Source organism: Anguilla anguilla, chromosome 3, assembly GCF_013347855.1.
Source record: "Anguilla anguilla isolate fAngAng1 chromosome 3, fAngAng1.pri, whole genome shotgun sequence".
NCBI lineage: Eukaryota > Metazoa > Chordata > Actinopteri > Anguilliformes > Anguillidae > Anguilla > Anguilla anguilla.
This window is the reverse complement of record NC_049203.1, coordinates 34342501-34486679: the sequence shown is the minus strand read 5'-3', so window position 1 is coordinate 34486679 and position 144179 is coordinate 34342501. Positions and strand designations below refer to the sequence as shown.

At 40.3% G+C, this 144179-nt stretch overlaps 4 protein-coding genes and 1 long non-coding RNA gene across 9 annotated transcripts; 4 read left to right on the top strand and 1 right to left on the bottom strand.

Moving 5' to 3' along the window:
* Positions 1 to 58110: 58110 nt before the first annotated feature.
* LOC118224004 lies at positions 58111 to 65117 on the top strand. The gene is made up of 2 exons (XR_004764544.1): positions 58111 to 58304; positions 62835 to 65117. It is a non-coding gene; the product is annotated as an uncharacterized LOC118224004 (long non-coding RNA).
* A 12428-nt stretch (positions 65118 to 77545) lies between these two features.
* On the top strand, positions 77546 to 88731 carry zc3h15 (zinc finger CCCH-type containing 15). The gene is made up of 10 exons (XM_035410687.1): positions 77546 to 77738; positions 78636 to 78737; positions 79056 to 79161; positions 80786 to 80938; positions 81175 to 81266; positions 83933 to 84118; positions 84721 to 84867; positions 85597 to 85707; positions 86158 to 86290; positions 87526 to 88731. The coding sequence occupies exons 1-10, from the start codon at positions 77661 to 77663 to the stop codon at positions 87714 to 87716; spliced, it is 1299 nt and encodes a 432-aa protein (XP_035266578.1). The 5' UTR covers positions 77546 to 77660; the 3' UTR covers positions 87717 to 88731.
* Positions 88732 to 94688: 5957 nt separating this feature from the next.
* LOC118222898 (integrin alpha-V-like) lies at positions 94689 to 127577 on the top strand. The gene is made up of 30 exons (XM_035408822.1): positions 94689 to 95269; positions 95705 to 95832; positions 99793 to 99884; positions 100122 to 100236; positions 100812 to 100873; positions 101105 to 101150; positions 103110 to 103235; positions 103503 to 103547; positions 104710 to 104753; positions 104839 to 104895; positions 108551 to 108603; positions 109152 to 109357; positions 109806 to 109997; positions 110545 to 110590; positions 111504 to 111611; positions 113174 to 113229; positions 114560 to 114714; positions 115765 to 115902; positions 116699 to 116766; positions 116853 to 117000; positions 117095 to 117199; positions 118203 to 118282; positions 118917 to 118997; positions 119760 to 119865; positions 120664 to 120822; positions 120960 to 121082; positions 123115 to 123228; positions 123326 to 123433; positions 123558 to 123680; positions 124875 to 127577. The coding sequence occupies exons 1-30, from the start codon at positions 95106 to 95108 to the stop codon at positions 124965 to 124967; spliced, it is 3141 nt and encodes a 1046-aa protein (XP_035264713.1). The 5' UTR covers positions 94689 to 95105; the 3' UTR covers positions 124968 to 127577.
* A 149-nt stretch (positions 127578 to 127726) lies between these two features.
* On the bottom strand, positions 127727 to 130230 carry phospho2 (phosphatase, orphan 2). 4 transcript variants are annotated; one of them, XM_035408826.1, is made up of 2 exons: positions 130124 to 130230; positions 127727 to 129920 (listed from the first exon to the last, which is right to left on the bottom strand). In XM_035408826.1, exon 2 carries the CDS (start codon positions 129890 to 129892, stop codon positions 129167 to 129169), a length of 726 nt encoding a protein of 241 aa, XP_035264717.1. In that variant the 5' UTR covers positions 129893 to 129920; positions 130124 to 130230; the 3' UTR covers positions 127727 to 129166. The 4 variants fall into 4 exon arrangements, with proteins under 4 accessions (XP_035264717.1, XP_035264715.1, XP_035264714.1 ...); XM_035408824.1 differs by having other exon boundaries at positions 130100 to 130194; XM_035408823.1 differs by having other exon boundaries at positions 130034 to 130126.
* A 2105-nt stretch (positions 130231 to 132335) lies between these two features.
* Positions 132336 to 142984, top strand: LOC118222521 (coiled-coil domain-containing protein 173-like). 2 transcript variants are annotated; one of them, XM_035408170.1, is made up of 9 exons: positions 132336 to 132588; positions 132773 to 132981; positions 138049 to 138222; positions 138610 to 138815; positions 139024 to 139180; positions 139411 to 139550; positions 140238 to 140430; positions 140768 to 140932; positions 142624 to 142984. In XM_035408170.1, exons 1-9 carry the CDS (start codon positions 132528 to 132530, stop codon positions 142975 to 142977), a joined length of 1659 nt encoding a protein of 552 aa, XP_035264061.1. In that variant the 5' UTR covers positions 132336 to 132527; the 3' UTR covers positions 142978 to 142984. The 2 variants fall into 2 exon arrangements, with proteins under 2 accessions (XP_035264061.1, XP_035264062.1); XM_035408171.1 differs by having other exon boundaries at positions 132347 to 132452; positions 142624 to 142977.
* Positions 142985 to 144179: the final 1195 nt, after the last annotated feature.

Below are 144179 nucleotides of genomic sequence, written 5' to 3'. Positions count from 1 at the left end.
TTAACAGTGTCAGAGTTACAATACTACAACCAATTTAAGTCAATAAACTGGAAATTATCTCCATTTGCATATATATTGAATAGTCATTCATTTCCCAGCAATCCCACATGTCTTCTTCCACAATTGCAGGATACAAGAAATCAAGTCCAAGAAAACTCCCCCTCTTTGTTTCAAACACCTGGAACCTACATTCCTCATAATCACAATTTCTGTTTAGAGTATGCAACCCTTTTGCAGGTTTTTGGACATTTCATCCTACCTATAGACCCTTTCACAGCCTACATCATCAGAAACATGCATGCACATTTTGGCAAAGGAAGTACAGTTTTGTTATTATGGAAACTGGTGTGAGAGGGAGGGAGTTGGTTTTTCACCTACTTTCAAGTAGTTAAACACAGAAAATGTCAGACTATTGCATTTACGGCTGTATATGTTACTAGACTTAAATCTCTACTGGGGCACAGGTCCCAGCACTCACATCCCTAAAAATTAAGTTTAAATCTATACGAAGTATAACAACAGTGCAGCATCTTTTTTGGGATGCCATTACTTCTAGAGGGAACTGTAGGTCTATATCAGCAGTACAAAAACAATACTATCTATCCTTATGTTTCAAAGATGTGTTTTGTTTGAAAAAACATCTAGATGCAATCAACATTGCAATGGTAACTAAAAATGGACCTTCGGTCATTCCATCCAGGTCTATAAGCGTTAAATTGCCCCCCATCAGCAATCACAAACCTAATTTATGTTTCCTGGTCATTTCTTTATGTATGATAGTCTGTGGTAAAATGTGATCATTTTAAAGTCTCAATGTGATGTTGCTGTACTTTCCATCTGGTAATGCTGCCTAACATTGATACCACTCATGCGACAGCTAGCTTAAAATGTTCTATTACAGATGCTAAAAAGTAATTACAGACGCTGAAATAAAGTTAAATAAATGAAGCATCGTAAAGAACACTTGTTTTACATTGAATATCATAGTTACATCAACCCTAAGCTAGCTGAACAGTTTTGTGTACATACAGTTGAGGCCAAAAGTTTACATACACCTAAGATAAAGATATTCAAACTCAGTTTTTCACAACTCCGCACATACATTTCTTTTGGCAAGTCAATTAGGGAATCTACTTTATTCACATCAGAGGTAATTTTAAAACAATTGATTAGCGACAGATTTATTTCAGCTTTAATTCACTATATCAGAATTCCAGTGGGTCAAACGTTTACATACACCAAGTTGACTGTCTCTTTAAAGACAGGAATATTCCAGAAATTGATGTAATTAATTTTTAGAAGCTTCTGATTGGTCAATTGTCATAATTAGGCGTTAATTGGGAGTTCACTGGCACCTGAGGCTGTATTTAAGGACCAACCTTTAGAGCCACTGCCTTTTTGCCCTTGATATTATGGGAAAATTCTCCACAAGTCCGGTTCCTACTTAGGAGCAATTTCCAAACTACTGAAGGTACCACAATCAGCTGTACAAACAATTGTATTCAAATATAAAATCTTTGGAGCACAGTGACTCTGTATCATTCAGGAAGGAGGCACACATTTACTTCCAGGGCTGAATAAACTTTGGTACGAAAGGTTCAACTGAACCAAGACAACAACAAAGGAACTGGTGAAGGAGTTGGAGGTATCAGGTACCAAAGTATCTATATCCACTATTAAGAGAATCCTACATCACCATGGCCTGAAAGGCTGTCGAGCAAGGAAGAAGCCCCTACTCCAAGACTGGCATAAAAAATCCAGAATGAAGTTTGCAGGTGATCATGAGGACGAAGACCTAGCCCTTTGGAGGAATGTTCTCTGGTCAGATATTTGGCCATAATGATCAGTGCTATGTATGGAGGAAAAAGGGTGAGACTTTTAATCCGAAGAACACCATCCCAACTGTGAAGCATGGGGGTGGCAGCATCATGTTGTGCGGGTGTTTTTCTGGAAAAGGGACTGGTGCACTTCAGAAAATAGATGGCATCATGATTAAGAAGGATTATCTAGAAATACTGAAGTAACACATCAAGACATTAGCTAGAAAGTTAAAACTTGCAACTGGGTCTTCCAGCAGGACAATGATCCTAAGCATACCTCCAAAGTTGTAACAAAATGGCTTAAAGAGAACAAAGTGAAAGTATTGGAGTGGCCATCACAAAGCCCTGACCTGAATCCCATAGAAAATGTGTGGAATGAACTGAAAAAGTTTGATTCAAGTTAAGCAATTAAAAGGCAATGCCACCAAATACGAACAAAGTGTATGTAAACTTTTAACACACTGAAAATCTGATTTAATAAATAAAAACTGAAATAAATCTCTTAGCTATTATTTTGAAATTATTTTGAAATAAAGTAGATACCATAATTGACTAAACACAGATAATGTATGGTAACATGAAATGCATGGAATTGTGGAAAGAAATGAGTTTGAACATATTCGCCTATTCCGTGGGTGCTTCTGGGCCCGAGCACCAACGGGAAAATGCACTTGATAGGCCTACTGTATATGCGCCAGCGTACAGTCGGGGTCAAATTTACATTGATTTGATAGCAAACTCTGCCCAGCATACGCTGCGCGACTGTGCATAGCCCACGTTGCAAAACAAGTTGATCCACCCACTCAAGAGTCATAGCTTTAATGTGATTGGCTAACATTAGACGCACTGTCCAATTGAAAGCGATGTCAGATTAACCGCTAATGTGTAGAGCAACTTGAGCAAGGCTGGCTGGCAAATCTTTGGCTAGCCTTCACCTAGCCCAACAAAATGGACAAATTAGTGATTAAAAAACCAAAAACATCAAGCAATATTACGATTTCCACTTCCAGTTCCACCAGTGCCTCCAGCAGTGCCCAGTCAACTAGTAACAACAGTAATGAAGATAACGACGAAGCGCAGCAGCGAAGATGGACAAAAGTGCTATGGTGCTGAACTGCGTGCGTTTGACTACTTTTTCCAAATCCGTATAGCAACAAGTCATGTAGGCTACGGTTATATCAGAAGGTTTATCTTGGGGTGGGGATGGGGCATTCAACTGTTTTGAGAACCCACCGACAGAAACATAAATCGGCGCCTATGAGTTTGAATGTCTTTAGCTTAGGTGTATGTAAACTTTTGACCTCAACTGTATGTGCAATAGGGATGCAACAATCGATCAATCAGCTGTGGATCGGAACCGGCCAGTTTTCGCATCATAGCAAGCAATCAGTGACCGGCAGGTTTAATTTTATTTTGGCTGATCTGTATTCCAGTTTTATGATGTAAGAAATGTGCACAAGCTGCATTGGAATTCTGCTTCTATATCTTTCCCAAAATGTCAGCTGTCTGGAAAGAGCAAAAAGTGTGTGAAGCAGACATTAAAGGTATGTTTTTTTCAACCTGGTTTTTATGTTCGTAATATTTTTCATAAATTCTATCAGTTATGATAGTATTTTACGTAACTGCCTCATTGCCGAGTTTTGGTTGTTTAGCCTTTTTTTTCTTTTTTTCTCTATGCCAGTTTCTTCACCACGGCATCTGTGGGGCATATCAAGATCAAGAAGGTTTTTATATTAATTCAACCTTTCTTTATGCGAAACCAGCTTATTGTTATCAGTATTGTTATTGTTATCCAAATTGCCAAACATGGATTGGTTGACTGTATTCAGTGAACACACCAATATGTTCCAGAAAGCACTTTAAGGCCTATTTAAATTATGTTCAGACACTGATTGGCTACTTTACCAGGTACACATACTATTTAGGTGTGCCTACAATGCAATACCACAAATAAGTAGCATTAGTTCATTATAAACCTGTTTTAGCTCTACAACTGCATGCAGAAGTTAGGTGATTATGGTGTGTAACATAACTTATAGGCTAGTCTGTACAAGCCATGTCAGGCGTATTAGCCTTATTCATGTATACCTGTTTCAAGCAATAGGGCAGCCCAATCTTGCTGTTTTTGGCACATGTATGAAGGCAAGTTGTTTTAATCGATATTTCTTATAAAACAAAAATGGTAGGATTTTCATATTAGGCCTTTGAAATATGCTGCCTATTGTTTTAAGGGCATTGTGTCACTATTAATAATATTTGTATAAAACATAAATGGTAGTCTGGAAGCAAGTTGGAAGCATTGTCCTATGGTCAAGAGAGTTGCGATTAGAGGAAAGGAATAGCTAGACTTTGGCTCTGGCTATGAAGTCTCTGGGAAATACAGGCCTGCACCCTGCTCTAACCTCGACATGAGTCATTTTAACTTTTAATGATAATTAACACAGTCATTTTAAAATGCAAACTTTAATTGGCTGCTTAACCAGAACATGTTTATCATGTACCCAATCAACAATGTTTTACATGTTTGCTTCTTGTTCCAACATGTCTGACATCACTATATCACTCTTCTTTTCCTCTGCAGGCATGCCCCAGGCAACTAGGAAAAAATTCAAGAGCAGCTAAATAAATCATTCTGTACCAAATTGAAGTCCGTGCATTTCTAAAATATAAATGAAATGCGCAAGTGTCCATATCCTCAGCGCTCCCCCACTTCCTCATAGTGAGGCAGATGCGAAAGTTTGTGCGGAGAATTCGTTCTCCACCACAAGCCTGCACTTTATCCTGATATTAATTGTTTCATTTCGAATGTTCTGGAATACAGAGCCAAAACAAAACAAAAAATTACAGACTGCACTGTATATTTGTATTTGAAAAATGATTTGGTTAGATTTGAGTAAGGAAATGCCCAATATTAACTTACTTTGGCAATTATTAATTAAAACTTGGCAAGGCTATGTCACACTGCTAGCTAGACATCTGACAATGAAATTTAAGATTGACAAAAAGCTCTCGGTTTAGATTTAGTTCTTGGATTTGTAATGTTTTGATCTGGGCTGTTAGATTTTACCACATGTTCTCTCTGTCTCTCACAATTCATCCTCTGTGAATTCTGGCTTGAAATAGTAAGGAACCATGTCTCTATCAGTTATATTCAGTTCTTGAATGTTGCCAAAGGGAAATTGAATATCTTGACTTGCCATGTTCAATCAGAGATAAGTATGAACTTTACTGTAGCTAGATAGCTGAGCTTTGTTCTTTTGCTAGAATATCTGGTGATATCCTTATAGTATTATGCTGTGGGCTGACCAGCAAGGTTAACTACGGTCCTCTTGCAGTAATGAACTCTGGTGGGTGGAGGAGGGAAATGAGGTATTTGAATTCACCCACCAATTTCTTGCTGTAAGCCAAATATGGGTGACCATGATTTGCTGGGAACTGGTAGCTGTGCATTCTTTGTGGTCTAATACATTTTGAGTTATAGTGCCTCTTGTTTTTCCAGGAAGTGCTGAGATCCAGAGGCAAATGTCTTGGACACTACATTGCTGGTTTGATGATACAGCATTGTGAACAAATCCTTTTGAAAATATCCTCAGTTTTTAGTTGGGGAATGTGACTTTTTTACTGACTTTCTTGTCAGAAAAGCCTTTGCAAGATTTTTTTTTTTTTTTTTGAGAGAAGGTCACACAAAGTTCCGGCTTCTGTGCTGCATTAATTTGCATTTGAGGCATAATTCTAAGCATTTTTTTAATTCTAATTTTTTTTAAAACTCAAAAATAGTTATCTCCCAATGCAAAAATAACGTAAAAGGCTGATTTCACTCACTCCTCTTTTTGAAGTTTTTGAAGTTGATCACATGCTGATTCAACGACACTCACTGGAACATGCCAAGGGATTCATTTTCACGTGGCACACGTGTAAGTGTAAGAATATTAGTGTAAGAATTATCACTAAAAAAAGGAGCCAGAGAGCCACAAATGAGATCAACTGAATAACTAATAAATGGATCTCTTCGATATTTCTTGGAATAACTTACTAGAAATTACATGAAAATTAAAGTCCATCTGTGTTAACCCAAAGAGGGACCACCTTGTATCCTCTTTCTTCATATGCCTAACATTTTTGTAGTGTCTTCATCTTGCAGTAATGACTGCCTTGGTAAATTTACACATTGAATGGCGTATAAATTAACTGCCCCTAATTAGCAACAGGTTTTGGGTAGCCTTAAAATAATGCATTCAGATTGCAAGTGGCAATTAGTGATCATCTTTGTGAATCAGCCAAGCCCTGTATGAGCCTCATTTGCATAAAAATCTCTCGTTTTGGTGTTGAAATTTATGTAGAAAACACAATTTAAATATGCATGACCCAGACGGCCCATTGTGTTGCTATTTCCTTGGTAGTGCAGTTATGTGCATTTTCCACCCACTGCGAATGCTTTTTGAATCATGCCATTGTTTTCTAGTACTAACAACACTCTACACAAAAGCATCACAATCCTTTGAATCTGTGTGAATTCCCCAAGTTTTAATAAACTAAAGCACAGTCCAGTGTTACACAAATATACAAAACTGTACTTCTGGTATATAGGATATGCAGTATATACCCAGAATTAAGACACAGGTTTTCGCCACCCAAGCCAATCTATAAAAATGTGGCATTGAGTCATATTGAGTTCAGCTGGTCTCTTTTTATTTGGGAAGTTAGGTGTATTGTGAAAATAACCCACCTAAATCAAATTCTGACATGCCTATACAAGCTGTATTCCACACAATAAGCAAACAACTAACAAATCTTACAATCCTGCTGTAAACTCCATGATACGGTTTTAAGCCAGGCCCAGAGAACACGTCAGGTACCTCATGTCATGATTGGATTACAACCCTGTAATGCATATCGCAGTGAGAAAATGTGCAGTGAAATTACACAAGTACTGACTGCACTTGAGGTATCCCAGGACAGCAGTTTCCTCTTTAAAGAGCTCACAAGGCCCTGTTCCAATACAGTTCACTTGGTAATATGGGACATTCAGAGATAAGAGATGAAGGTCCCTGCACATAATGTATCGATGCAACCTGTATCATAGTTCATTCGGTTTTTACTGGGTTTCATGTCACGTCGGTGCAGTGGGCCCCATCATTCAGCCCTGCCTGCGATGCATCCTTCTCCCTGCAGGGCATTTCTCTGATAGGATGAAGAATTGCTTTTTCAGCCCCTCAGCGCTCATAGTACCAACTGATCGTCCAACCAGAAGGACCTAGTGAGGGAAAAAAAAAAAAACTGGGAAAGAGACAGTGGAAAAATAAAGCACTGGCATGCAACTAATACATTATTATTATTATAATTGTTCTTGGTGAACAATTGGTTCAACAAAATACTTGAAACATTCATTTTGCTCTGTGGTGTAGTGTTTTAACAGGTTGTTGAGGTTAAATGCAAACATAGCTCTTTTAATGCTATAAACAGCATGCAATGTCTAAAGATGACTTTGAGAGTGGGAAATGTGCAGCTTCAGCAGCCTAGATTATTCTATAGTAAGCTATTTGAACACAAGATGATAACTGCACCACTGAGAGCTTTTTCTCAAACAAATTAGTATTTTCTTTCCAAAGAATAGACTCAGATCTATAAATACTGCAATACATCTTGTGTAATACTCTCTAAATAGCCTTACAAACACAACACTTTGCACTACATGCCATTTAATGGGTGTACAGGGATGAACAATAGCACTCTAATCTTATTACAGGACCATTTTGATCTCAGTGAATTCACCACTTAACACAATACTACACAGTTCTGAGTAACGAGCCGATGCTTCAACAGGGAAAGGCATTACTCAGGCTATCAAACAGTGTTGGCAGGTCCGAGACATATTTTTAGTCCAGTGACTTCTCAGAACCTGCCCATTACAAAATGAGCTTCTGAATGACTAGTTTTATTGGTAATTATATCTTTTCTTGTGCCACACCTAATTTCTGGCCAACATCCTACAGGTTGTAGGTTCAAAGCCTGGGTTGGGCACTGGGATTTCACCATTGCAAATGTCACTTATCCTTCATTGCTTCAACAGATACTCAGTGGTGTGCATGGTTAACATGCAATTAAGGTAGCTGGGTAACTTACCCGAACTGAGTGCTTCTGCTAATGTAATGTGCTGAAAATGACATCACACACACACACACACACACACACACATATACCCAGTCATATACTGTCACATACCCAGTAAACTGCAGGCCCTTCCCAAACACGTATTCCCAAACTGAACAAGTTTGCTGAGGGACTATCCACCAGCTCTCCATGCACATTGTTCCTGCAGCATGTGGGCTGGATGTTCCTGGCAAACGCGGAGGGGGAGAATCATTTACAGTGACAGAAGCCTGGATTGCAGCGGCTCTGCTGGCATTATGCTGAATGTCTCAGCAGAATTAACCCGCCGCCAAAAACAATCTACCTCGCTACACTGACATCTAAATCCCCCACAACTGCTGCCGGAATGAGCCAATCATTTATATGTCTTCTAAGCTTCCCAGTACTGTAATAAATTCTTCCCCAGTGGCCAACAGCTGTGTAGATTCCAAAAGGCATACACAGTGTTATCAATTAGTGTGCATCGCAGACAACAAGTCAGTGCCTTGTGCTAAAGCCAGAACAAAACGGAAAAAAACATGATCGTTAAACCAACAGCAGGCTTTTCACAGTCTTCTCAATAGTTTGGAATGAAAGGGCAATCAATACTAGTGCAAGGACAAAGGTGGAAACAATGGCTTCCCTGTGGCAGCTGTAGATTTCAAGTTCTTATTCACAGAGCTTGTGGTACAAAATGCAAAGTCAGATATACCCCCAGCGAGGTTCTTATTTCTCAATGAGCCAGGGCCAGGGCCTTTGTTCTCCGAGAGGACACCATATCGATCTAAGGCCATGTCAAAATAAACTTGCTTGCAATGTGTCAAAATAAGCACACGCTTTCCAAAGTCAACACTTTCTGCAGCTCAAGTAAAACTTTGGGATTTATTTCAGGAACAGTGGAGAGCGTCTGCGGAGTAAATCAATCGTACCCCGGGCAGGTTATTAAATGGAGAAAAAGAAACCTCTTCTGCTGTTTCGAAAAGCGATCATTATTTCCGCTGTGAAGAAACAATCATTTTATTTTTTCCTGGGTCTCACGCTGACACTGGTCATTTCCAGCAATATGGTATAAACACTTCTGTTTTGCACTCCTCCTCCCACCTGCCAGAAAAAGGAATTTTCATTTTGCAAAACATCTGCAAGCTCCACAGCACATTTTCCTTAGAATATTTTTTACTGTTCTGCCAAATTTCTAATTTCTTGATGACCCCCTTGTTTGTTATATCTGTGTATTTGAATGCTATTTGATGTGTATTATGGTGTTGAAAAATGTATCATTGTTGCATCGCACAAATCTAATTGGATGTATTTCCATTATTAAGCAAATCATGAGGATGTCTTTAATCTGCAGATTGTGACAAAGCCCAGCCACCAAAGTCCTGCCTCTCTTGCATGGACTGTATCTGTACCCAACACAATAATAAATGTCAAAATATCATCATGTTAGACATGCATGCTTGATGGATAAGAGTGATATGAATTTTTAATGATTTGTTCTGGATGATTTCCTAGATTTTCTTTTGCTGAATGTGCGCTCCGAGCCCTCTTGTTAATCCCTCAGAACCTTTTGTAAAAGCTCTATTGTAACACGATTCTATTGTAAGCCCCAACAGCAACTGCCATTTTAATGAAAAATTCAGTTGAATTACAAATGGCAAAAGCATGTAATTTTAAAGGGGCATGTCAACCTTTTTTAGTAGGCTAACTCAAAAGGACCGAGACCCAAGCAAGATGATACGTTACTTTCCTTTATTTCAATTACTCACAAAATAAAAGTATCTGCAAGGCACAGACCATCAACCAGGCTGGTCGCCAGCAACGTAATAGCAAATTCTTTTTCTTCCGCGAACATCACAATCCCACACTTTTATATGTTATATCCCACCCCCCCAATTACGTTTTACACGCATAAAAGGATAGAAATGTCTACATGTCACTCTGTAAGTCGCTTCCCCTCCTCGCCCTCCGAAGGTAAATCTTTGAACACCCCACACCAATATTTATGCATGCTACACACAATCAGTTTCCCTATTATCATTACCTTTGATGCTATTTACAAACCCCCGGGGTCTACCCAAGTGGTTCTATTCACAAATATTTACATTGACATGTTAACAATACCATTATAGAATAAATGTGAATCAAGGTATGCTAGCTAGCGTTTATTAAGATGCCATGTTGGTCTTCTTTCCGGTGCTGCTACTCCGGTGCTGGGCGTGATCTAACACCGGCATTGCAGGTAAGTCTCTCAAAAACCAATTGATGTATATTCAAGTCACTTGCCATTGTGTGTATGTGTGTGTATAGCCAGACCATTTCCAAAGGCCTTGTGATGCCTGCATTTGTGGAAACACACCTTATGAAATTAAGGTGTGTTTCCACTTGCTCAGTGTACTGTCTGTCAATCCAGATAGTGGATTCACTCAGATTTGAAAAGTTTTCTATATATCCGCTGCAGCCCACCCTGATACCCTAAATACCTCTTTACAACTCAGACTCCGACGGTTACTCACTAACATTTACAGAGCTTAATTTGTGCGTGGTTTCATCTAAAACTAGCAGTGTTTTTCACCACTGTATTGACATACCTTTGGGCTATCGTTGGCTTTATCTTGTTGCTGTGAGGGTATACAAATTTTTGTGGTGAAAGAATATTCCCCTGAACTCCCAGATCGACACTATAGAGGGTATGCACGTGAAGTCACTGCGGGTACACCCACTGAGTGGCAGAAAGATTACTGAGTGGCAGCATTAGCGTTCAGCTTGAATGCCGCGAAAACACAAAAGACACATCTAAAATGGGAAAGAGCTCTTGTGCAATTGACTGTACAAATAGATTCAACAAGAAATCGGAGATATCTTTTTACAGACTGCCGAAAGCTAAAGAAAAGAGAAGCAAATGGATCGCTGCAATTTGCAGAAACAACTGGAATCCAGACACTGAAACGTGGATTTGCGGTTGTCATTTTGTGTCAGGTAGGTTGGATTTTTGGGTAAAATCATACGTAATTAAGTTATGTACTGTATTGACTACTCACGGGGGTTAAATTGGGATTTGGGAGGTGGGTGGACCCTGAGATCCGGTCGGAGGTGGGTGAAAAAAGGTACAAACAAATGAATGTCTCAGCTCAAAATAGTTTTATCTTTAATGTATTGTGCACATACAAGCATGCAAATGATCTGACTAATCAGTTGGAAAGGGACACACAGCTTCTTCGCATTGTGTTAAGGAGATTAAATGATAGCCTAAATGCGATTTAGAAAAATCAGTTTTAATCACTAAGCAGTGGTGGAATGTTCCCCTGATTTTCCTTGAGTATCAATACAATTAATCCACAAAATAGGCTACTCAATACTATCATATATAGCCAGCTCTCCCCAAATAGGCAGTTTTGGTGAGTAGCCTAGGCCTTACAGCCTACATTTATTTTCATTTGCAATATGAAATTTTTAATTAACATTATTTGCGGATACATGCACTTCTTTCTCCACACTCATATTCATGGCAAATATCTGCAATGTGTAGATTGTGAACAAAATTGAAGTGCAGGTTTTGTTTTTGCTGGTTATTCTGAAAGCTAACACGGTAGATAACAGACTGGGGTATCTGGTTTGTTAAGTGTAGATTTCTTGGTGATTAAAACGGATTTTTAACGGATAAATTGAATTTATGATTTAATCCCCCTAACATGGTATGAAGACGCTGTGTGTTAGGCTACTTGCCATTTGATTAGTCCGATCGTGGCACGCTTGATAATAAAGGAAAATTACTAATGAAAACAGGTTGAGATCAATAATAGCTAGCGTTCGTGGGGGCTGTTTATTCATCTCTCTTTAAAATGTTGCATAGATGAAATTACATGTTAATTAAATTACCTACCGCGTCCGCCTCCGAACAATCAACGATATTTTTCTTTCTGTGCCTGTCTATATAAACGACTGTTCCTCCTGAGTTTTTTTCTTCGGATTTTTGATTGGTTGAGCGAGTAACTGGCTAGAGGGAACACATAGATTGGAGCATACGAAAAATGGACTGGATTGTCGTTGTTATTTGTAAAACTGCCGGTCAAAATTATTTACTTATTTACCAAAGGTGGGTGGACATCATCCACCCTCGACCACCCCCAATTTAACCCCTGACTATTCATCAATTAAATATTAAGCATCTTTCATTTATATTCTGTGTAACTATAAAGTTTTTGTCAGCATTTATTAAAAAACATCCATGATGATGAGCCTTGTGTTCTACAAACAAAGAGGGGATGGTTAGATAGTGTTAGCTAGCCAAGCATATAAGTTAAGGTATGATTTTACCCAAAAATCCAACATACCTGACACAAAATGACAACCGCCTGGATTCCAGTTGTTTCTGCGAATTGCAGCGATCCATTTGCTTCTCTCTTTTTTTTAGCTTTCGGCAGTCTGTAAAAAGATTTCTTGTTGAATGTCCATGGACCACTGGTCCTTTCGTAAGTTTTAAGGATCACTGTCGAGTCCAACTGCCTTTAATTTAAGCAGATAATCATTTGTTTTATTCCCGGTTTTGCAGTTTCCCCTACTGAAGGCAGCCATATCGCAGCATGTTTTGCCACTCAGTCCGACTGAGGGGGCGTATTCCGGTGGGAAAGTGACGTCAATGCATACCCTCTATTGCCAGTGTGTCATGCTTGAGGGGTGCTTGCAGAGTGCAGGGAGGGGGTGCTTGTTAAATGGATGACCAACATGACAAGGGTGGCACTTAGAAACTTAGTATTTGGCATAGTTGTCGTGTATCATCGACTAGTAATTCTAGAACACAGAGTTTGTTGTTTCCACGCAGTTCGATTGCTGGAGCACTGAATGTCTGAATGTCCTGGCCACTAGGGGGCTTGCGCAAAGACGTTAATAATATCTTAGCATTCTCTGACTTTATATTTGTCTATTCTAATAAATCAAGAGGTTTTCATGTCAGGAGCGCAATTCTGATTGCATTTCTTATTGCATTTCTGCCTTTCAACCAAACACTGCTCAGGAGAGCTACTTGCATGAAATATAAAAAGGCTTACTTGAATATACACAGTGCCATGAAAAATTATTTGCTTCCTGATTTCCTATATTACTGCATAGTTTTCTCACTAAATGGTTTCAGATTTTTAGGCAAAATGTAATATTAGACAGAGGGAAACAGAGACAGAGTAAACAAAAAACACATTAAAAAAATTATTATTCAATTAATTTAATGTGTGATGGTGTGAGAATGCTTTGCAGCCTCAGGACCTGGACGACTTGCCATTATTGTTGGAACCATGAATTATCCTCTGTACCAGAAAATTCTTAAGCAGAATGATACAGTAGTTCATCCAAAACAAGATAACCATCCAAAACACAAAAGTCCACATCTGAATGGCTGAAAAGATACAAAATCTAAGTTTTGGAATGAGTCCTGACTTGTCAAAGTCCTGACTTGTACCCAATAGAGATGATGTCGCAGGACCTGCTTCATGCTAGAAAACCTTCCAATTTGTCTGAATTAAAGCAGTTCTGCTCAAATTCCTCCATAGCGATGTGAAAGACTGATGCCAAATTATAGAAAGCATTTGGTTGCACTTATTGTTGTAAAGGGGGTGCAACCATTTATTTAGCTTAAGGGGGTAATTACTTTTGGGTGTTTGAGAAAAAAATAAATTTTCATTAAATAAATTAAAATGTGTTTTGTGTTTAGATAAGTTCCCTTTGTCTAATATTACATTTTGTCTTAAGATCTGAAACCATTCAGTGTGCTAAATATCCAATAATAGAGTAAATCAGGAAGGGGCAAATACTTTTTTCACAACACTGTATAAACATACATGTTGTTTTGGGGATTGTTGCAATTATTATAGGTGCTTGACATTTTTATTATTCAGTATATGAAGTCTCTAAGGATCTCCTTCATCCATTTTCCCCTCTAACCATGGCAATCATGGACTTAATAAAGTTCAGAGTATAAACTCAGTCCATAACCTTCTCCACTGTTGCCTCCATTCAATCACATGCCTTTCACTGATAAAATGAACACAAGCCTTTGCACGGTTTCACTTAAAATGAAGCGATGAGCACTGAAATGAAAAACAAAACAAAATACACAGTTGGGTCAGTTTAATGCATGCTGTCACAATATATATACAAACATTAAGCAAACTGGTATCATAGAGTTTATTATTCTAAATATATTTTTCTTTCCTTGATGAGACAATGAGAAAATGTGTGTGTGTGTGTGTGTGTGTGTGTGTGTGTGCATGTGCATGCATGTGTGTGTATTGTTTTACCAGATTATATTGTCGTTTTTGTGTTTTTTATGTGAGAGATATGATGTCAAGTTATTGCTTTTGAAAGTCAAAAATCAAACCACTTTTTAATAGTAGTTAGAATAGAATGTAAAATATTGGTATCAAAACACCAAATGCTACAAATGTCTTATTTAGTATCCAAAAAATAAAAAGCAATTCCAAATTATCCTGGAATTTGGTTGTCTAAAAGCTGTCAAAAATGTACTTACATTTAACTTAAATTAACTTAAATACTTATCCAAGCGCATCAGATAGATCATTTTTCTGAGATTCAAGGGAAAGGAGCATATATTGTGCTGAAATATTTATCAGCCAAACCAACCCAAATCACCCACCCCAAATGATAGCCCCTTAATGAGAGATCCATTACAGGGATCGGAATTTTTTAGCACATTTTTAAGCCCAGTACTCATGTTGACCAGCTGCCGAACGTTTGCTGTACATCACCACACGTTCAGCGCTTCAGCTAGCGTCTGAAATCTGCTCTCCACAGAGGGACCAGGTGGGAGTGCAGCAATAGGCCGCTCTGTGTTCCCGGCAACTCATGAATATCACAAAGCACACCAGGCCTTCTGAATGATCACAGATAACGAGTCAATCCATTTTCTCCCCTCGAGCCGTGAAAAATAAAACGCCACCTATTCTTTTTTCTCCTCACGATTCTAGAATCATGGCAGAGGCAAGGTAAAGAAGCCGTAATCCTCTGAGTCGCTTGCCCTTTGTGATATATGCTGTTCAGCAAAGTTCGATCTGTGTACCGCATTTTAAAAAATATATCAAAAAACGCAGCAGGCATTGCCTCAGAGGTTCAGTTCAGGGACAGGTGGCTTTGCCTCATCTCTCAAGCAGAGCAGTTTCTTTTAGTTTTGAGTTATTTTTGCTCGTGTTTATTTAGTTCTCTCCTTTAATTTAGTTCTCTCCAATAACTTTTTTTTTTAATTGAGCAGGCCTTCTCTCAGGGTTTGCAGTAGTTCAGCCCAAAGTTGTCTGAGGGCTCTGAGGCGGTTGTTCACGCCACAGCTCCCTTGGACTTTGGCTAAAGGCAGGGATGTGAATAAAGTGTCGAAAGCTTAGCCGTCTGTGCAATCCCAAATGCCAAGCGTGCCTTCAAGCGCTAGAGCTAGGGCAGCGAGGAGGGGAAAAAATCTTAATTGGTTTGTGTAAGGCACTTTTCCCAATCTCTGCCACATAGCCTTTTAACTTGCATAAAGCTACGGCAGCCAATTCATTATTCCTATAAAGGACTAGGGCAGATTGATGAATGGCAATCTCTGACCCCTACTGCCCGTATCACTTTCCCGAGATAAAGCAAATTATGTCATAAATTATTAACAGAAACCCAATACACCAGACTAATGATCTCCACGTCTCTCTGCGGTGGATGGCCAGTGTTCACAAAAGGGAGTTGGGGAGAGGAAATATTTTTGATGCAAAGATGTGTACAAGTTTTCTGTAGGACTCGTGAAATTTGAGCGATTGAGTCATAAACAGCATGCTTTGACCAGCATTCTGTGTACTAATGCCACAAGACCTTCACCACCTTTAGGCTCACAACAATGAATGTCATTTTTCACTCCTTTCTACCTTTCGAACGCCAAGCCTAAATAAAAATAATACTATTTGTATCTGACCATTACCCTTTAAAAATCTTGAACCTTTCCATGCAAAATTAAAGTATCTGTCCATTGTTCTTACAATTCAAATTGCAAAGATGTGTACAAATAATTGTGGTTATGCATAATGACTTCTGTTGTCATAGATCTTTTTTTTTGGAGAGAGCTATAAAATAAAGCAAAATAATATAGTACAATATAATATTCAAATAATATAAAGTACTTGCTAATGGCATAAACTAGGTTGGAAGAATAGCATAAGAATATGTTCCAGCACATTTGAGCAGATATTCAATATTCATTTCAAATGTATCTTCATCTTCAAACCCATTAAAGCCTGCAACTATCATTAAGATTGTCCATTAAACAAGAAATGAGTTGATATTTTTTTTTACAATTAGATTAAATTATTCAACATATTTGTAATTTTTTCACCATTACATATTAGGGAATTAGCCTTCTAACAATGAGACACATCAATGCAGAGACCCCTACTTTTAAATAATTATACCATCCCTGAGCTATCTACATAGCACAGTTAGTGGTCATGGTTACTTGAAAATTTGGGTAATAATAAGGCTCAACAAACTCAAGTTACACATTTAGACAATTACTTTTGCATTTCACTGAAAAATAAAATTGTCCGATCGCAATCTCTTGCACAACTTCATTATTTGCTGGTATATTTTATATATATGACTATAGTTCCATAATTCCACCTAAACAAAGTAGAGAAGAAATGTAAATTATCAAATTCCTCTACAATACTTTCTACAATATTCATATTTGAATGATCAGATTGAATGACATGCTTAGATCCCTTTCCTTTTTCCCTAATCTACCAGAAGTTTTTCCTCTTACATATTTTCTGTACTATACTGGGAGCAAACTCTTGGTTTTGCTCGCTCGGCATACCCATAGTTTTCTTATTTACATCACAGTCCAATGTCTGAAAGCATATCTCTCTCTCTCTCTCTCTCTCTCTCTCTCTCTCTCTCTCTCCGTCTTTCTCTCTTGGTCAGCCTTTTCAGGAAACAAATGGCAAAGTCGCTCAAAATAAAGGGTCCAAAACAAAAGTACTAAAGGCACATTTTTCTCCTCCAAATATAAGTATGTGGGGATTCATAATTCATGAGGGGGGAGAGATGGAGGAAACATATGGTGCGCTCTGCATGTGGTGAAATATTAAAAAGCTGTGTCAGCTACCCGTCGGGTGAGGAGATCTGCCGGACAAAGATGGCTCACCGCAGCAACAGTACTCCACAGATGCACGCCCTCTACACCCTGAACCAAAGACGAGAGACAAAAAAGAATGTACAGCGCTTCTGCTGCTGCACATGCGTGGGAGATTAATGATTCAGAGCGGGGTCCGGCAGCGTGGGGCACCTGGCCAAGTTGGCGGGGACAGCGGAAGACTGAGGAGGCAAATGAATGTGCTTGTATACTGGTATCAAATTCACGCTTCAAATCTGTGAATGAGTGGTCTGGCATGTTTAAAATGTCACAGCAATGCTAGAGGCTGTGCTTCCCTCACTCTTCCCTTCAGCTAACACTGCTTTATGAACTGGGCCCCGAGAAAGAACACACCTTGGCAAACACTTCACCTGCTGTTTTTCAGACTCTGAAAGACAAGATATTATTGTGCTTAAAGATTGCAGCCAAGGGTTCGGGGAGTGATGAAGGCATCACTGCTGTAATTGTGTGATTGCAAAGGCTAGTCAGAAATTTATTTTTTCCATTGATTTATTCTAGCTCTGTTTTAAATCAGTCCTGATATTTTACATATTTCACATGAATGAAGCAAGACTGTATGTAACACGTTTTCTTCATAAGTGATGGGTGTCTGTTTTACTGTGTTCTTAGAAACTCACAACCTTCATGTCAGTTCATAATGCAAAAGTTGCCAGATAACTAGATGGCATAAGCTAAGAAAACAGTTTTGAAAAACAGAAAGGGCTTGTTTTTCATGATACTGGGCAAAGTGGAGTCCACCATTTTTAGCGCTGGGAAAAATCTACAGCACAGGTAGGCAAAATGAGAGGAGGAATGCAGCAAGGAGCAGAGCTAGTGTCTCCCATCTCACCTGTCAAAGCAGCCTTCATTCAGACAACCGCAAGTGGGCTTTTCATTTCTCCCATGATTGTTCACAAACAATATCAATATTACCTTTTGCTACTTTGACTTTTAAAGCACTTGCCATAGCTTGGTGGACAGCAAGTCACAATTGTTGCTGGCTTTATTGGGCCTAATAAACTCGGCACGTGATGACCTTGTCTGATATCGGTCTCCCGGCCTAGTCGCCGTGGCGGCCACCATTAAATGGCAGGGATGGTGCAGATCCAGGCTATGATGGATAGGCCTGCTAGTAATGGGTGATTAAGAGAGACAGGAAAGCGGCGTGACTGTGCGCTCCATCACAACCGCCTCGTCCGTTTCAGCGGAGCACTCTGAATGCCCCCATCTCCGACAGGCCCTCTCGGGAATTCAGCGGAGCCCGGTGGAGGCAGGCAGTGTTCAACGATCAGAGCACAAGAGATTACTCTTGCTGACGCACTGAGGAAAGACGGATGAGGTCATCAGACGACTCTGGTTTATTACAGCTCACCTTTTTCTTGAGTCAGGGAGGGCGTCGCACCCATTAATAAGCTGTGGGACAGAGCAGATCTCTCTCCAGGGATTCACTGCACATAGGCAGCAGTGACTTCTTATCTGCAATCGTTCGTCTTGTATTGTTCATGTCGCACAAGTGGTTGTGCACTGTAAAGTTTTGTGAGAAACTTACAGGTTACTACTTTTCACACAATTATGTGTCTATGGGTATATATTGAATACTGGTGTTTTGCCCTTTGAGCCTTTAAGTCTGTCAGGTTTGTAAAAAAATAAAATAGAATGATTGACTCATTTAGAGATAATACAACTATTTCTATCAAAATTAAGTTGGTAATGTGTTGCTTTTAAAACTCAACTTAATTTCATATGCTTTATTTTCACATTATCATATTCTTATTTTTGCCAATTTGGATCAATTTTCATCACTACATGAAAAGTTGTTTCTATGGCAGAAACAGGCTCCTAAAGCTTATTAAAGCTTGATGTTTTTTTGCAGAAGAGGAATTGTACATGCACTGGCACTATGCTGGGTAGGGCCATTGAGCAAGGTAGTGTGAGGACAAGAACGACCAGAAATCTGAATCAGCAAATGGTTATTTTATTAAATGACTTTTATAAAGTATTATTAGAATTATTTATCACAATGGCCAAAAAAAACAACACTATGTGAAAAGTGAAAGATAAGCAATGTGGAAAACAAACAACATGCACATCTCAGATTTGCAAGCAGAAATGAGATATTACTTGCTGGCTGAGAAAGCACAAGACTTATTGCAGCAGTATCCATTGAGCAGGTTGTGCCTTTATAAGAGGCCTAATGAAGGCAATCAGCAACAGCTGGGCTTATTACCAATCAGGTTCAGCTGCGCATATCTGTTAGTGGGGCTGCCACTGTCAATAATTCTGAAGGTCCTCCAAGATTTGGGAGACAGCAGAAATAGCTGGCAGCAAGCCAAAGAGGAGGGGCAGTCCTATATGCTCCTTTCCCATCCTTCCTGGCATCAGAGAATGATTTTACAAAACTCTCATGTGTAGAAAAATAAGTCCCGGGCAACAAGATTGCTGTGGCAAGCCTTCCCCCCTAGATAGACAGGGTCTGTCACAGCATCACCAATTCAGCATATCCAAAATAGAGTGAGGGGATGCTCAGAAGGTGACTAATGCATTTTCTCCATGGTTTGCAGATGCAGTAATCTCATGGAATGCATTCGTTTCACATCAATGGACTACAGAAAATGTCTGCATGACCAAGGTTTGCAGTTATGCATTATGGAAAGTGCCACCATTTGTTTAGTTTTTGTTTTGTTTGGGCTTCTGCTATTGCCTATTCAGATTTTATTTTTAGATCGTACACATTGTATCATGACTACATTAAAATTATTACTTGGCGTACAACTGCACCTGACAATTTAGAAACAGCAGGCAACTTCAATTAAAAACTACCAGCTAGTATTCATTTTTCTCCCTATTTTGTTTTGGTTATTTATTTATTGCTGTCTGCCATTTCAAGTCTAGCTAGAAACATATTCATTAAACGTTTGCCATAAAATGTTACAGGCTGAATACAGTGAGCCAGTGTTGCTTAATAGAAGGATTAACTTGGAATCTTGTGCATTAACATTGCCATCAATTATTAAATTGTCCGTTGTGAACAGAACTTTAGCCTGCCTGTCAAAACATTAGCCTGCCTGTCAAAGTCACAATGATTTCCTTGCTCAGCCAGTCAGGCATTGAGGAAGTGGTTTTCCATATTATGCGGACCTTCCCCTGTGCAATTAGGCTGAGATTAAAACATGTTTGATTTTTGAGAGATGTGAAGCAAAGGTAGCTTAACTCACCACTCAAAAGCTTGTCCATTTTATTACTAAGCCAAAAAGCCAAGAAATAAAATGGAGTTGGCAGCTGAACCATCATCACAGAAAGAAAGGGCTTTGGGAACCACAAGTCACTTGTCCGTGGCAGGTATGCAATAGTCCTGTAAATGACTTCTATTGCCACTGGTTATAGAACAAAACATCACAAAGCAATTTACAGTATAGTATGTTAGAGACTGGATGACCTAAGTGTGCTGACCATGAGTAACTGAATAGTTTACCAACTGTTAAGGCCGTTTGGCAATCTAAACGAAACTAACCACAACTTTGCTGGTCAGAAACACAGATCTGAATTTAAAATGTATTGCATTACCTAAAATATCAGTTTTCCAGTGTATGCAACCATTTGCTTTCCTCTGTAAACATACCTGAACCCACCACTAGTTTAATAATTTTTTGTGTTAAAACATATTTAATTTCAAAGTCATCAATTCTCCTTCTTGTGTCATTGTCTTTAAATTACATTTCAAAAACATTCAAAATAATAAATGACATGCTGCCTAACCTATTCTGGATTTTTTTTAAAGTTACATTTGCATTCCTAAACCATTCATAGGACACATATTATGCATTTTCTACAACAGCATAACTTGTGTAAAAGTAATACATCTATTAATACCTATAGCCCTCATGCTTACCTTATCTTTCTGTGTAGTTAAGGCCAGATATTTGTACAATAAAATGTTTTTCCTCATTGCTAATGAGAGCCATTTTCCATTTTCTGTTGCTATGGTTAAGCAGAATCAGCACAAATCCTTGTCACCATCACCATCAATTGTCATCTTTGAAAATGTCACCTCAGGGTATGGTGGTCAGCCAGCAGACTTGTCCCATTTTGAAGTAGATATTACATCAAGACCTAAACGGTTTAATTTATCTTTCCTAACTACCTTTTAATGGCCCATTAGGAGTCCTGTTAATGTATTTAATATTTACGTCTTAGAATGTGGTTCTAGATACAATGCACAGATCCATTGGGGGCCTTTTTCAGAGTGTGCAACGTATTACAAACGGAACCCCATAGACCTGTCCATGATATCACCAAGTGTAAAAACAGGGACTACAATTTTGAAACGTCACTTTTTTAAACATTTACAGAACAATTTGCGCAAAACTTTGTATTGCTTTTCTAAGAGCAATGTTTTGCATTAATGGACGTTTTAAAAATTATATTAAATGTACATATAAATTCTAAATATTGAATATAAATGTGAATGTTAAACGTAAATGGAAATGTTAAATATAAATGTAAATTCTTCTAGCAAGTGAATGCTGTTAGCTACGGATAAGCTTTTGTTTTATAATATGTAGCTAAATATTTGGAGTCAAAAGTAACATTAGCTACTTGTATGATACTTGGGCATATGTACATATATCTGTATGCATAATTAGACGATGGCTTTATATTTTGTATTCCTTTCAGCATGGCTAAAGCTAGTCTAGCTCTATGACAGGATGGGCTACCTTGAAATTTTTGCTTGGTGAACTAAATAGCCACAAAATATAAAGCAATCATCTGATACGTACAACTATCATACAAGTAAAGCTAATGTCACTTTTGACTCCAAATACTTACATATTATGAGACAGAAGCTGAAAAACAGGATTCACTCGCTAGCGAACATGCTAATGAAAAGCACTGCAGTTATCATGCTAGTTAATCTGTTGATAAAGTATGAAAACACATTTTTATGACAGCTAGGTTATTTGGCATAACATTGAAATGTTAATGCTTGTATATCATTTCTCACTTGATGATTATCTTAAAATAATCATGCAATCTATGTAGGCCTACCAAAGGGCTACTGCTCCACAGGCAATAGACACTGTCATACAGGCTATGAGAAATTTTGTGAACTTAATTTTTCTGCCAAACCACCATGAGACAATAATAACAGGGACACAGATAGATGGGATTTTAAAATTAGTTTTATTTTATACCTGGTTTTAGCTCTTAACCCAGCAGCAAACACTCCTTCAAAGGCTGCAGCTGTTTGCAAAGGGTAGCCATTTTGAGGCAGCCAAATCTGTTGTGTTGGTGTGTCTGAGGGTGTGTTGAGACCACCCTCCTTCATGCAAAAAATGTAGTTTACATATAGGGGGCGTGGCCAATTAGCATATATTACAAATATTGTGTTTCTACATTTAACATTTATGTTTACATTTAACATTTACATTTATGTTTAATGTTTACTATTACAGTTAAAATTTATATTTTTATGTTTATCATTTACATTTATATTTAACATTTATATTTACATTTAACATATAATCTTTTAAATCATGCATTAACGCAAAGCATTGCTCTTGGAAAAGCAATTACAATGACTTGTGCAAATTTATCTTTAAATGTTTATAAAAGGGATGTTTGAAAAATTGTTATGCATTTTTTACACTTGGCGATGCTAGATGTAGAAAAATCGAGCAGGGTTTCAGACTGTGCTTTTTACGAATGGCACCCCATTCAGATCCCTTCTACACAACCTTCTTCTCTTCTAGGTTGGTTTTAAAATCCCCACTAACATCAGTGAATAACATGCCATGAATTTGTGCAGACATCAGATTTATTTTATTGAATTTAAAAGGCTTTTAGCTTGCTTAGAGGGCATTGGATGAGAAGTCAATTGAAAGAACATCTGAACCCATCTCTTTATAATCTATATCTGATCTAAAGGCTTCTTGCTGATAATCGAGTTGATTAGCAAAGACTGGCAAGCAGGACAGGTCCAAAGAATGAAAAGTATTCCAGGACAGAAATAATAATGTAGACAATAATGTATGTCTATGATATTTTCCAGTTTAAAAATAACTTTTTTTCCAAAAATAGATTATCTCTGATGGAGAGAATTTTAAATTAAAGAGGTCATTCAATGTGTGAGATGTGTGGAAAACTGGTAAAAATTTATATACAAAATGTAGAAGAAATATGAAAGTCTTGCAGATTGGTACTTGCAGATTCTTGCTCATGATATCAGGGTTTCAGCACAGAGGAGAAGGTGAGATATATGCTGCCGAGGTAAAAATTTTCATGGCTGTGTCATTTGTATAATATCGGCCAGTTTTAGAAAGACAACAATGGGTTAATGGAATTTATGGAAATGTGGAACTGACAACCAGGAGCTCAAAGCAGTCGGTGAAAGTTTTTCTTTTGGTACTGAGGCATGACTGATCCAAGGAGCGACTGCGGCGGGTGAGCAGTAGTTCCTGAGGAAATTCCATCAGTGCTTCACAAGAAAGCCTGCCACATTAGAGGGGCCTGCCTTAACCACTCGGTCATGCAAGTAAAAAAAAGAAGCACTGGACACAGTCCCAGGCTCTACAGGAGAGTGGCAAATGTTTCTGGTACAGAGCATGTCATCTTGGGAGAGTGTGACTTGAGAGAGTCACACCACCCTGGTGCATTATTAAATCCCTCATGGAAAGGTGGCTTCTCTGTATACTTGGCCTCTGATGCTCCCAGAAAGCATGGGGAAAAACTATGTATTGCTATAGAATTTATTGGAGAAAAAGAGCTGTGTGCATGTGGGTGTGTGTGGGTACGTATGTATATGTGTGTGTCTGTGTCAGCATGTTATAGTGTGGTGCATGGAAATTAGAGTTACATAAGGGGAATGGCCATATGACAGTGCCTGGGGGGTGTTAGGGGAGCGTGCTGTTGACATTGGCCCTGCCTGCAATGGTACTAGGGCTGAGGCCAGGCCGTCTGGACTCAGCGCAGGGATAACAAGTGGACTCAGTGGGAGAGTGGGTTCACAGGAAGTGACACACTGTACAAACAGTGCCGTGAAAAATAATTTGCCCCTTCCTGATTTCCTCTGTTACTGCATAATTGTCACACTGAATGGTTTCAGATCCTTAGACAAAATGTAATATTAATATTAATATCTGGGAAACTGCGTAAATGCAAAACACATTTTTAATTAATACATTTGTCAATTAATAAATTTATCAAGCACCCATATCACCCATGTTAAAAATCAACCAATTAACCAATTTTAATTGATAATTAGATTCAGCTGATTGAACACAGTCATGCTTGATTGCAGCCAGTCCTGTTGAATCTAAACCTCATCTTTCAAAGGAAATTCCAGAAGAAATTACAAAAAAGTTGTTGATATATAGTCTAGAAAAAGTTACAAAGCCATTTGAAAGAGCAATAAATGTAATTCATGGGAGAGTAGCAAAGTGGAAACCACTGCTAGCCAAGAGAAACATCAATGCTTGTTTTACATCTGATCCCAAGCCATTTGGGATGATGTTCTATGGACAGATGAGTCAAAAGTGCAACTTTTTGGACGACCTGGGTCCCATTATGTCTGGTGTAAACCAATTTACAATAAGAATGCCATACCAACAGTCAAACATGGCGGTGGTAGCATTGTGATTTGGTGATGCTTTGCTGCCTCAGGACTTGGACGACTTGCATTTATTGAAGGAAAAATGAATTCTGCTCAGTACCAGAAAATTATTAAGAAGCATGTTCAGTTATCTATCCGTGAGCTGAAGCTGGAGCATTATTTGGTTAGGCGGCAAGACAATCATCCAAAACACAAAAGCAAGTGCACATCTAAATGGCTGAAAAGAAACAAAATTAAAGTTGTCAAAAGTCCTGATTTGAACCCAATAGAGGCAGGAACTGAAACGGGGTAGTTCATGCTTAAAAACATACCAATTTGTGTGATTATGCTAAGAAGAGTGGGCTAAAATTCCTCCACAGCAATGTAAACGACTTGATATCAAATTATAGCATTTGGTTGCAGTTATTGCTGCTAAAGGTGGTGCAACAAGGAATTTTGTTTGATCGTGGCATTGTGTGCTTGTGGAAACTTTGTGGTGACTACATAACTGTGATGGTATGGTTCAATATGAGTGAGGTTTAGATTCAACAGGGCTGGCTGCAATCAAGCCTGGCTGTGTTCAAGGAGCTGAATGTAATTATCAATTAAATTTGGTTAATTGGTTCATTGAGTAATTAGGGGGCAATTCGTTTTGCACATGGGTGATATGAGTGTATGAGAACTTCTTTCATTAAAAAATGAAATAATAATTTTTAAAAATGTGTTTTGTGTTTACTCAGGTTTCCTTTGTCTAATATTATATTTTGTCTAAAGATTTGAAACCATTCAGTGTGCCACATATGCAATAATATAGGAAATCAGAAAGGGGGAAAATAATGACACTCATTGGGAGGACGTGAGCAGGGGATGTGACCTTCAGTCCAAAACCCACTGGGAGGTGCAAGACATCCGTTTTCTATCTGTAATCTTTGAGGATGTCATACTTCTTTGTTACAATTTTATTTGCATGTGTGTGGTTGCAGCTAGTTGACAACTTCCTGGTGGTCAGAAGTGTCAGTGGTGCTGAGGATGTGTGGTTTTGGATTCTGAAATGAGGACACCTGACAGGTTACAGCAGAGCAGTTTTCAAGGACAATGGCCCCAAAGTTAGCAAACTCAAATTTTGTCACTCTTGATTTTCTTATCCTCTTGAGACCCATAAGAAAAAAAACTTTTTTGATATAATACAAGTGCTTGGATGACAAAAACATGTTTCAGTGACAATATTTTCAAAAATATTATTTATTTTATTTTTATTGATTGTCCCTTGTAGTGTAGGTTGTAGCACAATTAAATATATGATTCTTGAGAGTAAGACAAGAAACTCGGGGGGTCTTAGGAGGCTAAAGAATTTAGCAAAAAAAATCTTTTTCATTCTTTTCTCCTGGGGGGAGAGTCCTGAATTTCAATAGTGACCCCATTAGTTAGAAAATCTCTCAATATTCAAATCATGATGAATTGATTGTCAATTGATATTCGGTGGCCGGCTGGCTATTTCAGAGGTGTTATGTGATAATTAACCATCCCCCCCTTAGTACCACAGTTCAATATGCGGATGTCAATATGCATCTAAACAGTCGCTACAGTTTGCGGCACACAGCAGCACCAGTATTTTCCAGTTGAAAGCTGAAGTCGGAGCCTCACTGCAGATAAGACTCGCCTCAGCTCCGCGGCTTGACATGCGGCTTCCACATAACAGGCTTTGCCTCTGCAGTGCTCCAAACCGCTTTGGAGACGGAGCTGTCAAGGGACATCACCACCAACTCCCCAAATTGATCAGCCACTGGAAGATTACTGCCTGACGACAGCAGTTTTTTTTTCTTTTTCTTTTCTTGCTCCTTCGTGAATGTGAAAATCAGACCTAAAACATGCCTGAACATCACCAAATGTATCACATCATTTTTACAGGACAGAAAACATATATAAATGTGAAGGGCAATGAGGTTGAAATGTTAACTCCTTATTTCAAGTTTTGTGAATTATAATTTCTCTAATGAAGGAACCTCAAAATGAACTCTTTAAATGAAATAATCTTCCCCAGCTTCTCAGTGGCACATACAGTTAAGGCTCTCAGGTGGAGTGCAGTTATGAACCCTAGAGATCTGAGCCAGCGCCAGCTGTGGCCAGGAGACCCGCTGGGTGATTAATAATTGGCCAATCTGGCAGATCGGAGAGTAGAAAAAAGCGGCTCTGCTACTGCACATATTTTAAGGGATGTTATTGCTAGTTCTTGCCCTCCCAAACTAATGTTGCAGCAATAGGACAGGCCTGCATCTACAGTTAGACCAAACTAGACATGAAAATGGGGGAACATATTAGTATTATCAGTAGTATTATTATTGTCGTTGTTGTTGTAGTTGTTGTTGTTTTCTAAATATCTAAAAATTTCTAAAAATCATTTTTACTGCAACAGCACTTCATTTGTGAGATTATATTTATTCACTGGGTCACATGGTTGAGATGAGCCAAAGTTCTCGCCAAACCCTTCAGGCTCATGTTTCAGATCCAGCTGGCTTTCCTTCTGATAGTACTAGAAATTAATAATGGATATATTTGCAGCTGGTGTTTTCATTTATGGGTGAATTTCTTTAAGATGTCACTATGGCGAAGTGGTCCAATATAATTTACCCCTTATTAGCCTTTTGACAGACAAGCAGGCCAACAATCAAATTGCTCATGTGCATCGAAATTGTTTCTAACAACAACTGATTCTGTCAAGCTTTCATTTCAAAGCATGGAGAGCATAAATATAGAATTTTTTGGATATACTGTGAAATGGCATCAGTGACACTTAGCTAACTAAACCTTAGCCAGACCTTAGTTAGCCATCTACTTGCAAGGCTGAGAGAAATCAATGATGCTTGTCTTGTTTAATGCCACCACCCTTTTTAAACATTTATTAGAATGGTGTGGCAGGTCAACAAATCAGTGAGTGGGATGAGAAAGGCACTAGCCTCAGTTAGACATCCGACCACAGATAAGGGAAATAACATTAATGATATTAACATAATTAATGTAATTTGGCAATGATTTTTCTAAGTCTCCTGGTAAACATTTGCTTTTTTAATCTTAACATGATGAAGTATAGTAAAATACAGATATAGAGTGCAATACGACCTATGGGTTTCCAATGGAAAGTTGGTCTTGGAGGGGAAAGCTTGCCCTCCTGTTTACTTATACATATTCATGCTTCTATACATGTAGTTAACCTTGTTTTTAAGTGTGCAACATGATGTATGTATGTATGTATATATGTATGTATATGTGTGAACGATGAAGAATTACTTCCTTCATATTTGCATTGAAGTGCACTAAAGAAATCATAAATGAAAAAATATACACTCATAAAATCTATGCCGAATGGTGAACATACAAAATTGATCACAAAAACACTCAAATGATTTTTAGATCAACAAGATATGTATAACCTCTTAAACAGCAAGAACAATGGCACAAACAACATAAAAAAATCTGTTAGTCTGGATTTTTACATTCAGATTTAGCCTAAGTTTATGCAGTTCCTCCTCCTGTGTTGCACTATAAGCATTAGTGGTGTGTACTAGAGTACAGATTAATAGATAATTTTGGTGTGGTTTTTAAGGACGTTTCAAAATGCAAGGTTTAAAGGGTGAATGTCAGTGTACTTTTTTTATTCAATGAGCCCCTAATGGGTTAATTTTCTGAAAATTCAAAATCTCTCGGGCATTACATAGTCCTGAAGTCAAGGTTTACAATAAGAAATGTGTAATTCACAGTGCCATAGATTATACTGCCATCTGATGGAGACCAAATGCATTTTCAGTTATTTAAGAAGTTTATCTCTAGTGTTTCTTGCACAATTTGTTGGTTGAAAATAACTCTTTACACTTGGCCTAATGCTGTTAAAACCATAATTCTACAGTGTTCTGGGGCCATGGTTGAAATGGATTTCATATTTCTGAAGGAATGACTGTGCTGTGGGCAGACTATCGGGTGCTCATCAGCTTTATATGAGCTGCGGCACTGCTCCCAATTGACTGTAGCCTTGATCAAACTGTGATTCATTGCATGCCTCATTCACCACAGCCTGTGATGAATTTCAGAACAGATGCACATCCTGATCATTCTCATATTGATTCTTTTCATCAGGCGCAGTGTTGAGGAATCAGGACTAAATAGGATGCATGCCCTTACGTATATGGGTTAAACTAATGCTGTGTATTGGATGTCTACAGCTCCTCATCCTCCACTCTGTCTATCCATAAGCGATAAAAAAGGCGTCCATTTGCATGTACCATACATCATAATACATCCATGTTGCAATTAAAAGGGGAAAACATTTCTGTCAGCACTACCGATGGTTTACTTGACTGAGAATGTTCCAGATATAGAACATTTATTTGAAAAATGGGGTTGAGTGGCAGTGTATGCGTGCACGTTACACCAAAGTATCACAGAATTCATGTTGCCTATAATAGAACCTACTTTCAAAATTCAATAAATATCACAAGCAGAATGTGAAATATACTAGAGTTCATGAGTCTACTTTCTTGATTTCAATCACTTTAATTGGAAAACATATTACACATGGGGTGAAAAATATTGTTTTCACTATCCTCATGGTTTGTAATGCTTTAAACTTTTCCAATTAGCAGTTAATGCCTTGTACAGAAGTGACGCAAATTATTTGAAACCCAGCAACCACATGCGTCTTAGTTCTGCTGGCAATTCTCTAAGGCAACATTGACATAATGTGACTGACCTCTTATTTTTGTTGCATGGCAACCTATAATGTAAAGGAAAAAAATGTTTCAGTTACTGGAAATTTCACAATTCAAGCTAATTATATGGTAGTCAAATATATATACAGCATGCTCCTTGAAAAGAAGTGTTAAAAAACCTCTTTCTTGCAATGTTGCTTGATTTTGGCTGAGCCGTGTGTGGAAAATGCATGTCCAATTTAAGTCTATTTATGGTTGTGTGGAATCATAGAAAATGGGTGGGGCAGATGAATGTTACATCTGAATATGTCAGAGAAATGTTTCACGACTGCCTGTTGTTATTCATATGTGTCCACAAGAACTCTGTGGTTACTTTGGTTCCGATTTCATAAAGATGTAATTAGTGGCTGATTAGTTAATGATGATTAATGATTAGTTAATGATGAATGTCACTATAAAGCTCACCAGGAGAGGGTTACTTTCCTTATAAGCTCAAAAAGATGTATTGTCTTGTGGATTCACCTGAAACAATAATAATATATAAAAGGGACGAAATCAGCATTCCTCGGATCCTCCCCTGATCACTCATTAAATATGCGTGGGCCAGGGGGTGAATGAGGGTGTTAGCGGTTAAAATTCTGGCTTCATAAATTGTTGTTAAATAAACATTTTACTTATTCCTCACTTCCCTGACAATAGCTCATTAACTATGCCATCCATACTTCCACAGATTATAAAAATCATCCCACATGTTTTTAGTGTCTCAATAATAATTTAATCCATAATTAAAATAGACCCACTTCAGACTACTTTTTTGTTTCATCTGTGTATCAAGAGCCCCTACTTTGTATCATATTCCTATATACAGAATATATCCATCCTGTTCCTTTAATCCTTTTCAAGCACTTACCCCGTTATTTTAAATACTGTTGGTAATTGCTCAGTTGAGAGTAATACAAGTGGATGATGAGTTAAATTATTGCTGCTGATTTGTTGCTTTTCTCTGAGTATTCATATTCCACTTGTGCGCAGAAAACAGAGAACCTTTTTTCCTTCACATGCTGGGTGATCTGAACTGGTAGACGAGCAGATTGACACACCTGCAGAACAGTTTACGTTGGATGCATAATTGATTTTGTGTTAGATAAATTACTAAATGTTTTCTGCTGCTTCAATTTTCCCACTGCAGGGATTTCAGTGATCCCTGCCCTTCTGAGAAGGCTGTGAATCTATGAAATTGACTTCTTTGTTCAATTGAAGTCGACTGGATTCTGTTGGAATCAAATTCTAAATGACAACAAACAAAAATGAGATGACAGGTCCTTGAGCGATATTTTGTGGAACATGAGCAGGTTAGATAGCAATTTGACTCTAAAGCCCTTCTGCTCTCCAGGCCCTGAACTACGGAGTGTATATATGTGTTTGTGCTATTACCAGGCAGTTTAATCTATGCAAGTACAGCACAGTATATGCGTGACAATCAAGTTCCAATTCTAACATCTGTTCAGACCGCCACAAGAGACAAGTTTCCTGTTCTCGAAATGAGAAAAAATGCCTAAGGAAAGCAAGAGGGATAAACAGATCTACAAAATGTCCTTCGCTTTGGATGAAAAGCCTCCTAATGGTTACTCTTAAAATTCAATTGTGTGCTATAGAGTTTAATGATGTGGTTTCTGATATTACAATGCAGCCAAAGGCTAAGTGTAATCACATCAAATTTTAATGTTTATTTCATTTCAAAATATTATAAGGCAACCCAGTACTTCCTATTGTGTATCTATCAGCAGATAAAAAAAACAAATATTTTAATGTAATGGTGATCACTCAACCTCTGGCCTCTGTAAACTGCTTTCTTTTAGGTAAGACATAGGAACAGTTTCGAAATACAAGTCCTCTTTTCTTGTTTGATCTCTCTTTAGCAAATACAATAGGGAGTGTGTAAACACTGAGCATCTTACAGCCAGACAAATCATTTGAGTGATATAAGGCACTATTTTTGTAGCAGTGAACCACTCTGCGCAATCGATTCTATTGTATAGCTGGGGTAAATCAACGGAAATGTTTTTGTTGGCTGGGGTCAAATGTCCAGCATTTATCTATCACCCACATCCCTATTGTGCCATTATCTCTCTATAACTGTGTGCAGACTCTTGGCTCCCAAGCTACGAACGATTTTTGGAGAAAGGAGGATTCTCTGAAAAGGCCACCTCCACTTAACGAGCCGCAAGTTTTATGGGATGTCACGAGAATTAGAAAATGTAGCTCATAGCTTTGTGCTTTTCCTGCAGGACTTGAGTCACGTAAGTGAAATGTTAAATTACCCAGTTAAAATGCAGATTAAATATTAGCCCATTTCACTCAAACCCCATTAATCTTGCACAAAATGTGATTTAGAGAGCAGGCAGCTTTAAAAGGCAGTGGCTCAGTAATATTAACGCTTGTTAGAACTTTTAGATGGTGTGATACCTTGTTTTACTTGCATCAGGAGATCCAGTGTTCTGATACAGGCCCTTAAATTCAACCCATCTGGGTGGAACTATGTCCCTGCTATTAAATTGCTCTTAATTTCTGTGATATGAACAAGGCATGAGGGTGAAATAAAGGCTTCAGACCTCACACAGCCTCCCTCCCCCTTAGTGCAGAAACATTCTCTGCAATTGGATAGCGGGAAATTGCCCAAACTGTCTCAAAATGCTGTCAATCTTTAGAACCCTGGCATCAGTGGAATTATTTCCTCCTGAGTCCCAGGCAAACAACTTGCGTCCAAGGTCTGCCAAGTCATCGATTTATATTTATATATTTATTTCAAGTCATATATTATGCATTTATGACTTACCATTTCAGATGGGAATTCTCATGCAGCAGAATGTGCGCTAGTGGACATTTAAAACCAATGCTGGCGCTGCACTGCTGCCTGTGCAATTAAAGGGCCTGTGAGCATCTGGGGTTATTGCTTCTGTGTGGCAACCTGCACGTTTTCTATTACGAAAGGCCTTTTCCTTTTTTCAGCGTATCCCAACCCACATTCGCTAGCCCTGGATAGGAGTCATGCATAAATAATCCTCTCCCTTCGGACCCAGAGCTCCTCTTTTATTCATGCCGCTAAGCTCCGAGATTGTTGAAAATCTGTCTGGGGTGTCTCTCGGCAGCATAAGTCTATTTTTAACCCCAGGAACACCTTTGGCGACGAGCTGCACATTTCTTAATGAATCATGTAACATCACATCTAGGGATGCTCTGCAATTGAGATGTTCTCATCCTCAGATTTCCTCTCTGCTGGGGCTGCTGTGATCGGCACATACCACCGCCTGCTGCACAAAGCACTGTTGATTTGTTATGGTTAAATGAGGATTGTATATTAATGTAAACACCCTACAGGGAAATTTCTGATTCAACATCATATTTGTCTGACTGGCAGCATTTTACTGTATCAAGAATGACGACTTCTTCCTGGACTTTTTAGTTCACAAAGATTAGCTTCAAATGAGCACCCTCAGTAATTTCTTCTAGAAGCGGAAAGGATAATTAGTTTTGTATTCAGGGTGAATTTCTCTTATAATGTTGCTCTCAAACACAAGTTTAAATGCATTACTTCCCCTCTCTCAGAGGGAATTCTAATACTGCACTGCTAATAAAAAACCTGCTGTTTCTTAACTGAAAGGGAATAATAAATGCTAGCAAACGCTGCACAGTTTCACATCTTATGACTCAAAAGTCCAATCCTTCCTGTGAAGTTCTCTGAATGTGAGAGAGGTTTATATTTTAGGGTATGTCACTGCTGTTGCTAGGATACATGCGAGAGAATTAAATCAAGGACCTCATATGCTTTAATTAAAGAAAGCACTGAAACATACAAAAGAAGTAAGGACATAGACATAGAACCAAATATCTCCGTCCCTTGTAGTGCAGCTGAATTAGAGGCGAGCCAGCTTTGGCCAGTCTAACTGAAACAAGGTTAGGCCCATCTCCCTCTTTCCACTGCCACAGCCACAGCTGTCATGGTGACGGGGAATAGGCCTCGCCGCCCGAGTCAGGAGTTTAAGTGGCGCATATTGACCGTGATGGTTTGAAGTGTCTGGAAAGAAAGAGGAGGGCAGCGAGCCCGCGAGCGCGGCCCCCCGATCAGAGCTGACAGCTCCTCTGAAGAATGGCCTCTGGGGAAATTGCGGAAGTGCCACTAGTTGTGCGTTTGATAAATCAGAGGCCTTAAACCAACGCGGCCGAGCTCCCAGTGGCAGCCTCTGTCAGAGTCCATTCAAACAGAGATTAAAGAGCGTGATTACAGAGAGGACACGAGCAAACTTTAATTAGGAACTAGATGGCTACCACACACCACTCCCCCATTCCCTTGTCCTCAGTAGTGGAATGTGACTTACAGACATCGTCACAACGTTTCAAAGAAAACCTCAGATTAAAAACACACAACACTTCCGTAGGTTACCTGAACAGGTACTGGCCAAGAAGAAAGGAACTGTACTGACGTAAAAGGCCGCACACATATTTGTAGCCCTTCAAAAAAAACTTTAGTCAACAGATCGCTCGTTATCTATTTCTCAGGTTCAATCTTGGCAGGGCACTGAAGCGGGAGCATCGCAGGCATTGAATTCAGAATGTGAGTCATTTTGAAATGCTTAAAACAATACCTGTGCCATACCAATCCCTGTAAGCCTGCTGATGGAGGCCTGGTAAATAATGATGCTGAGTGATGGATGAAATGCCTCGTTGCTAAGCACTCAGGTTAAATGCATGCTTTAATGTACATAAATGCATAAACTGAAACAGGGCCAGCACTCCAAGTGGTATCGTGATTAATTGTTTCATTCAACAGCTTTCGGGCTTTATTGGGACGGGGGTGGGGTGGTGAGCATTGCCAAACTTTTTAACACACCATGTGGCCTCTCTCAGATTGGGAATGACAGAGCATGCTCAGTGTAAGTGATAATTGACAGTGATGTGTGATGGCAGGAGACTGCTGTCTCATAAAGTTCAGAAGGAATACCAAATGTGTACATTATAAATGATAATACATTTCAAAAAGAATCTCAGTCTGGATCCTCCATTACTGCTTTGACGTATCAATTTAGATCTAATTTAGTTTCAAATTGATCACAGGAAAAATATTTATAAGCTGTATACACTCCTGGAATGGAAAATCATTTTGTAGTACTACAGTGGTTCAACTTAGAGATACACAAATACCATTTGCTGATACTGATGTTTTTTAAAAAGGAAAATATATAGTTTTGAAACTACACCACCAATTGGTAGTCCTATTTGATCCCCAATACACTGCCACCCTTGCCGACTACCAGAAACTCCTCATCTGGAGACATCATCCCACAGCAACCACACATTTCCAAATGTTTTTTTTTAAATATCTATATACCACCAGTGAAAACATAAGTGAAAAGTACAAGTCACAAATGCACACACCTAATGCTGGCAGAGAATAAAGAAATACAGTATACACTGCTCTACAACAATGCCTAAACTTGTCAACAAGAAATTCTTTGTGTGAGAATGAGTGGCTTCCAGGGATAGTTCCCTTCCTAGTGTTTCTTTATATGTATTTTAGTTATAGTGTATGTCAACTTCTCATCCATAAAGTCATGCTCAAAAAAAGCATTCAGCCAAGTAGCTGAAACTCTTTTCTGACATAATAATAGATTCAATTTCAATTTGTTAGTTGCCGCAATGTACTAATGTTGCAGTACAGTAACTACCCTGCGGCCAGACCAGCTGGATCTAAACTATGCCTCTCTGGTCCTTAACCTTGGGAGTGAAGAGCTTATGCCATTTATGAACTGTGAAGGAAAGACCAATGAAAAAAACACTGTGTTATCATAATTTAAATACTAAACCATTTCCCCAACCTCATTTTATTGTTACATTTAGACCTTGGTTTTTAACTGTCAGTATAACATGGAACACTGTACAAGTAGTGACTCTGTGACTTTCAACGTGGCACTGTCATAGGACATTGCCATCTTTCCAACAAGTCAGTATGTCAAATTTCTGCCCAGCTAAAGCAGCCGTGGTCAACTGTAATTGCTCTTATTGTGAAGTGGAATGATGATGCCCACTAGAAATATAGCATATAATTTAATACTTTTCCAATTATAATTTCCATGTTTTTTTTTTGTAAAGGAAATGAAGGCAAAACATGGCCTTAATGTAAGTGCATTCCAGGATACACAAAAATTAATGTTAAGAATAAAGTTCGTCCACAATAGCCTATGTAAGTCTGCACTGAAGTCATACATCTCAACATCACTGAAGGTGCAGAAAGGAATCAATGACGCAGCAGCCACAGAGGGTGTGAAACATTTACACATTGTGGCTTTCGATGCTCCATACCATTCAATTTGCCCAAAATTGACAAATATTTAAGCATAAAACTGGAAGTTTCATTTTAAAATGATGTGGACATATGTCTCCTACTAAACAAAAAAAACTAAATGCTTTTCAAAAAAATTATTTTTGCATTTTCAGAATAGAACATTGTATTTTATTTAGAAATATTTACTGTAACCAGTATTTTGTAGTTCATTTTGATCAATTTATTTTTGGGTAAAATATATTTCGCATTTTTGTCAATTTCTGACTATCACTTACAGTATTGTTTACATAAAGAATATATAATCAATCATATGCTTACTCTATCAAGCAGATCATCCAGAAATGACCAGGTAGTAACTTTTCAATTATATACTAATAACCACAAAAAGAGGAAATTCCGAATGCATAGTTTTATGTGCAGGAAATAGTTTTTATTGTGTGTAAAAACGTATGGAAATGAAACATTTAATGTAATTTAATGCAAAAAAAAAACAGTGATATAAATTTGTTTTGTCCAAATGCTTATTTAGCCCTCCATATGAGGCAAAACTCCCAACCAAGAGGTCACTGTTTTTCAGCTTTGTACTTAATTCCTGTGAAATTGGTAATGTGCTCAACCTTAAAAAATATGGAAAAGTGCTTGTTATATTAATGCTTTACTGCATCAAATAGATTGTATGGGTTATTTGTTACTATCAGACCAACTGGAGATCTCTGACAGCAAATCAAAAAGTGTCCAACGGTTCCTTTGTGTTTATGTTGACGCGGGTATGGCCTGACGGGTACAACACTACATTTCTCTTCAAAACAAATGAAATTTCATCAGCAAGTGTCTTACACTCGAATGCCTCCCATCATTTTTGGGGTAAACACATAGAAGCCACAGAGGCAGTGTGGCAGAGTAACACAGATGTGGGAGTTAACCTTTCACTCTCATGAAGCTTGGGTATAGCAGGGGTTAGTGCATATCAAAGATTACATTTTTTTATTACATTAGAGGATTGCCGACATTACTGGATAAGGTCAAGAATGTACTTTTTCCTATATTTCACTTTATGGGCCTTTGTATACAATATGTAAGGACCTGGCCAGTGTGATTTTTTTCCTATGTTTACTTTTGAGTACGCACTAGGAGTATGCAAGTATCTGTATCTGTACAACCACCAAAATTATCTGTGCCAATATCTGTTTTCAGACAGAAACGTATCTTTGACGTTTACATCATAGCCTTTTTCGTGATAAATGAACACTACAAAATTGTTAAATCGTAAAGAAAAAACTGCATTTTAACAAACATTACCATAAACTTTAGATAAGACGTTTTAGATAGTAAAGCACTAGATATAAGCGTACTGTAGGCTACAGTAATGATGAACTGAACCCCACCACCACCACTCTAGTTTAAAGGAAAAAGAACATTCAGTAAGTCAAAAAATAAATAATTCATAAACTACAATAAACTAATTAGAAATGTTTTTGACTATTTTGAACACCACCACCACCCCCACAACCCCCCTGCTTAATTGAGGACAGTTTCTCTAGTTAGTTAGCTCGATGGCTATTCAGCAAGCTCATTATATTAAACCAAGAATCACACGATTCATACATTCAATGTCAGTAAAGGAAACTTGCGAGCAAACATTACAGTAGATCTTCTAGCTCACCTTAGCTAACACAGCTAGATCCTTTAGGCTACTTGCGCTCATAATATCATCCAACCTTGCTAACAAATTTCATAATATCAGGCTAAATTTTGGGTTAATTTTCTGATTTACGTAAAGAAAAATTCTGGGCTAAAACACTTTTACGCTGTTAGAATTTGCAAATTGGTGATGTAAAATGCATCCCAGTTATTTTCCTGTTTTGTGCAGTATTTCATTTTACATAACTGAACTTGAGTTCTGTAGAGTGTAGACAACGTGACATCATGCAGTGATATTGCCTCAGGGCAGGTCGTGTATTGGGCAATGTGGGGGGGGGGGGTCTGTATCAACCACCTCTAACACTAACAAATTTGTTTCATATTTAATCAAGATAGCTTATAATATACTATTTTTTTCTGCATTACTAGGTACAGGGTGTTACAATATTTTGCCTATTTTAATGTACGATTGCAAATATGTTTACATTTAGCTGTCTTTCGCGTTAACACAGTCGATAATAGGCGCTTGAACTCTAGGGCAATTGTCAATTTATTTATGCCACATCTGCCAACTTCTAACTTATATTTATAGATCATTATGCAATGTAATTGGACATAATTCCATGGAAATATCCAAAATGGGATGAATGGGAAATGGTTCAGGATTTGGCAATTTTATGCAAATACCCAAATTAAAGGGATAATCTGTTATTTTTTGTCCACCTTAAATCGGTATTATATTGGTGCTATGCAATTGGATGGTTTCACAATTTTCCTTACATGCTTGAAAAGGATATAATGTGCTTCAAAAAGTGAACTATGGCTCAAAAGAGAAATTGAACAAAGGTGGTAATGTTAAAATAAAAAAAATGTATTTTAAATTTATGCTACGTTCACTATGCATGTATTTTAAAGGCTGTAAAATAGTGTGGTGGCTGGGGTTAGTGCCTGCCCCCCCTCCCACACATTCTGGGACACGATTTGCCAGGGTTCCTTTAATTTGAGGTCCCCTTCAAAAGGATTGGCATGGACTTTGTTGGACCATTCAAACAAAGTGCCAGGGGTTATCGTTTTGTGCTAGTTCTAGTGGATTATGCAACATGGTACCCAGAGGCAGTGGCCCTTGTATATATATTAGCTAAGACTATTGCGGAGCGCTTTTTCTCCTGAGTGGGAATCCCGAAAGACATTCTCATGGACCAGGGTACGTCATTCATGTCACAAACACTAAAAGAACGGTACTAATTTTTGGATGTCAAGTTACATTACATTACATTTATTTGGCAGATGCTTTTATCCAAGGCGACGTATAAAAGTGCATACCAAAGGTCATTGGAACAACTACAAAACACAGGTCCGATAAGGTACAAAACTAATTTTGTACAGTTATTCATAGCCAAGAACACATAAAGTCCAATTCACACAGTGAACATTACTCTGACCCAGACATGTCATGCCCATTCAAGCTGGGGGGGGGGGGGGGGGGGGGCGGGCACATGCTGTCATGGTTTTGGGTGTTATCACCATTTCTTTTCCATCCTGCGTCATTCTTTCAGTTTTTATCGTTTTTTTCTGAGCCTTTTCTTCAGTTATTACGGCCTTTTAGTTTTCTTCATTTCCTTAATTGAATTATACGCGTGCAAATCTGTTTACGATTTGCATCTGTTGGTGTTCTATTTAAACCCCAAGCAAACCGATAAGCTTTGCTTTAGTGTCAACCTACGTTACTCGTAAGCCGGTAACTTAGTCTGTTCTGGTAAGAGTTTTAGTTTCTGGTTCAGTACTAGATCAGTTCCTCTTCTGCGTCATTTGTCACGCAAAGAGATACTGCGGAACTGAATTTTGAGTTTGTTGGATTGTGGGCTATAGGTTAGCACTACTTTCTTCACTCATTTCTTCTCTCTCGTGGTTCTTTTGACAGTCCTCTGTGTGAGGGCTGTTTTCTTAAAGTTCCCATGGTTACCATTCTTTTCAGACTTGTGTTTTGTTTTTGTACTCTCAGTACTCCTTTAGCCTTAGTTCTTCACCCTGTATTTGGGTCATTATGGCTTTTTCTTTGGGATAGTCTCCCATAGGAGTATTGGTTTTCTTTTTGTTTATTTATTTCTTTTTCCCTATCCTTCATCTCTAACGAGACTTAGTGGTTATTCCGCCCCAGGTGGTTAACTTAAAGTTCCCTGCTCAGTCTCGTTTGGTCTCCCTAATTCCCCACTCCTTCAAACGTGCCCCACAAGATTTTTGATATCTGGATTTTTTTTATTTTATTACATTTTATTACTATTATTTTTTATAATATGTAGTTATGATCATTTTATATTATGAGTCAAATGTATTCTTCTAATTATGTCATAGATCATACCTCAAAAAGTCACACACCCCCTTTCCCTATGGTATTGGTTTCTTCCAAAAGTTGCAGGATGAAATCGGTTAGCAACAGCAGGTACGCACGCACACAGCGCTCTGTTGCGCATCAGTGCTTGAGGAGATGTAGGCTACAGCTTAACGGTGTGTTGCTGAAGTGATTAGTAGAGCATCAATCCCTTTTTCAAACGTGTGAAAATGAAATGCAATTAGTTATACACACTTAATTGCATTTGAAAAATATAGGCATAGTTTGCTTTGCAAGATAGTTGGCTAGTACCAGCTAAAGTTAGTAGCCATCCCTCAATCCGTTGTTTGTTTAGCCTTCTGGCTCGCTAGCTAGTCGTGACTTGTGATAGCATAGCATCCTATATAATATTGGTAAAGGAGAGCTGTGTGAATCTTATGGCAGTGAGCTGATAGTTTTTACCACGACTATCACAGGTTATAGTTAGCAAAACACTGAATTCCATTTGATATCTCCAGGTCAAGATGCAGAGGAAAATCTCGCCATTCTTTAAAAAAATGACAGGAAGCCCCAGCCCTGTCCTCAGTCAGGAGGTTGATAGTGCAAGAGGTAGGTTATCTTAGGTGAGATTTAGTGATAGGCTATTTTGAGTGTCATTTTCAATAACCATAACAGCACAAATAATTGACATGAAAATCTCTAAATAAATATACAGTATTTACCATAATATAAAGTGGGAGATTACTGAGCTATAAAAACTGATTTAGTGAAGTTTTAAAATAATCCCCCCAAAGTCTTTGAATGGTGGGGGGGGGGGGGGGGGGGCGGGTGCCAGGCCATGTTCAACAATTTGACAGCTTTGGGGAAGAAGCTGTTTTTCAGTCTTGTGGTTCGTGCATGTATTGTCCTGTATCGCCTGCCAGAGGGGAGTAGTTTGAAGAGGTGGTGGGCAGGTTGGGATCACGGATGATGTTGGAGGCCCTGCCCCGACATCGGGCCTGGTAGATGTCCTCGACTGCAGCTGTCACAATAATGTTTTGGGCCGTCCTGATGACCCTCTGCAGATCTTTCTGGTCCTTCCTGGTGCAGCTGACATACCATGCTGTGATGCAGTACGTCAGGCTACTCTCCACTGTGCTTACAGTTGAAGTCTTCAGTGATGTGCACCCCCAGGAATTTAAAACTGGAGACTCTCTCCACAGCCTTGCCGTCAATGAACACTGGGCTGGGATCTGTTCTCCTTGTCTTCCTAAAGTCCACCGCAATCTCTTTAGTCTTCTTGTTGTTAAGAATGAGATTGTTGGCAGAACACCAGGCTGTCAGGTTTCGCACCTCATCTCTGTATGCTGACTCATCGTTGTTAGAGATCAGGTCCATGACTTTCGTGTCATCTGCGAACTTGATGATGGTGTTTGTTGCGTGGACAGGTAGACATGTAACATGAGTGGCACAGGAGGTACATATGTAACATTGAAGAGGGGAATTTAAGTGATAGAAATGATCCGCAGAGTGGTGATAGTTAGTTAGTCCAGGTATAGAGATGCGTCTTCAGACTACGGTGGAAGATGGGAAATGAGGGAGTGGTTCGTAGAGGAACAGGGAGTTTGTTCCACCACTGGGGAGCTAGGGTGGAGAAGCTCCATGATAGGGATGAGCGAGAACCCTTTACCCGGATGGCAGGGGGTGCAAGGCACCCTGCTGCCACAGAGTGGAGTGGTCAAGCAGGCATATAGAATCAAATCATGTCCTGTAAGTAGAAGGGGGCTGTCCTTTTTGCTGCAGTGTAGGCGAAGGTCAGGACTTTAAACCTGATCCTGGCAGCGACCGGTAGTCAGTGGAGAGTGACCTCAACAGAGGAGTGACGTGGGAGAATTCGGGATAGTTGAAGATGGGCAGAAGCATACATTTTGAATCATCTGTAGTGGCTGTATGGCACAAGCTGGCAGGGTTGCTAGGAGGGAGTTTCAGTAACCAAGACGGGAAGTCACCACAGCCTGGAGAAGTTTCTGGGTGGAGTGCGTAGTGAGGTATGGTTAAATCCTCCTGATGTTGTACAGAAGGAATCTGCAGGACCGTGATGTTGCCTTGATGTGCTCCTTGAGGTCCAGGTGGTTGCCCAGGACCACCTCCAGACTCTTTGCAGAGTGAGAGGCAGTCACTGTGGTGCCATCAACCGTGATTGACAGCTCACATAGTAGGGAGGTCTTGTAGGGGAAGAACAGCAGCTCAGTCTTGCTGAGGTTGAGCTTCAGGGGATGGATGGCCATCCAGGTCGAGATGTCAGCCAGGCAGGAAAATATTTTATCATTAACCTGTAAGGTTGGCGGGGGGGGGGGGGGGGGGGGGGGGGGGGGGGAAGAAGAGTTGTGTGTCATCTGCATAACGGTGATAGGAGAATCCATGTGAATTAATAACTGAACCAAGAGATGTAGTGTAATGGAGAACAGCAAAGGACCCAGTACAGATCCCTGTGGGACTCCTATAACAAGGGGATGAGGAGCAGGGGCAGACCCCATCCAGGTGACTTGGTAAGACCTATCTGTAAGATAGGAAGCAAACTAAGACAGGGCAGTACCAGAAATGCCCATCTCTGCCAAGGTGGAGGGGAGTAGTTTGTGGTTGATCATGTCAAATGCTTCAGACAGGTCTAGGAGGATCAGGACAGAGGAAAGGCATGAGACTCTTGAGGGGCGTCACCATGAGTTGGGAAGTGGAGCAGCTTCTGGTGAATACAAGGTCTAGTTGGTTACCAGCCTTGTGCATGGGGGGAGAAGAAGACTGGGAGAGGGCAAAGGACTGGAGGAGTGAGGCAACCCTGGATAATTGGGAGCTCTCTGGTGGGAAGTTTAAGTCTCCCGGTAGAATAGCAGGAGTGTCATCCTCAGGTAGGGAGCTCAGGTGAGTGTACAGCTCATCCAGGAAGCAGCCGAGTGGACCTGGAGGGCGAGTGGACCTGGAAGACAAGTCTATTCAGACCAGTGTTTACCACCATCAGACCATTTGGGTTGGTAGAATGGTTTAATAGAACTTTGAAGACAATATATGTAAGTTTGTTGATATGTAAAAGCAGTGATTTTCCAAATTTGGACAAATTAATTTAACCCGTTATTTAATGTGAGAGAGGTTCCCCAACCATCTACAGCGTTTTTCCCATTTGAGCTCTTGTACAGGTGAATGGGCGAAAGCCTCATAGCATTTTGGACCTGTTAAAAGAAACTTGGGAGGAGGGCCCAAGTAAAAAGTTAAAATGGAGTTCAATACATACTGGACCTACACTACAAAGCTGCACTCACTAGGACAAATTGCAGGTGAGCATTTGCTGCAGGCACAGGAACGGCAGAGACAGCAATATACTGTAACAGGGGAATTCAATTGTAAATATTTAAACTGGGAGACAAAGTCCTAGTCTTAGTCCCATCGTCAGCATCGAAATTACTCACACAATGACAAGGACCTTTTGAGGTCACACGGCGAATTGGGAATGTAGACTATGAGGTTATTCATTTTGACAGGGGTGGAGCACCTGCGATCTACCATCTCAATTTGCTAAAACTGTAGAGAGAGAGAGAGACCCAGCTTTGCTCAAAAGTCAGGTCAGATGAGCTGGAACCAGAAATTCCTAATTTGAGAAAAACCTTCCCGGTTCCAATTTACAGCCATCTGACTCCGGAGCAGCAAGCAGAGGTAGCTCAGTTGCAGCAAGAGTTTACTGACATGTTTTTGCCACTACCAGGAAGAACTGGCCTGATAGAACCCCGCCCTGGGCGTGTCAAAGTGTCCTTGAGCAAGACATCTAACCTCTAACTGCTCTGGCGAATGAGAGGCATCAATTGTAAAGCGCTTTGGATAAAAGCGCTATATAAATGCAGTCCATTTACCATTTACCATAGAACACCACATACATACCCTCGAGGCACTGTGGTTAGAAGTCGCTCGTATCGACTACCTGAACATAAAAAGAAACTAGTTCAGGAGGAATTGGGCAAAATACTGGAGATGGAGTAATTAAGGAATCACACAGTTATTGATGTAGCCTCATCGTGCTTGTTCCCAAGCTAAATGGGTCAGTTCATTTCTGTGTGGATTACCAACAGGTAAATGCAGTTTTGCAATGTTATGCCTATCATATCCCTCATGTGGACGAGCTGCTGGATCGGTTGGGCACTGCTCATTTTTTTCGACACTGAATTTAACCAAGGGCTACTGGCGGATTCCCTTGACTCCAGAAGAAAAAATCAGCTTTCTCCACTCCTACCCTCCAGCAACTAAAGGACCGTTTTTTAAGACCGAATGCTGCATATGCAGCGGCTTATTTAGATGACATCATTATTCATAGTAATGATTAGCCAAAGAATTGGCAGCATTTGAAAGCTGTCCTGAAGATGCTGTGGGGGGCGGGAGTCACGGCAAACCCTGGGAAGTGTGCAATTGGACGGAGGGAGGTACGGTATCTGGGGTTCCTCTTGGGGCTGGGACGAATCAGCCCATTAGTGGATAAAATTGCTGCTATAGCTGCTTGTCTCCAACATAAGTTTAAAAAAGCTGGGACTGGGGAGCAGTCCAGAGCGATGAGGAAACAGAACATCTCCTGCTGTACTAGAAGCTATAATATTAAAATGTGAATGACAAAACACACAATTGAGAAAGCTGTTAAAGCAATACAAAATTCTGTATTTTTTAAAAGAAATTTCTTCGGTCATAAGGAATTGGAATCCTTAGAGTCCACGTTTACATAGCCTACTGTAGCTCTTCTCTTATCAATTCCACAGACAACACACAGCTTTGGTGGTTTTCTGGGATCACACACACAAATCGGTTACATTTCACACAGTTGTCATGTAGCTTTTCTTTTCAGTTTATTCAAAGTCTCAGTTTGAGTGAAAACCTGAAATTGTCATTGGCGTGCGAAAGTGTCACTGTCTGTTCTGGCACACTATTTAGCAAATGAATGACCAAAGCTTTAATAGCTTTTGTGAAGCTTTAATAGGGTTTGTGAAGAGAATGCCAGATACTGCATGTATTTCTTAACCAAGTTGATTTTTTTTCTCATTTTAAAAACCCAGTTTTTAAAAATGTTATGTTAACTGACAATTTCTTAATGAAGCATAATTTGCTTAATAGGTTAATACAAATTTCCCTTTTAGTAAGGATTTCTATGGGTTTTAGAAAGTAACTAAAAAGTAATGAGTTAAGTCATTACTTTTCGCGGGGACTAATGAGTAGTCTCATTACAATTTAAAGACAGTTGTCATGGTTCTGTGGTTTGCCTGCGTTTCCCTTTTTGGGCCGCCAAATGGCGGCACTTCAGTTTTTAGTTCTGTTCATTTACCCTATTTAATTGTATTATTGTTTTAAATTATTCAATTATTGTTTTTTGGTTGTTTCGTTTTCCCTCCCCTCTCTGTGGCCTGATTGTGCATTGTGCCCTCCTGTGTCTTGTCAGTGTCTTGTCTATTTAAGTTCCTTTCTTCCCTGACTCGGGTGCTGGATCCTTGTGTGTTTCTGATCATTTTTCTGTCCTATGTGTTTCCTTCTGAGAGTAGCCTACTGTGTGTTTCTGCCCTTGCTCCGTTTCTGCGTATTTTAGGATTTTCTTTGTTTTCTGTGTTTTGCAGTTTTCTTCATGTTTTTTGGAGAGTTGCCCTGCGAGGCTTTTTGTTCCCTGCTTTTGTTCCTGTTTTGAAAAGTAAAGTCTTCGTTTCAATTTACCGTTTGGAGTTTTGAGTTTTTTCCCCTCACTCTGCGTTTGGGTCCTAACCCCCCGTATCTGTGACAACAGTAATGAATAACTTGTATTATAAATGTATTATAAAATTACAGCAGCTGTGATGTGGCTGGGTGTTCATCATGGAAAATATTGGCAAGTTGACAAGTCAAAACAAGTTGTTGAAACAAGTAGTTTTAAAAAAAAAAGTATTTATTAAATTAACCAACAGATCTATTAACTATTACATTCTATTAATAATTTCAGGTGCTTGAAGTTGAACTGCACATTCAATCGCTCAATCCCTATGTTATTTAATTCAACTCAATCTTATTTTCAAGCAGTGTATTTTACATCAGAATGTCACTGGTGTGAATAGTGAACACCAAAAGATCAATAAGCAGCCACCACTAGTACCAAATGTTCTGTATTGGTAGGCTGCTGCATTTAATCAAGTCAGTCACACATGGAAAGAATGCTTAACAGAACATTGTTAGAAATAGACTTAATCAGAAATCAATTTGTTCAAATAACCATTGAAATCGGCTAGCCTATTGATCATGATAATATAATTAGTATCACTAATTACTTCTAATTACTAATTAGTCGTCAGTAATCATGATAGTAGCCCACATATTGCTTAAAAAAAGAAGGAATAACAAATGAAAGCCTCAATGTTTGGATAGAATCTTTATCTGTTTAGGGTTCATTATTTGTGCAGTTCTGAATAAGGTATTTGGCTTCAGGCGAACCCCTAGTACATACACATATCTCATTGATATCTCACAATGGAAACTGCACATTCATCGCTCAATCCCTATGTTATTTAATTCAACTCAATCTTATTTTCAAGCAGTGTATTTTACATCAAAATGTCACAGGTGTGAATAGTGAACATCTGAACATTTAAAAATGTATGCATGGAGCCAAAAAACAGAATTAAGGGGAGACGGTTGACAAAGGTAATTTTCCACCCCCTTGTTCATTGAACTGTCAAATGAAAAGGTGCAGGCATTACAATTATGGAAGTACAAAGAGGGAAAAATAGACATCTTATCAGGAGGTCTCCAGTGCAGGTCAAGTTTTTGGCCTTGACTGATAATTTATTTTGCTCAACAAAAAAGCTTGGTGTGACCTTAACTGATATAACAAACATTTTTTTTACTTCAGTTGTGAGATTGATTTATATTTGGTACAATTTGTACACATGTATGAGTCCATTTGAACGTTTTAGCATATGTATGATTCATTATGAATGCATTTTTTTTTTAAACCTACTGAGGCTCCCATAATAGGCACTGAATCCAGAAAATTACATTATTTTTAATCAAAAGACTTAGTACCTGGGGAACAGTCTTGATTGAATAAACATTGATATGAGGAGGAGGAATGAATAGAGGAGTGGGAATAAGATGACATCAGGGTTGATTTTGACCTGGTGGCCCTCAAGGGAGTTGTCATTCCCATTGTCTCACAGGTATTAATTTAGTCAATTCAGGAAATTAACTCAAATGAAATTCATCCATTCTACAATTCCCATAATGTTCTACAGGGATTGTTTTGATTAATGAATTGAAATACATGTTTTCTATGGTCAGGTCAATTCCTTTTCTATTGTCATTTCAGGAAATGTCTTTCATGAAATTCCTATATAGCATTATGGGTATTTTCAGATCATTTTCTGAATTAACTAAATGCAATTGGAAATTACACTGGTAAGATTATGCTGTCATTTCTGTCTAAAAAAAACAGCCAAAACTGCCAATACTGCATGGCTAAACAGGTTTTGTCCCCACAATCCTCAGGCAGACATTTGTGGTACTGTTATGTTCTATTAGCATAAGAAGTGGCAGAAATTTTATTTCTAAAGCAGCTTCTGGCTTGTACTGTATTTGATTAATATGTCCATAACTGAGCCTTGGCTTTGGCTGTGAGGTTTGAATGGAGGGGGATCGGGTAACAAAAATCACTCTGGAAATCTTATAGTGCCATCTGGTTGATAGGTCTGAAATATATATCACTATCTCTTCTTTGTAGCAATTAATTCTTAACTTTTTTTTTAATTCACAGTTTTGCTGATAGCGAATAATCCCTTAACACACTGGATTTCATGATCCATGATCGCATTTTTCTTTCGCTGGCAGCCTCCAAGCAGATCAGCAGACTGTAAAGAGCAGAGGGGCACTGATCCTGAAAATATCACCTAGTATCTATTTTCCAGAAGAGCTGCTGTCTCAGTTTAAATCAGGGCTGAAAATAACATCCTCTGCAGGAAATTTTGGCTTGAGCCCAGCACAAAATCTTGTGCCATCATCCATAGACCGAAATGAGGTCTGGCAACATATATGACTTTAAACATAAATAGTTTAGGTTACATTTACTTAAGGCACCATGCGGTGGTGCACGGATGGGCCCCTTGGTCTCATATTGAATCCGGACCATTCCAGTGCCGACTGTGTCCGATAGCTCCATAGGGCGACCTGCAATTGACAATTAAGTTCAGGGCATGGGAGGGATCATTCAGTCAGGGGTCCACATTTCATTACTTTCAATGCCCCCCTCTGGTCCATTGGGCGCCAGTGGACTGCATGCCAAAGCTGCATATAACAGGTCTTCCTCTGACTGCGTTCTTTGTGAGCTTAGTCTGCGGTGAGAAAAGAAGCAGCTAGCAACACCACGTGTTTCAGAGAACTGCAGATCACATGCTCCCGACTCGGCCATGGATTGTTCATGAATGAGGCCACAGTTTGAAATAGCTAATTGGACATTCAAAATTAGGGTGGGAATCGGACATGTTCAGCCCTAAATTGGGCACCAGTAATTTTAAAAAAGTAACTTAAAAAATAAAAATTATCATTGTTATGTTACTTACTAAAAGGGAAAATTCGTATTAACCAATTAAGCAAATTATTCTTCATTAAGTAAGAAATTGATTATTGTAAAGTCAGTTAACATTACATGCATTATCATTGTCGCTAAGGCCAAAAACCTCTCTTGGGAACTCTGCTATGATCAGATGTAACACAGATCATTGTTTATTATGACTGTTAAGGTATTGTAATTCAGACATCAAACATAAGACTCTTTCACCTTGTGTTAGTGTAAAAAAGTTATATTTGCTACTTGTAAGAGACGTAGAATTTGTTATGACTTTGATAATAAAGTCCTTGGATTTTTTGTAAGAGTGTTGATTAAAGGAACCACAGGTCCAATGCCATAGCATAATATCACATTATTGAGTGTGGCCATAGCACAATTATTATGTTATATAACTCCAGAACATGAACGGAATTACCTCACTTTTGGAGCGCAATGTTAACACAAAGCTTATTAAAGGCTTCACTGAGTTCATAGGTGATATGGAATCCAAGTCTGTAAAATAAATTACAACTTTCATGCTATGTAACCCTCCCCCCTACCAGAGATGTTATTATAGTCCAGCCTCCCACACAAAGCAGGCCCTGTTATAAATCATATAGCCAATTAGCCCTGATTCTACAATGGACAAAAACAGAAACACCTTCCCAATATAGTGCACTTTAATTTCAGTTTTCAAGTTGGGAATACAGCAGCATGTAAATATGCATATATTACCTGCATTAAAAATGCATTTGAATGCACAACCCATGTCACTGACAGCAGTGTGTGCTTACCTTCACCTGCTCCATAATGATAGCTTGCTGTTTTCCACTGTATCTGTCAGTTAGCCACTACATAGGCTTTATTATCTCTCTTAATGATAATGATAAGCATGGGATGTTTCCAAGATGCATAAGACCTCTCTGGATTTCACACCACCAATAAGTCAGGTTCATTTCAAGACCTCTATAGACTTATCACCTGGGCAACTGTGGAGTTCAATGAAGCTGCCCACCAGACTTTGACAAAATCATTTTCTTATCTATGATGAAGGAAGTTAAAAACATACCTATGATTTAAAAAAATCACTCTTATATATGTGGATACATTAATAGGTGTTTCTGTGTGAAACTGGCCATTCATTCAATTCTGAAAGATGATATCTGACTGAAAGTCTCCGTACTGATAAAACTGCATGATGTGCATTACAGCATTTGGGCGCAAATATTCTACAGTATTCACAGTCGACAAGCGGCACTGGTTCCTGCTTCTTTGCCTGCGGCTGCCATCTATGCGCCACTGAGCAAAAATTAAGGGGCCGAAAATGCAGCTGTCATCTCAATTGTGCTAGTGTCTGGCTCAGCACAGGTGGGGTGGTTATAATAATAGAATCACAGAGGTATTTGTGAGTACAAGCAAATCATGCCAACTGTCCTAGGCAGGGGTTTGTTATATTTCCTCTCGCACATCATGTGCTTGTCTGTGATCAAACCAACTTACAACATATTGCCTACAGGAAGGTTAGACAAACCCCAGAACTGATACAAAAACGAGTTTTAACAAAAAAGACATTGTGAAAAACAACGCTGCAGCAAACCCATTATCACAAAAGTGCCATAATGAAAGGAACATATTGACACAAATCCAAGCTGGAAGAACTATGACTGATTACAAAGTGCACCCGTAAAAAAGTTTTTAGTTGAACTTTCAGACAATGCATGGACATGGACAATGACATGCAAGTGTACATTGTTGACAAAGACATACAATGTCACATGGTGGACAAATCTACATACTGTAACATGGCTGACTTGGATTATCAGAGAGGAGTGGAACATGAATAGTACAAAAACATCATGACAATATGAGAAGAGGTGACAGTCAAATAGATATTACAAGACAGTGATGTGGAAAAGAAAGTACAACTACTTTCATTTATATTGTTTTACATATTCAGACTTAACCCTCATCTAGTCCTCACCAAGTCTGAACAGTAGATAAATTCATTTTTATTCTCATCAATCTACACATAATACCCCATAATGACAAAGTGAAAACAGGTTTATAAATTTTTGCAAATTTATTAAAAATAAAAAACTGAAATCACATTTACTTAGGTATTCACACCCTTTACTTAGTGTTGAGGCACCTTTGGCAGCGATTACAGCCTCAAGTCTTCTTGGGTATGACGCTACAAACTTGGCACCCCTGTATTTGGGGTATTTCTCCTATTTTTCTCCTCAGATCCTCTCAAGCTCTGTCAGGTTGGATGAGGTGCATTGCAGCACAGCTATTTTCAGGTCTCTCCAGAGATGTTCAATCAGGTTCAAGTCCAGGCTCTGGCTGGGCCACTCAAGGACAGTCACATATTTTTCCCGAAGCCACTTCTGTGTTGTCTTGGCTGTGTGCTTAAGGTCATTGTCCTGTTGGAAGGTGAACCTTCACCCCTGTCTGAGATGCTGAGCACTCTGGCGCATGTTTTCATCAAGGATTTTCTCTGAACTTTGCTCCGTTCATCTTTCATCATGCTCCGATCCTGACTAGTCTCCCAGTTCCTGCCACTGAAAAACATCCCCGTAGCATGATGCTGCCACCATGCATCACCATAGGAATGGTATTGGCCAGGTGATGACCTGGTTCCTCCATCTGTGACACTTGGCATTGTGGCCAAAGGGTTCAATCATGGCTTTATCAGACCAGAGAATCTTGTTTCTCATGGACTGAGAGTCCTTTAGGTGCCTTTTGCCAAACTCCAAGCGGGCTGTCATGTTCCTTTTACTGAGGAGTGGCTTCTGTCTGGTCACTCTGCCATAAAGGCCTGATTGGTGGAGTGCTGCAGAGATGGTTGTCCTTCTGGAAGGTTCTCCCATCTCCACAGAGGAACTCTGGAGCTCTGTCAGAGTGGCCATTGGGATGTTGGTCACCTCCCTGACCAAGGCTCTTCTCCCCCGATTGCTCAGTTTGGCCAGGCGGCCAGCTCTAGGAAGAGACCTGATGGTTCCAAACTTCTTCCATTTAGGAGGCCATTGTGTTCTTCGGGACTTTCAATGTGGCAGAAATCTTTTTGTACCCTTCCCCAGATCTGTACCTCGACACAATCCTGTCTCGGAGGTCCACAGGCAATTCCTTCGACTTCATGGCTTGGTTTATGCTCTCACTTGCACTGTCAACTGTGGGACCTTATAGAGACAGGTGTGTACCTTTCCAAATCTTGTCAAATCAATTGAATTTACCACAGTTGGACTCCAATCAAGTTGTAGAAATATCTCAAGTATGATCAAGGAAAACAGGATTTACCTGAGCTCAATTTTCAGTGTCATAGCAAAGGGTGTGAATAGTATAAATGTGATATTTCAGTTTTTTATTTTAATAAATTTGCTAAAATTTCTAAAAAATCTGTTTTCACTTTGTCATTATGGGGTATTGTGTGTAGTGTAGGCCCCTAAATTTCCCATTGGTATGAGTGTGTGAGTGAATGGTGTGTCCCTTGTGACAGACCTGTCCAGAGTGTACTTCTGCCTCTCGCCGAAAGGACACTAGGACAGGCTCCAGCGACTCTAACCAGGATAAGCTCATATAGATGATGGATGTTATGTTTCAATACTATGAGATTTAGCCTACTTTGATCTAATGTTGCAGATTACATATTAATTAGTGTCTCGACGCAAACCGCAATGTCAGGTTTATGTTTATGTTTCCTCTGTTATCTGAATTTTCACTCTAGTTATGCCCCCTAAATGCCAGCTGATGATTCAAGAACTAAATCTTGTTAATCAACCTCTTGAGAATATCACGGTTTTTCGTTATGCTTTGCCAATTCGATATGAGCACCTTCTTCAATCAAATGATCATTTCCCAAAAATCTCGAATTGCATGGTTGCACTGTCATGCTTCTTCGATTTTGCATGAATCTTAACCTGTTGAAATTACATAAATCATCAAATCAAAGCCATCCATCGCAAACTTTGAACATCCATCTCCTACAGCAGCACACTTAAACAACACACATGACCAGCAATACACGCAATTCGTCAGCAGGCTTTCTGTTAGCTAGCCACTCTATCTTGTTGGAGCATGAGTTGTTAAAACTCTGACTTACCAAGCCCACTTGCAGTACCAAACTGATAAAAGGCTTTTGTCTACCCTCTGCCTTCACTCGCAGTCTTCACAGTTTAAGGATTGAAAAGAATGTTGCAGAATCCTATGCAGGATGTTTACATCCACAGATTCCATTTTCTGCCAAATGAATGCAAAAAGCTAACATAACAGAAAGCGTGCTAGTTTGGGCTAACATTAGCTAGATAGTTAAATAATGAACTTTAGCAATTAGCAAGCTATTAGGTAGCAATTAGTTGGCTAACAGAGGTCTTGGTTCGCTGGAAAAACATAGGCTAACACTCCAACACGATAAAACTTTTTTATGATTTACAATATATACAAATCATCACTGACAATGCCGCATTTATAAAAATTTTACAAATCGCTATCCCAATAATTTCTCTTTCTCTCTACAGGGAAACTTGCCAATGAAAATGAATATAGCTATCTTGATGGACTTTTGAACTTCTGGTCTGACATAGTTATGTCAATCATCAGGACAAGAACGCACAAAAGATCACGCATGATTGGAAAGACACTGATGCACTGCTTCACGGGTGGGCTCAAAAACATGTCATAATCCATAACTGTCCAATCAAATTTTATGAAAGTCATCCATTGATGTACATTTATCTATGAAGCAGACAGAAGTCTTGCCTCACTGAAGTTCCTTTTAAAATTCTGAGGGTGTTCCTGTTTTGCAAGATACCAGGCATGTTTTTAAACCACTTTTTTAGCTTCACTAGCAAAATAGTCGCTGTTAGGATAATTCAACATTAAAGAATAATATGTGGGGTGTGCCATACATGTTCTTTTTTTCTTTCTTTTTTTGGTGAAGCACTGCTTCACCTGTTGTCTTCGAGAAACCTCCTCTGGGGCTGTGTGGAAAAAGAGCGGGGTATGAGGGGGGTTGGTTAGATTATTAGGAGGAAAATGGGGATTGTGTAGAATATTGGGGGGTGTTTAGATTATGAGGGGGGTTGTGTTTAATTTGAGGGTGGATTTGAGAATATGAGGGGGTTGTGTCGAATATGGGGAATATGGGGGGTGTTTAGATTATGAGAGGGGTTGCCTAGAATATGAGGGGGAATATTGGGGGGGTTGTGTGGAATATGAGGGGGGCTGTGGCGAATATGAGGGGGGCTTTGAGAATCTGAGGGGGTTATGTAGAATATTATGGGGAATATGGGGGGATATGAGGGGATTGTGGAAAGTATAAGGGAGATTGTGTAGAATTTGAGGGGAGCTTTGAGAATTTCAGGGGGAATATGAGGGGGTTTGTGTAGAATATGAGGGGGAATATGGGGGGGTCATGTAGAATATGAGGGAGAATATGGGGGGGTTGTGTAGAATTTGAGGAGGATTGTGGGGGGGGGGGATTGTGTAGAATTTGAGGGGGAATGGGGGGGTTGAGGAGAATATGTAGAATTTGAGAGGGGGCTTTGAAAATATGAGGGATAATATGAGGGGGGTTGGTTAGATTATGGGGGGGGGGTATGAAGGGGTTGTCTAGATTATGATGGGGAATATGGGGGGGGGGGTTTGTAGAGTACAGGGGCTGTGTAGAATATGGTTGGAATGGGAATAGGGGGATTGGCAGGGGTAAGTAATCTATATTTAAAGGCAGAGGAAGAAAGATGTCATTTTTCAAAGGGTGGGAGGTCAGTAAACAGTGCATGGGGAAGATTTTGATGGAAGTAAGCATTCAGGCTAGCTTTAAGGCAAGTGTTGAGGGAAACAAAAAACAAGTACTGAGCAGTGGTACGGGGAGCAGGGGAGCAGGGTAGAGCCCAGTCTGGAATAGTGAGAAGTACACAAATGAGAAAATGGCAGAGAGGATTTGATATGGGGGCAGGGGCACATGGCACATAGCACATGGTCTACAATGAATTAATTTAGTCATTACAGACTGATTTCCAGCCAGTTACGTTAAGGCCCTTGTTGCCTAGTGCCAGGAGAATTCGAATTGAATGTCAAATGAAGCCTTCTACTTATTACAGCAGCTTGCCTTAGTGTTAACGTTGCTGTATCGCTAACAGAATAGGGGGAAGGGTGTCCATGAATGGAGAAATTGAGTCCATATAAATACGAAGAAGTCAAGGAAGATTATATGTCACAACACGCATAGGTTCAGATATGCAGCATGTGCCATTGGAGGAAGAAAACACCAACACTCCTGGCTGATTTTCAGTATTTATGGGTGTATAAAATGTTGCTGTTTGCACTATAAACATTCATTTAATGGGTTTTTTTCAGATGAGATATACTGCCTTGTTCCCAGTGGGTGGTTTTAATTAGATGTATGAAAAAGCACACATTTTCTGGATTTATATTTTTCAGATGTTGTTTTTACCATTATTTTACAAACAGCATTTTTAGTATCTTTGCACTCTCCTCTGTATACTGGAGGGCAAATGTAGCATTATTTTATATAAGTGCACGTTTCCATCATAGCTACATAATATTTGGTAGCATGTAATCCAGTAGTGATAGGAATCTTAATATTCTGTCTCAGTACATAAGATACTGTACTACTGTGACCACTCATGAGAATAGTGCAAGAACTAATATTTGGGCTAATTATGTCAAATATTTTTAACTCAAGCACAAACAGGCTAAAAGATATATTAACTTGATAGCTCTGCATCTTTGAGTCAGAGAGACTAGGCAAGACGCCTCGAGGCACATCCTGAAAAAAACAAATTACAAGTGAAAATGGAGAGGTGAGGGAATGCAGAGAGAGAGAGGGAGAAGGAGAGAGAGAGAACATTGCAGGACTGGTACTAATGCACAGGAGGCCTGGGTGCTTTGCTGTGTTTTTATGCTGATGGGAAATGCGTTCCTACCATCTGCTTCTCGGTTGACTCCAGGGATGCCTGTCAGTTCGAATGTGTTCAGCAAGCAGAAAGGGAGAAATTGCAGCAATGCTTGCTGACCCCCCCCCCCCCCCCCCCCCCCCCCCCCCCCCCCCCACCTTCCCCAACGTCAATGCCACTGCCCCCACCCCCGCCACAAACTTGACGTGACTGCCGCAGATAAGCCCCTCGCCTGGGCGATGTGTTGCCACACAGGAGGGCCACCTGTGGCACCGTACCAGCATCTGCCCACCTTGCTTTGAGGGTCTCTGCCAGTAAGCCCACGCCAAGATGGCCACCACCCCGGACCCTGCGCCACGCGGCTCATCGGTAACCACCGCCTGTGTGTGCAGCGTCAGCCTCTTCACGGTGACGAAAGCACTCCGTCTCACTTCAGCAAGCGCCTTCTGGCCCAGGGTTTCAGGCTCCAAGTGGGAAACGATGCCCACTCCCAGTGAGCTTTTCGAAAATCTGATTTCAGTAACATTATTGTCATTGTATGAGATAATTCTGCATCTTGATGGCATGTTTTCACAGCATTCATTAACTTTTAAAGAATGAATTAAAAATCATTCCTTTCTGTGTGCATTCTTTTTGTTTGTTTTTTTTATCTCCCTGTGGAATAACCGAAGCTCAAATTCAATGCTTTAAAGCTTGTGTGTCCAGATTTATTTTTTTCTTCTCCTTCTTCTTTGAATTTTAAACTCTGAGGAGTGCTTGGTAATGACTTCAGTCTTTTTTTTTATCTAGAGGTGAGCTTCTCAGTTCCACCAATGGCCCACCTGTTCAAAGCAGAACTAGAGTAGCGTAGAGTAGAGTAGAGTAGAGTAGAGTAAAGCTTTAATGTAAAGCTTTAGGAGTCTGTTAAGATTTTGCAAAGTGGTTAAAATGCAGTGTCATTACAGCCTCTTTTTTTAGTCCAGATAGATCTTGCCTGACAGTTTGCCTAAAGACATACAAAATTAAGTGAACCACATTAATCTAGTATGTAAAATGACCCACCTCAATAAATGAATAAATAAATAAATAAATAACAAACTTGTGGTGCTTTAGTGTGAGAGTGTCATGAAAGACCAAATTCAAACCTTTTCTTTTTAGTACCATGGGAGGGTTGTAATTTTGCATTGCTACAGAAAAAAACTCGATGTACTGCTGCATATCACTATTATAGATTTTTATAAGTGAATTAGACAGCTGGGGAAGACTTTAGGGTATTCAACATCTGTTCCACCTCAGAGGGCGCAAGTGCTTTTCAAACTCCTTGCACAGCTTGTTAAATAATGATGTAAAGCAGCCCAGGAAACTGGTTCTAAGTGCTGTGACACAGAAAACAGGTATAGTGACTCATTACAGGAAGCTCACAACTGACAAGGCCTTTTAACTTTGCATACTGGTTGGCTCCAATCCCCGTTACCGCACTCTCTAAACGTTTAGCACAGCGCCTCCATTTTACACAAGTATTGCAAAATTGGCCCAGACCATGATTTAGTGCCCCTGTCTGAGAGCCCGAATATGACCATCTTTTTTTCCCCGTGCATCTCCATCTCTGCCAACATTTATTGGATTCTATCATGTATTTCTGAGTTGTTGTGTCTCATATTTTCTCTCACATGAATTTGCCCTCAGTATTTTTTTATTTTTTTATTTTGGGTTCTCTTTCACAACAGTTTTTCAATTCAGAGACAATACACAAAATGCAAGCAGCATCCTCACCCAAAGAGACATTTTCACCCAAAAGCATGTTTGCCGCTGGTTATTGCCAACGTTTTTAAATCAAATTTCAGAAATGATTGACAGCAGAGGGGTGATGGTCTGTTATGAAATACGGCGCGGCGTACACCGGGGGAATGATGACAGTCAGATCACAGAGATATATGAAGACTCAAATGACTGGATCTGCACCATCAACATGCACTGACTCACCAAAAGAGGTGCTGGGTAGATGATCAAATGTAATTTTGTCTGTCAGTCTCCAGGCAAAAGCAAATATTTATCCCCTTCCCTCTCTCTTCTAATTATAAAAGAAGTCCTCGCTGTCATGAATAATAAATTCCATTTTCAGTAACAGATGATATGACCAGTGTAAAGTGATGTAAACAACCTTTTGCATTTGTAAATGCTTGACCTGACTGTATGGAGTGTGCATGCATATTCTAAACACCCTTCACAAATGAATGGATCAATGGTGTTATGAATATTTACTTGCCCATTTCCACAAACCGCCTGTTAGATTTACTTTTGATTTATGAAGCTTTACTTTGCTCTCCTCTGCATTAACAAACTGGCGCTCTGCAGTTTTGTTATCAAGGTCAATAAACTTTTTAATTTATTTATTTATGTGTTATGTATTTATTTATGCAGCCAAAGTTCCATTTTGCTTTTATTCAAGACAAGTTTGTGAACACAGTGACAAATATGTTGCATAATTAAGCTAGTACACTGTAACAATGACACCGATCTCATTTCAGTGATGTTAGAGGGTACAACAAACCCCAGTTTATTCCCCAATTCAAAAACGTGTAAACAAACAAACATTCCCAGTAATGCATCAGCTTCCGCATTGCCTAGAGGTACAGAACATTAAAGTCCATAACTACTCTGTTAGATGCTTTTTTGTTCTATCGACAGATAGCAATCAATTAGTATCTTCTTTTACAGAAAATTAGAACAGAACCCTTGAGCTGAATTTTGAAAGGCTGCCCGCAGAACGTTTGGAAACAGCGTCACTAAGAGCTCAGGCGACTACAGTTCTAAATCCCACAGCACAGTGATAAGGGAATGGGGGGTTATCAAATAAAGAACAAAGTTCTCTTATCTCTCAGTTGTTGTTTTTCCTCTTTTTGCAAAAGAGACCAGCTGATAAGCTCATGCTGAGAAAATATATAGCCAGCGACACTGTGAGCGGCAATGTGGCAGAGCTCTGCTGGGTTCTCGCAGCAGACAGAGAGCAAATTAAGCGTGTGTGATTTAGATTTGGAAGGTGGAACCTTGTCCTTCGTATCGCAGACACTCCAACCACACACTTGGGTGAGCACCAGCAGAGCCCGGCATCCACAAAACCACACAGTGGGGAATCCTAATGACTTTGTAAGTCAATCTGAACTTTTAATGAAAACGAGACACAATCTTTAATCAGTTTCCGTAGTTTCTTGCTGGTGCAGGAAGTTTGCATGTGAACAGCACTCCTATCTTTTGCAAAGCCACAGAGCTCGTTTTTACATTGATTTCATTGGATTTCTTCTTCGGTGTCTTTATCAAAAGAAGCAATATCTGTGTTTATTTACAATTTGTTGAAATGATTTGTAACAATAAGCACAAAAGCATTTGGATAAATCATGCTATTACAGCCCTAGTCCAACTTATCCCAACACACAAATATATAAAACTATATTTCCTGTTATCATTTTCACCTTAAGTCACAACTGAAGAAAACTATTCTCAGATAAAATCAATATAATTCATTTTAATCCACTATGAGTAATGGAGATATTGTCCTTAATAAAAAATGGCTTAACAAAATTTACACTACCTCTCCTCAGTGCTGTGTATTCAGCATTATGACATCATAAAATAAATAACTTATTCATAAAACTTGTTCTTTTTGTAACTTGTATCATATTTTATAACTGAGTTAAAATTGGGATCAGGAATCAATCTGGTGCACAAGATGATAAACTCCAGGAAAAAGGAATTCTCAATCCTAGCAATGTAATAGCATCAATCTACTTGGCTGTATTTGTTGGGCCACTGGGATTCTGTGATTTATTTTTTGTTCCCTTTTATGAACTATCCTTCACAGAATCAAACAAGGCCTTGTTCGTCAGTCATTCATAGGATTCACCTATCCTTCACAGAGACACCCAGCTTTGTTAATCAGTCACTCTCAGGTTTATAGCCATCCTTCACAAATAAACAAGGCTTTGGCAATCAGTCAGTCAAAGTGTTCACAGCTATACTTCACAGACACACAGTTTTCTTAATCAGTCATTCCCTGGTTTAAACCTATCCTTCACAGGGGCTTGCTTTATGAACCAATCAATCACAGGGCATTTAGGCCTAGTTTTCTTTCAGAAAAACAAAGAAGGCCTTGTGAATCAATCACACACAGGGTTCAGAAAGACATTGTAAATTAATTGCAAGGTTAACAGACCTTTCACAGAGACAAAAAAAATTATCTGTTGATCTGTGAGTCACTCCAGGATCTTTTCTCATGGACTGTGGGATATGTTTGGATAAGCCCTTCCCACTCTCAGCAGGCAACTGGAACGAAATTTGTTTTTACAAAAAGTTTAAAACTGGCAAATAATCTGCTCTTAGTAAGAATGTTTACCATAAAAAATCTGATCCTGTATGTTAAAATAGTGCCTTGTAGCCAAACTGGTTTTCTTTTTCACAGTGTGCTGGGAAAGAGGGCAAAATGATTATTTAACATTTATGAATTGCTACTATATGCTGTTGTTTGTTTGTTTTTTGGGCACAGTGTGCTTGACCAGCAGGGGCAGTGTCCAAGCCTGATAGCATGTGTGAAATATACTGCGGTTGAGCCAAACGAGACAGCTCGTGCTCCATTCCAGGCAGCTCTCCAAAGCACACCCCCTCCAAACTAAAGAAACACTGCTGTGCATGTATGCAAAGTGAAAGCCATGACACGTACAGCAGAGGCTTATTGTGAACTTATAGGCCTACTAAATGTTTTGTTGTTGTTTCCTTTAGACAAGGCATTCCTCTTAGAGGAGAAATCACAACATTTGTTCAGTATATACTCCCACTCAGTGGAACTCATTATAGTGTTACTAGCATTTGCAAGCATATGTGCAGTGATGTAATGTAATGTGTAATGTAATGAGTGCCACATGTCCCTTGTTTGGCATTAAGCATAAAGCAGAGTTTATACTAAAGCAACATTGTGGGTTGTCCCCAAATGCTAGTTCATACAAATATATTTTTGAAAAGACAACAGGTTTCACAGCTGTGTATTGATATGCCATTGTTTAATATGAATGTTCTGTTTTCACCTGAACATAGGGAAACAACAGACAGAAAGGAAAAATGTTTTTCCAATTTATTAAAATACTAATTTTCTAATTATTGAACACATATAAAGATTTTATAGCATGCTATCTACCAAATGAAATACATACATACAGCTGCACATTCACACTACTGACTAGTGTTAGTAAGTTAGGGAAACAAAAGACAGAAAGGAAAAATGTTTAAAACAAAGCCTTTTCATTTCTTTCTTCAAACTTCACCATTTAAGTCCTCTTGCTTACTAATATAATCAATTTATGGAAATACAAATTTTCCAATTATTGAACACATACAAATATTTTATAGCATGCTACCTACCAAATGAAATACATACATACAGCTGCACATTCACACTACTGACTAGTGTTAGTTAGTTTGCAATTATATATTCAGATACTGAAATGGACACACATTGTTTGCTATTTCTTTATCTTTATATGGAATGTTTTTTCCTTGTTTTGAGAGTCTGACACTTTCTCCTGAAACTGGACCCCCTTTAGGTCTCACCACCTAAAACCTCTGGGAAAACAAGCCATTGGATTCTACTGACACAGTAATGATATAGTCCTCCTCTGTGAGATAAACCAGGCCTTTCAGATATAATTCAAATAGAAAATGGACTGTGATCACAATAAAAAAGTCAGTTCTGTTTTGGGGCACACTTTGATCTTTACGAAGTTTTGCTGAAATGTTGTTGCTTTAGAAGTCTGAGAGCAAAAACATTTCAATAAATCTTTGGTGTTGCTTGAATGCCATGAATGTCTTCAAGTGTGCACAGGTTTGGGGATTGAATTTTAAGCAGTTTGCACTAGTGCTCACCAGAATGTGAGGCATGCCTCTTGCATTTTGATATCTGCTGCCTCTCTGACAGAGGGCTGATAACAGTGCATTGAGTGGGACCCAGTCTGAACCGCTTTGTCCCAGGGTCATGGTTCTCTGCCCTATAACGCACTGTACTAAGGGACTGAGGATAATTTATTACACCACGAGAAACACAAAACGTATATTTATTGCTTCTGTTGAATGAGCGGCCAGCTCTTGTCATTGATTTGATGTTCTTATGTTAATGTGCAAAAATCAAATCAAGCTCCATTTATTTATTTTGTTGTAGGTTTAGTCTGTGATTTATTTGACGCACTGATTTATTGCAAGATTCCTTTACAGTAAATGGGTGCATATTGCAGCACATGATTTATTTGTGTGATTTGTGTGAGGATTGTCCTAATGGAGCCCGCATGTGGACAGGTGTAACTCATCTTTTGACAGTGCTATCACAGAATGGTATTAATTACTTTCACACACTGTGATCAATGGAATGTAGTTCGCCATTCTCCACTGCTCTCCCATCAATACTTTTTAAAAGTGCTGTTTAAAAGTGCCACACTTCTTTTTCCAGGTTACTGGAAATGTGTATTTTGCAGCACAGGAAATATAAGTCTGTATGGACTAGATGACAGGGAAATTTTCGTTTTTACCTTTAAATGTAAGTCATGCTTGACTTCTTGCTGACAGAAGTAATTGTTGAAGTGAACTTTTTCTGCACCTTGTTTAATGTTGGCCACTGAATGAAACCAGTTCTATTTGTGAAGTATTTGAGATGCCGTAGGATTACCACAGGCTTCTGGTTGTAGTCAGTTAATCTTAACTCTTCTCAGTGTAAACTCTACCATATTGCCCTGCCTTAACTTCAGGGTGTTAAGCCAGGCCATAGGCAAACATATCAGATTTTTCAGCTGCATTTCTTTTGGTGTGCAGCTGCAGATGACATATTGGGGGGGAGGGGGGTTGTTTTTAAAAAAGAATACTATTGTAAAAGTAAATGAGCCGGTCCTTCTGCTGCACTGTTGTCCCATTAGCATAAAGAACGCTGACGCTGACAGATATGTGTGCAAGTAATGGGTGATTAAGGGGATTTGTAGATAAGTCAGCCAGGCGCTTAGTCAAGGCAAGTCTTGATTCATTGCACTGTTAGCCATTATACAGACAGCAGCAATAAAGATTTAAAAGTAGATTCTTCACTATTACAGAATGTTGGGCTCAACAGAATATCTAAATACTCAATGCGAAGAATGTGCCCATTCACTCAACATTCCTATTCTCTGTTAAATCATTGCTGCATTCATGAGACAGAGCTTTGTTTCGTTTGTTCATTACCATAGCTCTTAGTTTTAAATATGCACTTGAAATAGGCAATAATAGCAGCAACAAAAAAAAACAAAAAAAACAGAAATCACAATGTTGTCTTTATAAATGTGTGTTATCAGTGATAATTATTGGGCTCTAATTACATTTTTTAAAGAAGCATTTGTAAACACTGCCCTCTGGTGGCTGTGGGAGAGCACATAGCTGTCAAGTTAAATGTCAAAAACGTAGGCATGCAGCATTCTGAGCGCTTGTGAAAGCCATACACAGAAACGACCCTACGGAACAGAGCAGGATCTTTCAGAGAGGTTTATAGGTAAATGTAAGCTGAATCATCATTTGTATTGTGTGACCTAAGGAAACTTTGCGAGTGGAAAGAAAAACTAGTTTTCCAATAACAGCATGTACATTTTTTGATTCCGTTTTTTTTTTACACTCGACCAGGTGCGGTAGTATCTCGAGACTTGATTTGACAGTGAAAAGAAAAATGCTGCGTCAAAGGAGTGCAGAGGAATATCAAAGGGGTTTGCCCAGGAACCTCCCAGTGGTGAAGAAGTCAGCAGCCAAACTGCTCATTAACGGCAAGTCTTGGAACCAATTCATCCTCGTCCTGTGTGACCTTCACTGGCTCCGTGTCAAACACAGAATCCGTCCAAAAAATTCACCTACTGAAATAGTAATACTGACAATGCACTCCATCACCTCCCCCTCTCTCTCTCTCACCTCACTGACCTCCTGCTCTCCCACCAACCCACCCGCTCACGCAGGTCCTCTTCTGCTGAGAACCTCATCGCCCCAAAATTGAACCTCCACAGTTTTGGTGACAGAGCATTTTTCGGGGTTTTATGCAGGCTCTGGAACTCCCTCACCCCTCCAGTCTGAAATTCATAATCCATCATCATCTTCCTTTCACGTCTCAAATCCCAGTTTTTCTCCCTGGCCTATGAGTAATCTGCACCTCCCTCCCCCACACGCAGATACTCATGCACTCTCTCACACCTAGACCCCCCTCCCCATGGAAGTTTCTATTTCAGCCTTTCTTTGCCCAGACTTTTTGTTTATTTTGTTTATTCTTATGTACTTATGCTACCCAAATATGTCAGTATTTGTCTTTCCTTATATTATGTTTGTAATACTGTAATGTGATTACTATTATTATTGTTGTTGTTGTTGTTATTATTGTTGTTATTATTATTATTATTGTGATTGCAGGTCCAGAGTCAAGATTTGTAAGTCTGTCTGGCTTTATTTTATTTACTTGCTACACACAAACGAGGCAATCATCCCAGTGTAAGTGGCACAAACATGTTATTTGTTATGGAGAACATGGAACGAGCCAGGAATGAGCCAGGAACAAGCTTCAATCCTTCCCCCAAAAATTGTAATCCTGAAATACAGCATAAAGATTTTCACAAAATACCTGAAATATTAATATAATTGTATGAAATATTCTGACACCTATTTGATGGTAAGTCCTACTGATCGGGTAGCTGCTGCTCTTAAAATCCTCTTTTGAATTGCCAGTGTTTGTTGCTCTCTTATTCAGTATTATATTGCATGCTTTTGGAGATGTCATATATAGGGCCCAGACAAATGTTCAAGCAGGTAATCCTGTTGGCAGTATTCAGCAATGTTTGCCAGTCAGTACAGACTTGTAAATAATAATACAATTGGGGACTAATTATGAAGTAATTATCTGTGCAAAGAAATTAAATAATGCAAAAGGAAGTCAAACATGGACACACAAACAGCATCAAGGCAGATGTCAGAGTAAAACTGTATTATCAGTACATTGTATTCTAAAGGATTAAAGGATTCAATTTATTATGCATGTCTTGCCACTTATCTTTAGACCACAGGATCAAGATTACAACAGACCAGCATTTACAGACACAAAAACATAGCAAATGACTAAGATGCAGGCAAGGGGAAAACAGCAGTGAAAAATCTCTAAAATTACATGCATTTTTAAAAAGGAGCATGTGGTAAATGCAGTAAAACTGTCTCAGCAGGAAAATAAGATATACAGACCATTCAAGGGATAAATTTGCTTGGGAAGTTTATTTTACTTATTGGTATTTTTACCAATAAGACTGCCTCCTGAGCCATCCAAAATCAGATGGGAACTTGGTATTTAGCTGTAGAGAACCATTCTAACTGCATTGGGTTTCATTTAAGGTTTGTGGAGACATACATTACACCCAGCACCAGTGCATTAGAGATGCTTAGCAGATTGTTGGACGACATTAACAGTTTGGAGAGTTAGCTCCCTCTAGTTGTACAACATGAAAAGAGCTTCACAGACCTCGTCCAGTGGTCAGAAAGCATAATTCACAAAACTAACGATAAACTTTGAGCTGCCAATGAATGCATATCCACTATTGGCATAACTGGTTCACAGCCCGGACAGAACAAAAAATTCCATCAAGGTACAAAAAATCTCACTGAATATTAAAGCCCCACTCCCTAGAAAAGGAAGAGAGTTTCACAGATTCCTGAATGAAAATTATGACATTTCATTTATGAACTGTTGGAGGGGAGGTAGTTTACAGTGTTGCTGATGATGACAATGAATATGTCACAGGAGGGATTTCAGTGCTATATATAGTACCATAAAAATTATGGTAACCATAGAGAAAATGTGTTTTTTGTTATTTTTAGCTGCTTCTGTAATATGTTAGAACATATACACATGTAAATACCATGAAATAAAAGTGATTGCCTGTGTACTTTAGTTTTGTATTCATCTTTTGATCTCAAATCCAAGTGCCTTACGTATACAGCAAAAATAGAGCATTTCACTCTACCATTACCAGACTTTAAGAGGGCGCTGTAAATGTTTCAGCAGACTTGGCAGCAACGGTTGTTACAAATTCTGTTGATGCCAAAAGAAATGCATGGTCTTATGGACACTGTTTCCACATCAATTTCAATCGAAGGAAGAACGGACAAACTGACAATGACTATATTTTTCTAACTGAGAGCATTGGACTTTTTACTTTAACTAAATGTGTTACATTTAGGCTGACACTGTTGGGGGTCAGTCCCCTGCCATGATACCTTATGAGCTGCAATCCTTTTTGATCCCTCTGTTACTGTCTTTGTTTTCTCCCAGGCTGAATAAAGCAAAAAATATGAATGGAGGGTGGGCTGTCCTTTTTATTCAAGAAAATCTCTCAGCTTCAAGCAGGCACCACAGATCCCAGGCCACGCCTTTTGCTGTTTCTTTCCCATGAGCTAATGCAGATCCTAATGCACATTAATTGGGCTTGACTGAATCGGAATCTGAATCTGATTCTGGAGACCTATGTCTTTTTATTATAATTGCCCTTAGAGCAGTTAAATGTATTTGACTGGATTTAGGGGTGTGTTCACTTAAATATTTAGTGCATCACTAGTGATATCACAATAATCAGTAAAAATAACACTTATGATTTTTTGTTGTCCATATTGTGCAGCCTTGCATTACATCTCCGAAGTACCCATATGGAAAAAAAACATGTAATACAAATATTTAAAATATTGGTTAATGTATTTGGAATATAGTGTAAGACAATATACATTTTTTTGTACTTTCATACGGTAAATGTACATAAAATATATGGCAATTCTATACTCTTTATATTATTATATATTTATACAGTGAGCTCCATTATGTTTGGGACAAAGACATTTTTTTTCTTGATTTGTCTCTATAATCAACAATTTTATATTTGTAATCACATTTTGTTAAAGTTCACAAAGCTGAGAATATGCACTTTAACCATACGTGAATTGTTTGATTACAAATCTAAAATTGTGGTAAAAATATGTATTTGTCCCAGACAGTATAGAACTCACTGCATGTTATCTAATGCCTGTAATGTAATGCTTCTAATAATATATAAAAATAATATATAATGTATCCATGAATTAATGTATTTGATTTTTTGTCAGTCTATTCATTTAAAGGATCTCAAATAAACTGCAGTAATATTGTGTGATACATGTTTAAATTCTGGAACTGTGTCTGATAAGAAAATGTGTAACAATAGATGAACTTGAAAGTTGCGCAAAAGAATGATAACCTGAATTATGGTACTGAATGGGCAGTATTGAATGTCTCACCTCACGGTGTAGTTGTACTGCTATGATTAATAAATCACATGTTTTCAAACCAACTCCCATAACAAGGCTGTTTTGAATATTTGGAAGTTCCAAGTAAACATCCATGCTCAGCGTCCAGTTGCTGGAAATGAGTAATTGTTATACTCGTTTGCTCTGTGTTGAGTGGTGAGTATGTAAATCACTTGGATTTGTGCAGTGATGTCTATGAACCCACAGGGTTAGAACATTTTAGTTCAAGTAAATGAGCAAAGTCTGCAGAATATTTTGACATAGCTTTTTTATTAGCTTTGGGACTGCTGGAGCTGACAGATATTTGTGCAGGTAATGGGCGATTAAGGGAACTTGTAGCTGACTCATGCAAGCTCAGTCAAGGCAAAGTCCTGATTCATTGCATCGATTGCCACTATACAGACAGTAGCAGGTGTGCAAATAAAGATTAGAGAGAAAATTACCCACAATTACAAAGTGTTGGGTTCAATAGAATATCTAAATGCTGAATGCTATGGGTGTGCAGTACATATTCTGCCCCTGTCCAGACTCCAAATGACTGTACTCAATACTTGAAGTAGAGCCGCATTTAATTCCATTGATATGAGAGCTCTTAAGGTTATATAAACTATGCATAATTGTGAAATGTTAAAAATAAAAGAAATAAGAGTAATAAGGTTATTGTGCTCACAATGTGTGTGGATTACTGGCCTCAGATTATATTTTTAAGGAAATGTTTTCATACACTGCCCTCTGGTGGCAATATAAAAAAAAACATTTAAGCATTTTTACCTGGCCTTCTGATAGCTTATATGAATAATTTAATGCTGTGTTTTGCTCAACACAAAAGATTGTCCCTGTCATTTTTGAGAGTGTGCAGACATGTGAAAAAATGTAACCCATACAGAGAAATTGCACATAGACATTGCCTCAAAAGATCAGGAATTTGCGCAGGAATGCAAGTTTGGAAATATTGTAATAATGTCTCAGTTTAGAGAGTTTTGTGAAGGTTGCATTTCAGTTAGTTAAACAGGCATATCCGTGGTCAATCTCAATGTAGAGAAGGAGTGTGGCTAGAGCACTGGGAGTAGGCAGAGAGCTGGGGGGAGTGGTTAAATTGGTCTGCAGTCGCAGATGATGCCAACTAGATAATTACATTACATTTTATTTGGCAGATGCTTTTTATCCAGTATCAGTTCTCCATAGTCATGAATATCAAGTCTAGTTCACACAGTAAGCATCAGTCAGTTATGACAATAAATTAGAAGTGAGCCATGATTACAAGAGCTGCAACATCAAGATGAAGATGCAAATGCAACACGGAAGTGAAGCTTGAATGGGGGTGGCCCTGCAGAGAAGTTAGAATTAGTCAAGGTAGTCTGAAGAGATGTGTCTTCAGACCCCAGTGGAAAATGGGCAGTGACTGAGTGGTTTGTGGAGGAATGGGGAGTCCATTCAACCACTGAGGAGCTAGGTAACCAGATCCAGCCTTTATCTGTTCTACCTGCAGTGAATCCAGGCAGAGGAGAGGACTGAGCCACATATACAGTTACCATTGTTGACTTATTTGCATACTGCGTGTGATTTATATGACTCTGTAAATGAACCAATTAGAAGTATTAGTTTCTTCTGAAACCGAAACTATGAACCATCCCAAACAGGGAGACAGTGCAGTGAGGAAAGGATGGACATGTAAGCGGGAGAAACAGTGAAAGAATCTTTGCTGGGGCAAACATTGTGACAATGTTGCAGCAGCGTTGCAGGAAAGCCAGCCCGCTGCCATCTTTGAGCTGGCAGAGGGGCAGGTAGAGGACCAGGCGCTCCTACAGAGACAGATGCAGGCACACCCAGTAAAACAGCCGCAGCCAATTCCCTCAACAGCCAGGTACATTGGACTCCAAAAGCCATGCATGTCCTCCTCAGAGGACATGGAGGCATACCTGGTCATATCTGAGAGGAGGGAAATTGCCTGTAGGAAGTCAGCAAAGGGGCGAGCTGTGAGTCTTCTCCCCTTGTTCACCAGGGAAGCCCAACAGGCGGCACACTTGACTGCCGGCGTCCTCCATGGCAAATTTCAACAGCCTGAGGAACACAGTAGAGGACACCAGTCACCCCATTACCCTAGCACAGGAGCTCCATACTCATCAGTGGCTCCAGTCTCTTCGGGGACGTGGGTTCAAATCCCACCACTGCCAGCATTTTAACAATTGATCAGCCAGAATTGATACAACAGAATATATGGAGACAACATGAGTATGAGATAACAAGAAACTATTTATTACAATGAATTTAAACACGTCACTCACAAACATTGGACATTACCAAACATGAGCTGCAAAGTTTAATGCAAATGGAATATGAATGACTGCTTGTATGTGCACCATGAGATCAGTCAACGGGTGTTGCATAAGCAAAAGCAAACCAACAACAAAAAATAAGCAGGCTGCACAACCACAGCTGCTCAGTTGCGTGGAGGAGAGGGAAAAAGTGAGAGCTGAGTGAGAGGGAAAAAATAGAGGCATGCCAGGTGTTGCCAATCAAATCGGGTTGGGCACTGGGACTACCCGACGCACCTGTAACTTACAAGACAACATCCCCGCCAGCAGAGAAGCCAAGGGGCACAGAAGACACAGTCCTAACACGCTTAATGGTGGAGGTGGTTGAGCAGGTGACACTCAAGCAGTTGGTGCTGAGCATACCAACTGCCACTGCCAGCTGGGTGTGCTGCCACTGAGCAACCACACTGGAAGCCATTGTTGCCCTGGTGGAACACCACATCAGTAACCTTCAGCCTTGCTACATGACTGTTGCTCCACCGCTGAGGAAAACGCAGCCTCCCCTACCTCGGCCGACGCCCGAGAGGAGACCATGAGGCAGACCCTCGTGGCACCCGAGGACACGTAGAGAGCTTCTCCCATTTCCCTTTCCCCTCACAACACTTTTTTCTCTTATTCCTCCTCACAGCAGCCCCCGGTTTCATGGCTGCAGTGCTGGACCCACAGAAGCTTCCTCAAGTGCCTGGGTAGGAGTGCTGGCAGTGTGAGCGATTCAGCTGTCCCTTAATGGAGGTGGGCCAGATGGTGCAGGTCGCTGGTTCCCCAGTGTCCTCCCCCAGACAGGAGGGTTGTACCATAAGGCTTCAAGGGGCTATGCACCAGGCTTTGCTGGATTCTGGGTGCAGATAGACCATGATTCATCAAAGACAGGTTTGACCTGAGGCATTAGTGGAAACATCATGCAACTCCAAAAGGTGTGTGCATGGGGATATTTACAATTTGCCTGGGGTGCCAGGGTAAATTTGTCATGAGGGGAAAATGCAGAGATTGAAGGCTGCATTTAGCTCCTGCCTGTCACACCCCCTCTCATTAGGTATGGATTAGCCTGGGTTCCCCAATTTAATGAATAGGTATGTGGGGGTGCACTCATGATAGACCAGAACATATCAGTTGTGTGATGTGTTCAGTGGTGACACAGGGTCCTCCGGGGGTCAGAGTTGGGAGAGCCTTTTAAGAGAGCTCCTCTGGTTTCCACTATCCTAAACCCAGAAGACTTTCCAGTCGATGATACCCAATACTTTGCCTTTGATCAAGTGATGAAAATTTATGGTCACGAGGAGTAATTCTGGAATATCCCTGGCTCACCCATATGAGGCGCCGTTTGTAAAAAGTGAAACCCTGCTCAATTTTGCCACATAAAATTGTAATTGCTGTTTAAAGAGTCTTTCATCAATACATGATTTTAAAATTATATATTATTTATAAATATGAATGTTAAATGTAAATGCCAACATAAATATTCATGTAAATGATAAATGTAAATGTTCAATGTAAATGAGAAAAACAAATGTAGATATTAATATAAATGTTAAATGTAAATGCAAATGTTAAATGTAGAAACTACATTTTTGGCATACATGCTAATTGGCCATGCCAGTTGTGTAAAGTCCGTTTTTTGCATGAAGGAGAGCGAACTCAACTACACCCATGCAAGCCCACAGAGGCGGAGAAAGCAATACGCTGTTTTCTTTTCACAAAAATGAAGAGACCTACAAGAAATTGGTTTTTCTTGGTATTGGTAGAAATATGAAAAAGTGACATTTCCAAATTGTAGTGCATTTTTTTTACACTTGGTGCAGCTAAATTTTGAAACATTGAGCAGGGTTTCACAGTGTGCAACTTCTTACAAAATGTTTTTTTTTTTACAAAAGGCACCCCATACACCCATACCTTTCCTGGATTAGGGAAAGATTCTACTGAGTAAGTTGTAACACTCAAATAGGAGAGGAAATCTCCTGTTTTTGGTGCCGAAATGCCATTGGGAAATGTTTTTCTAGGCGGCTGATCGTAATCATAAATCTGGTCGCCTCGGGGCTGATAAAACACTGAGTACCCATTACCATTGATGGAGATAGGTGGGCCATTACATTATGAGCATTTTAGCAGACACTCTTATTGAGAAGAGCAACTTACACAACTTTTACAGAGCATGTACATTGAATCCATTTATACAGCTGGATATATACTGAAGCAATGCAGGTTAAATACCTTGCTCAAGGGTACAATGCCAGTGCCCTACTCGGGAATCGAATTTGTGACCTTTAGGCTAAGAGACCAGTTCCTTACCCATTGTACTACACTGCCACCATTAAACTGAAGTGCACAGGGGTATCGCTTTGTGTTGGTTTTGGTAGATTACACCATGCTAAGATACTCCAAGGTTTGGCTAAGAGTGTTGCAATAGTACTGTTTGTAGTTAATGTCCGAGGTTGGAACACCAAAAGAATAAGATTCTAACTGATCAAGGTAAATCATTTAGGTCACTTGCAGTATGCAAATTGTATTGGTTGTTGGGTAATAAATCAATTTGGACCTCCATCTACCATCCCCAAACCGACTGCTTAGTAGTACCGTTTAATAAAACACTGCAAACATTTATCTGTAAATTCATTCATGAAGATAGCTGTAATTGGAATAAGTGGTTGAACTCTCTTCTTTTTTCAGTGCATGAGGTTCCCCAGGCCTCCATGGGATTTTGTCCCTTAATTACTTTTTGGCAGGCAGCCTTGTGGTGTGCTGGACCTAGTTAATGAAAGCTGAGAGGAAGATCCAGGCACTAGCAAAAAAGGGAGTCAGTACATTCTCAAACTGTGAGCAGAACATCACACATTAGGGCAATTATAATGGGAGGGCAGTTATAACTAGGGCAATTTGCTGCAGGTGCATGAACAGCAGCCTGCATACCACAGAGGGCATTAACAGACAATTTACAATTACTTCCTTTTTCCAACTCAAAATCGCTTAGGTGACGATGACCCTTTGTGATCACACAGCACATCAGGGATGGTATTTATGAGGTTGTATGCCTGACAGGGTCAGAGCAACGCAAATATATCACTTCAAACTCCTGAAGGTGTGGAGTAAAGCAGTCGCTGCCTCTGGTTGCTACAGTGTTCATGAGGGACAAGTTGGGTCCAGAAGCAACAAAAGCTACTCAAAAGCTCAAATCAGTGAACAATGGCATAGTACTCAAGCCACTATAATTATTTCCAACTCAAAAAATCATGAGTGTCATTAAAACACAGAAAAATATTGGGTTTGTAAACACTGTTGGTGAATCACTGTAACAAAACAAATTGCTGGTGGTATGTGAATACTACATCATAAAAGGCTTAGTGCCAACACAAAGGACAAAGTTAGCATCAAAAACCCACACAACAGTGCTATGATGCTATTACCTATATGCTCACACATACGCAGTGCATCACAGAGAGCGCCCTCTAGCACAAACTATTGTAACACACAGTAGTAAAAGTCTAAGAAACTGGCACAAACCCATGACTTTACTCACAAATATAGTCAGGTGTGTCAAACAGCCAAACTGGGTGAGGCTATCACACTGACAAGCTACACAAAGCTACACCCCAAAACCATGTGGGCACAATGTATGCTGCAATCAAGACAGCCACAAAGTTTTAACAGTTACTAGCATGGCACAGTTGGCAATAAGCACAAAATGAATGTCTTTGTTAACAGCAATGACACAAGAGTGTAATTAAAACTGGGTACTACTAGCTGTTACCTAAAAGGTGTTTTTACATAAAGACCCCAGTACCTACCCATCTAGACAACAATACTAAATATCTATGTCCTGTCTATCTTCATGGCTTACTGGGCAAGGGGTTATTCAAGAGCTATATTGCAACAATTGATCTGAAAATGCTCACCCCTGACAGAAGAAAAAATTTTTTAAATTTAACAAAACAGTCTCCCAATAGTTTTCTAGCTGAGCCTCCAGCCCCTCTACCTTACCAGGTAAACTTGATAATATACTAAAAAAAAAATACTTGATAATATACAAAAAAAAAAAGCAGCACCCAAATGGAATCATCCAACACCGACACTAATTCTTTAAATCTGGAGAAAACAGGGGAGAGCAAAAATACACAAAACAAATGCACAAGGTCCCAAAATATACAGTATACAGCCTCCGCTCATTACTGACCGCAAACAGAAAGGATGACAGAGAATGAGGTTGACGGATAAAAAAAAATTAAATTACTTTCATTCTCTGAAAATACAAAAAAGACTCACAAGCACATTGTTGTCAACAAGATATTCCGAGAGAGAGCATGACTGGAGAGCATGACTGGAATCGACCTTGTTTTGAAGACCCCTGGGAAAAGGACAGGTCAGGAGAAAGTAGGGGGACAAAGGCTTTCATAATGGCATGTCATCAGGGACAGTTTGTCTCACTGCCGAATCGCTGTATCTCACGTGCTTAGTGGAAGACCTGGCCGGACTTCATGCCCATACAAGGTTCCCCCCTTTTCCCTACTGTGCAGTCTCTGGCTCCAATTTGTACAACATGGTGGTGCCCAAAAACTGTGGTTTCAAAATTCTTTTCACCAAGCCCATGGAAAGGCAGTGGGTGATGTCACAGAGAACTGGTCCATATTGTTTCGACAGAATTTGGTCCAGGTGGCTGTAGCTTCGCTTCTTCTCCCACTCAAGGGGAAGGGCGGGAGGGGTCTTCTGACAGCCTGGCAGTGAGATGGCTCTCCAGCCTGTTAGGTAGTGGAGGGGTGTGGTCAAAGTGCCAGGTGCAGGCGTAGAGCTGGGGAGAGTAGTTAAGTTGGCCTGCAGCCGCAGCTATCGGCAACTAGATAATCACATCTAGCCTTTTTCTGTTCTGCCTGCAGTGAAACCAGGGCAGGGGACTGAGTCACAGTTACAGTTACGAAGAGCAGTGTCTGTACCATTGTTGACTCATTCACACACTGCGTGTGATTTCTGTGCCTGTCAATGAACAGACTAGAGTGAAACCCTCTGCAGTGAGTCTTCCATCGTCTGAACCACAAACAACAATGAACCTGTTACAGTCAATTTCTCTGACTGAGTAACAGAATGATTATTTGAGTTATGGTACAGAATTACCATTGTTGGGCTCCATACCCCATAGCATTGGGCTATTGCACTGCTGTGTGAAAACAGTGTTTTTTAAATCCTCACTTAAAAGATTGTTTTGAATACCTGGAAGTAAAGTTTATAAAATCCTTGCTCTGCAGTCATTGCTTTTCAAGTATCTCCAGGCATTTAACTAACAGACATGTTATCAACAGCAGCCCATTTAGATTGACAGAGTTGATTTGTTCTGAAAGAGAGAGAGAGAGGGAGGGGGGGAAGAGCACATGAGAGAGAGGGGGGAGAGCACGAGAGAGAGAGAGAGAGCATTGACTTGTGTAAAAAGCACTGGTGTTAATGGCAGCTACCTACAGCGGGGTGTCCATTTGTGATCAGACACCATCAATCACCCTGACAGGCAGAACCTATTTAGCTTATGTTGATAAATCAAATCACTTCTAAATGATATTGCTCAGTGGGTCTGACTCTTAATTCACACACACTTTATTTTTCAGTGAATGTGGCATGACAAATTAAAAATAAGTACAAATGAAATTTTGCATGAAATTGCATGAGAAAAATGGGAGATCAGACCTGGTATCCATACTGCAAGAAAACTCTTTCAGAGAGTGCAGCCTTCCATTGCCCTTTCCTTCTTTACTCAGTCAGTGACAGACATGGATAGGAACACATTAAAAGGTGGGTATAATTTTACATGTGTGCTACTTAAGTAGAGTTTTAAGGAATTCGTACTTTTCAGAGTATCTTCTAAAGCCTCGATGATATATGCACTCTATCTTCGGTAAGGAAAGGAAAACTTTACACCCATTCCTATACCTAAGAAACCTTGTCCAAAAGAATGCAATCATTGCATTCTTTTGGACAAGGTACCTGTTCATGAATTCACAGATGGATATGTGTTGGGAAAGGGGAGGGGGGGGTATGCAATTTTTGTTTGATTAAATATCAACAGCTCCATCAAGGTGATGTTACAAAAGCCAAACAATTTCAGCTCCTGGTCGTTAAAGTGCATAATTTGAAGGGTTTTTTTTACATCACAGTGATTAGTTGCAATAGACCTCTGTCTGTATCCAAGGAAACTGTTATTAGTCTCACCAATGTCTTGCACAAACTAACTGAGTTCATTTTTATGGGTAATCTTAATTGGGATTGGTTTACCTGTGCAGCAGACTGCTTTGAAGAATTATGTAACTTGCTGAACCTTAAGGGACACAAAAGTCCCAAAAGCAAAAAACATCCATTGAACATTGTGAGTTGCAGTCTGTCACTCGACTATAAACTGGCCTTAACAAGTGAACAGGAAAAAACTAATGAGACATACATTACATTACATTACAGGCATTTAGCAGACGCTCTTATCCAGGGCCACGTACAACAAGTGCATCAGACATACACATGCAGCAACCAAGAATGAGAACTAATTAGAGAGCACACAATGAGACAGGAACACTGGAAAGGGTTGTGAGTGCCCTCTGGTGGTCCCTCAAGGGCAACATGACAAATACTTGCATTGGGTTATATCATATCTCTTAAAGGCATGCTACGCAATTTTTTTATGGCCCTTCTAGACTCTGTTTGTAGTCAAAGAAGTCGCATCCTCCTTTCTCAACCTCACCCACACCTCCATTGAGGACGTACCCTCAAGCACTACAAGCAAAATGTCAAGCAAAGAAGTGAGGTGGTCAGAGATATTGAAAATAGCATCTTTAGCAACATTAATTATTCCATATAGATGGTAACAGTAATTAGGCAGTGTTATAATGATCTTTACAATGAGTGCACCCCTTAGTTTGTGGGTAGCTACTCCATAGTGCAGATATTTTGTGTTTTCCTCGTTCAATATTTAGCTATTCTACACATCCATCCACCCATTATCTATACTCTCTAATTCTGGGCAGGGTAGCTGGGGATGCTGGAGCCTATCCCAGCATGCATTGGGCAAGAGGCAGGAATACACCCTGGACAGACTGCCAATTTATAACAATGCAGACACGCCATTCACTCACATGCTCATTCCTGTCAATTCAGTTCCCAATTGAAATAAATGCGGGTGAATTACAGGTAGCTAGCTATGTTGCACCAATAAACAGTTACAGCAGCTCCCATAGGGGGAAGACATCTTGATGGGAGAACAGAATTTGTTACAAAAGCTACCCAACTTCGATCATCCAGCTGCCTAACGTAACTAGGTAGCGTTAGCAGCGCTAACATTACTTACAGGACCAACAGAAAACAGGCCAACTCCACGTCACTTTTCATCCCCTTGAAAAACTTCAGCTGATGCCACCAAAGCAATTCCAAGGTTGACTTAAGTATTGAATGAGCCCTGCTAGCTTGTCTTTTTGCTTCACTGTATCCAGGCTTCTTAGCATTTGTCATTGCAGCTGACAAGCAACACACACTTCTGGAATTTGATTCCAAACCACAGGCTCTGTAGCCATGCCCACCCCTCCCCACACAGAAAAGAGTGCCACGCCCAGAAACATCCCACATTTTAGAATACTACAGGTAAAAGGTGTACGAATTCAGTGAAACTAAGTAAAGACATAGATTGCCAGTGCATCTTAGATATGCCTTGGCATGGTTATTTTATTATATTTTCAAGAAAAAAAATATTGCATAGTCTGCCTTTAACAGCTGACCAGGCCAGACAATAGGACTGAATTTGGATGTTATGCTAGACTCACTGTCAAGAGAAAACTCTCTCAAATGTAAAATATTAAATTTCTTACTCAGGTTTTGATGATGTATAAAATGTTATCAATGCTAACATTCCTTGGATCTTGTTTTTTTATTCTTTATTTAGCATAAAATATAAGTCAAGGTGGTATCTGTCTAGTCACTTGTGTTACACACTTACGTTACAAATCCAGGTCAACTGCTGTAAAGCTGGATGGCTGTCAACAAAAATTCAATTTTAGATACCACTAAACTTTGTTTAGGTACTTATTTATGCTTAACAATGAGCCATTTTCACCTGCATTCTACCTACTGTAGCTATCTGTCATTAGCTTACTGCAGAGACATATGGGTTCGTGCATACCAATTTTGTGGGGAGAAATACACGTGGGGGTGGTCTTTGTAGCTTTAGCTGGAGAGCATGGGAAATACTTGCAAATCAGTACATTTAGGAAATAACCAACCAACCAAAAAAAAAATGTAAATGGTATGTCGGACTTCAAGCAATTGCAAACAAAATGAAGAGGAAAGTCTTAATTTAAATCAGTATAAAATGTTTTGCAAACCTACTCGTAAAATGATGTGTAGTTGTGTAGTTATCTAACTGTATGACAGTTTCTGCTTGTTAACACCCATGCGCACTTTCAAACACAGGGATCATTTTCTTACAAATTATTCAATAAGTGAAAACGAAAACTAGCATGCACAGGACAAGAGGTTTGGAACCACTGGATTAGTGGATCTCAAGGCTCATCGTGATTCACCAAAGTGGATCTCTTTCCATGACGAAGTGGACACCACTGCCATAAATTGTGTAACACTGTTACTGACAGTGTAGAAAATTTGAAATTGTAATAAAGCAGAGATAAATTTGTCATTAAAAGCAACACTGTACTGTACAAGCAAAGCTTCAACCTCTCAGCATGAAAAAGGATTGCATTATGCTACCCATAATGCGTTGCGACCCTGTCACTTGGGGCCCTGCGAGAAATAACAAGTGAGGAGGGAACATATCGTTACACAGCTGTGGAGTGTGACTCGGGCTTAAGTCTTGCAATTGCAAATTTATATCGATATGCCTCCAAAAAAACCAGCTCCAGCTGCATCTGGTAATAAGAAAACACAAGAAAAGAAGAAGGAAAAAATAATCGAGGTGAGGCATCTTGTGGCAAATGAAACAAATACCCGTACCGCGAGCTAGCCGCCTACCCCCTTTTAGCTAGCTACGAAGCCAGTCCATGCTGCATTCACGGCCTCGTTGTATGGCGGCTCTAACGCGGATTTCTCTGGCCTGAGCTAACTAACATTAGCCTGTTAAGCAGTAAGCTATGTAGTTTAGCTTGCTAGCTAAGTTAGCTAGTGCTACTATTGCTGGCCAACGCTAACGTTACTTTACTCTCAGCCTAAGGCCACATTATGTGAATGACACTGGTCCATGTTTTAGTTGACTAGCGTTAGCTGTTCTTATATTATTCTCAATTAAAACTTTAGCAGAAATTGATGAAATAGACGCAGTTATGGTGGAGTCAATACAGCTAGCTAGATAGTTAAGTACAATAGCTAACTAATTCTTAACTAGTTCGTGAATTATCTGTTCATGATCATATCTGTGAGGCCTAAATTAGCTTACTCGTGAGCTAATGTTACACTGTTCGATTTCAGGTAGCTACCACCAACCAGCTAATGTCGGCTGGGTAACTTCCCTTGCGAATCACTGCATATGGGCTCCAGCTAACGTTACTTATACTGCTAACTTAATTCACAACGACGGCGTTATGAATAAATAGTTTTCACGACTGCTAGTAGAAATTCAAGCTAGCTATGCAGCCAGCCGAGAAAATACTGAACCTGTCAGTTCGTGCTAGGTAGCTAGCTCCCTGTCGACGTTTGCAGTCTTTCAATTCTGCATTTTATTTGTTTTTCAGAACAAAAATACAATGTTCCACGGTCTATTATGTGCCATAACCACTCATGTCAGCAGCCGCGTGTCCTGAAACTGTTAGCCACCCCAAATCAGTGAACGTAAACTAACAGCTTTTTTTCACTTAAGGACAAGACATTTGGTTTGAAAAACAAAAAGGGAGCCAAGCAACAGAAGTTCATCAAGACTGTCACGCACCAAGTGAAGTATGGACAGCAAAATGCCCGACAGGTAAGCGACATGTTTACTGTCTCAGAATATCGTGCCTTACATAATTCATAAGTGATAGATCCTGCACTAGCCAGGTGAGTCTTATTGATCATGTATGAATATTGCCACTGTTAACTTATTATATTGCCTAAGAAGCCGACAATAAACTTTTAAAATATACTTTGCCAACCCTTGGAGTCAGTGTTATAAATTGTACTCATCCTCGCTGTTGAAGACTGGTAATTCTCAGCCCTGTTCTTGTTATCCGTCCGCTGTGACAGAAGTGAACATTTGAGGTATATCTGTTTTAACATTTCTGTTGGCTTAACATTGTCCCAGATTGCTGCCACCGAAGGTGATAAGAAGAAGGTGGACAAGAAGAAGGAGCTGTCTGAGCTGAATGAGCTTTTCAAACCAGTGGTTGCCACTCAGAAAGTCAGCAAAGGTACCTGGGTTTATGTTAAAATATGGGCGTTATGACTTGCCACAGCTGTTTTCAGTGTAGCTTTCTGTGGTGTGAGGAGTTGTGCCTCTGCTCTACCATCTGCTTTTCACCCTCACCTTTGTGTCAAAGTCCTGAAGTCTGTTTCTTGAAGATCCTGAAAACTACTGCTCTCCGGAACATACCTTGCGTTCCATTGTGGACTCTTACTCCCTAGATTTTGTATTAGCAGATGGGTCTGTTGCCTACCATTGGTGAGCACTTTCCCTTAGACTTTTGGCAAGCATCCCAATTTTCAATTTCAGTTTTTGAAATTGACTATTTTGTAAAGTACGAAAGTTAGGTTTGAATTAATTCAAAGTGTTCTTTATGATTCAAACTCATGTACAATTGAATAATTGATACTTCAGTCAGTTATCAGTTTCACATTCCAATAGATATCATTTTCAGTATATAATTTCCTATTCAATCTCAGCTGTAATCTGTTTGAATTTTAAGTTTTAATCATTTTGATGCTTGTATGTTCTGCGTGTTGCATTCTGAATTGTACTTTTCTTTGAATATGTATCGTACTGCATATGTATTATTTTCACATTTACATGTTTCAAAAGCAGTACGTTTTTGTATCTTAATTAGTGCATTTGTGTGCACTTAATTGTTTATTTGAGTAAATATTTGGAAAAAGACTCAATATATAGTTTTTACTGAACTGAGAAGAAATGGGTCCTTAAAATTAACCCCTACCAATGTGTCTTTGCTAAGCTATATGATAACTCCTTGGATTCACACATTTTGTGACAATGCTGAGGTTTTTTGGAAAACTACCAGAATATTAATTCTCAGTGCTATTTGTGCAGTTATTCATCTGGTTTTTGTAGTTGGTCAGTCTTTCCTAGTTTTAGTGGTGTAGCTACGTTCACAGTAGTGTTCACCAAATTAATTGTTCACTATTTATTTGCAATGTAGTTGACAGGTGAAGCCTGAGATAAATTTCCACTTCTGAGGAGCCAATCATTTCTGCCATATTCTATTTTGAAGAACACTTCTTGAGTATACTTTGATGAAGGCTTTGTTTGACACTTTCTGGGGTTTTTGACATTTTCGTTTTGGTGTATGTTTTCACTTTGCCCAGGCAGTTTTTGTTTTTTGTGCGCAATGAAGCATATTTCACATATTTAGAGATGTTTCTGATGACTTGCCGGCATTTTAATGGCAGGTACATAATAATTAGGGATTTATGGTCTAAGGCTGGAAAGTACACTTCAAGTAACTCCTAAGCAGGTAGTACAACAATGCTGTTTCCGGACTATAATAACCAGCTGTATAATTTGATTGGATGTTTAAAAAACTACATTCATTGATTGTATGTAAAAATATATATATATATTTTTTTAAAAACAGTTTTTAAGTTACTCTGGATAACAGTGTCTGCTAAATGCTGAAGTGTAATGTTATATAAAGAGTGTTTTGTTTGGGATCTGTTTGTTTTTCCACTGGTTTATTCATAGTTGGCAGCATATCCCATTGTTTAGATTTAGACACTGATCCAAAGAGCACAATCTGTGACCTGTTTCTTCACAGTACTTGTGTCACATGAACCATTCGCTCATTTTGCTATTCTCTCCAGGTGTGGACCCAAAGTCAGTGCTGTGCGCTTTCTTCAAGCAAGGGCAGTGCACCAAGGGAGACAAGTGCAAGTTCTCCCATGACCTGACGCTGGAGAGGAAATGCGAAAAGCGCAGCGTCTATTTCGACGGCAGGGATGAGGAATTAGAAAAGGGTACAGACTTGCTGTTTTTTGTGTTTCCAGGCTGAATTTGAAGTGTTGGCTTCCTGTACCACTAATAGGATAAAATAATATGCCAGTCAATATTGACATTTGTTCACGTTGGAGTATATTTACTGAAATGTAGGCTGGTAATTAGTATCAGTTCCTCATGGACCCCTTGGATCCTGATCTCTTACTGTCTCTGCTCTGTTTTGTTTTTGTTTTTTTGCTCCTAAAATGTTCAACAGACACCATGGATAACTGGGACGAGAAGAAGCTGGAGGAAGTTGTGAACAAGAAGCACGGAGAGGCCGATAAGAAGAAGGCGAAAACGCAGATTGTAAGCTGTAACCGTAGCCTCCAGCGCTGTACTTCTTGCTCAAGCCCAATCGCGGCCATCTGCCCGTCCCAGAGCCGTCCACAGTGAATTGAGGAAAAGAGCCTTTAGTCGCAGTCAAGCTCATTTTCTTGGTGATGTTATAGCCAGGGCCACCAGTTGGTCTCCACTATGTGACCTGCAGGGATTTAAACTTGTATTTTGGTGGTTGATCTAATATGAGGAGAGGCAGAAAGGAAAGTGAGCACGGATGGAAGTTTAAATGCTATGAAAAGCATATCTTTGAGCCAGTGGTCTTCGCTCCTGGTCCTGGAGAGCCGCAGGGTCTGCTGGCTTTCGTTGTTACTCAGCACTTGAGTAGCACAGTAATTGATCAATTAGTGCCGATGATTACACTGTCAATTCAGGCTGATGAATAGGCACAGTTGGCTCTGGCGTGATTAGGGCTGAGTTTCCCATTACAGGGTTTATTACTGAACCAAGATGTAGTGCATTAGCTGTATATGCTATCTAACGACACTTTTTTCAGTCCAATTGTCCATTGGGCTGTAATTATCATTGGGAACAAACAAAAACCCCAAATGCAAAAATGAGGTAAATGTCCTTCGGATTCATATGCTGGGCCCAAGTACATCGGCTGTGTGTGACAAATTTGGTCATAACTACAAGGTTGGACTTGGCTACTTCCAGCCTTGTGATCAGAATTCACAGTGAGTATGCCAAGTGCAAATTAGTTGTTAGCTATGCCTGGTCTCAACAGTGCACATCCATGTGAATCACATGAAATGGCAGTTGTTGCTAAGCAACGCTCACTGTTAAACTACCTTTGCGGTCGCCACTCCAAAATTATATCCATCGTATAACTAAAATGGAGAACACCATTTTGAAAAGGAAGGTTTACTTTGCAAATGCTGTAACTGGGAAACTTAAAGAGCTGTATAGCCAACATAGCGACTTACTGACTGCCATACTAAATTAGACTGCAAAAACAAAAAAAAACAGTGTGTCATTTCATCACAAACAGTATCGATGAGTGCAGCAAATGCGGCTTCGGACTGCGAGCTGTAGAAGAGGTCCAAAAAGGCAGAAAGACCTTGCATCCAGAGCAAATGAAAAATGAAGTCTGCTGAAACACCCCCTGACAGGGGCCAGTCCTTCTCCCAAAACATTACCGTACAGTGACAGCCTTGTTTGGAGAGGATTACCTGGCATAATCATTAGCCTATAGCAGTTAGGTAGATTGATTGTTCATAAACAGAATCACTACTTTGCCAGGCTAGTTAGTTATGTAATAGTAGAATATTTTAAGTTAATCTATCCATTTGTTGTTATATGGATTCGTAGTAATGTTGACTTAAATTAGGCTAAATGACAGTAGGGACTTTTACAATTTTGCAGGCTTGATCGACTTTCCAAAAGAATGGGACCCAGGGAATCCCCAACACACATACCCCCCAGAGCCAGGAGGCAGTATTTTTGCAGAACTTAAGTGCATTTTAGCTGCAAAGGAAATTGTGTGAGTGGAGGCAGAGTCAGCCCTGCTGAAGTCAGAGCAGGAGAAGTTTCTAACAGCGCATTCCTTTTCACCACAGAACTAGGCAGTGAAACCTAGAAAACCAGCGCTGCACACGGCAGGAATAGAGCGCTAATATACACATTATAGCTGGGACATACACAAATCTTCATAAAGTTTTTTTGTAACCAGATGTGTGTGTGTCATAGCCTGCTAAGCAACAGTTGAGAACTCCACTGCAGCGCTTAAAAGTACACGTTTCTGTGAAGTGGTGCTCCTGCTCATTAGCCACTGCTTTAGTGGGTCTGCCCCGGAGCAGAAGACCACTCGCACTCTCGTACGATGCGAATGCCATGGTGGACCTAGGCCATCTAGCCGCTAGATTAATAATGGCCATGTCTGACTCTCAGACCATCTGCACTTTAATCAAATGAAACCCCTTTTGGTACACCTAGAGGTGCTTGTAATCAGATGGGCCCTGCACTCAAACATTGGCTTTGTCAGAATAGCCAAAAACTCCATGTGTGCCAGTCTTGCTAAGGAATTCTTCCTTTGTCCATGCTGACTGTGCTTGAGTGGGGAGGTGAACGTAATGTCCGAGGCAGTTCTGAAGCGGCAGTGACTCTGTTATGACACGGCGTGCTGTCGTTCTATGGGCATTAGTGATATTCTCCACTGTGTTTTGGAATGCCCCATTAGCATAGAATCGGATCACAATCAGCACATGCAAAGTGGGGAATTGTGCTGCATTTCTGTCCGATACGTGTTCTAATTGAGCTGGCATGTCAGAGAGATAAAACAGGTCTTGCTTGCAGAAGTGAAACCTCTGTTAGCTCTGTGTAAATCTAATGGATTTGTCCGATTACAAACAACCTATTCTTGTCTTGAAGCGCGCTTGCTGTGATGTTACAGCATTGCTAGTGTTGCTTCTGTAAAAAGGCTATCTGCCACCATAGATAATGGTCAGAGTGTCCTGTTTATACCTGCTCAGTACGAGGTGCTACACAAAGAAGGGCACAGTCCCAGGTGGCACACCAGGGGAAACGTTACATTGGACTTTAGAACTCAGAGGTAGGACCGGGCACACGACCAGCTGGTGCACTCAGGCCCCCTGGATGAAATGGGCCCTCTCTGATGTGGTTTTGGGTCATCTTAGGTTTGCAGATATTTCCTCGATGCCATTGAGAACAGCAAGTACGGCTGGTTTTGGGTCTGCCCTGGTGGAGGAGACAACTGCATGTACCGCCACGCCCTCCCACCTGGGTTCGTGATCAAGAAAGACAAGAAGAAGGAGGAAGAGAAGGAGGAAGAAATCTCGCTGGAAGAGCTGATAGAGAATGAGGCAAGTTGTTTTGTTTTATTTGTTGTAATTCATGAGTAGAATAGTTCTTAAAAATAAGATAATGCTGGTCAGTTGCATATATGAGGGTCATCGGGGCAAACAAACCGGAAAGTTCTGGTGACCTGCCACAAATTTTGGCTGTGTGTAATTATTAGGTACGTAAACAGAAGTGGGACTTTACTTGTTTTGCAGGGTCACTGCGTTCAGCGTTTGGAGAATGTAAAGGGTTAGTCTCAGTTAGCATAACAAGCAACAACATTTTAAAGAACTCGCCAGTGATGGGTCATTCTATTCATCAGCTTTTTGTATTTTTTTCATAGAAAGGCCTGAGAAATTGCACTGTCAGCTTTGTCTAGTGCTGTCATCAGAAATATGTCTTAGTTTGAAGACATTGCATGTTTACAACTTTGTTGATGTTGAGTGCACTTGACTTTTAAGCACATTGACTTGCATTAAGAATTGTTTGAGACGTTTCTAGTGAGTGTTTGAGACCTCAACAAATCGCATGTTTTCCTGTTGATGGATGGTTTTGTCAGATGTGATCCTGAGTGGCCTCTGACCCTGCGCAAAGTGTAATTGGGCGATGTTGTGTAACGTTGCAGCGATCTGCCCTCGGACCAAACGTCACCCGAATCACCCTGGAAACATTCCTGGCCTGGAAGAAGAGGAAAAGGCAGGAGAAGGTGGCCAAAGCAGAGCAGGACATGGAGAGGAAAAGAGCCGACTTCAAGGCCGGCAGGTCATTAGGGGTGAGTTTGACCGTGTCTGGTGCTTTAATGGTGGCCCTTTACCTCATCGACAATCGGCTACACATCATATGTCTAGTAACTGAATCTTGGAATTTCAGCTTATGCACTATCAATTTGTGACAGGAATTTGATCCACAAGACACGTTGAAATTGTACTGGTGTCGCACCTTCTGTGAAATTACGCTGAAGTTCATTTTAAGTTAATTCTTTAAAAATTGAAAATGACAAGACCTGGATGTTTGCACTATAAAACTTATAGGACGCCTGTCAGCTCTGGAATTGATTAACCTGCAGTAAGCTATGCACACAAAAACGAATGTTTGCCTTAGTGTGAAGGCTATTTTATCCTCTATGTATGGGGACTTTGGGGCCCTCTTTCTACCAGAAGGTGGCACCAAATCACTGTGTTGAAATGGTTAACATGTTGCCTAAGCAAGAATTGGTTTATGGTCCTTGTAGGCAATTTGGGAAAGCTGAAGTAAAAAGACTAGATGCCTATAATGAATCTACGTGATTTATTGTAAGCATTTGATTTATTGCTAATAGACTTTTGAGAAAGTGCATTATTTGAATTATGCCACTGTATTGAATATTAATTATGTACACTACTATCTGCTCACTAAATGTAATAACTGTGTAATGTTATGAATAAGTCAACAATAAATAAAATCTTGCTGCAGTTGCGGATCATGAAAGTTCCCTGAACATTGTTTTTATTGTGCTTCTTAGGTCAGCGGTCGAGAAGTGTTCGAGTTCCGCCCTGAGCTGGTGGATGAAGATGATGAAGAGGCCGATGACACCGAATGTGAAAAGAATGGTGAAGATGTTATAGAGGAGGAGGTGAGCCTGTCATAAAATGCAGAGCGCGCTAGGTTTCTCTGAGTAATTGTACGACGGTTAAAAGAAAAGCTGTTTAGTGACAGTTTATTACTGAACCAGTGAATCCTAAGTGCCTTTCTCTTGTTGCACCTGTTGTAAAATAATGTGCACAGGAGGCGTTTGTATGCTGCAGTTTTACTGTAGTAATTATGACTGTCAGAGCAAACAGAAAAGCTGCTGCACCATGACCAAAAACACTGAAACGGCTGTAAACAAGGAGATGGTCTTTCCTGAACTTCTGAGTTATTTGTATTCTGTGTGACTACGTAGTAGTTTGCAGAATTAACAAAATGGAACTGATGTTTGGAAGCTGCAATTAATGCGAGTGAATTGACAAGAGCAGGAACAGCATGAGCTTTAAATTGGCTAATATTTTAGCCAGAACACATTTAACATTAGTTCCCATTGCAGGTTGAAGATGTCCAAGAGTTTCAGGACATCGATGTGGCCCGGTTTGTGCCGAAGGAAGTGGACAATGCCGGAATCACTGTGGCGTCAGCTGACCGGTTTACAGCTAAATCTCAGCCAGCAAAGGAAACGGACGGTGAGAGACACAGCCGCCCTTCCCAGTGATGTGTGGACCGCAATGAGAAAACCAGATTGGTCACAAATAGATTACCTTTCAGGCGCACTGGTCCTGTCGGGCATCTTTGTGTGAATGCTATATGAAATTGATTTTTAGCTGTTGGCTGGATTTGAATAATCGCTACAAAACCTGTGTGACTGAATAGTTTCAGGTATAGATGGTCATTTTGGGGCTGCTGGGTGGCTGAATCTGTGAAAGATTATCGCTGTTATAGTTCATGGATAGGCCCCTCGGTCTGGTATCAGATCCGGACCACACTAGTGCTGGCAGTCCTGCAGTTGGCTGTAGCATCATCCAGCGATAAGAGGGCTTCGGTCAGCTCGGGTGGCGGAGTCTCGTCACACGCCAGCGACCTCCTGCCGGTCGACTGGGCTCCCGTAAGTCTGCCGGTTTAAGCCGCACGTGAAGCATCTTCCTCAGACTCGTGTCTGCGGGAAACCGCCTCGTGAGCTTCGGCACCACGAGAAGCGGTGGCTAATGCTGCGTGCTTCAGAGGAGCGAGCGCTTGTCCGCTCTCCCAATTCAGCAGCGCTGCTTCAGGCAATGAGCGCTGATGAATACGGTTGGGCTTTTCTAATGGGGGCGAGCTCTGAAAAATGTTTTGTGTGCATGAAGTTGAAGGCAATGAAACATCAGTTTGCCGTTGCACTCAAAGGTTTGTAAGAATAAGCAGCGGATTATAAAAATTATTTTAAAAATCACTACAAATTCTATGTGAATGAATAGTTATAGGTATTTCCTTTTTCACGCATTGCAGGATTAAGGCCCCCTACAGTTAACGTTTTGGCTAGTGATAGGAATACCACAGCACACACCCAATGAGCAGGTGGAGTCTTATCACCTAATGCCTTAACCTGCTTTTAGTAATGCCTGGAAAGGCTGAAACTGCTGCATGTGTGGAGTGCCTTTGTATTGTAAGGAGCCGTGTAATGAGCCTTACATGCCTCATTGCAGTCTCGCTTGTAATCATTCACTTCAGTAAAGGTTCAATCTGGTCGCCCAGCTTGTACAAAAGAGATTGTATCTGTGAAAGCCACTCCATATCTGTTCTTTCCGCGTCTGATGCCCCGCGCAAGATGTCCGTTCAGAAAACGTTCACAGATCTCTGGGGGAACTGATGGAAGTGTCTGTCCATTTTGGTTAAATTCCGATGCTGACGCTGTAACCCCCGGGCCGTGTGTGCTTTTCCGCAGACAACAAACTGAGCGAGGCCTCGGGCGGGGCAGAGAACGGGGAGCACTGCGAGGGCGAGAGCCTGGACACTGGCGACGACGACGATGACGACGGCAACGCGGAGGACGTGCCCGTAGACGAGAACCTCTTTACGGGAGAGGACCTGGACGAGCTGGAGGAAGAGCTCAACACACTGGACCTGGAGGACTAGGTTCAGGATTATGGGCAATCCACCATTTCCTGGACTACACAAGGCTTGAGACCAGTGACAGTTTTCACAGTGAACATCTTCCTGTTGGAATCTCACAGAACCATTTAAGTCCCTGGGCTTAAGGAGACATAGATATGGCAAATGTTCCTTTTTTCTTTTAAGCTCTCTGATCCAGTTAAGGTTTCTTTATCTTATTCAAGTAAATGGTTTTTACTACAGTCAGTCCCTGCGAGATCACAGCTTCTGGGCTTGGACTCCTGTCCAATTAGGCTTTGATATGGTTTGAAATGACATGGGAAAATGTATGTAAAAATGTACAGGAACAGTCTTGAACTATATCAGTATGGCTCAAGATACTCATTTAAAATGACATTTCCCAAGTTTTCGTATCATAGAACTTGATTTTATTTGCCAAAACAACTTGCTGCAATTCATCACACAGGAGAACTTTAAAAGAGAAAAAAAAGCATGTACATTTAACAGCAGCCAATTGTCAGATGTGCTTTGGAATTGAATGATCAAGAGATTTTTCATTTTTCATAATTTATTTGGCTCTTTTTTTCTTTTTTTGCTGTCCCAAATGGATTATTGTGTATTGATTGCAAAAGACTTTCCAGTAATAAAATTTGAATTTACTCTGAAGTGGGATGAAAATGCATGTCTGTCGGGACAAAATCTGCAGAGAAAAACTGCGCGATGGCGATGTTCACTCTAGTTAAAGTGGATAAGAAAGGAGTTGAATTGCTGTTTAAATCACTGTACTTCAGAGTGAGTAAAGAAGCTGAGATGGGTTGCATAATAATCACATCGAGAGAAGCTTTCCGATTAAAGAAGAACTCTGCTGCTCAGGACTGACGGTTCTACTGCTGACTGCAAGTTCAAGTTTGTAGAAGGCAAAATAAAGAAAACATACTGGCGGGTAATTTAAATGTGCAGTGCATTTGTCCTTGTGTATTTGAACTTACCTTTCACCAATATGCCAAGACACATTGTAATTAAAAAATGTTCTCATCCATGTTTGGTCTTTATTTCCAATGTTTAATCACTGAATCACCCACTGAAGTATGTTGTTTTCCAGTAAGCAAAAATTGTCCTTGAACAAGTCTGGATAACAATATTGTTAGCCCCCGCTATAAGACTTTTTTGTAAAACTATTTGTGAAGATATAGTATACTGTATTACCAACAAGTAAATCTGCTTGGTTTGAGAAGTATTGTCTGTTAGAAAGACATTTGTGCTTTTGTTAAGCTTTTAAACAGAAAATAAATGGTCAAAATGCCTATGTAATTGTATCTCAAAATCCCAAACTTCAGAATGAATTCCCTGTTCTGTAGAGATTGTTAACAAGGCTTTTTTTAGCCACAGTGATGAACACTGCATTTCTGGATGTTTTACCAGTGATGTGATCCACTGAATTATATTGCTTCATAAGCATTTCCTATGATGTGAATCAAAAGAAATGCAAGTTCACAATTTCCTGTGGCCCAGAGTCCAACAGCCTGATCTGTGAAAATTCTAGTTCCTGAGAATTCAGCACAGTCAGCAGACTAACACAGTTTCTGCTTTCATTGCCATGTCAACATAGTAGTGTCAGAGCACCTCCTGGCAATTCATGGTCAAGTAATGACCAAAATGTATGGCATGCACAAGAAATCAAGTCTTGATCAAATCAAATATTGCACTTCCAGGATTCTTTGGAAATTAACAAATATTTAATCCCAATTGTATTAACTACAAGACTAGTTGCATGAGGCTGCATGAGTGTTGTGTCATCGGGTAACCATGTGAAAGATCTTTACATGTATTTGCTGCTAAACGTTGAAAATTACTCTGTGTAATCATTAGCTTGTTTAAGACACATTCCAAAACTACATCTAAAGTTTTCCTGTATATCTCATCACAGAGCAAAACACACTTTATTAGGTACACCTACTCATTAATGCAAATAGCCTGCTCCCCCAAACAGCAAATCATGTGGCTGCGACTCAGAAAGGCCACAAATGCTCAAATAACAGCTGCTTACAACAGCGGTGTGCAGGAAGGCATTTCTGAAAACACGTAACACGAATTCCAATTTCTCTTGTGACCGGCAAATGGTTGGGTCAGAATTTGGCATAAACAGCATGAATCCATCCTGTCAATGGTGCAGGCTGCTGCTGGTGTTTTACTGGTGTGGGTAACATTTTGTTGGCACACATTAGGCCCTTTAATACCAACTGAGCATCATTTCAACCACAGCATACCTAAGCATTGTTGTGGACTATGTGCATCCCTTTTTGGTCACAGTCTACCCTTTTTCAAATGGATGCTTCCAGTAGGATAACGCACCATGTCTCAAAGGACACATCTCAAGCTAGTTCCTCAAACATGACAGTGATTTAGTTTGCTACAGGAGCCTGCACAGCCCCAGTTCTCAATCCAATAGGACACTGTCGGGAAGTGGTGGAACGGGAGGTTTGCAGCATGATGTTGTGGGCAAAAAAGCTGCAGGAACTGTAAAATCTGTCAGAATTAAGCAAAATGGTCTTGACCAGTACTAGACAGGTGTACCTAATAAAGTGACCAATTAGTATTTTAACGTGTTAAAAGTTCTGCAGGTTTCTTTGTACCGTGTGCAGCTGGTAACTCAGTCAGCACTCTGCACTCAGGGCTGGGACAACTGCTGTGGAGTAGGCAGTTGTCTCCCTGCCTTTTCAGGGGAGTGGGTCTGAAGGGGATCAAACATAAAAGCATTAATCTGTGCTCCGCCACACCATTCCCTTACATTGCTGAAAAGTCATCTCATCCTTGTAGGGCGATAATGTTTCACAGTCATTTCTGCCCCTGATACTATATTGTATGTCCATTGCATTACACCTTTACTGTAACAACAAGGATTTACAAATAAAGCATTTAAGTGCATTCAAATGTGTTTATAAGAGTAGCGGTTATGACAAACAAGTAAAGACAAAAAATTAAAAGGTAAAAATAATGTTATAACAGTAGTTACTATGTAGCCATTTGCCATGATCCAGTTACTATCTGGACGTAAACTAAACAACCATTTGTTGCTCAGACAAAGCCTTTCACTGCCTAGTTTTCTTCAGATCATTTGTAGAATTCAGCTATACAACCAGTCTGTTGCATCCCGAGTCCATGATTTAAAAACTCGGCAACTATGCAAGACTGGTCAACAGAAGATCCAAGAGAATAAATGAAAGTGAAAGATAAAAGCCATTCGGTTTATAATAATTTGTCAGTAAATAAACAAGAACATAGTGTCATTGATGTGAAGCTCCATGAGTGCTAATAGCTCCCCTTTGTGGATCATATTCAGACTGGTAAATGTGAGCGAGCGAGTGAGCGAGCTATATGTTATGATAATAATCTATATGTTATGTTCAAACATATGGGAAAACTATATAATTTTAATTCAATACATTTACTCTCATGCTTCAATGTTTTTTTATTAAGTAATCTAATTTTTTCTGAAAAGATAGGTGCCATAATTATTGGCACCCTTAACAGTTAGTGTAAGTAAAATCAAACGAAATGAAATTGGCAATACAATTTTACTTAATTTAGTTAATCTCAGCCTAAAGGAACTGTATTATGTCATTCCATCACTTCCAGATTCACTAGAGAATAAAAATGAGGTAACAAGCATACAAAATCCCTTTGTCATCCATCAGCATGGGAAAAGCCAAATAACTGTCAATTCTGAAGAGTCTGATGGTAATTTACCATCACAAGTCTGGTAATGGGTACAAAAAAAGACATAAACGGTTAAACATACCATCTAGCACTGTAAGGGCAATAATAAAAAGGTGTAAAACATATGGAATGGTTGCAAATTTGCTAGGAAGAGGAAGCAAGTGCATGGTGTCTCCACGGACGGTGAGGAAGATGGTGAGAGAGGCCATTAATAACCCAAGGATCACTGTTTAAGAATTGCAGAGATTAGTTTGTTTCTTGCAGTCAACAAGTCTAAAAAAAAACATAAAATGGCACCTCCATACAAACTAACTCTTTGGAAGGGTGGCACGAAGACAGCCCTTACTGAGCACAATAAACAAACCAAGAATCTGGAGCTTGCCAAACCTCATTGGAATTATGACTGGAAGAGACTGCTATTGTCAGATGAGACCAAAATTGAACGTTTTGGCCATACACACTATCGACCTGTTTGGCGGCAAAAGAGGAATGCATATAGGAGAAGCACCATTCATGCCTACTGTCATTGATATTTTGGAGACATTTTGCTGGCAGTGGTCCCAGGGCACTATTTTAGATCAATGGCACAATGAATTCACCAAAGTACCAGGAAATTCTGGCAGAAAATTTGGTTGTCTCTGCTAAGAAGCTAGGACTTGGTCTAATGACTCCAAGCATGCATCAAAATCTAAACAGAAATGCTTAAGTGAAATCAACATCCATGCTTTCCAATGGCCATCTCAGTCTCCAGACTTAAATTCCATCAAAAACGTTTGGTCTGAACTGAAGAGGGGGGGTCCATAAGCGCAAACCCAAAGATATCAATGATTCTGAAAAGTTATAAATGGAGCAATGGTCAAAAATCCCTCCAAATGTGTTCTCTAACCTTATCACAAATTATAGGAAAAGACTCGTGGCTGTCATCTTTGCCAGGGGTGTTTTCACAAAGTATTAAACCAGGGGTGCCAATAATTGTGGAACTTGTTTTTTGGGGGAAATATTTTTTTTATTTAAAAAATTGAAGACATTGGTTGATTCCAATGAATCATTAATCAAGCACACTAGTTTACACATGTTGGAATATAAAGCTTATGTCAATAACTGTATTATTTTTTTGTTTAGCATTTTTGTGCATATTTATCAAGGGTGCCAATAATTCTGGACCCCACTGTAGTTCTTTCTTATAACCGGTGAGGTTTAGATATAAGCTCTTCGAGCTTCTTATCTCACATGCACATGTACTACTTTCTTTTATTTGTCGTATTTTCTTTTCTTTTACTGTATGCAAATAAACTAAACTAAACTAGCCATACAATTGCAGTTTATTAGTTCTCTTCTTCCCACAAAATAATTATTTTCAAATCCATAAACTGCAACATAAAAATATTAATATATGAACTCGTGTTGCTATGTTGGATTAAAAGGATTATGCTTTTGTTCTCAAATTAGGCCCATCAACAAAAAAATCTGTTTCCTGAGTTTATTCAGTCATTTTAATCATCTTTGATTGATTGGCATGGCAAGTTGTGCTGTTAAAATGGCTCCCTAAGTGAAATATGCAGCTAGTTTTTTTTAACGAGGAGAGCGGTTTGAGGGTTGAGGTTGTTCTGTCTTTGTCCGCCAAGCAAAACTGCGCAAGCATTCCATCTTTTTTCTTCAGCGTTGAAACTGTGTTTCCCTTACACTGGGAACCCGAGGGATTTACATCTTGCATTCTTTAGGATGTGCTTCATCACGACTGTTATGCAGCCAGTCACAAGCAGTGCCAAATATGACCAAAACATCTCAAGATATGACAGGCGATTTGAAATGATCCAGCAGCGCAGGGGCTTTCAGGATAAGGCTTTGTTTCAGAAGACCGTTACACAATAGCAGAAGTATGAATGATCCAATGACCTCTGACCGTGAGAAACTGCAAAGAGTTAATGCTGTGTTGGGGATTATTTCCTAATAGGCGGGAAGTAAGGAAGAACCTGAACAGGGCAGTTCCATCATTGTCTGCCTCCTGTAGCCTAATACACTGTCTCAAACTCAATTTGTGTTCCTGAAATTGTTAATTTGTCTGCATTGGCATCCTGGTAGCAATGACGTAGCCTAGGCCAGACCAAAACGCATGCGTCGGTAAGTACAGTGTTGCCAATTTAGCGACTTTGTCGCTAGATTTAGCGACTTTTTTACCTTCCCTGGCGACTAAAAATCTTATCTAGCGACTAGCGACAAATTTGGCGACTTCTCGCAACTTTGGCAACCTCCATTCTCGTTGTCGAGCAACAGCAAAAATCACCTTTCACTGATTTGTGAATGACGTCACGTCTGCCTTTCCTAGTGCTCTACCGATGCCCACGTTTATAAAAGTAATTTACATAGTCTTATCTGTCAAACTGGGGAATTCTGTAGAAGGGAAACTAAGTAGACTAATAAGTAACTGTCTGCGTCTGCTGTTAGACATTACTACACTAATTACTACATGTAATTCAATGTCTGAACACAGATTACTAACATTTGGCCTATATTTTCGTCCAGTTAATCGCAAATTCTGCAACAATGTATGACTGCACTCAGTCAAACGACAATTTGTAGGCTATTCTACTTTTGGTCTCACCCAAGTTTAGGAGGTTAAAAGATAACGGTCTCATCGGTCTCACCGCGAGAAGAGTATCAGGCGCCTGGGGCAGCCCCAAAAGGCACTAGTGTTGTGTCGTTCGCGAACGATTCGTTCAAAAGAATGAATCTTTTGGGTGAACGATGTGTACTGAAACCTGACTGAAACACTTCGTGAAACGATTCGTTCGCGAACGTGAACTGGTCGTTCACTGACTGACTATCGTTCGCAGACTCAGTTCAGTGATTCGTTCACTGCACGTACTACGCCCGAATCGTTCGCGAACGACACAACAGTACACTTGCCCGAAACGTTCGCGAACGACACAACAGTACACTTGCCCGCATCATTCGCGAACGAACAGTACACTTCCACGAATCGTTCGCAAACGACACAACACTAGTTCGTTCGTTCCTCTTGTTGTAGCGAATGCAAGGAGCGAGGAGTCTCTGGGGAAGAGAGTGGGTATGGAATAATGGATAATAATCGAACATCACTGTCAAGTGTGCTGTTTATTTTAAATGAAATAACAAGACTTTTTTTAACATGTCTCAAAGTAGGCTAGCCAAGGCTACTATTTTATCGACGACATTTTATGAGAAAACGTGATCTACTTAGCCAACGTATATCAGCACTACGTACTTGCTCACCGCTAGTTTCCATTGAGAAAAGAAGGATTGCGGAAGTGTGTGCTACGTTTCAGGTTTATCATGCTTCTCACTTCCTGTACACGGGGTAGCTGGTTCTGGTTGATGCATTTGCTGTTATTGTACTTGTTCGCATGAAACCGACTACGAAAAAACAGTGAAGCAGTGGTTTTTAAATTATTTAAGAAGGACTTGGATGACATTGTATTTTCCAGTTGGCAAATATGTGAATACTTTAAACTTAACATGGCTGTTTGTGTTCTGTCTGTCTTTATAGAGGACTTACTCATCTGTGGGCAGGGAGTGTAAATTCATCGTGGGTCATTAAATGCGTTCGCAGACAGATTCACAGGGTGAACATCAAAGGTTCTGCTCATCGTCTTAGTCTTGTTGCCAACCTAATCACTATTTCGCTGTGAAGACTACAGCAGACTACTCCGAGCCAACATGGGGAATCCAGTGAAACTATATTTATATTTGGCTCTGATCTTGCCGTGTTTGAAATTTACTGACTCATTTAACCTGGACATCGACAATCCTTCGGTTTATTCCGGTCCACAAGGAAGTTATTTTGGATTTTCCGTGGATTTCTTTAAACCCGACCAAACACAGTAAGTTTACGTTTGGTACTTTATCAGTTATATTTTACAACTGACTGAGATTGCCATTACGAGTCACATATACGTGCCGACTGTTGCTTGTTGAAAGCCCGGTGCACTCGAAAGTATACAAAACCAAATTAGCATGGTTCATCAAACATTTGTGTCAACCATTACAATAACAAGCCCCCTAGTTAAAACGAACCATTTTTTCAGGCTACTGTGACAATTTCCATTTCACCTTTTTACTCAACTTTTAAACGCATGTAACAGTTCGAAGCAACGTGAGACTTTTATTGATGGGCAATCGGAAGTACACATTTCCCTCATGATTCTTCCATGTTCCATGTCTTTGAATAAAAATTGTTAGTCTATGTGTTATGTGGTGTTCTCTGGAATAGCATACGCTATTCGATTATTGGCTAATGTAGCCCTATTCATTCCCAGGTTGAACGTCTTAATTGGGGCACCTAAAGCCAACACGTCGGTTTCAACTGTTTTGGAAAGGGGAGCGGTATACACTTGTCCATGGAAAACAAGTTCAGACTGTCGCCAAATACCGTTCGACAACACGGGTGAGCTAAGATGTTACTGTACATTTCTCAGCCGGCTGCTTTAAGGTTTGTCGACGACATTCTGCGTTTTATGTGATCAGATTATTCTAATATTCTAATTTAGTTTACATTTTTGTCAATGGCAGGACACTCTTGCTGACCATTATGAAATTCACAGTCCATTGCCGTACGTATGTAGTTTTATTGGTCTAGTATTGTGTACTTCAGTGCCACTGAGGGGGAAACAGAACGTCAGAGAATTGCAAATGAAACTTGCTTTTCAGTCAGCAGCCATGGCAGGAGGCATACGTTATTCATTGCTTTAGGCTATATACTTCTTATAATGCCAACGTATCTATATAGCGACCTATACAATCTCCTAACAATTCTGAGTGGTGAATCAGCTCTGCTCCAAATGTTTCCAATTGGTGTGTTAACTGTGAAGCAGAACAAAGAATCAGGGATTTGTGCTCGTGTTAGGACTCATCCAGGAATGTGGCCGCACGCTGATTCAGACGCGTCACCGTGTTGTGCAGCTGCGCATGATTCAGGATCAGTCTGTCTGGCGAGACTTCGCCTATGTCAGAAGCCTTGACTTCCCCTTTATTTAGCTGTGTGTTGAAGCTCCTGAAGAGCTTGACACAACTGAACCTTAGGAATCCCGGCATTGCTCGTAGAATGAGACTGATACCGCTGGTCGCTGACAGAAAATATAGACATTTTTATCCATATACGCATACTGATTGTTGGGTCCTTATTACAATGGAATGCTATTAAATAGATCTGTGTGGTGTTCTGGAAAGAATCATCAGTAACCAAACCACCTTATCTGTTTCTATGTACCATGTTGTTCATTACCAGAGAGACTTACACATGAAAATCCCTCAGTTGCTTGGTTTTTTAAATGGGCTTCCTTTACTTTGTGTCAAAAACTTGATTTATATTCTGTGACCATCAGAAATTGACCACCAGCTCAACCATAGGGCCAAGCCAAGATTCTCACAACAGATTTGAATGTGGTTTATCTTATTTTGTTCCACCAATGCAACTATTAGCGTTGTATGCCCTCTCTATTTCAAATATTTAAATGCAGCCCAGGTGACTTCATTTGACAAGTTTGTACTTTTGTGCCCAACCCGCTCAGCTCTCCTTTTTGATGGGCTGTTGTCTTATGGCGATTGTACCATTTCTACATTGTACTGTTTTTAGCCAGATGCATTTTCCAACAATTTTCCATCATTTTGAATTGGATTCATTAGTTCAGGTGCTGTTTCTTTCAGCAGTATTATGATGTTTAATTTTTCTGTACCCTGTGGATTGAACAGAATTACTGGAAAAAATAAAAAGGCAATTAGCCTTTTCCAAGTTTGACTGGGTCATACTGAAGAAAAATACTAAATCTGCAAATTCAGCATCTTTGAAGCCTTTGCTTGGGAATTGTTATCCGAGGCCCATATGAGGCCTTGTTTGCTTCCTGAAATGGAGGAATAGGGGCCTCAAGGCATCAGGCGATTTACTGCACCTTGCTCTGCTCTGTTCCGAAAAGTGACCACTTCAGCACAATAGACTCCTTTGTGCTGGCTGACTGTGTCTTTGGAGGCGGGGGGGCAGACTCGCTCTAGATTACAGTAAGCAGCAGCCCAGAGCTAAGAGGAGAACACTGTAATTACTAAGTGTGTACGGAGGCCTTATTCTCACCAAGTTTTACCCTGCCTATTATGAGCTAATGGCCTAAATAGGTTCTGATTGGATAGCCTGCCCACAACAACCATTACAATGCGAAAAGGTTTCTGTCGTGTCGTCAGACAATTAAAATGACAAATTAAGCTAAAGGTCCTGTTTTGAGCGCCTCATAGGTCACTAAGTGCTTTGCTGCAGATTAGTCAGGCGTGTTACTGAATCAGATCTGGATCTGTGTTGGCACACTCGTCCCTTTGTTAGAATGTCCCGAGCCCATGTATATAGTGTCTTGTGCAGTAATAAAAGTGCTTCCACAGTATTAAGTAATAGTGTGGCAAACAATACGCCTGCAAAGGGGACTGAGGAGATTACCAGTCTGTTTTGAAATGGAGCGCTCTGCATGGGCAAGCAAACGCAAGCCCCGCACCTCAGAATTGCAGCATGCATAATGTTGCGCTTTCCACTTGCTGTTTGATCAGTGAGTCATTGATTGCCATGGAAAATAATATGCCCAAATCATGAACTGTGATGAAATCTGTTTGTTACTCTGGAATCTATGCACAGACAATGTGGAATCATTGTTGATATAGAAATGCAGTGGTTTCCTGTCCTGAGTCCTTTGCTCTAATCAGTCTCTTTAGTTGGGTAGTTTTTGTGACAAGATTATTCAAAACTGGATTTTTTATAGAAATACTATATGGTCTTTGATGTGGTCATTGGATGCAGTGTTGTAGTGGACTGGTGTGTTTTTAACAAACATTTATCCTCTTGTCTTTTTCTTTATTCCACTATTTGGAATTCCCAATTGCGCTTGTAAGCATTGAGTAAGTTTTCAGCTGAACAGGGAAAAATTTTATGGCATTTTGCTACTTTTACGGCTTTGCGTTTAAACGGTGTCCCAGCATGTGCAGCTCTGAAGGAGCCCTGATTTTTAACCGTGCCTTCAGGCTGTTAATAAGTTGTCCGAACATGTCTTTTTGTTTGACGCAAACAGGCATGGTACAACAAGGTTTTATGGTGCATGCAGCTTTCTGTTCAGTTGGCTGCTAAGGCCTCATGAAGTCTGTCAGATAAGAATTTTGATTGCAAGTAAAACATTTTTTAAACAAATAGGCTAAATTTAATCAGTCCGCACATTGAACCTTGTATTACCTGTGGTAAGACTGAAGTGAAACAGGAACCAAAGCATTCTCCATAACACTGAAAAGTCAAGACACTGCGTTTACTGGCCTACTTGTGTAATGAGTGAGAAGCACACATCCAAGGTGAGATTTGAACTTGTGCATCTCACTCTCCCAAAGGCTCCAAAGACAAATGTGTTACCAGTCAGCTAAAGGCGAAATCGCCCATGGCTAAGGGCAATATTGCTATTTTTGACTGGAAGGTTGAATCACCAGAGATTGTAGTCACAGCACCCTGCTACAAGTCCTTAGCCTTACTGCACCTCACTGTTTACTAGCTAACCAGCTGAGCTACGCCTGCTACACATGTTAGATATTCATATTTCAATCAAATCTACAGATTTTGAAGTTTTTATCTAGGAGAACAAAGGGTATAGTATGTGAATAGTTGATTTGTCTGAGATTGTTAATAGTTCAGTAGTGTGTTTTCACAGAGTCATTTTTTAACCATACAGGGATTGTTATTGCAGGTTGGTAATGATGGTATTTGTGATTCATTTCCTGTCTTTAAAAAAACACTGTTCAGTCTGTGGCCTCAGAGGTCAGGAAGGAGGAGGAGAATAACATGACTTGGGTTTTCTTTAGCATTTTAGCTCAGGAAATGCATTACGAAAAAAATCCTTTTGAACTGTTGGACAATGCTTGGGGCATACTCATAAGATCATTGTACATTTTTCATTGAATATGGTCAACTTTCCAATTAAGGTTTGCACTTTGGCCTCGGCTGCAGTCTAACAGTCACCGGGAGTCTGAAGTGGGGGAACACAGTGGGCTTTATCCTGACAGAGGAAGGGTGGGTTTAAGGTGGCTAGGATTCCTCAGGTTACACAAATTAGTTCCCCTAACAACACACCACCGGTCCACCAGTTGTTGTCATTGAGAGATACTGTTCTGCTCTGATGGGATCAAGCTTTATCATGTGTTACTGTAATGGTCAAAGGTGAATGGAGTGAAAGAGTGTGCACGCTTCAACAGTGGCAGTTCTAGAGACACAATTAAGGAGAAAATAAGGGGGCGTGAATTGTTTAATTTAAAACAAAATGGTGTGGAGGCACCAGTGTCTGCAGCTGCTCTCAAGTGACTTGCGCATTACAGAACACCCAATTTCATTGGCTCACAGATGACCGGAAGAGTTCTGGTGGGGAGCAGATGGAGTTCAAGTCCAACCAGTGGTTCGGAGCCTCGGTCCGGTCGGCAGGGGAAAACATACTGGTGAGCCCACTCTGTTCTGCTGCTGTTGAGTCACTGCCCCAAGACCCACCACTAAATCACCAGTCATACATCATCTCTTATGAATTCATCCCTGGAGGTAGTGAAACTGTTGATGCAGTTTGCCATATTAAATAAGGAACATTTGTTCCCTCTGAACTAATTTTGAGCTGAGCTGCGTTTATTTTTAGCTTTATATTTCTATCTCCTCTTTAACCAGACCTGCGGGGTTTTTTTTAGGCTTGCGCACCTCTGTACCAGTGGAGCACGTACGGGCTGACAGAGAGGGAGCCCGTGGGAACTTGCTATCTGAAGAAGGGAGGCAGTATCGTGGAATATTCCCCGTGCCGCACCAGTACGTGAAAGCTCCAGCGGAACTTACTGCTGCATGTGTTTTGAAACAGGGCCCCAAGCGATGCACCGCCATGAACATTGCAGAAACCGGGATTTCGTCAACACAAACACAGGCTTACCTTTCCGCCCACTTACCTGTTAAGAGACTAGTCTTTCTGAAACATTTGCAAGTTAATGCCAGTTTGGTAATGCAGGGTTTGTGTTTATTTGGGGAGGGGAAAAACAGTGGATTGTGAAATCTGACACGCTCACTTCCTGTAGTGTAACAGCTGGCTAAGCCGAATCAGAGCAGGGCAGGCTCGGTCATACCCCCAACATAGCCACATTGGCAGCTGCGTTTCAGAACATCAGTCAACAGCCTTACTTGATCCCTTTCTGGTCTCCCCCTGTTATCATTGCAGAGGCGTGATCACGTGTTGCTAAGCTACATATGAGTTTGGATTTTTTAAAAATGTATTTAATTTCTGTCATTTTATTGCAGTTATCTTAATCATAATGTTATTGTGATATTTAATGGTTTGAGCGTGTGTGTGCGTGCGTGCGTGCGTGCGTTTGCGTGTGTGTGTGTTCTTCCAGGTTCAAACACTCCTGAGGGCCAAGGTTTCTGCCAGGCAGGATTCAGTGTTGATCTTTTGAAGGTGAGGAATGTCTTAACTTTTAGACATTAAAATCACGCGAGCCAAAACCATATCTTCGCTTTATCCATGGGTCATTGACCTTTATGTTAAAATGATTTCTTTCTTCTTGTATACTTGTGTGGTCTACAAACATGCTGTTTGCTGTTCATTTGAATAAATAATTTCTCAGTGTGTCTCAAATTAAATGAAGAAGGCAGTATTTAAAAAAAAAATATGTTTTTCTCCGAACAGAATAACCGTGTCGTCATTGGAGGCCCTGGAAGCTTTTACTGGCAAGGTATAAACGTAAATTTAATTTTTAAAAGCTTGTTTGATTTTTAAAGACGGTAGGCAGATACTCATATCAAACAAACATCTGAAGTGATGCATCATGCTATCTGTCTGGACCATGAAAGAGGGTGTGGTGCAGAGACTGAACAGGCTATCTGAAGGGCAGAGAGTCAGACACGGCCCGGCTGTGTGCACACAATGGGCGCGTACATGCTGGGAAAGCTAATCTCCCAGAGGTGTCGATGGGCTTCCTGTGGTGGATAGTGAATGATAATGATTCATTCACTGTGAGATTTCCCATCTTGTACACAGTGTGATTCTCAGGATCGGTTGGCACTTACTTGTTTGCAGAGGATCCCATTGGATTAAACTGATTGCAGTTTCCTGTGGAAAGTCAAAAGCAAAAACACTTCTCTGATTCATAAATATGTTGCAGTGTATTGTGTGAAAAAAACATTGAGTTGTTTCACGCTTTTGAATTTGACAAAACTGTTATTTGAATGGTCACTTAGTGTAAAAGTGCAGTTTATATTCTTTCAGTGTGTAAGCACACATGACTGGAATAAAAAGCAATCACCCCAGGTAATGCCAGCTTGTTTTTTGCTCTTTCGGTGATGCTTGTGAAACATTGATTAGTGCACTGACCAAACTCGATTATTTCTGCTCATACTGTAGGTTGCAGTAACCCTGATAAATTACAATAGACAAACATTCCATTGCAATTCTGTTTTTATTTCTAAAAGTGGAATGGGCAATCCATTCTCCTTTCGTATTTTTTAACTTTATACAGACAGAGGGAAAGCAGATATTACAGATCGAGAAGGGCTTATGGTGCTATGACAGGGAATCCATGGGGTATGGGGGGTGGGGTGAATTCTTATTTGGGTTTGAGGTTTGTGCCCCACTTCTTGCCCTGCATTTCCAGTTAAAATTTGGAAAGCCATTCCCATCATTTTGTATCAGTTGTCAGGTTTTTTAAGTGGTTTTTTGCTTTAAATTAGAAGTTTGAAAATTAAACATGTTGCATTCTCAACTGATATTTTTTTTGTAGATAGAAGAGTAGAAGGAGTTGCAGTAATGTGGCCTAAATTAAAAGTTGTCTGCTTTAAACATAATACTTCAATAAGCCTCTATTAAAGTATTATTTGATATTATATGCATGTTCAATCTCCATATGAACCACATGGCTCACCCACTTGGTTAGAAATTACTGGAAGGTCCCATTTCAAACATGATACCTGCAGGTACCTGGAGTATTTTATTTAGCTGGAATAGACTCTTATTTTTATTTTGGTGGATGTAGGGACATGTAGATGGATAAAAATATATATATACTGCCTGGTCAAAAAAGAAGTCACCGTTTGGATTTTTTGGACAGTGCCCACTGTACAAGCCTCTGGAGGCAGTGTTATGATCTGGGGCTGCTTCAATCGGTCAGGTCTAGGCTCACCAATGTTATGCGGCAATAAAATGAAGTCAGCTGAGTACCTGAATGTACTGAATGACCAGGTTATCCCATCAATGGATTTTTTCTTCCCTGACGGCACGGGCATATTCCAGGACGACAATGCAAAGATTCATCGGGCTCAAATTGTGAAAGAGTGGGTCTGGGAGCATGAGGAATCATTTTCACACATGAATTGGCCACCGCAGAGTCCTGACCTTAACCCCATTGAAAGTCTTTGGGATGTGCTGGAGAAGACTTTACGGAGTGGTTCGACTGTCCCGTCGTCAATACAAGATAATGCAATTCTGGATGGAAATAAATGTTGTGACGTTGCATAAGGTTGTCGAAACAATGCCACGACAAATGTACGCCGTAATCAAAGCTAAAGACGGTCCAACGAAATATTAGAGTGGGCAACTTTTTTTTGGCCAGGCAGTGTATATTTGAATTGATTTGGGGTAAACTAACTTTTTAAGGTGTCCTGTATTCTTCCAAATTTTATGTGTATCTCTTCTACAGGACAACTAATCTCTGATGAAATCTCTGAAATCATAAGCAAGTACAAAAAGGACAACTTCTACGCAACTTACAGAAACCAGCTGGCAACCAAGTCAGCCAGCGCTCAGTATGATGACAGCTATTTAGGTAAGGCCCTTGCATTTACTTGTGCCAGGTTTTGTCGAGGAAAGCTTTGAAAGTGGTGTTCACACTTTTTGTTTTCACCTGTAAAATGGCAGTCTTCTGTCATGTTATTGACAGAAGCCACTGGAGGAAAAAGGTTAGGTACAGCCTGCTCAGAGGTGCAGGCTGAAACACACACTCGTGCGTGTTTCAGCCTGCACCTTGAAACTTGGTGTGTGTGCACCGTCACTGCCCTGTTCTAACGCAAGCTTGTTTCATCGGTCCTGCTAGGATATTCCGTGGCTGTCGGTGATTTCAATGGTGATGGGGAAGATGGTGAGACCTTATTATGTTTACCTCTGAACTTTTAAGCACTGAAATGTTTGTTGTGTGCAGCCCATCATGAAAAAGTAGGAACCGCAAAGGTTGGATTTGGAATTAAGCCCCTGCTGCTGCTGCTTTGTGCCTATAACAATAGAGCACTGTTCCCACTGACTCTGACTACGCTGCTGGCAATGGGAACTGGTCAGTATGTCCCGATAGATAGTGTTGGGGAAAAATAAGCCAACTCAACCTAAATGAGGTTAAGCAACCCTAGCGTGATGTTAGCGTGTCAGTCAGGAAGGCACACCAAAAGCTGATTCATGCAGCCACAGTCAAAAACGGCTGTTCCAAACTACTGATCTGCGACATCTGAAATCTTGGCTCACCCTGAGTGTTCTTTCCCTAGTTCAGCAGAATAAATGCAGCATTTCGTCTTTGTCTGGCGGTGCGTGAACAGAAAGAATGAAGCATTCTAACCAGTCATCTGCGTGAGTGGTTACTCAGATCCCCTGCTGGAGTGCGATGGGGAAAAATCAGCCAAGCCGTCAGGAATGCCCCGTGACCAGCAGTCTTTCATGTGGTGTTGACTGTACCCAAGGAGTAAAGTTGCTTAAGCATCATTTAGCACCTTTTTTCTCCTAATTTCTCAGTAACATTTGCAAGCCCGCTGCATCTCTTTTACAGTCTCCTCCTTCCGTTCTAGAGTACGCAGGCTTGCATGTACATCATCAAAAAGAGAGGCAACCAGCCGCTGCTGCTTTGGTGTCTGACCCAACCCACCGGCTGAGGCTGTAGCCATCATTAGTTGAGGGATGAGCTAGGGGAAGCCAGCTGAAGCCCTTCTTCTCCAAGTTACACTGTGGGAAACTGGAGTTCCCGGTCACAGTTGATAGAGTCTGTGCATCTGCTGATGTGAAGGGCATGGAAGAGTTTATTAACTTTTGGCGAATATTCAACACGTGGAACTGGCGTATCTTGACAGATTTATAGTGTTGGCAGAGGTCCAGTGAGTGCTGTTTGAAAATGTGCTTGTGTACTTTTAACTTTGGTCGCCTAACTACTTTGACTACTCTTTGCCAATTCAGAAAGAGCAGAAGTTTTTAGATGCTTTCCAAAGGACTCTTTCTATGACACTGTGAGGCCTAATGTGCTTCTTCTTTGGTTTTCCCCCCAGATTATATCACAGGAGTTCCCAGAGGGGAGAAAGCCCTGGGCTATGTAAGAATTTCTTTCTCTTCAGGCCTGTTCAAACATGTGCCATGTTCTCTTTTGCAAGATTGAATATCTCCTTATATCTCCACAGGTTAACGTTTTCAATGGAATAAACATGATGTCTGTGGTCAACTTCACCGGGGCTCAGGTAATTTGAGTCTTGATCAGAGAACTGCCTTGTTAATGATGCTGCCAATCCATCCAGTAAACTTTGGGGGCTGCTGGATGTCTCATGCGGTTAAGGCTAGCATCACGCCTCTAATGCATGGATGGGTTCCACATTCTGGTATCAGATCCGGAGTGTGCCAGTGTGGACTTTGGCTGGCAGCCATGCAGGACGATGCGTGATTGGCTCTAGCATCACCCAGGGATAGGAGCGTTTTATTAGGCTGGGATGACAGCGTCTCTTCATGCACCTGCAACCCTCGCGGGTTGATTGAGTGCCTGCGAGTCTGCTGTTTGACGTGCACATGAAGTCAAAGTCAAAGTGTCAAAGTGTTTTTATTTGTCAAGTGCACAGTATAACACAGGTCATTCTGAGCAAAGAAATTCTTGTGACATGGCAGGCAGCAACTACGTAGAAGCAAGAGCAAAATATCGAAAATATCTAAAATATATCAAAGAAATATCACACATAATAAAAATACACATAATATTAAACATAGTGTTAAATATTAACAGCAAATAAGTACCAGCCTGTACGGATGGGGGATATGGACAGTGGGAATAGGAGTATTAAATATTTAAATATTAACCATATATAAAGTGCAGGAGTGCTGATGAATATGTGCATAAGATTGTACATTGAACGTACATAGCATACACAGGAGGACATGTGATCAATGTGATCCCAGGGATTTATGTTGCTGGTTGAGAAGCCTGATGGCCTGAGGGAAAAAACTGTTTGTGAGTCTGGTCGTCCGTGCCCGGATGCTCCGGAAGCGTCTGCCAGACGGCAGCAGTGAGAACAGACCATAGCCTGGGTGGCTGAAGTCTGTTATGATTTTCTGTGCTTTCCTGAGGCATCGTGTGTGGTAGATGCCTTGCACAGATGGGAGGTGGCAGCCAATGATGCGCTCCGCTGTCTTCACCACCCTCTGGAGGGCTTTGTGGTCAGCAGCGGAGCAGCTGCCGTACCAGGCAGTAATGCAGCCAGTGAGGATGCTCTCGATGGTGCACCTGTAGAAATTGATGAGGGTCTTAGCAGACATTCCAAACTTCTTGAGTCTCCTCAGGAAGTATAGGCGCTTTTGGGCAGTTTTCACTGCTGCGTCTGATTGCCTGGACCAGGTGAGGTTATCATTTATGACCACACCGAGGAACTTGAAGCAGGAGACTCTCTCCACTTCAGCTCCGTCGATGTGAATGGGGGCGTGACCCCCCCCCTGTCGCTTCCTGAAGTCCACGATCATCTCCTTAGTCTTGCAGACGTTGAGGGAGAGGTTATTGTCCTGGCACCATGTTGCCAAGACACTGACCTCCTCTCTGTAGGCGGTCTCATCGTTGTTGGAGATGAGACCCAGGATGGTGGTGTCGTCTGCAAACTTGAAGATGGCATTGGAGCTGCGTGTGGCCACACAGTCGTGCGTGAACAGGGCGTACAGGAGGGGACTGAGTACGCAGCCCTGAGGGGCTCCGGTGCTCAGGGTCAGTGCAGAAGAGGTGAGGTTACCCATTCTCACCACCTGGGGTCTGCCCGTCAGGAAGTCCAGGATCCAGTTGCAGAGGGAGGTGTTCAGGTTTCTGAGCTTGGGAACGAGCTTAGCAGGCACAATTGTGTTGAATGCTGAGCTGTAGTCTATAAACAGCATCCTCACATAGGTGTCTCCTTTATCCAGGTGGGAGAGGGCGGTGTGCACTGTCAGTGCGATGGCGTCGTCTGTAGATCTGTTGGGGCGGTATGCGAATTGGAGGGGGTCCAAGGTGTCAGGAAGAAGGGAGCAGATGTGGGTCCTGACTAGCCGCTCGAAGCACTTCATGATGATGGAGGTCAGTGCTACAGGGCGGTAGTCATTCCAGCAGGAGATGGCAGGTTTCTTAGGTACAGGAACAATGATGGTCTGTTTGAAGCAGGTGGGGACTGCAGACTGGTTCAGGGAGAGGTTGAATATAGAGGTGAATACCTCCGCTAGCTGGTCGGCACACGCGCTGAGGACACGGCCTGGAATGCCATCTGGCCCTGGTGACTTCCGAGGGTTAACTTTTTTAAAAGCTCTCCTCACGTCAGCCGTAGATAGGGACAGAGTGCAGTCGTCCTGGTCCTCATCTAGCCTTACAGTAGGGATGGCGTTGCTTGCCTCAAACCGTGCATAGAAGATGTTGAGCTCGTCCGGAAGAGAGGCGGCGGGCTGGGCATCACTGCTATTTCTCCCTTTGTAGTCTGTGATGGAACGCAGTCCATACCACATGCGTCTTGGGTCGGAACTGTGGAAGTGCCTTCCTCCAGGCTTCCTCCTTGTTTACACTCTCGTGAATCGATGGCGGAGATTAGAGCAATGAGTGTTGATAAAAATATGATTGGCCATATTCCAGTCCATCCACAGTTGAAGAATCCAGTCGGATTCAAGGCACGCTCATCATGTCACAGGCACCTGACAAAGGATGACTGGCATGGCTACCTCTCGGTGGCTGTGCCCATGTGAGCGCCGTACAGAGATTCCCTGTGGTGAAGGCCGACCTTTGTTTGGTGTTAGTTTTCAAACCAGGAGTTCATGTCCTGAATCTACTGCCACATCTGGAAGCCATTAACAGGGCTGTCAGTAGCAGCATTACAGGAGAGAGCTGAGGGTGTAGGGAGTGCTCAGTCAGCACACTGCCTTCTGGAGGCCATACGCCCTGTTAAAGGAAACAGCATAATGGCACATGTCATCACAACTCATTGTCTGAAGGGCTGAAACACCACTGTATCATCCTGTGGGAAGATGTGACCATGGAATCTCACTGGGGAGGGACTAAAATGCATGTATTTGGGTCTTTTTTTCTGAAATTCTGTGTTCAGAGCAGTGATGCATTGCTTTGTTGCAGATAAATTTTCCAAACTATAAAAATATCTCCCTGGCACTCCTAAACGTAACTGATATGGATATATTTCGGTCTCAGCTGAGTAACAGTTCCCATGTGCGTACAAGCAGAGAGGGTCCAGCTGCCTTGAATATACACTGTACTTATATGGGCTTATACATGATACAGGAGCTTTCACTGTTTTGTGCATTGGCTAAAATAGTTAAGCTTCTTCCAGCTCTGGGGTCACCCCAGGTTACCTATATTCAGTTTCCAGTGTTTTCTCTTCTTTGAAAAAAACACAGTCCTATGGAGCAGTGCTGACAGAAGCAATACGGGTTACCATAGTGGTAATGGAATGGTAACAGAACTGATGCTTTGTAAATGTAGTGTAGTGTAATGTGATGTTGAGTATTTCCCCTACTATGTAGGAAAATATGAAAACTTTAGAGACTTGTGAGCAAGCATGTAAGCAAGCAGTCGATTCTGGGGAAACCATACTTTGTCTGACTTCCTAATGTTCTCGGATCAGTGCGCAGCCCACCACACAGGGTGTTCACTTGCTGAATGTTGACCCTGGACCAGCAGGGAGTGAGAGTCATGTTAATCTCAGAAAGGTACATGACAGCCCTGTAAATGTGGAGCTGAAACAATTTGACGCCAAATCAGATGGTCGCATTCCAGGAGAGGATAATGTTTTATGCTCTCCACTGTGGACAGTTCCATTGTTTTGATGAGTCAGTAGAACTGTGTACAGTAATGCTAGCAGGATAACACACTCCTTTTCTCCTCCTCTCTAATAGATGGCTGCATACTTTGGATATTCCGTGGCAGCGACAGACATTAATAATAACGGGTAAGTAATTATATGCAGAGTGCTGTGTGCTATGAAACCCATACTCTGAACTAGACCAGCAAAAGAAAACAGCCCTGTTGTTTTCTGTGGCAAAGAGACTTCTTGAATGACAAATACGTGGTAGTTTTAGTGTAGCTGCCTTCAAAATTATGCTGGCCTCACTAGGTCAGCAGAATATTACCCATTATCCCTTCTCTACACCTGACCAGACGAGCCCTTCCTGCGTGCATTCTGGCGTGTGTGCATGCGTGCGTGCATATGAGTGTGTGCATGCTTATGTGTGGCAATGCTGCTGCATTCCATTTCACAGTGGAACAGACGTTATTATTTTTGGATGGCACTGCTCGTATTTAATAAGTGTAAATATAACAGAATGTTCCATGGCTTTGTGGTGTTGTTGTAATTCCATAAGCATATTCTTTTTCTTTCTGCCCCTGCTTAACTCATTCACACACACACACTCTTACTCTCTATGTCTCTGTCTCTCTCTCCCTCCCTTATCTCTATGTCTCTCTGTCTCTCTCTCTGTCTGTCTCTCGCCCCCTAAGAATGGTCGACCTGTTTGTGGGAGCGCCTCTCTTCATGGACCGCGGTTCAGACGGCAAGCTTCGGGAGGTGGGCCAGGTGCACGTGTATCTGGGGAAAGGGGGGTTCGTCTTCCAGGAGCCGCTCAAGCTGACGGGCTCAGAGATCTACTCACGCTTCGGGAGCTCCATCGCCCCCCTGGGAGACCTGGACCTGGACGGCTTCAACGGTGGGCTGCCTTGTTTTCAGCGCTACTTCCACATTTTGGCCTGTATTTGTATTTGACATGTATTTGTTGATGCCTGCTACCTGTGTTTTTAAGAGTTTATGGAAAAGGCCAGTTGCTTTCCAGGTGAAAACTGTCAACTGAATCAACTTTGGGGTTTGCACCAATATTACAGATGCACCTTTCAATTGATGCTTTTTCAAAGGCCTTTTGACTGAAACATTGTCTTAAAGAGATTTTGGCATATTAAAATACATGCCGGAATCTGGGAATTTCTCCAAACCTTTTGGGAAATTTAATTCCCAACACCATGTATAATGGTGTTCCTCCCAGATGAACCCACCAGAGTTGAGTCATTCCACCAGTGCAGGTTTTCTGTGACCACAAGTCGGAAACAGTAACCGTGCTGTGACCAAGAGCGGTTGCTCATCCCTCTGCACTCGTGTTTCAGACATTGCCATCGCCGCCCCCTACGGCGGACCAGAGCACAAGGGTCTGGTGTACATCTACAACGGGAGGCCGGGTGGCCCGGACCCAGTGGCGTCCCAGGTGCTGGAGGGGAAGTGGGCGTCCTCCTCCATGCCCCCCAGCTTTGGGTACTCCATGCATGGCGCCACTGACATTGACCTGAACGGGTACCCAGGTACAGCGCGTGGGACCTTCCTCTGCCGTAAAGTGGTGAAAGATGCTATACAGATGAAAGCAGGGGTGGAAAGTCCAGGGGTCAGAAAGTCCTGCCATGTGTTTATTAGGCCCATGAACTCAGAAGGCTGATTTCACCAATTAGTTCTACCTTCTGGCTGAAGAGTCGTGCTGATTGGCTAATCGAGGTGATTAGAACAAAATACTGGGGTGGACTTTTACTTTCTGATTCTGGATTATCCACCTCTGAATTAAAGCCATTATCATTGTTAGTATTATATGTGAGTATAGTATAGGGATTTGGTCTGAGTTGCAGCTGAGGAGATAGAACAACCCAAAATGCTGCATATCTGTTTTTCACTGTGCTTGGGTGGGAACAGAGACAGGAATTAGATTTCATTAGATTTGGTGCAATTGAGATGGGTTTAGCTGTCTATTAAAAGACTGGATTTGTTGCTTGACTGTTTTACTACTTGTTGTCTTGTTTTAAGCTCGTGTTACGGCATCGGAGAAAATTAAAGTAATATTTTCTCTCTTTTTTTTTGCAGACCTAATTGTTGGCGTCTTTGGGGCGGATAAAGCCGTTCTTTACAGGTACCAGTTTCTTTGAAGTCAGGCATGCATTCAATGTACAGCGTTTTATGTTTAGTGCCGCCTTAACTGAGAGCACATTTTCTTTGCAATTAGCGAAGCGCAGAGAGAAGTGAAGGCCGAGCGCTTGAAGGCAAGCCAAGCCGCCTGACATCCACGTGCTCTCAGAGAAAGCTGCTGTGTGTCACTGCCTGCACTGTATTGATTGACACAGATACTCAGCTTATTATTTCCTATTCATTTCACTATTGATTGTCGCAGCCGTTCGTGGTATCCTCTTTAGTATTCAAAATGGAGTCCATCTCACTAATAGTTTTAATGCACTTGCTTTGCATTACTGGCATATTTGTGAAGTAGTTACTGCATTTTGTGATCATTCATGTGTCTACGGACGGAGAGTATATCCCAATTGAAGCTAGGCGTAAAGTGACTGGTCTCCTTGAAACAGTTGTAAGTTAATGCCAGTTTGTTAATGCTGGGTTTGTGTTTATTTGGAGAGGGGAAAACTGGTGGATTGTGAAATCTGACACACTCCCCTGCCTGGGAACGCTCACTTCCTGTAGTGTAACAGCTGACTAAGCTGAATCAGAACAGGGCAGGATCGGTCAAACATGAGTCAACAGCCTCTCTTAGTCTCTGTCCAGTCTCACCCTGTTATCTTTGCAGAGGTGTGGTCAGGTGTGGCTAAGCTACATATGATTTTGTCTTTTTAAAACCATATTTCATTTCTGTCATGTTACTGCAGTTTTTATCTTAATCATAATATTATTCTGATATTATGGTGTGTGCGTGTGTTTGTGTGTGCATTTGTTTGCCTGTGCATGTGCGTGTGCATGTGTGTGTGTGGATAGGGGGGTATATTCTGTTCTTCTGTGCTAGTAACACATATTGACCCTCTGCTGTGGTCTGACTCCAGGGCTCGTCCAGTCATCGGTGTGAATGCAACCCTGGACATCAGCCCCCAGATCCTGAACCCGGAGGACAAGATCTGCACCCTGCCCGGCACCGCCACTACTGTGTCCTGGTGAGTGACAAGCAGGCACTAGGGAGATAATCTTCACCATCATCGTTATTATTACGATTTTCTGACTTACAAACCCTGTATGCAATGATATGTTAACTACATGTATCACAGGAGTGACAAATAGCCATAATTAGCAAGGTTGATATAAATATACACAAAAACATAAAATAAAAAACATTTATGTTGTAATAAAGTGAATGTTGAGCTTCATAGTGGTCATTAAAGGCAACTTTTAAGTGAATTTTTCTGTTATCTCTACCGGATTTCCCATTGAAGGGATCAGCTCACATTAGTCTTTGATTTGGGATGGAATAAGTCATTGAAACTGTGCAGATTATATATCTGTGCATATATCCAGGAGGGTCCTTCATTCCAAATATCTCCATTTTGGGAGAATATCAGAAATTTTTAAACGGAGCCTTTTTCATCACCTGGTCCGCTTTATACAGTGATATTGTGCAACCTCTGATTACAAAAAAATACAAATATTGACGACTTTAGCCTACACACATGCACACACACTCTCACACACACACACACATATATATATATATATATATATATATATATATATATATATATGTTTACAGTTTGGCAAACAAAATTTTGGAAAAAATGTATTACTCAAAATCTATTTAATATTTTGCGTATGCATGTGCGTTCCCGGCCAGGCTAGACAGGGAAGGCGGCCAGCTGAGCTGCGCGAGACTCAGTGACTCAGAGCTGCATGCGCAGGGCAGAGGTGCCATCACTCTCACTGTCCCTGTCCCTGGAGCTGCGCAGACCTATCAGCCTTTAACAGAGCACTGCCTTCCTCTGGCTTAAGCATGCAGTTCTGACCTGATTCTAATGGCTTCAATGATTCTTTAGGAGGCTGTTGCTCTGCCCCTGCTTTGTTTTTTGTTCTTGTTTATTGAAATGTTGGATTCTACACTGGGCTTCATACTTCGGCTATCATCACAGGCAAAACCATTATTGGGCTACGTATGTTTTCTTATGTGGTTTATTGTCAGTGAAATGAGTAAGAATCCAAAGCATAACTTATTTTTAAGGAATATTTTTAAGTCATGACTACAGTCGGCTGAACCAATGTATATTTGCCCTAGGCAGTGTTCTGGTCAATACCATTTCACTTCATTCAATTAAGGGAAAACATTTGAATTTAGCCTAGTATTGAAGAAGTCCTGTAATATCATATACGGAGTTTTCTGAATTGACTAGGCCATTTTAAGTTTAAGAAACAACCAGCTTTTTAGGTCTGTATCAGCTTACAAATTCCTACAGCATGGAATCAGTGGCTACAAAGCAGAACAAGTTACAAGTTATTCATGAAGTAGTGACTCATACACAGCAGTGTATAAACTGGCACGAACAGAGGGAGTATTGGCATTGGTGTTTCCCTTTGTTTTTCTTATGGGAATGTTCTGAGATTACAAGTGTTGACCAGACAAAAGATGTGGGCACATAAGAATTGTTTTCATTTAACCTTATCATCTAGCCTCGGGTCTGTGTAAATAATATTTAGTCTGAAATTAAGCAGTTTGTCTCTCTCTTCTGTTCAGCTTTAAAGTGAAATACTGTCTGCAGGCCAGTGGAAAGGGGAGTCCTCCTTTACTGCGTAAGTTCTCATGGTTTTCAACTTTCTTCCAAAACTCCATGGTTATTTTATGACTGATGTTATTGGAAGATGACCAGAAACGGCAACATTAAATACCACGCTGGATTTATTTGAGTAATAGTGTAGGCCAAACACATATATAACATAGGAGCTGTTCAGTGAGATTTGATCTCTAAAGACAAAATCTAAATTTAGATTTATTTGGAGATGTTTTTAATAATAAATAAAATCCAGTGATAGATGGAGCCTGCTGGATCATTTAAAATGTTGAGAGTGCTAGATTTTGAAAGAGATTTTGCAGGCTGCAGAAGTGCTTGCTTAAAAGTGCTTGGTTTAAGGCTAATGAAGTTTTTCCTTGAGTCCATTACAATAGCATACATTTAAAAACAAAAAATGAAAAATGTCCTTGAAAAATATTTAATTGTGCATTAGAAAAACCTATGAAATCCTGTTTCTTGGCACAGTCAGACACATTGCTGATAGATGTTTTTTATTTTTTGCTTCTCTGGTGCTATATTTTGAGCGTGGATTTCCCCTTCTGTTAACCATTGTGATGAATCTGTGGCGCCACATAAAGTCATTTCCTCTGTTTTTGTGCACAGTTGTTCCTTTCCCTAGTTCTGCTGGGAGTAAACATGTGACATGTGACCTGTATCAGAGTGAACCTGTGAATACATGCTGTCTGTGCTTGTACCATCACAGCTCTGTCTGTTTGAGAAGGACACGCTGTGTGGTGCACTCCCTGTAAAAACCGCGCTTCCGGCTCGTATATGGCACCATATTGAGTGCATAATGCCTGCCAGACATAGGTTCTGCACATAAAAGACCACAGACAGGGTGTCCTATTAATTATTTTCTCAATACATGCTGCGAACGGCCCTTTGATCTTTCTTCTCTTTATTTCTTCGTGCTTATTGATGGCTACTGTTTTTGCAGCTCAGAATGAAGGTCCAGACTGGTCTTATACAAGTCCTAACACAGACCGCTTTTTTTGTCTCACGGTAGTGTTTTATTTTTACATTTCGCTGAAAATGCTCTCTTGCTCTCTTTTTTACTGTTGTGTATTGCTGTATTTATGCATATGTGTGTATTTGTTTGTGGGTCAGCTGGTCCTCCTATACTATGATACTGTTTACCTTACCGTAAACCAGCTGTAAGATACACACTGCTCAGCAGAGCCATTACACTGGTCTCCAAATAGCCTGTGGCTACTAAACAGCCAGTCTTTACCCAAAGAGCTGAGCAAAAAAACTGAAAGGCACACTAATACCAAGGCCCTGCTCTTACTGTCATTAAAGTCTCTGATGCATCCTGTTTCTTGGTTCCTCAGACTTCCAGGTGGAGCTGGTCCTGGATAAACTCAAACACAAGGGGGCGATAAAGCGTGTGCTCTTCCTGCATAACAAGATGTCCCAGTATTCCAAGAACATGACCGTCACCAATGGCAAAGGCCCAGCCTGTGAAGAGCTGGACGCCTTCTTAATAGTGAGTGATTGCAAAAGAGTCCGTCTGTTATTGCATGATTAGACATGGACTTGTGGTTAAGTGGTTAAGGAGACGGGTTTGAAAAGCAGTTAGATATTGATTCTGCACCTCTGATTAAAGGCATACTATGCAGCGTTTCTTAGCCTGTGTTTACAAGCTAAGTCTCCTCCTCCGTCTTTAATGACACCCACTCACGCAGAGTAAGTTACCCCACCTAACATAGCTAGCTGGATAGCTAGAGGTAATGATCCTGAAATGAGTGACTTTGGAGTGTATGTGTATATGTATACAGTAGAACTGTATGTATAGATATAGGATTTAACTAGTATTTCAGACCAAGGTTCCCTTTATAGAGTAAAAGTAGTATCAGAGGCACAGTACACTGGGGTTCCCAAGTGGTTTCTGTGGGTACAAACGCTCATCTCTGAGCACAACCTGAGCCCTGTAATCTCCTGATTGGCTGTTTCAGTCTGGGGCGTGTCATTGGCCGACACTCAGCTTCATCCGGGTTTTGGTGGGCTTCATTTGGTCAGGTCTCTCTGATAATGAACTCGTGTTCATGATCAATTTAAGTACCGTATTTGAAGTTTCAAACCTAGAGTAAAAACATGGGAAAATGAAGAAGAAAAAAGTACAACATATCGCATTTTAAAACGGCACATATCATATATCTTCATTCTAAAATTTGTATAGTGTAGGTACAGCTCTGTTGAGAAAATATGTTTTTGATTAAACTAAAGCCTTTTAATTTATTAAGCTTTTAGTTCATATTTTCCTGGACTGACAAGTGCAGTTCCTAAATCTTATATACTGTAATTCCATCTAGTTACACAATTACATGAACCTCCTCTTAGCTAATAGACCACAGCCTCTGTTATTACAGTTATGTTTAAGTGCAGGCTTTTGCAAAAGTATCACTTTGAAATGAAACCCTGTACTCTAGTGGGTAGTGAGACCACAGGTGTGACCATATATGGACTGTGCTCTGTGCTGAATGGTTAGGCAGCCCCTCCCCGATTGTGTGAGCTCACTGTGTGCTCCTCCCTGCAGGATGACTCAGAGTTCAGGGATAAGATCACGCCCATCACCATTTTCATGGAGTACAGCCTGGATTATAAAACTGCAGCCGACAAAACCGGCCTTCTGCCCATCCTGAACCAGTTCTCCCCTGCCAGCATATACAAACAGGTACAAGTGTCCAGAGCCCCTTATCTTCTCCTGGATTGTTCAAGATAGTTCGAGAACACTTTGTACCCTTAGGGAAAGCAGAAATATATTTACTTTCACATCTGAGGTTTGGTGTTTACTTGCTATGTGGGTATGCAAGGATGGGTGTGTCTGTCTGGAGGAGTTGCAACACATCAAAAACTGAGGACAGAAGGCCATTCCTGGAAGTAGGATTTAACCCTGTGATACCCAGACATTGATATATTTACAAATCCATGTTGTGTGTTCTCTAGACATTCTCAGTAACAGTTGAAAATGTTTCACTCCAAATATGTTGCTAAAATATAGTATAGGGCATAAGGAATTGGGAAATGTTTTAAACTGAATGGTGAACTGAATAGCAAAAGTGCTGTCTCTAGAATAACTAAAAAGAAATAAATGTTGCATTTTTGCAACACTGGGTCTCACAGGGTTGAAGGCAGGCCCACCACAACATGCTGTTCTGTCACTGGTCATTACCCAGCAGAGCCAGAAACTGCAGTGGAATGTGTCTGTGATCAAGGAGTCCACTGCACCCTCATTTGAAAAGGGGAAGTCTATAGTCATTTGACAAATGGATAAAAAAGGAAGGATTCGGTTAAATGCATGGTCTTCTGTCAGAAAAAAATGGCCCACTTAAATAAAATAATGAATAATTTAAAAAATAATATGTGTAACCAATAAAGAAGTAATTGATTGTATACAGAATACTACAATATGAATATTCCAGTTGGAAGATGTCTGAACAACATCTGAATGCAGCTTCTCAATTTTTCAGGCCCACATCTTACTGGACTGTGGGGATGACAACATCTGCAAGCCCGACTTGAAGATATCAGTAGTGAGGTGAGGGGGACATCTTTGGCCTGTTGTGCGGGGAGTGGGTACCTTGTAGAGACTCAAACCCTCCCTCCCTCCCTCCCCCTCGGCAGCGATCAGAAGCAGATCTACATTGGTGATGACAGTCCAATGACCTTGGAGGTGACGGCAGAGAACAGAGGTGAGGGGGCCTATGAGGCAGAGCTGTACGTCTTCATGCCCCCGCAGGCGGACTACATCGGCGTTGTGCGCAACAGCGAGGTGAGCTTGTCCCCTTTTTTCAGTCAAATGGCAGAACTGGAACGGTGGATCCCGGAACAAAAGGCTGAATGTTTGCAATATGTCACCCTCCTAGACTCCATCCAGACTATCCAGACTTTCCTGCGCTTACAAAAGAGAGAACCAGACACAGGAAGTAGTTGTGTGTGACCTGGGAAACCCAATGAAAGGAGGAACCAAAGTAAGTCTTTTTTTTTCCTATTTTCCCATTGGCTATTGCCACCCACCTCATCTGGCACACAGGCAGGAGTTACGGGCATGCGCCTGTTTCCCCGGAAACTGATTCCTTTCCCAAAAACCTTTCTGTGCGCTACTGCACTGCTTGAATGCAGACTGATGGCACGCTTATTGATGGGGCTTTAATGTTTACCAGCTCCACCAGTTCATACCTTGGTTCTGGATGCATTAAAAAAGAATAAAACTCAGGACAATTTAGGAATGTGTGGAGTAATAAATATGTGAATTAAGGAAAATGTATTGCTGCTAGCATTCTTTAATCATAATGCTACAAAAATCCTGAGGTCTCTTGTCTACAAACAGTCAGTAAAAGGATGGGTCTTTTGAAGTGAACGTGCATGTGTGATTCTTAGGGTGTGACAATATGAACAATCTAGCTATGGCTTAATATTGTGAAGTACTCGGCAACAAATAGCAGGAAAAGGGTACTGCAGGACATGCAGTGGTCCACAACCATTGCAGTTCAGAACTGTTACACTGCTGTTAAACTGTTCTTGAGCAGTGAGACAGGGAGAACCCTGCCAACGGGAACAGTCTACAGTTACAACACTAACAAACCAGCCTTTAATGCTGCTGGTAACAGTCAGCATTGTATTTCTGCTTTTTAAGGCGTTGAATGTCAGTGTGTGCAGGCAGGGTTTCGGGTTTCTTTAAAGGGTTGTTGTTTTTGTCACTCTTGTTGTTTAAATGCATGGAGTTATCCTCTTGAACACAATGCAATGCTTTAGACTGTGGCCTTGATAAGATTAGAGAGGTTCCATGAGGGTCAGAGTACTGGAAAACGAACGGCACCAAGGCACCAAACGAGCACTGTGAGCGTCAAACGAGATAGTGAAGGCTCTGCGCGTTGTGGGCGACAGACTGCAGTGACCAGTGTCACTTCCCGTCTCTGTGCCCACTTCCCTTGTACCAGACAGTGTTCTGATCTTCCTCTTCCTCTTTTGCAGCTGGTGGTGGGACTGCGCTTCAGCGTACACCACCTGTCTGAGCAGGACACCTCGGTAAAGTTTGACCTGCAGATCCAGAGGTACGGCATAAGCCAAGCAGAATGATAACGGCTCATTCAGTCATGAACAGCAAGGTTATTTGGGTGTAGCCACATAAAAACAAAATGTGCCACTTAATTATGCACTTGTTGGGATAATGCGCTCGCGCAAAATGTAAGCATCTAATTTTGCATATGCTGCTCAGAATGTCAACATTTTCTTCATAACTGTACTGAGACTGTTTACTAGGCCAAAAGCAGACCAGCATATCATCTCTTCACTCAAAAATTCCCCTCTGTAATTGAAACACAGCTATTTGCGTTTGTGAAATGGATTGCATTCTTAAACAGAAGCTAACTGTTTACATGCACGGTATTCTTTTTGCCTGCCACATGCCTGCATTTAAAATGATGTATTGTTCTGTCTGCTGTGTTTATTTTCTGCACAAAGTGGTTTAAATGTTGTTCAGTCCTGGGTAGATTTACCAAGGCCATATTTTATGACATCTTGGCATGATTTCAAACATTTCAAACAAGTTTTAACACAACAGCACCACCACCTGACAGAATATAAAATAGCCATAAACTGAAAGCCATTTTTTTCCACTTTTTTTTTTTTTTTTACCTTTCGAATATCTTGATTCCTCTTAACGCTCGTCTCTTTATTTTATTGCAGTTCCAACCAGTTTAATAACACCAGCCCTATGGTTTCTAGCGTCACACAGCTTGCAGTTTTGGCCAAGGTGGAAATCCGAGGGTATGTTGCTGTGCAGTCTCTGTTCCTCGTAGCATTAGCATTGCCTAGCCGCATACTACCTGGGTTCACTCTGAATAGGGCTAGTGACATCAGGGACATCCCTAGACCATATCTTTCACCAGTCCAGGAAACTGATGACAGCAGCTGGATATACAGCTGATGAAGTACTGTTCTGTTCTAAGCTGAAGCACTGGTAGATTTACTGGTCAATAATTCCTCCTTTTATAGGACACAAAGAAGGAGGCTTTTCTCTTTGGTAGAATCAGTCACAGCAAATCAGAATATTGATTACATGTGCAATTTTGTAGTTATCAACAATGTTGATTATCCTTTTCATTAGTTCTGTAATGATAATATTGCTGGGTTAGGACGCTAAGACAGGTCAGTAAATTGAGTTTGACTATTTTTGGACAACCCGCTATGTTTTGCTTGTCATTGATGGGGAGCTGCTCGTGTGAATCGGGGAGGGATGCTGAAGGATACTGAATGATGCAGACATTTTTCAGTGATAACCCAGTTTTATCCTTTCTGTATTTATGTATGAAGCTGCATTGGTCACTTATTTTTTCAAACAAAAATGGTTCTCTAGCTAATATAGAAGGTTTCACCAGACATATATTTAGGAATTACTCATTTTGTTAATATATTTGTATTTAGGACAGCAGTTGAGCTTTTTTTACTCCCTATGGGTGTGCCCAGGCCTCTATACAGGAGCTTATTTTAGGATGTCTGGACTCTAACCTCCCCCCTGTGCCTCCCCAGTGCATCCAATCCTGACCAGGTTTTCCTCCCCATCGCCAACTGGCAGCCCAAAGAGAACCCCGTTCTGGAAGATGACATTGGACCCCTGGTTCAGCACACCTATGAGGTCAGAACCTCCCCTCTTACTGACCCCTCTCTGCCATTTCTGAACTAACAGAAAATTTGTATGCCAGGTCTGGTTAGGGTGTTCCTAAATAATTCAGTGAGACCATTTTCTTGGATGATCTTAAGTTAAACATAATTTTCTTGCATTATTCCTGTCGTTTTTTTATATTCCTGTGTTTTGTTTTTTTCTGTTGACGGTATGGCACACTTCAGTCTGTACTAAATTACTGGCCCACTTTGTGATTGATGATATACTTTTGATGTTGACGTGTGTTGAATCGTCTCTGTCTGTGCTTGGCAGTATATTTTACACTGTGACAGTTCATGAAGCAGTTAGGTTCTGTGCACTGGCGGAGCTCACTGCACGTTTTGAACGTGATACCATTCACGTTGGTTTGCTCCCGAGGGATAGGTTCTACTTGGGTTAAACTGGACGTGATTTGACGGTTGTGTGATTTACTGGTAGGGAGCTCCATGATGTAGCTTATTGGGTACTCAGGATGATTGGGTTGGGGGGGTGGGGGTCTATTTGCCTTGTAGTCAATAGGGGCTACATCTACTTGTCTATCAGCATTACAGTTGAATTTCTCCTTGTTCAATCACCTAAAAAAAAGCTTATTCATTTTATTTTATTTTTTTATTTGATTAGTGCTGCGGGGGGCTGTGGGGGCGTGCGGTACATCAGTGGTTCTGTGTCTGTTCTGTTCATCCAGCCGTACCGTGTGCACAGTTCTACAAGTCACTCTGGATGGGATTGTCTACTAAGTGAATGAATGTGGATTTTATTTATTTTCATCAGCTTCGCAACAATGGCCCGAGCACCTTCAGCAAGGCCATGCTGGACATTGCCTGGCCCTACAGGTTCAACAACGGCTCCCTACTCTACATCACCAAGTACGAGGTGGAGGGGCCCATGAACTGCAGCACTGACATGGAGATCAACCCCCTGAACGTCACGGTATGCTCCTGTCACGCTACTTACACTTTCCCTCAACGTTATTGCGGCATGCTCGGCTGCCCAAGACGCTCCCTGTCTGGATGTTGGCTGAGACCGTATGTACCAAGCTCTGGGATTTCCTGCCTCTCATTTCCCAGAATCCCACAGCCGCAGGGAAGAATACCACCACAGCAGACCGGACTGAAGGCGGAAAGCGGAGTCACGTGCACCGCCGTGACCTGGAAGAAAAAAAGATGGAGGGCGACTCCCTGGAGACACTGGTACCGTCACACCACATGACCAGTGGACACACCACCACTGAACGTCTGGCACCATAATCAAACATTCAGTGAGACTGGCTGTGTGATGCACCCTGCAGTCTGCTATTCAAACCACTGCTGACTTTTGCAAATTGACTTTTGCAAATTGGCGCATGGTTAGTCATAGCATCAGTAAGCAAATTTCATGTTAATTGGTTTGAATTAATCAAATGAAAGAGGGCTCTAGTACACCTTCTCTGTACTACGCTGATGGAGCCTGAGCCTCAGGTGTGATGCTAGCAGAGCCTGAGCCTCAGGTGTGACAGATGCTGACGGAGCCTGAGCCTCAGGTGTGACAGAGGCTTATGGAGCCTGAGCCTCAGGTGTGATGCTGGCAGAGCCTGAGCCTCAGGTGTGATGCTAGCAGAGCCTGAGCCTCAGGTGTGACAGATGCTGATGGAGCCTGAGCCTCAGGTGTGACAGATGCTGGCAAAGCCTGAGCCTCAGGTGTGACAGATGCTGATGGAGCCTGAGCCTCACGCCGGGCACCCACCGCACGCGTCGCGTAAGCGTCGCGTGAGCAGCACGGCGAAGCAGCACGACGCGGCGCGTAGCGTGTCTCCACTGGTTCCGATTGTGTCGCGCAAAGGCTTGCTTAAAACTCTATATTCCTAGTAGCTCTCGCAGTCTGCAGTGGGATTACATCGTGTATTTCACGTTTGTTCACGACTGTTGATTATGGGTTAAGTGAATACTTTGGTGAGAGACCTTTTTCAGTTTGTTAATTTGGTAATATTTCGTTAACTCGTAAATACGTGAGAAAGTAAACGCTTTCAAGAATTACCATAAAATTAAATCGCAACGTAGCCTGCATAACAATCAATCTCAAACTGTATTAATTTATTTGCTTGGTTAACAAGCGTGCCAATTTCATGAAGAATATGTAATGATCATAATAATAATAAATAATCCGTAATCAACCATTGGGAATTCCCGTGTTGTCTTGTCATTCACGTCAAAACATTTATAGGATCAGATTTAGTAAAATCAGCTAATCATGAAAAAGACAGTAACAGTTTAATCTTGAAGGGATATGAACACCACAACGCCATGAACACCGGAAGCTTTGAAGTACAAGTGCAATAAAGGCTTGCTTACAACTTCATTTATAAAATAGGTGCATTTTCATCGGCAAGACCACTAAATAATCTGATTTTTTTAAAGCTCTGTGGATTATCTGATTTTTATTAACAAGCCCCTTTTGAAAGCACGGCGAACGAAGACATCGGAGAAGTCAAATAGGCTGAGCAATGGTTAGTTAAAAACTACCTTCCAACACTCGAGCTCACAAACCGCTGCTCGGTGCATTCACTTCTACGTCATTCAATAGGCTACGTCTTTCTGTGGTGTATTTTCAAATTTACCCCACCCCCTCCGCAAAATAAGACACTAAGTTTGCCTTTTCCCCAGGTTCCAGTTATTTATTTATTTATTTATTTTTACAAAACGAAAAGGCTTGTATTTTTTTAGCTGCTTATAAAATATCTGGGAGGTAACTAGGGACACACCCCCAATAATATAAGGATGAAATATAAATCAGAGCATGTATACCTAGCATTTTAGAGCATATTTCTGTGTATAAACAGGCCATCGTGACGCGCGACAAGCCGAAAAAATAGAACAGAAGCGAAAAACTACGCTTCAGTTCGCTTGTGTCGAGCGAGCTTCGCAGCCGGTACGCGACGCGTTCGCATCTGGTGGAGACGATGTCGCCCGCTGCCGTGGTAATAACAGTACTTCAACTACGCTTCAGTTACGCGCGTAGTGCGCTTGCGGTCGATACGCGTGCGGTGGGTGTCCGGCTTCAGGTGTGACAGATGCTGGCAAAGCCTGAGCCTCAGGTGTGACAGAAACTGACAGAGACTGAGCCTCAGGTGTGGCAGAAACTGACAGAGACTGAGCCTCAGGTGTGGCAGAAACTGACAGAGACTGAGCCTCAGGTGTGGCAGAAACTGACAGAGACTGAGTGTTTACATTCTGTGTCTGTTCTCAGGACTGCACAAAAGCTGAGTGTGTGAAGATCAAGTGTCAGGTGGGCCGTCTGGAGAGGGGCAAGAGTGCCGTCCTGTTCATACGCTCCCGACTGGGCGTAGCAACCTTTCTCACGGTGAGAGTGAGCCCCGTGGACCCATCCCCCATGCTGCATCTCCCCCCCCCCTGTTCTGTTCTATTTGATGGTGACAGGCTCTGTCTCCATACCCCAGGCGGAGGTCCAGAACCACTCGTACGTCGTGAGGTCCTCTGCTTCCTTCAGCGTCATAGAAATGCCCTACAAAAACCTGGTGTCGGAGCTCCCCTCAGACTCCACGGTGGTGAGTGCCTTCGCTCAGGAAAACTCGCTTTGGTAGATGAAGGCGAAACGGGATTGGGCACAGCCGTACCTTCGACAGTGAAGCGCGACCGATCCTAGCCAACCGTGCCTCTCTCCGACCCCAGGTCAACACAGCCGTGATCTGGGCCCAGACCGGCGCCACGCAGCCGGTTCCCGGGTGGGTGATCGCCCTGGCGGTTTTGGCCGGGCTCCTGCTCCTGGGTCTGCTCATCTTTATCATGTACAAGGTAAGCACCCTTCCTGCAGCCCCTCCCTCTCCACCGCTGCTGTTAAATGTCGACTCGCCCATGTGAGACGGAGGTGGTGCTACAGCACTCAAAAATAGTTGTTTATTTGTAATTGAAGAGGTGGTTTTCATTTTCCTGTCAGATACAAAATAATTGCACTTCATTTTCCCTATTTAGTGTTTCCCCTATAATTGTACATACGTGGTGGGCTGCCAGGCAACAAAATGCTTTTTTTAAACACCGAAAATAACGCCAAATATCAATTCATCTGGGAATGAATAATCATTTGGCTTAGGAGCCTCTGCAGGCGCTGTTTCCTGGGAAACTTGACGTAATGAGAGCGTCACTGCAGTGTTCCATCAATGAACCGTTCTTATACAGTTAATTTTGTTCTATGCTGCTGTCAGTCCCACTGAACTGTGGTCAGTCTCTTTGCATATCCCTGCTGAGCGAAGTGAAAGTAAGTTTATGATACTTAATATTTTCTTGTGGAACCGCAGCCTCACTGTATGTCTCTTGTTTGCAATGTCAGCCTAATGTTACCACATTGTGTCAGTATGGTTCAACGTTGTCATAAAATTTCTTCTTACAGAAAAGAATCTCATCTATTCATTAAACCAATAGCCTGCTTCTCCTAACTGAATCATGTCGCTGCAACTTAATATATAAAAACTAGATGTGGAATCAATGCAACTTTGCAAGCGCATCCATCGCTGATACCCCTTGCAGCACTTTCGACACAAGCAACGCCGGAAGGTTTGATCTAAATGCTGTGACAGCATATAGCCTTTTTCCCAGAATGGTATTTCTCAATATAATTGTGCTGCTGTGGTAACACATTTCACGGTAAGAAGAAATTTTAGGACGAAATTTTGCTTGTGTCAAAAGTGCTGCAACAGTAATAACCATAGATTTCGCTTGCATTCATCTCACCAGAATGTCACCAGAATGACTAGAACTAGTCAGACATTCTTCATGGTAAAAAGACATTTTACAACAATGTGAGCATGTCCTAACCGAGATATCAGCCGATGTTTCCCCGAAATAATATTGGTGTATCCCTAAATATTATATAGTGTTATACAAACAATATACGTAAGAGCGGGGTCATAGAAAATGTTTCTACTCCTGAAGTGGGTCTTGGAAGTTTCTGCTTTAAGGCTCTGATATCCCCCCCCAACTTCCTTCTGCCAGCTGGGCTTCTTCAAGCGTGTGCGACCCCCCCAGGAGGACGGCACAGAGAAGGAACAGCTGCAGCCACAGGAGAACGGCAACAACGAGGCCTGAGGGCCCCAAATGTTTCAAATCCCCACTCTCCACAGCAGTGACCACTCCCTGCCCTACAGACAGGAGGCGTCAGCCTGTCAATCACAGGCTCTCACTGGGACCAGGCCTGTGGGTTGTATTACAGGGTGGGGGGCAGGGTTAATTTCTAATTGTCAACTAATTTTTGTGAATGAAAGGTTACAGAAAGCCAAGTTCATGCAAAGTTGAAAAAAATAGAGTTGGAATCGAGGCTGCGCACTGTAGTGTAATGCTAGGATGATGTTCCCATTTTCTGCTGGTGAGGAGCTCAGTGCTTCCTCAGTGTGGACTACTTATATGCATTTTAGTGCACTGATATTTTTTATGGTTTACTTCTGGCACCAGTTCATAAATGCAAACTTGAGAGGCCACTAGAGTAAGAGGTAGGGTTGTATACAGTTAGTTAAACACTGTTCCATCTTAACTATTGTCTTCACAGTGTGAAATGTGTCAAACTAATCTAATCTGGCTGCAGTAAATTAGTACACATGGAAATGGCTACTACCGGTGGGTGGGGGTTCCGGGCTTTGGGTTTTCTGTGGGGGGGTTTGTCTAGTGAAAATGTATATAAAATGGCTAAATGCTTGGGTGAATTAAATACGGTCTCAATGATTTCAGATACAAGGCAAGGTGTAGTGGTGCTGGTTAAAACTGTTACATTTCCAGCCAGTCATCCAACAGAAGAGTTTAGCTGTTAAAACTTATTTTCTTCAGTTAAATTTAATTATTATTTTGAAATGGTAACCTCACCCTTTCCAAGGACACTCTATTGATGTTATTTTGTACAGTAATCAGAATATTTCTAGAGCACAAATTTAAACTCCTGTGTACTATATTTAAACATAATAATTGTAAATAAGGCTTGTTGTGGATATATTAAAAAGCCTTTGTGAGATTAATATACCTATATATAACAGCAGACATTGTTGTACCTTCTGAGAACTGCTTTCTATTTGGGAGAGAAAGATGAGCTTGTATAAACTTAAGAGTATTTTTGGCACACAAATAAACAGTCTTCCGTGTTCAAATTGTTTATCACTTTTGAGTGACTTGTCTAACTCAAATGTGCTGGAGCTGCAATTAGTCCTGATTTTAGCAGGTTGCAGTTCAGTATTCACCACATACATTAAACAATCCACCAGATAATAAATAGGAAGTCATCTTTTCAAAGCCTTAGGAAAATTGGTTTTTACTTTAAGTTCTAGACACTAATTTCAGGGAACAGATGTCCCTTGTTTTGTCCAGAAAAAAAATTGCCACAACAATTGGTTTAATCAATTAAAAAATATACAAGATCATCATGAAACCGTAAAAAACTGTAAAACAAATTCATCAAATATGCTGCATTGCAGTAAATACCATAGCTTTGCACAAACATTAAATGATCAGATACAAGCAGTGTTCAGTGAAGACATTAGAAGATTTTTAGAAGTTTTAGAAATATATATTTCCTATGATAAGTTAGTTACATTTTTCAATAAAACTTATTGCATAAAATGCAGTGAACTCAAGTAATGAGTTATCTGTCTGCACACACCTGTTATAATGTATAGATCTTTGATATGAAACATTCATATAACCCATAACAGCTTTTATTTCCATCTAAAAAGATGTTTTAGGGTGGAAATATCACAACAGTGTGCCAGTATATTAATTGCCCACAAAAGTCATGCCCAAAAAATACCAGAAACGGTTATCAATCAGGAAGAAAATGTTCTTTGATTAGAGGGTAAATGCTTAGTGTTTTATCATGAAGGCATATCTCTAGGTGTGTATATGTCTGATTTCAAAACAAAACAATGTACTGTACAGCCTATGTACTGTAAGTGTTGACCCTAAAATACCTTTGCATTATACAACATTTTGATTTGAATATATTGATTTGCCTGTATTCAGTGTTCTTTTCTCTTGACCTTTTCCAGGACGATTTTCCAGTAAGTGTAAGTTTACACTGTCACCCATATTGGGAAGACAGATTGAGACTGGCATTTGGTTTGTATCGGTTTTCTTTTAAAATGGGATATTACAGTAGTCAATAATCAACATTGGCAAGTGAACAGTTACACAGCATTAATGTAATCATTTTAAAGGACAACTGATTAAAACGATTATGGAGTGGTAGAGTTTTTTTTCATCATCTGGTTTTGTAAGCTTTTGTTTTATTCTAAAAATTATTTCATCTCACAATGCACCAACATATGATAACTTTGTATGATTTTTACCTATAGCCAATAAAGAACACTAATATGTGTTTTGACCTTTTTTTTAAGTCATTGGATATTTTGGCATAGAGCATTTATCTGCCTCAAAACTTGGAAGTTGAGTAATGGATTGCAAATTACAGTAGCTGCCAGTCTGAATACACATGCTGCAGTCCTTTTTCTGTGGAACCCAAATGACATTTATTTAGGATTTCCTATTTTCCTGTGAGAAATTACCTTCTTTTATCCTGTATAAGCTTTTGATGTTGAAATCATTTATTGGGGGAAAAAAAACCATCTTCGTGTGGCTTATGATTAATTTCATCAGTAAAACAAGCACTTTAGTATGGTGGCTTCATACTTTTGTGACTGGAATAAAGGGGTGTTTTAATTCAAATTGACTTGTGTCTTGCGTCTTAATGTCTAATGTGATTAGGTTAGCTTCAGTTAGTATTTACGTATGTATTCTGAATCAAATGGAACTTGCTCTTAACAGGTGTGAGAAATGTGAGGAAACCAATGGTTGATCAATGCTTTGGCTTAAAATATTGGGATCTCTTTATTTAAATTTTCCAACTGTTCACAAAGCCTTAAGCATGCTCTCAACTTAGACTTCTGTAATGAAACATATTGCTTTCAATTTCATGAATAGGTCTTAAGTCTGTGTATAAAGAATATCACAATTAGGGATGTAAATGTTAAACATCTACATGAGATGAATGACCAAGCTAGTACGGATCTTTACCTTAATTTAAGAAAGTGTAATATACCAGGAGGCATTACAAAAGCTTTTTTTGTGAATAATGAAAAAGGTAAAAAGGACAAAATTAATATGGTAACCCCTCTATTGCTAAACTCTCCAAATTGACAGGAGATCAGAGCAAAACACAGCTAGCTCTGCTTACAGCTCCTCAGCACATTTCGGGGCTAATGTGTCTGCAGGGCCAGTGTTTATACTGAGCCTCCCCTTCAGTAGGAACAACACCGACACAAACCCTTAAATTTACTTCCGCTCTTACTAAGTTTGACCACAGGTCAGATCTACGGTATTTCCATTTCAGTCTGTCAAGTTGATGCCTGCAATTCAGACTCTTACTTTGACGTTGCACAGCAGCGGACTCTCAAACCGAGTCCTGGAGGATCTCTGTGTAAGCAGGTTTTTTGTTTTAACCAGTTTGCCACCCATAAATTCTAATGTGCTGTTACTAATTGTCACACTCATGTAGCAATGCAGCAAATGATTCATTAAATTGTTTAAAGTACAGAAAACAGACAAAATAAGTCAGACCAAAACTAAGTGTTGACACCTGGGCCCTCATAAAATGGCATTATAATCAAATGGTATTGTTGTAAACAACTGTTATTTCTGCATTTGTGGCCTTTCTGTTGGCTTGAATGAGTCTGTCCATTCCCCTCTGACCGCTCTCATTAATAAGGCATTTTTGCCCACAGAAATGCCACTCACTGAATGTTTTTTGTTTATTGGACCATGCTCTGTAAACTGTAGAGTGGAAATTCCAGGAGGGCATCTGTTTCTGAGATGCTGGGAGCACCACATCTGGTACCAACAATCATACCATGGTCAAAGTTGCATTGATTTCACATATAGTTTTTATATATTAAGTTGCAGCGACATGATTCAGTTTGGAGGAGCAGGCTATTTGCTTTAATGAATAGATGTACCTAATTAAGTAGTCACTGAAAGTATGTAGCGCTGTATGGAGCAACATGATTTTATTAAGGTAATGCTTTTGCTGTGATGGGCGCCATTCTAGTAAATTATCATAACCATGCTGGGAAAAAAATCAGCATATATCAGTAAAGATGGTTATGCTGGTGACCTTTGGTCTAGAGATGGACAACAATTTGCATGGTGTCTGTAGAATGGCCCATAAATGATAAAACAAAAACATCAGGAAGCTTTTTATGCTAAGTATTAATACTAGCTTGCGTAGATATTTTTGTAATGACAGGTATACATTAATTAATCAATTTACTAATTTCATTTAGGATTTCAAATCCGCTTGACCACACAACAACTCGTGGCTTCAGTAAACAATTCTCCGAGACCCGTGCTGATGAGAGAAGCGTCTCCAACGTATATCCCTTTCTCGCCATTACCAAGTCCCCTTCTCTGAGAATCTTAACGGGGCAAAGATCGTTCCTTCCGTCGCCGATATAGCAGATCCTCTCATACTGCACACCGCCCTGCCTCTTGTTTTTTATGAAGTCATCCAGCACACTCCTCTTGCACATATTGACAGGACACTGACCGCATTCATGAGAATGATAGCACTGCACTGACATATAGCCTCGGTCGTCAAAGGTGGCTGGATTCGTGAAGACATTGTCAACCGCCGTTTTGACACCAGCTGCTCCAAGAATCCAGTCAATGAAGAGGGAGTTGGAATCGGAGATGATGATGCAGTCAATGTTATTTTTGTTTTGAGAGATGTATGTTAAAAGCTCGACCATTCCGTCTGTAAAAGGCACGGTTTCCATGACACTTCGAACAGTGTCGCGGCTAACTTCCTGTTCTCCTAAATAAGACATCACTCGCCCCATATATTCAGTCCAGCGTCCTTTTTGGTACGAGTTCTTGAGCCAGGCTGGTAGACTTTGGTTAGGGGCGCATTTTATCACCCACGTATCGCTATTATCGTCCACTAACGTGTGGTCGAAATCGAACACTACAAGGGACTTCATCTTGTCCTGGAAACGCCGCTCTGAAAGCCTGTAGTGAGAAACAGAAAATAAAAATTTTAGCATATTCCTGAAAAACTGTAAAGCGTTATAAAGCAAAATCGTAACCCAGCATGAACTAATGTATGTAATCACAAAACCTACTTTCCTGCGAAACAACGCACTCGCAGATTTACATTTAAAGAGGTACAGTACTTTCGATCGACCCACCAAATAGAAATGGAAACCGGTTACCGGAAGGAGTAAGTACGCTGCTTCTAGGCATGCTCAGCGCTGGCGATTGTTCCGTCTTTCACCAGCAAGTCCTCTTCACCACTTCGGCAGATTTCTAATGCTTTTTTACCATAGGGATTTCGTTTTCTGACGAAAATAATGTCTGTGGTTAACGCAAGCCTAAGGCAGCTTCACGTTTTGTTCTACGAGATAAATTACATCCATTAATATCGCAACCGAGAATTTCGAAGTCGTGATGTGCTTTAAAAAAGTAAGTAGCTAACAAGTTGCAATATTGAAACTACAACGGGTGTCGCGTGCAAGTAAGGAAACTAGAGTGGTGGTTGCCAGCATACGACCATTGTTGTAGTTTCAATATAGCAACTTGTTAGCTACTTACTTTTTAAAAGCAAATAACGTTCTCGAAGTCCACGGTTGGGATGGGTGTAATTTATCTCCAAGTGTTAATCAGCTTGAACATGTATTTCTTTGCCCAGCATTTTTCTACATAAAATGATAACATTCATGCAAATAAAAACATTTGTTCGGCTTTATTTCAAATTACTGATGGTCACATAATGTCATGGCCAGCTGTGGGCAAGAAGTTAACTGTTCCAAATACATTTTTACAGACAAAATGGCTTTGAGAAACAACAACCAAAGAAAGAGCACAGATAAAAGTTTTAAGACTACTAGACTTCTTATTTAAGCACATTTTTTCCATAAATTGTGCCAGTACTCTACATTGTTTAATGGGCAATTAAAAGTGATTATAGGCCTAAAACTTTAGCCTACAAAATCATTTGAATTACGGTAGAGTCAGTTTTTGTTCTCTAACGTACAGTTCCTGTTAATGTTCCCTCATCACAGTCAGATTTGTACCGTAGAATACAAATTTAAAAGGGTACTGCCCTAGTGACAATAGTTTTTTTCTGACAGTGTACAAGATTACACCATATTTATTACGGGCAACAAAGTCACAAGTTCAGTTACTTAAATTCTTCTAAACTGTGAAGTGTCATTGTCTGTTAGACACTCCTCTCAATGTGGTCAATTTGTTATTATTTTCACGTTTTAGGACTATGGAATGGACAGAAATAAAATTTTTCCTAAGTAGAGATCATTTAGAATTGACTGAAATATATATAGGGTGGCGCGATTGTGCAGTGGGTAGCACTGCTGTCTCACAGCAAGAAGGTTCTGGGTTCAAATCTGGGCTGGGGCTTTCTGTGTGGAGTTTGCATGTTCTTCCCATGTCCACGTTGGTTTCCTCCAGGTACTCTGGTTTCCTCCCACAGTCCAAAGACATGCACGTAGATGACTTGGAGACTCTAAATTGCCCATAGGTAGGAGCCTGAAAATGAATGGTGTGTGCCCTGTGATAGATTGGCAGCCTGTCCATGGTGTATTCCTGCCTCTCACCGAAAGCATGCTGGGATAGGCTTCAGCACCCCCTGTGACCCTGCCCAGAATAAGCGGGTATACATAATGGATGGATTGAATATATGTAGCCAAATATATCTAATGCATAATAATTATGCTAAATATAATTATGTCTAGTCACTTAAGTCCGAAATGTTGATATCTCAAGATGGTATCTTCTCAATACCAACATTTAATAAAAGTTTCACAGTGAAATCACTGCCATCTTGAAGTTGAGTGCATCTCACAATTAGGCTACTGAAGAACCCCAGCTTTATTTCACACAAACTTTTATGTATTTGAGACACAAGATGTGTAAAATTGCAAAGCTGATTGACAGGCAGTTGTGAAATGTGACAAATTTTCCAATACAGTAAGTTATATATTATGACCTTCTCCGCATAATCCCTAAAAACTCTCAGTCCAGTGATAGTCGCCTACACCTGCTATGACATACGATTGTTTCAAATACAAACATTAAAATCACACTAAATTATGTGAACAACTAATGAAGCCATGCAACATTTAAATATGGCATGAACACACTACTGATTCGCCAACAATTCGCGGACTCGTCGTAATATGCCTTGAATGGTGGTCTAAACCCTTCATAAAGCAGGTTTTTTTTTTTTTTTTTAAATTTCAAAAAAACCCTCCAAAATTCTGTCAGTGTTCTAGAACTCCATTGCTTTCAATTACCAGTAGCGATTGTTACATCGCCATGAGAGTGTCGAGTTGAGAACGCTGTAATGATCACATACGTGTGATTTTACATCTTAAAGCGTTAAACAGTAGATAGGAGGGCGAAACTGAATTCCTAGGCAATGCAACCATGGTGACGTAAATGTTTATCGTTGCTTGGAGACGAAAGGATTTCAATGGATTTTCATTACACTCCGAATTTTAGCTGCAGTGGAATTCAGCGTTTGTGAGTGACCTGCTTTAAATTCTATGACTGAGTAACGTTATGAAGACAGAAAATTGAAATAAAAGTCAAGTGAAGATGGCAACGGTCTCAGCACCACAATATAACAGAATGAAAAACTCCAGCATGAATTTCATTTGTAAGTTGATCAGACTAGATAATCAAGCATTAGTTAGCCAGCATGCTGCATTTCGGTAGCTAATGTTTGTTAGATAGTTGTGCATGCGTTTTAAGTTGTGGTTTTGTGGTGTACATATTTACATGTTAAGTAATTTATGCACATTTCTCTTTGAATTAACCTTGATACACGAATTCTACAACAGTACAGTCTATGGAGGAAACAACCACACCGGTGCGTCTCCCAGATCTCCGTCAAGTCACAGTTTTGCCAAAAACTGACTGGCTCCGGATTCAAGACAACCTAAACCATGTCAATAAGCACAAGGAGAACCTTCTAGAGGCATCGAAGGAACGGTATGATTTGCACCTGCGTTCCAAAGAAGTGGTAAAATTCTGGTCCAACACCATCGCAGTGAGTATGCAGTACCATTCTCCCTGTTTGCCTTTTTGACATGTATCAACACATGAAAGTATACCAAGTAGGGGAGAGCCGGTATAAATTATGGTTTTTGAATTTTGCTCATTTACTCATAATATATTTAGCCTAGCACAGTGAAATGTTTTACTTCAGACAGCTTTAACATGTCAGTGTTACCCGTTACGTTCATAACTTAATCGAGTCAGATACAAGTTAAACCGAAGTATGAGTAATCCAAGGTAACATTCACACAACCTAGTCGGTAGGATTGTAACAGAGAGGCGGTGTAATTGTATCAGGAAATGAAAACGCCATATGATGCGCCTATTTATGTTTTCTGTGCACATACTAATGTTAATAAAGGAAATACATGTCTGGTAACGTGAGATCAGCCACATCAGATTTGGAAGCATGGAGCTAGTTAGAATGCAAATTCTTGATATCAGAAATTCAATTGTAATTAGTTATTATAATGTGTATTTCTGAAATCATTTAGTTAAAATGACTCTTCTTGATATTGGAAATTCAATTTTAGCTAGTTAAAATGCTAATTGTTGATATCGGAAATAAAATTTTAACTAGTTCAAATACCAATACTTGATATCATAAAAAGAATTTAAATTTAATTATTGATATCAAAATTAGATTTAATGATATCAACAGTTGGTTTTTCAACTAGTTAAAATTTTATTTCTGATATCAACAATTGGAATTTAGACTATTTAAAATTGAATTCATATCAGAAATTGGTATTTTAACTAGCTGAAATTATATTGTTGGTATCAATAATTGATTTTATGATATCAGAAATTGGCATTTTAACTAGGTCAAATTCCAACTGCCATTGAAATGAATGAGAAAAACGTTTTAAATCTCACTGGTTAAAATAGAATTTCCAATATCAAGAATTGGCATTTTAACTAGGTAAATTTTAATTTCCGATATAAATGATATGCATTTTAACTAGTTAAAATTGAATTTCTGATATCAGAAATATCAGAAATACGCATTATAACTAGTTACAATTGAATTTCTGATATCAAGAATTTGCATTCTAACTAGTTAGAATTGAATGTGTGATATCCTTTAATAGCTTCGCTTGACTATCCATAATTACATTTTAGATATCTACAAATGCATTTTGACTGGTCATAATTACAACGTGACTAGTCAGAATGATAATTCTTTACATTACATTACATTTATTTGGCAGACGCTTTTATCCAAAGCGACGTACAAAAGTGCATTTCATGGTCATGGACAACTACAAAACACAGGTTCAGTAAGATACAATACTTATTTTGTACAGCTATTTCTAGCCAAGAACAGTTTAGTTCACACAGTGAACACTATTCTGACCTATCCTCTGCTAAGCCAACTAGGCAGAAGAACAAGCTACAATATTAGGACAAATACAAATTAACAAAAAGTGCTGGAATGGGGGTACATGTAACGAGCGTCATGAAAGGGGGAGATTTAAAGTGAAATGATATACAGATTGGTGGTAGTTAGTCCAGGTATAGTCTGAAGAGATGAGTCTTCAGACCACGGCAGAAGACGGGTAGTGAGGGAGAGGTTCGAAGAGGGACAGGGAGTTCGTCCCACCACTGGGGAGCTAGGGTGGAGAAGCTCTGTAATCCCTTTACTCGGGTGGAAGGGGGTACAAGGTGCCCTGCTGCTGCAGAGCGGAGTGGTCGAGCAGGTGTATAGAATCGAATCATGTCCTGCAAGTAGATAGGGGCCATCCTATTGGCTGCAGTGTAGGCGAGGGTCAGGACTTTGAACCAGATCCTGGCAGCGACCGGTAGCCAGTGGAGCAACCGCAGCAGAGGAGTGATGTGGGAGAATTTAGGAAGGTTGTAGATGAGTCGGGCAGCAGCATTTTGAATCATCTGTAGTGGCTATATGGCACAAGCTGGCAGGCTTGCAAGGAGAGAGTTGCAGTAATCAAGGCGGGAGGTCACCGTAGCCTGGACAAGCAGCTGGGTAGAGTGCATAGTCAGGTATGGTCGAATCCTTCTGATGTTGTACAGAAGGACTCTGCAGGACCATGATGTTGCCTAGATGTGCTCCTTGAGGTCCATATCTGGCGATATCTGGAATTCATGTTTTATAATCAAAACTGAATTGTAGATATCTTTAATTGGAGGTTCCATACAACTTAATGGCAAAATCTTCGTAGTCAAATTGTTATTAGAGATATATTAAATTAGCGTTTTGAATAGTCATAAATTAATTACAGATATCGGACATGCTGTTAAATGTTAAAAGGGCTTTCCAAACAGAATGATAATAAGATATCTGCTATTATAATCTGACTAGTAAGAACAATAATTCAAGATATCTGTAAATACATTTTGACTAGTCAAAATACATTTTAAGATATCTACAGTATAATAACATCACATTGTCGTTCGACTAGTCACACATACCGAATGTATGGCAAGCCGTTTAAGCTTTTATTCAACTTGTTTATGATATCAAGAAATCAATTTCAAGTAATTATAATTTTAATTATTGATATCAAGAATTCAAATTTAACTAGTAATAATATCAATTCAATTTTAGCTTGTGAAAATAAGAATTTCTGATACCAAGAATTATATTTGAACTATTTAAAATTGGAATTCTTGATATCAGGAATTGAATTTCAACTAGTTTTAATGTTAATGAGCTTCATTTACATTTGCCAGTGAAGGTGGAGTTGCTTTATGATTATACCTTTAGCCTATTATTATAACTCTTAAATGCAGAGCTGAATATGCAAACTGGCTGCATGCTCTCAGAGTTGTACTTACAGCTAGAAAACAATGGGAGACAAAAATAACTAGAGCCAGTTGATTGTGTAATTTGACAACAACATTATCTCACTTTACCACAAATGCATTAATGTGAAATTAGTTGATCTGTTGATCAGTCTGATATAATTTTGTCAAGTGAAAGTTGCTATGTAAAAGTCACAAGTCAATGGGATCACGGGATGTGGTCTGTAAACAGCAAGCAATATTGGCTAGTTATTGTTTGAATTTATGGTTTTTATTTTTTTTAAAAGACCGGTATCAAGGACAATTCTTTGTTTAATTATTGCCAGCCTTTCTTAAACCTTAATCATCATATAAAAAGTTGTGCTTAGCTACAGTCAACAAATAAAATATAGCCTATTCATTTAAATATAGCTTTTATTCAAACAACAAATAAGGTAATTGATATATGTACTGTGCTTTTGCATTCCAATGTGTCTTACCTGCTAAAACAAATGTATTGTTTTTGAGACAGTAACCGTGCATCAAGTTTTCAAAGTCTTAAACTGTCCCTGGGTCATTTGTTACACGAGATATGCTGTCATCGCGTTATTGAGATTGACTGTAAAATTCAAGAAGCATGGGAAATAGGATAATCCTGCTGTGAGGATGTTTTAAAGATAATAGCCTAACTGAGAATGTCATGTTTTGTCGCCAGAAAGAAAAAAAATGCTTGCCGACAGAATGCTCAGAATTGGTTGTCTGTCTATGAAATTATAAATAATAAGGAAATGTCATGTGCGACGTGAACATTCATTTAGTCAAACGTGATGAGGCTTATGTTGCTTGCATTACATTACAGGCATTTAGCAGACGCTCTTGTCCATAGCGACTTACACAACTTTTACATAGCATTTTTTACATTGTATCCATTTAGCTTGCATCTCGACCTCCTGAACTAAGTTTGGTATGTGTTCTGCAAAAATGAATTCATGTCCACACCTATATGCGATTATGTAAATTCTTTGTTTCCCAGTGGAAATTGGTCTTGTTCATACTATCAATTCTCTACATTGCCAATGTGTACTAATTACCAGCTAGTAATTTACATAAACTTATTAGCCAGGCACGAATACTGGTCATTATTTTGTCATTAAACGATAGAGCCTAACAGAGTCGAATGAGTTTCTCGGAACCAGCAACATCATTGCCTGGATCATCCAGACCCTGAATCACCATGCCTGCGTTATCCTTTTCTCGCCAGAAACAGAAAACGATACCGCAGACATGGCGATTCAGGGTCTGGATCCAGGTTGACAACATCCACTGTTGCTGCCAATATTGTTTAGTCAACGCTAATGCAGTGCCATATCAGTGTCTTGTCTCTGCTCCAATGTCTGCTCATTTTTAGCTCAGGGACAACCTTTTCCCTAGTAATTAATTTTTTTAAAAATTGTCACACTGCCTTCTGGAACTGTTAGCTTCATTATAGCAGCATTTAACACATAGCTACATGTGCACTTCTTGCTGTTCAGGTCACAGCCAATGGTAGAACGAAGCATGGACTGCTTGTGGCCAATAGCCTAGTCAGACTCGGTCAGTCAATCAGGAGCTTGAAATTCTTATGGTTAATGCAGATGTGTGTCTGTCACTAGCCTTTGGCTTTGACGTGAAATGGACAAAGACATACAAACTGCCTGTACGACAAAGATTGTACAACACAGATCGCACCTGTGTTGTAGTCATTGTGCAGCTCTTAAAGTGGCTTCATCAGACCACTCAACACTTTACTTTTATTTTCCTTTTCATGACTATATACTTTTATTTTTTCCCAGAAAGTAAATGGCTTTTCTCATCTCTTGTGATAAACTCTTCAACAGTTCTCCTCTCTGGAACTTTATCTGAAAAATCCTCTTGCCGTGTTTTTCTCTCACACTTTCTTAGCCATGGGTATCCTTTTTGTTACAATTGTCTTCCTTCTTAGACCAAAGAAGTTTTTTTTTAGATTTCAATTTCTTGCATAACTTTTTCTTTCTTTCAGCAACTTCAACTTATTGTTGCCTTCAGTTGATAACAGAACGGAATGACATGGACTTGTGATCACTTGTGGGATGGGTGGTTCAGCAGGTGCAGTTTGATCACTTTGTGGAATGGGTGGTTTAAAACAATAATGAACTTGTTCACCCCGGAAGAAAAATGTAAACATGAAGACCATTCATATCCAGTTTGTCTTAAACGTCCACATATACGTTCACATGTCTTTTTAAACGTTCACATATATCTTAACTTAAAATATTCCTATGTGTAACTTATTCTGCAGGGGCAAAGACAGAAGAAATTGGAGGCGAAAAAAATACGAGAGGAAATTGAAGAGGAGGAAAAGAAACAGATTGATTTAGAGGAGGCTGAGTACCAGAAACAAAAGCGGAAAGAAGCCATTGCAAAAGCAAAAAGTCAACAGTACTTCCAGACTGACCGAGTGAAAGGATTTCATGTTAGTTCTTACTATGAGTATATGAAGCATTTGAATTAGTTCATGAATCTGCCTGTGCAACAAGAGGAGCAAGGCTGTTACATTTGGAGTTTGATTTTAAAAAATAATGTATTCGCTGCTAGTGAAGTTACCTGAATCCCAGTGTGTGTGGAGCCATTATGTGTTATCACCAGCTCATGTGTTTAACTGAACAATGTTTTTCACTGTGGAGAAGAGGGGCTTTTTCATTTTTCATAGGTCTGTGACTAACAGAATGTGTCAGTGCCTACCTATTATAGGGTCCATGAAGTCTCATTTTTCATTTCTAGTGTCAACATAATAATTTATTTCCTGCGCATTGAAGCAGTGGTGAATCAGAGGTGAAATGTAACAAATGGATATTTGCAGAGCAGCCTCTTGCTGACAGAGGTCTTGAAGGAACGGGAGGCTCAGATGGAGCTGAAACAGAGGAAGCAGATGGCCTCTAAAGACGTGAACAGGGACATCATGGCACAGCTAAAGCAGAAAGATGAGGAGGCCTTGGAGCAGGAGCGGCAGAGAGCAGTGCAGAGGAAGCAGGAGAGAGAGGACGTTGCTGAGTTCCTGAAGCAACAGTAAGCCCAAACCATTCTCCCCCTTTCATTGAGGAAAATGGTTTCTTCATAAGCAGTATTGCCTGTTAACCATAGAATCATCACAACACAGAGCACACTTCACTTAAAATGACAAAAATCTGTAATTTTCAAGTAAATGCTATTTTAGCTTTTGGATACTTAATTATTGAAAGTGAGTATATGATTAGAGTCATTTTGCATTTGTTAGGATAAAGGAGCAAGAGGCCATTATGGAAAAGGAGAAACTGGACAAAAAGAAAGAAGCAGATGAACTCCAGAAGCTGAAAGAGCTTCACGGCTGGGAGCGGAGCATGTATGAGCAAAAGAAGCAAGAAGAGAAGAGAAACGTTATGAGAGCTCATCTGGTGAGGGACTCGGGCAAATCAAAACTGCTCTCCTGTTAGACGATTTGGAGGAGTCTTCATTTCAAACACAAAATGTACAATCTGATCTAATCCTGTTCAAAATTTCTCATTCACTTTAGTATCCACCAAACGCATGATGATGTGTGATGACAAACTATTAACACTTGGAAGTTCTTATGATAAAGTACAACAGTGGCTGCAATTCTCATAATGTCCTTGTGTGTTCTAAGGAGCATTTGTCCAACCGAAACCTCATCAGAGCAATAGAAATACAGAAACAAGAAGCAGAAGACGAGTGTCGGAGACTTTTCTCAAGTGCAAAGCAGAAAATGATGAAGATGAGGAAAGAGAAGGAGGCAGAGATGTTTAGGTAAATCATACTTGCAGTTATTAGCAATTAAAAAGATGGCAAATAGGTATGTGCTTTGATAAGATGGAGCTTGCAGGTTCTATGAGCTTGAACTGTATGTCCCTTGTGTGAGGGACTTCTCTATTTATTCCTGTTTAGTATATTGTGCTAAATGTTTCTTACAAGATGCGTAATGTTTTGTGACTAAGAAAGTCCCACTATCAGGAGGTTATATCAGTCATTGAAATTTCACTGAAGGAGAGCTGCTGGGTGGCTCATTCGGTTAAGGATGACCCCCCAGGCTCAGATTGAATCCGGGCCAAGCCAGTGCCGACTGGGAGGGTTCAGTCGGTTAGGGTTCCGTATCTATCTAGCGACCCCCACTGGTCGATCAAGCATCTGTGGCCCGCATGGTTACACTTGAAAGGTCTTCCTGCAGATGTCTACACTCTCCAGAATCGGCAGTGGGGTTTGTGCATGAATGCGGTTGTAGTTTCAGATAACTGAATCTTCCAAGTTATAGTGAGAACTGAATAAGCACAGCCCCACATTGGGAACCAAATTTGTATATTATAAATTATATATAATATATATATATATTATATTTCATATTATATATAATTTATATAAACAAAAACATTTCTTGAACAGCCAACATCCTCTAACATTCACATATGGATGTCAAATCACCTTTTCTCTGATGTGTAGTGAGGTGCAGAGGCACACGGAGAAAATGGTAGAGAGGCTGGCAACACAGCTGCAGGAGAAGACCAGCAACGATGAGGAGCTCATCGCCAACGCCGTGACACTGCGGGAGGCAAGGCTGGAACGAGAGCAGAGGGAGAACGAAGCGAAAAAGAAAGCAATGCTGGACTCCATCACAGCGCACAGAGCAGCCGTGGTAACACCTGTTTTACAGCAGTCATGCACAAAACGATTCATTTATGATTAAAGTGTTAAATTAAGCAAAAAACAGACCTGCTGTGGGTTAAGCAACTCGCCCACATTCTACTAAAATTACCACTAATACTGACTATGATATTTAGGAAGAGCCCAGGGTTTTCAGATCAACATTCTACACAAAGTTACAACATGCACTGTTGCTATGTTTAAGTTTTTCTAAAAATCTGGCCACCCTCCTCCTTAATAACACATTTATTTCTTTTTAAATTGTGGTATAATTAATTTAAGCATTTATATTGACCAATTATGTAAGGAGACACAACACATTGTTTCAGCATCAAGAACAGGAGCAGAAGATCAAAGAGGAAAGGCAAAGGGCTCTGGAGATGCTTCAAGCCAAGAAAGAGTCAGACAAGATATTCCTGGAAAAACAACAGCTGAAGGCACAAAAAATGAAGGAAAACTGTGTGGCATTACAAGACTTCCATGTTCACCAAATGGTACATTTTCCATTTATTTTCTTGAATGGTCAAATTGAGTTTAAAGTTTGACTCTGCTAAAGCAGACTGTGTAACTCTATAAATTCCAGTATAAAAGATGCAGATTTTACTTCTTTTAAAATAAAAACAGGATGCAAGACCTATACAGCAGTGTGACTGATACACTAGCATAAGTCACAGCCTGGGCTTCACTTTAGAACCTTTCTGTCAAGCAACCACTTCTTTTCAGAATGTAAAGTAAGGTCATGAAATATCGGAAGAATTGGACACAATAAATAGCCTATTATCATCAACCACTTATGAAACTATGAATTGAAGTATATGAAATAATGACTGCTATTTAATTATAATGTGACTACAACAATACAGTCTTATTACTTATGTCTGCAAATATTTAGTCAAATAAAATGGACTTTTACATTATTCTTGTCCATTATGGTAAACTGGTAATGTCAACACATAGATGGTCAACTCTATCAATAATATTGATTGAGCTTAGCTAAACATGGTTTTATATACTATGGCCAGATGGATTCATATAAACTCTGATAGGATTGAATTGACACGGAACATTTTACTGCACAGTTGTAGTTATTCAGGCATAGTATAGCCCAGGGCTGCCCAACCCTGTTCCTGGAGATCTACTGTCCTTTAGTTTTTTACTCCAACCCTAACAAAAGCATGCCTCATTCAACAGCTAGAGCTGCTCTAGCTGTTAAATGAGGCATTGAGCTGCTAAGTGTCCCAAATTATGGTTAAAATGAAAACCTACAGGATGGAACAGGTTTAGCCTAATCATCTTGTTTGTAGTTCTTTAATGGCAACAATATTTTCTCTATACGTATTTGTGTTTAACTGTGTTATCTACAAAAACATTTAATTTAAAATTCATTTCGTAGTTTGCATTCTTCCTTGAATGTTAGCTATTTCATTTAGCTAGCTGGCAAACTAATGCTACAGAAGCCACCAAAGAGATTGAGTCTTTTTGTTTCACATTTATCAGCTCAATAATCTCTGGAGTACATATAGATGAGAACAAAACATCTTAGTGTACTAGCTAAGGTAACTATACAAATGGTGGTATCCCAATGCAATTGGATATACATGTTTTTCTACATATTTTTCTGAACGATTTATTGCCTCATTATGGAGTACTACACATTTGGATCATTTTAGTTCAGTAGTTAGTAACCTCTTAACTAGGTACTTATGCATTCTTGCTGTTTAGCTGCTTGCAAGTTGCTGATGGAAGCTGCCAGGTAGTCTGGGGAGGATCTGGAACTGTGCTATCTGTGCCATCTCTGGCACAGTAGTTCTCTAGTTCAGATGTGTCTATATTTTGTAGACCAGTATGTCCCCTACTGGAAGTTATGGTAAATTCAGATTTATTATTATTTTTATTGTATTTTATAAATATTAAAATAATTGCTACTTTTACCAGTTTCAATCGAAATACCACAGAAACTTATCAGGTGCCCTTAGATGCAGGACTTTACAAGTCTTGAAACTCAAATATTATAATTGAGTCAAATACCTATTCTCTCTGTAGGTTAGTGTTACTGTAAAAAAGGCACATAATCTTCACGATAAATCTTGGGAAATTTGCAGGCACTTATTCAGCACTCCATTACTTTTTTGTATGTTTTTTAAATGTCGCTGAAGTTTCTTGATGGGTTACAATTTTTGTTTAGGCTGAAAGACGAGCCAAGGAGCAACTTGTAAAAAAAGAACAGCTGGATTTCGAGGTGAAAAACACAGAGCTTGTTGCTGCAGAGGAGCAGCAGTTCCAGAAGTATGCTGAGGAAGTGATTAACACCGCCACAGAGGCCAAGAGGAACACACTTCCCCTCCGCAAGGCTGCCAGAGAGGGCATTGGGGGTGGATTGGGCCCCATTTTTGGAGGACTGAGACCCAGTTACCTGGTTCATGACAGCACTGGTGTCGAACTGCCCAAGTATGTCTCTTACAAAACCCAAGACATAAAGGAGTTATACGAGACAAATGACATCCAGCTGGCAAAGAAAAGACTGGGATTTTCATGGTAATGCAAAACCATGTAAAACACTGATAATTTCACAAACTGTTTAGACACTTGCCATTAACAGTTATAGTACGTTAAGTATAGTTAAAATTTTTTTTTTTTTTTTACCATTTTAGGGGGAAAAATGAACAAAAACCAAAGAATTATGGGAATTAATATAATAAATGGTGGAGATATACCGTCTATACCTGATATATATAGTAACAATTATGCATTATGTAGATATTGATATGTCTAGATATCATGGTCAGTTCAAATATCTTAAATACTGTAGCATTTATCCATTTACTTGAGTGAAATATTTCATCCTGTACTGAAGCAACTAAAGATTGTCCATCAACTTAGTCATTCTTTCTTAGTGGTGCTATCCTTGTACATTCTAGTGTAACATATTCCAATACACATTGTGCTATTTAAATGTTCTCTTTGGTTCATACATCTCCAGATTTTCTGTTTTGGCAGACAATCTAAATAATAAACAAATTTGGCATTCAGTCTGGGGCTGAACATAACCAATTCACACTCTTTGGAATGTCTACTCCTGCGTTCACATGCACAAACCGTGCTGCCAATTCAGGAGAGTTCATACCACACACACCTGAGCTCGTATAGAGTGGAGTCGGGGGAAGACATTTCATATACAGCTTTGACATGCAGTGTACGGGTGTTCACTTGCTGGGTGACGTTAGCATGTCACTTTTTACCGAATAAAAATTAACACTGTCAGCGGTGATTAACAAATCTACCAAGTATTTTAATAACTGATCCGCAGGCGTGTAAATATGACAACGCACTTTGTGCTGCAAGTTTTCCACCTGGTGCATGAAGACAAAAATAATGTACATTGAATTTCTAATTATTATTAGACTGTTATTATTTTTTTCTTGTAGATCATCAAAACCAATGGAGAAAAGCCAGTATACGCAAGGAGCCCCCAGGACCAATTCTGAGAACCACTGTCTTAAATGCTCTTGTCGGTCTCTTAAATGCTAAAAACATGTTCCTTTCTAAATGCCAGTCTTACAACGGTGGTTAATTTCGTTAAATTCTGTGTGTGTGATTTAATCGTGTGGTGTATGTTATCCAGCAAATAAACCTTAAAACTCTTAATTCGCTTCGTGAAACTGAAAATTTTGCAGTGTTTGTTTATCCCAAAATCGGGATTATAGTAGCTTTGTCACATGCGTGAACCATGGCCCAGGTAGA

Excerpts from the sequence above, each read along its gene's own strand:
- zc3h15 (XM_035410687.1), top strand. The coding sequence starts at position 77,661 with ATGCCTCCAAAAAAACCAGCTCCAGCTGCATCTGGTAATAAGAAAACA. Across the intron at positions 77,739-78,635 it reads AGAAGGAAAAAATAATCGAG|GACAAGACATTTGGTTTGAA; the intron begins GTGAGGCATCTT and ends TTTTCACTTAAG. Across the intron at positions 80,939-81,174 it reads GGATGAGGAATTAGAAAAGG|ACACCATGGATAACTGGGAC; the intron begins GTACAGACTTGC and ends AATGTTCAACAG.
- LOC118222521 (XM_035408170.1), top strand. The coding sequence starts at position 132,528 with ATGGCAACGGTCTCAGCACCACAATATAACAGAATGAAAAACTCCAGC. Across the intron at positions 138,223-138,609 it reads ACCGAGTGAAAGGATTTCAT|AGCAGCCTCTTGCTGACAGA; the intron begins GTTAGTTCTTAC and ends GGATATTTGCAG. Across the intron at positions 140,431-140,767 it reads CAGCGCACAGAGCAGCCGTG|CATCAAGAACAGGAGCAGAA; the intron begins GTAACACCTGTT and ends ACATTGTTTCAG.
- phospho2 (XM_035408826.1), bottom strand. The coding sequence starts at position 129,892 with ATGAAGTCCCTTGTAGTGTTCGATTTCGACCACACGTTAGTGGACGAT.
- LOC118222898 (XM_035408822.1), top strand. The coding sequence starts at position 95,106 with ATGGGGAATCCAGTGAAACTATATTTATATTTGGCTCTGATCTTGCCG. Across the intron at positions 103,236-103,502 it reads GTATGATGACAGCTATTTAG|GATATTCCGTGGCTGTCGGT; the intron begins GTAAGGCCCTTG and ends CGGTCCTGCTAG. Across the intron at positions 115,903-116,698 it reads CTGCCAGCATATACAAACAG|GCCCACATCTTACTGGACTG; the intron begins GTACAAGTGTCC and ends TCAATTTTTCAG.